The sequence below is a fragment of the Grampus griseus genome (genome assembly GCF_964374135.1).
Source record: "Grampus griseus genome assembly, chromosome: 4".
NCBI lineage: Eukaryota > Metazoa > Chordata > Mammalia > Artiodactyla > Delphinidae > Grampus > Grampus griseus.
Genome location: NC_138997.1, coordinates 12641483 through 12785661, shown reverse-complemented (window position 1 = coordinate 12785661; position 144179 = coordinate 12641483). Strand labels below are relative to the sequence as shown.

General features: G+C 36.4%; 2 protein-coding genes across 2 annotated transcripts; one reads left to right on the top strand and one right to left on the bottom strand.

The window, feature by feature from the left end:
- Positions 1 to 25489: 25489 nt before the first annotated feature.
- Positions 25490 to 54066, top strand: HPGDS (hematopoietic prostaglandin D synthase; the record flags this gene model as incomplete). Its single annotated transcript, XM_082653665.1, has 5 exons — positions 25490 to 25622; positions 32272 to 32364; positions 37643 to 37752; positions 42509 to 42607; positions 53902 to 54066. The coding sequence occupies 5 exons, from the start codon at positions 25490 to 25492 to the stop codon at positions 54064 to 54066; spliced, it is 600 nt and encodes a 199-aa protein (XP_082509791.1).
- A 4228-nt stretch (positions 54067 to 58294) lies between these two features.
- On the bottom strand, positions 58295 to 128102 carry SMARCAD1 (SNF2 related chromatin remodeling ATPase with DExD box 1). The gene is made up of 24 exons (XM_082653118.1): positions 127966 to 128102; positions 127445 to 127683; positions 112359 to 112536; positions 104966 to 105137; positions 101897 to 101963; positions 97295 to 97398; positions 90188 to 90289; positions 89123 to 89204; positions 87250 to 87641; positions 78319 to 78518; positions 72685 to 72775; positions 70091 to 70190; positions 69259 to 69318; positions 69074 to 69149; positions 68191 to 68326; positions 67512 to 67649; positions 66237 to 66332; positions 66023 to 66140; positions 65704 to 65825; positions 64470 to 64658; positions 63789 to 63907; positions 62710 to 62892; positions 61482 to 61591; positions 58295 to 59999 (listed from the first exon to the last, which is right to left on the bottom strand). Exons 2-24 carry the CDS (start codon positions 127632 to 127634, stop codon positions 59938 to 59940), a joined length of 3087 nt encoding a protein of 1028 aa, XP_082509244.1. The 5' UTR covers positions 127635 to 127683; positions 127966 to 128102; the 3' UTR covers positions 58295 to 59937.
- Between the last annotated feature and the right edge of the window lie 16077 nt (positions 128103 to 144179).

Below are 144179 nucleotides of genomic sequence, written 5' to 3'. Positions count from 1 at the left end.
GTTGGTGACAGATAAAAGTTGGGGTCAGTTTTACATTAAAAACATACACCTGGTTGGTTTAAGAATCTACTTGAGGTATTTGACAATAATCTCCTGGATCATACGACCATCAACTCTATATTGAACATTGATCCCAATGGACTAAAACTGAACATCATTTCAGCTGTGTACATACCTTGGCCTGAACATGGACATCGAACCATTAACCAGTTTTCCATACAAATATTTTTTTGTAAGATTTGGACATCAAATAAAGTCCAACGTGTTTCAATTGAAACAGTCATATGGTATCTCTAGAGGAATAGTTTGGCAAATACAAATGTAAGTATTGAACACATATGCTAGAAAGGCAATAGGCATTTTCTTGGAGCTAAGGATATGAGTTTTAATTCAAAACTGAGCTCAATTTAGGCAGTTTATTTATTCATTTATTTTAATGAGTCAGTAAGGCCAAGAGTTATATTTTATGTAGCCAATAAATGTTATCCTTGAAAACCAAGCCAAAGACACTCAGAAAGATTTTGGCAGGAACCTAAGAACCACTGGTATGGTAGTCTTTCAAGACTCAAACCAAATAACATATGACGAAAGTTCAAACTCAGTCTGGAGAATATTTTCAAGTTCGGTTTTATTCAGGATGAACTTTTTTTTTTTTTTTTTTTTTTGGCGGTACGCGGGCCTCTCACTGTTGCAGCCTCTCCCTTTGCGGAGCACAGGCTCCGGACGCGCAGGCTCAGCGGCCATGGCTCACGGGCCCAGCCGCTCCGCGGCATATGGGATCTTCCCAGACCGGGGCACGAACCCGTGTCCCCTGCATCGGCAGGCGGACTCTCAACCACTGCGCCACCAGGGAAGCCCCAGGATGAACTTTTAAAGTATTTCTTTTTGTGGTAAAATATATATAACATATATATATATAAATTTACCATTTTAGCCATTTTAAAGTGTACAGTTCTGTGGCATAAGTACATTCACATTGTTGTGCAACAATCAACACCATCCACCTCCAGAAATTCTTCATCATCTCAATGAATGAGTAGTTTTAGAATATATGGAGGTTTGGCTTTTTCCAAATGGATTCCCTAAAAATGTCTTTTTTTTTTTTTTTTTTTTTTTTTGGTACGCGGGCCTCTCACTGCTGTGGCCTCTCCCATTGCAGAGCACAGGCTCCGGACGTGCAGGCTCAGCGGCCATGGCTCACGGGCCCAGCCGCTCCGCAGCATGTGGGATCTTCCCGGACCAGGGCATGAACCCGTGTCCCCTGCATCGCCAGGCGGACTCTCAACCACTGCACCACCAGGGAAGCCCTAAAAATGTCTTTTTAAAGAAACTTTTGATTACTTCACAGTTCCTTAAAAGAATGTGTATCTGAGTTCGCAGTATAAGTTCAATTTGTTCAAATGCATGCTTTGCTCATTCTGTTCTTTAATTGTCTACTTGGGAGCACTGGAAAACAGCCCTACTGGGAATGGATGTAAAGCAGTGTTGATGAGCAGAAAGTTACCTTGGATTATATTTACATCCAATGTAAAGCAGTGTAAGAATTCCACAGTGTAAAAATAGTGATATCAATTATGCACATGAGTGATCACTATTCCACTTTATCAAATAATTTTTAGACCTACTATCATAGTGGCCCTGTTTTTTAAAAGCTACATCTGAAGAAATTGAGAAAAAGAGAACACCAATGGTTTGATGTGTCTAACTCTCCTACCAAGCTTAGATAATCATATCTTTCATTTCAAGATGACAGCAGGTCTCTAAATATTATGTATAGAATGGAGTTAATGGAGTTAATATATGACTTCTTGAGTTGGAGGAAAGCTTTGTGCTTTGAGTTTAGCTTGGAACAGGCATTATAATATTACAGAATTGGCTGTAGACTTGGTGAGATTACCTTGATTCTGAATCTAATTTAGGGGCCAGTTCATAGAGATTGAGGATTCTTAGACGACATGAACTGTAACACCTACAGAGCTCAAGCATGTCAGGAAATTGAAGTTCCAGGCCATTCCTACTTCAGAGGGACTCCTTAGGTGTGTAATTCTCTTTTTAAAATAATTAATAAATTAATTAATTTTTGGCTGCGTTGGGTCTTCGTTGCTGCGCGTGGGCTATCTCTAGTTGCGGCAAGCAGGGGCTACTCTTCGATGCGGTGCGCGGGCTTCTCATTGCGGAGGCTTATTTTGTTGCAGAGCACAGGCTCTAGGCGCGAGGGCTTCAGTAGTTGTGGCACGTGGGCTCAGTAGTTGTGGCTCACGGGCTTAGTTGCTCCGTGGCACATGGGATCTTCTCGGACCAGGGCTGGAACCCCTGTCCCCTGCATCGGCAGGCGGATTCTCAACCACTGCGCCACCTCGGAAGTCCCGGTGTGTAATTCTTGAAGGAAGGGATCTTGTCAGCCTTGTTCATCTCTGTACCACTGATTTCTGGAACAGTGCCGGTCACACAGAAGGAACTCAAGAAATGTTTCTAGAATGAAAGAATAAACCCTTACCCACCCCCGCACATACACACACATCTCTTGATACCACCAGCATGAGGGTACAAATGAGATCACATTAACATTAATTATGCAAATTTAACAGGTTCAGTGCTTCCTCTGTCTGACTGATTTATTAGCCTCCCTCTCCCCAAATCTCCTGCAGTTTTTGTAGGTGTCCCTAACAGTGTCTACCTTGTGTATAAGAAGTCTACTCCAGCTCTTCTGACCTGGCTTCCTTGTTGCTGCTGCCTGTGGCACAAACAACTTGAGGGAGTGTCTCTTTATTCTCTTTGCTGTGGCTGACCAGTGAGAGAATGTGAGCACAGTGCTGCCCTTGACAAGAGTGCTTGTCCTGATGCTTCCGTGGCTGAAAAATCTTGAGTGTGCCGAATGGCAGAGTGTATATTTCAGTTTTCTGAGCACTGGAGCCAGGTTGCATCCCACAAAGAAATAGGGAGAATCCTTCTTTCACGCCAACTTAATGTTACACTTGGACACTAGGAATCCACAAAGCCTATCTGATTTTCTTTAGTGTCCACTAGTACAAATATGACTTACTTGTACAAAAAGGTTCTCAGTTACTGCATTAGTTCTTCCTTGCCGCTGCACATGTAAGTGTAAGAGCATTGCATTTTAGCCAGACCAGTTTCCCTCCTGCTGTCTTGTTTAGATTTTTGTTCTCTCTTGGCAACATTCTCTGTTTTCATTTTTCTCCCTTTAATGTTCCCAAAGACAGCTTTCGCTATCAATATGCACTTTAAAATTAATAAAGCTTTCTTTCTTTCTTATTTTTTTAGATAAAAAATGCAAATAGATTTCTTCCCATTTCCTAATGGATTGTCTCATGCATCTTCCTGGGTGCAGCTACTCCACTCTGGAGGTCACAGCCATTATTAAGCTAATGTCTCCCAGCTACAAACCCACCCTGCTTTACTCAGCTGGAAGTGGACTGGGGTTGGTTGAACCACCTTTTTCCTCGGCAGCTATGGCCTATTAGGCTCTGCCAGGAGAGGGCACTAGAGGGAGACCTCATGCTGGAGGAGGAAGGAGGAACGTACAGTTTCTGTTCCTTCTTGTTGGCTGTACCTCTGAGTGTCATCTAGCAACACTTCTTCACTCTGAAAGTGGCAGTCCATTCCAGTAGTAGCCCTTGATTCCAGGTCCTGGTTTTCGAACACTCACAGGCCAGCCTCACCTTGCCCGCTCAGGGACACTAACTCCAGCTGACTCCCCCTGCCCAGCACTCCTTAGAGGTCTGTGTTCCCAACTCCATGGACTTAAGGGTCTGAGTTTCAGTAACATGGACATTTGCTTCAAGCTTCAAAGTTTAAATAACCTCTTTCCCTTTGTTCCTCCAGGCCAGAAGTGGTAACTGCTTCCTGCATATGCTAACTCCATGGTATTCTAAGGTAATTTTTTGCCTTTTTGGTCCCTCAGTAACTAGTGAATATTTCTATTTCTTAAATTCTCTCTGTTAAGATAACTGGTGTGTGGTCTCCTAATTGGACTCCTGTCTCCCTCTTGTTGATGATTTCAATGCCTTTGTAACTGGCTTGTCTTGCTATTTACCCTGAGTACGCTGGATTCATATTTGCTCTCAAGATACCAAATTTAGCCTGATGGTCAATATTAATCTCAAAATGACTATGATGGTTAATTTTGTGTGTCAGCTTGACTGCCCCACAGGGTACCTAGTATTTGGACAAACATTATTCTAGGTGTTTCTGTGAGGGAAGATTTGGATGAGATTAACATTTAAATTGGTAAATTTTGAAGAAAGCAGATTACCTTACCTCATGTGGCTGGGTTCATTCAATCAGTGGAAGGTCTGAAGAGAACAAAAACACCAGCTTTCTTGAGCAAGAAAGAATTCTCCAGCAGATGGCCTTTGGACTTCATCTGTAGCACTGGCTCTTCTGATTCTATAGCAGATGACTTTTGAACTGGAATTGCAGCATCACCTCTCCTGGGTCTCCAGCCTGCCAGCCCACCCTGAAGATTTTGGACTTTGCAGCCTCCTTAATTGCATGAGCCAATTCCTTCTAATAAATCTCTTTAAATAAATAAATCCTATTGATTCTGTTTCTCTGGAGAACCTTAACTAATATAATAACTATTAGATATTTCTTGAAGAAATATTAATTGTTCTGCTTGGCCTCTTATACACTCTGCTACATTGGCTGGTTTGCTGGAAGCTATTTCTTCTCTTGCCAACCTTGGTGACTATTCATGGACAGAGTGTTCCTGGAGTACCTTTTTTCTTGAAAAAAAAACAGTATATTTTCTATATGTTATTTTATTTTGAAATTCCTCCCCTTCTTGTAATTAGCAGACAGGATCACATGATATTTAGAGAAAGAGCTTACAGCACTGTATTAGTCAGCTAGTGCTGCCATAATGCTGCATAACAAATTCTCAGTGGCTTAAAACAACAAACATTTTAGTATCCTCATTCACAAGTCTACAGGTCAGCTGGGGTAGCTCTGCTTCAGGCTTTCTATGTTTTCATTCTGGGACCACTGGCTACCCAGGGCATGATGTTATGGCAGAGAGCAGGGGAACAAAATGGAAATCCAAACTGTGCAAGCACTTCTAAAGCCTCTGGTTGTATCATGTCTGCTGGTATTACATTAGGCACAGGAAATCACATGGTGAAGTCCTAAGTCAAATGGAGGGAAATTACACTCTGTCTACTGTGAATCCACAAGGATGGGAAAGAGTAATTCTATAGCACATATGTAACACATATAAAGAGATTCTTGCAAATCAATAAGGATTTTTTCCATCTTTTTAGTTGGAAACCCTAATAGAAAAAATGTAGAAAATTCACAAAAGAAAAAATATAAATGATAAAGAAACATAGGATGTTCAACCTTTTGATGTTCAACCTTTTCTGTAATCAAAGATGTGCTAATTTAAAACACTATAAGATGAAAGACCTGTACACTAGAAACTGTAAGGCATTGTTGAAAGAAATTGAAGAAGACACAAATAAGTGGAAATGTATTCCATGCTTTGGAAGAATTAACATTATTAAAATTGTTACCTAAAGCAATCTATAGATTCAATACAGTCCCTATCAAACTCCCAGTGACATTTTTAACAGAAATAGAACAAAAAATTCTAAAATTTGTCTGGAACCACCAAAGACCCCAAACAACCAAGGCAATTCTGAGGAAAAAAAAACAAACAAACCTGGAGGTATCACACGCCCTGATTTCAAGCTATATTACAAAGCTATAGTAATCAAAACAGCATGGTATTTGCAGAACAACAGAGAGATAACAACATAGGTCAATGGAACTGAATTAAGAGTCCAGAAATAAATCTACACATATGTGGGCAATTAATTTACAATAAAGGAGTAAAGAATAAACAATGAAGAAAGGATAGTTTCTTCAATAATTGGTGTGGGAAACAAAAAATGAAACGATCACTATCTCACACTATAACACAAAAATCAACTCAAAATGAAATTAAAGACTTGAATGTAAGACCTGAAACTATAGAACCTTTAGAATAAAACATAAGCAGTACGTTCTTTGACATCACTCTTAGCAATATCTTTCTGCATGTGTCTCCTTAGGCAAGGGAAACAAAAGCAAAAGTAAACAAATGGGACTACATCAAACCAAAAATCTTCTGCACAGCAAAGGAAACCCTCAACAATACCAAAAGACAAATCACTTAAAGAGAGGAGACATTTGCAAATTGCATATCCAATAAGGGATTAATATCCAAAATATATAAAGAACTCATACAACTCAACAACAACAACAAAAAGCTAATTAAAAATGGGCAGAGGACCTGAATAGACATTTTCCCAAAGAAGACTTACAGGTGGCCAATGGGCACATGAAAATATGTTCAACATTGTTAATCATTAGGGAAATGCAAATCAAAACCACAATGAGATATCACCTCATGGCCATTAGAATGGCTGTTATAAAAAGGCAAGGAATAACAATGTTGGAGAGGATGTAGAGAAAAGGGAACCCTCACACACTGTTGATGGGAGTGTAAATAGGTATAGCCACAATGGAAAACAGTATGGAGATTCTCAAAAAATTAAGAATAGAACTACCATAACATCCATGTATCCCACTTCTGGGTATTTATCTAAAGAAAATGAAAACACCAATTCAAAAAGATACCTGCACCCTTATATTCATTACAGAATTATTAATAATAGCCAAGATATGGAAACAACCTAAGTGTTGATCAATGGATGGATGAATAAAGAAGATGTGGTACATATATACAATGGAATTCTACTCAGTCATAAAAAAGATGAAATCTTGCTATTTGTAACAACATGGATGGACCTTGAGTGTATTATGTTAAGTGAAATAAGTCAGACAGAGAAAGACAAATACCATATGATTTCACTCATATGTGTATTATAAAAATCAAACAAACAAAGAAACAGAAAACCAAAATAAATGAATTAGCCAAACCAAACAAAAACATGTGGGTACAGAGAATACAGTATTGGTTACCGAAGAAGGGGTAGGGGACGAGGGTAAAATGGGTAAAGGGGATCAACTGTATGGTAATGGGTAGAAACTAAATTTTTGGTGGTGAGCATGCTGTCGTGTATACAGAAGTAGAAATATAATGTTGTCCACATGAAACCTATATGATGTTATGGACTAATGTTACCTCAATAAAACATAAATAAAATTGAAACAAATAGAAACATATCAATTTTTAAAAAGGGCAAGACTAAGCTATAGTTTTTAGACATGCCTAGTTGGATAATAAAACCACAAACATATGCAAGGATGGATTACTATAAAAAGTAAGGATAGTGGTTACTTTTAAAGGGAAGGAGTATGTTAAGGGGAAATTACAGGGGTTGGCTGACAAAGTTGTATTTCTTGATCTGTTTAGTAGTTAGGATTGTGTTTACCTTATTATAATGCACTAAGATACACATTTGTTCTGTGTGGTTTTCTGTGAATGTATTTTACTTTACAATAAAAAGATTTTAAAAGTAAAAAACAAAACAAAAAACAACTATGAGATGTTTTTACTCATAAGATTGAAAAAGAATAAAATAATTAACATTAACTCATATTAGCTGGAGAATGAGTTTGTGAATGTCAGTCTGGCAATGGGTATTATCATTTAGAATGCATATAACCAGTTACTCAGCAATTCCCCTTCTAAAAATTAAAAATAAATTGTGCAAAAATTTATGTACCAAATATTTACTATGGGAGAAAAGAAAAAATTGGCCAAACGAATTGAATAAAAATTTTTGGTGTCTTGCTTTTGCCTGAATATTATCATTATATACATGGCAGAGCTAAATTGATCATTTCATCTGTGGTATATAATCACAAATTTTGCACAGTGACGTAGTAGATTAAATTTACCAATAAAGTAACAAATTTACCACCACCAATGTAATGAATTTCTTTTCCACACTAAAAAATGTGCTTTTACTGTGAAATGTTAAAAAATATCTCTACAGGAAGGAAAAAATGAGATTAAAAATAAAGATAAAACTGAAAAAATGAAAAAAGGAAGGTTATCAGGCACCTCATTTTAACAAACTTTTTGGGTTTCATCGTGGGCCTTTGAAAAGGTTGACTTTTATAGCTTTTTACCCAGAGCTTGCAAACCTTAGCACTTAACACACTTTGTCAGAAGCCTGTTTAGCAGATATTATGAAACTAGCATGGAAGGAAAAGATGTGCAGTATAATTGATGTTGAGCATTTTCCAGAAGTTTCTAGTAAAAAGTGACCTGAGGTGGTCGACCCAGGTTCATAATTTTGAGGGTCTTCCCAGTCAGGCAGGCATGCAGTGGGGTGGCGGAGGAACAGCTTCCCAGTTGCCGCTAACAGACTATGGAGGCTGGAGCATGTTCAAGGACCTCAGCTCTATCCTTAACTTCATCTGACTTATGCCGGGTGACACTGTCCCTCCCCCATTTGCATATGCTCTTCACAAAGCATTTTTCCCCATGTTTACGGTTGTTCTCGATAGACTTTTCATTATATTCAACCTGCCTAAAAATGCTGGATGAGACAGATGGACAAAAGACATGATGTAAAGTTTTTCCTTCCAGATCTTCCCGCAAACCCAGGCCCGCACCCACCCTACTCAATTCTCCACACCCCACCTCAGTCCAACTCTCCTGAGGGATGGCTCTCCAAAATCACCTACTCCTATACAGAATCAATATGTGATTATGCAAATTGCTATTTGAACAACCTGGCAAAGGTCAGTAAAGAATACAAAAAATATTAAGCTAATATTTAAATGGATAGAAATCATATTAGGTACTTTGGTTTCAATTATTCACCACAGGAAAACTTCCATCAGAAGACGAGTTTAGAACATAATAGGCACAGAGAAAAACAAGTGTCAGAGGAAATGACTAACAGAAAAAAAGACAAGAAACACTGGGAAGGATTGACCCACATTGTTCAGTTTAATTTGCAGTTCTAAATTTAATTTTGTGTATTTGCAGCTTTAGGGAAAAAATAATATTCAACAGTATTTATACCAGCCTTTACATTTCAAATTCATCAATCTAATTAAACAATGAAGTAATTAGAAGTTCTAAAATTGCAGGGAATATTCCATTACACATCTTTCTTTATCCTGAAGAATCTTCTTTTTGTTCAGAGTCGTTGTAAACCAAAACTTTTCGAAGCATTTTGGAGTAGTTGTAAGAGCATTAGGCTTGTAATCAACAGCACTGAGTCTGAGTACTAGGACCACTACCTAATAGCTGTTTGATTTTGGGTAAATGGCTTAATCTCTGTAAGCCTTAATTTTCTCATCTGTGCAATGGGTCTGATAAGATCTGTATTACAAACTTGCTGTGTGTCTTAAACAGCCCTACAACTCTCACGATTATGAAATAAGCATACCAGATACTTGAACTGATTGCAATATTCTCACTTTCAATTTTTATGGAAATTATTTTCCAAAACTATATATCATAAAAATATTATTCAATAGTTAGAATACTTGATTTTCTGTCTCATACCTTGCATAGCCTCTGTTTCCTCAAGATCCTCTCCACTCCTTTTCTTTTAAAGACAGAGGAGTTGGTGGTGGGCAGAGGTGGTTGAGAAAGAATAATGCAATCAGGGCTCTAATGCTTTCTCTGCTGGCTTTTGACCAATTCCCTTTTTTCTGCCCTGAATCTCAAGTTCACTTTTGTGGGTCCCAGGATCCTAGGGTCTCGTGGGTTCTTCAGGGTTATTGGGATGGCATCTCCTCAGTATATGTCTTCCTCCCCACCTTTAGGGAAACTTGGATCATTACTTGACTACATGGATTTAATCAAGTTCTTCTCCTCCAACTTGCTGCCTGTCTGCCACAATATTTTTTGAAATGTTTCCTATATGCTTGACTCCTCCCCTTTTTCTTGTCCTTTCTGACTATACCTTCTGTATACTTGCACTGTCTTGGGGACATTAACAAGTGTTGGGCTTGGGGATATTAACAAGTGTTGTTAATATGTCATGCCTAACCAGCTGTTTGAAAGAACAAGTCTGGAAATTTAAACGATAGGATTCAAACTAGACGTGAATAATGAAAAAGAGAAAATTTTTAAAACTTCAAGCAAAGGATGTATAAGAATTTTATTTTTCAGTTTCTGAAAAGGCGATCAATCTATACATTTAATTTGAGCACATCCACTATACAACTTTTAAGACAATGCACGAAAAAGCTTCAACACTTGTTTTTTAAATGTTTCTTTCTTTGGTGGTGGTGGTGGTGGCAGTGGGTATGGTGGTGGTGGGACACAGTTCTTTTAAAAGCACATTTTTCAGGAGTTTTGTTAATCTGATTCTTTGAATTTATAAATAGGGCTTAATGAATAGGATCCAAAGAATGAGAACTAAAACTAAACACTCAACTAGCTTAAGTTCAAACTTCACTTTTTGAAGTTCATAGGGTGTTAAAAGATGCCTTTGACTTTGGTAAAAGATAAAAGATGGCTCTGATTTTTTTTTTAAAGAATGTAATACTTTGCATCTGCTAAAAACTGATAAAATGAACCATGAACAGCGATTTAATCTTGGTAGCTGATACTCATCTGAGCAGTTTTGCTCGAGCTGTGTAACTGAAGAGACTTTGCTTTTGCCCAGAGCATACGTCTCTTATCTGCTGTTTTAAAACGGAAAACAAGTAGAAAGTTAAAATTGAGGTAGGATTACCACTACATTCAAAGAAATAAAATAAAAGACAAAGATCTGATTCTGAACACTTACAAAAACATAGTAGCATATTAACATGAAGTTTAAGTCAATATAACATAGTTTCATATGAATTTCTATTCGTTTGTAGAAAAGAAACCTGGCTTTTCAAATTGAGCCTCGCCAAATGTCTGCAGTTAGCAAGTCTCCATTAATTTAAGATCTGCTCCTTACTCTGGGCTTTTGAGAAACGGAATTAGGTCACTCAATATTTCATGAACCACTAAAAAACAAAAATATAATTTATTAGAATATACTAAAAATACACTTGCCAAATAAATCACAAAATTACTGTCAGCTGTTTAGCAAATCTTTCCAAGTGTTGCATCAAATTATAGAGAACTGGGTCCTTTTAACAAACAGCATAACCAGTAGAGGGATAAATTTGCATGGGAAAGGGAAATCTTGCACCTGTCTCTCAAAGCATCTTTTATCTAAGATAGAGATGGAAACCTGAAAATTGTCTTACAAAGTTTTTTCTTTTAAAGTGTTCTTACCAGACACCCAAAAGCACATGTTATAAAAAAAAAAAATCTTTACAGGAGACATCTACTAGTGCTGGTACCAGTGTTCAATACATGTTGGTTGTGTGAACGTCAATTGAGCGATAATCTCATGTTAATTACTCATTTCTTTGTGCTTTTCATTCCTTGGTTAAACACAAGTATTTGATTGAGGCAGTTGCTCTCTTTGAAAGAAATAGAACTTTGAGAGGAAATCAAATGGATTTTGAAAAGGAAGTGAATAGCCAAATGGTCAAAACCACCCTTGCAAGCAATTAAACAAAAATGCTGTGATCACAGCACCGTGGTGTCTGACGTTGTTACATGGGCCATCGGGATCGTTTTAACATTTAGGAAGCATTCAATTCTTTTCAGAATCACATTTATCTATCTTCTTTCAGTTGTGACATCAGTCTACAGATGTCAAATTTTTACCATTTATATAAATTCTTCGAAACCCCAGGCCTTAGAAACAATTCTGGGTCTTTTCCTCCAGACTATGGTATTTCATCCTAATTGAGGCCTGTAGCTTCCCATGAGCTATTGAAACTGTTTATATTAACAGGATGTACATACTGCCAGGAAACATACCATTTCCAGCCTTTGTGGACTAGGTTCCAGCATTTAACAACTGATGTTTTCTCTCCATATGGCTCAGGCTCATGAAGGACCAAAGTAGTCACGTAGCAAAACTGTATCTTGGAGGCCAGAAAAGATTTTTTAGCATAACTTTGTTTATTGTTTTCTGGATCTTTCTGTTCCTTCGCTATAGATGAAAGCTGCTTCTCCTTTGCTTATAAAAACTGTATTTATGTTTATATTCTTGTATAAGTCTGTGCTCCAAGGATTGAAGCTTCATCTAATTTCTGTATTCATCACTTAGAATTCTCCTTTCACTGGAGCTCTGTTTCCCTTGTAGACACAGGACAGCAGATGTTAATTGTGTCAGCAAAACCAAGATTTCCTGATTTCCTTTGTTCTAAGCAATTTCCTCACCTTGCATTACAGGTCAGTCTGAAAGATTCTGTTAGAAATCCTACATATTTCATACAAAGGCATGCAAAATCAATTTCTAGAATGAAATGGAAAAACAAAACAAAACAAAAACATGCTTAAGAGAAAGAATTTAGATCAGAAGTTTGCTTGATATGTACGGCCAGGCTAAAGATAGTTAAATAATACTAAGAAATAGTATCAGCAAATTATAGAAGCCTGATAGAGTAAGAAATATAAATAACAGGGCTTCCCTGGTGGCGCAGTGGTTGAGAATCTGCCTGCCAATGCAGGGGACAAGGGTTCGAACCCTGGTCTGGGAAGATCCCACATGCTGCAGAGCAACTAGGCCCGTGAGCCACAACTACTGAGCCTGCATGTCTGGAGCCTGTGCCCCACAATAAGAGAGGCCGCGATAGTGAAAGGCCCACACACCGCGATGAAGAGCGGCCCCCGCTCGCCACAACAAGAGAAAGCCCTCGCACAGAAACGAAGACCCAACACAGCCAAAAATAAAAATAAATTAAAAAAAAAATTTAAGAAATATAAATAACAAATAAACAAATACATAAGTAACATACACAGAAATATTTAAAAAATTTATTTAATTAATATAAATTTAAAACTGTATTTCTAATATATTTATAAATACATTTATATTAAATAATATAATAGAAATATATTTCATTCTAGTGATGTATTTATGAGACCATATAATGCAGTGATTAATAGCAAAGACTCTGAAGGCACTCTAGCTGGCTAAAATATTGACTCTGCTGCTTTGAGAATTTGACAAATTAAAACATTAGTACTAGGTACGTGATTAGCACAAATAATCAGTGTTTGCTGTTATTAGTCCTTTGTAGAGTCCTGGAAATTTTTGGATACATTCTTTTCCAAAATCTTGTTTTGCTAGATTTCATGAGAAAAACACACCTCTTTGCATTAATATGTTTTCAAAATATGTAAAAAATCCAAATATGCAAATCATTTTAATAGATACAGCTTGGCTGCTTGCTTCTCGATAAGTTCTAGGAAAGGGTTTACTGTCACCAAAAAATTCTCCCTAAATTACACTCCCGTCTGCATTACTTTAGTGCCTATAAATAGGAAATCCATCCTGGGATTATCAGAGAGGGTGACCTACCTTTGATCTGAGTATCTTGTCTTTGCTGCTAGATTAGAGGACAAAATAGCTTATGTCCTTGTAACCCTCAATCCAGAACTTTGTGTCCTTTTGGACTTAGTTTTCACGTAAGACAGAGAAATGTCTTCAGGGGAAAATTATGTTATTGAACAATAGAGCAGAAAGTGACTTTGGAGGTCACGGGGCCTACTCTTACTTTCCTAGAACTGACATTCTGAGAGGAGGTGAACTGCTTTGTGTTTACAAGACAGGGTGGAGGCAGAGGTGGGATTTAATGCATGGTCCTTCCTCTTAGTGTGTGTTGTGATGATGCAGAGGGGACAGGAATTAAATCTGGAAAAATCTTGAAAAACAAGTTAACTTACTCTGTTTTAATGCTTATTGCCCCCATTCTTGACAGAAGAGTAAAGATGCAATCTCATGAATAAGATTCAAATGTTTGAGAAATTTTACTTCTAGAAATACTTTCATGACAAGCCCTAGTCGTTATGTAGCCACAGTCAAGTTATGTAACTATTTGTGACGTTATTTTGTGGGCATTAAATGAGATAATACATGGCAAGCCCTTTGTTCAATGCCAGCCCACAGGAAGCAGTGAACAAATATTAGCTATTTTTATTAGTATTATTCGCTTGTATCTGGGAATCCTCTTTCCACCAAAAGGCTAGGCAGTAAAACATCTACTCACATTCTTGGCGATAATTACTGTATTATTCTTCACAGTACCTGAAGAGCCAGGTAAGAAAAATAGTGCTATCACTGTGGAAATCTGGGAAAACACCGACACTAAAAATTTGCAAGCACATTTCAATTACCCAAATAGGTTAAGGAGGAGAAAAAGAAACATTCTTCATTTCCTGCCTTCTCAATCCCACGTTTAAATACTTTAGTTTTAGATGTTTTTAGTTTCTCAAATAACTGACTGTGAAAAGGAAATTGTTTGATTAAGTAAAATATACCCAAAAGCTTTAGAAGCTGAGAAGAAAGCCCTGTGGTCTTCTTCTGGAGACTTCCTTCTTTTTTCCATCAACAGTGCAGCTAGAAAAGTAGAAATGGGTTTGGTTGAACACTTCCCCTTTACCAAAATAAATAAAGAGGAACTAATAATGTGAGCTATTTTTAAAATATTATATTTATTTTTCCATTACAGAAATATGTAATAACCAGTAATATTTATCAAGCAGAAACCACTTGCCAAGCAATGCAGAGTGCCTTGAATATATTAGCCCGTTTAATCCTTTCAACTCTGAGAAATAATAATTTTTTTTTTTTTTTTTTTTTGCGGTACGCGGGCCTCTCACTGCTGTGGCCTCTTCCTTTGCTGAGCACAGGCTCCGGATGCGCAGGCTCAGCGGCCATGGCTCATGGGCCCAGCTGCTCCGCGGCGTGTGGGTTCCTCCCGGACCGGGGCACGAACCCGTGTCCCCTGCCATCGGCAGGCGGACTCTCAACCACTGTGCCACCAGAGAAGCCCAAGAATGATTTTTATATCACTGTTTTACAGAGGAGGAAACTGACGCTGAGGGATCTGCCTAAGGTTCCAGAGCTGGAAAGAAGTAGGGCTGGGATTCCAATTCCAGGGCTCCAGCCGGCAGTACTCCAGACCTGAAGTCTCATTCGTACTTTGTATGACCACGCTACTACCCAGGTTGGAGAATAAGGAAAACAAGAATAAAATTGGACTCTGAGTTAATGTTGGGTTTCGAGCAGCAGTTGGGAACTTGCTAATTATATCAGAGTCGTAAGAGTTTTCCAACATAGGAACCGCTAGAGAAAATATATTCAATCAAATTGTAATAGTCCTTCCAGTGATTGTGTGGACATTGTGGACAACAAATTGTCACATTTATTCACAGTTATTTCTCGTATGGTCCAATCTGGACGCACAGGGTCCAATCTGGATGCACAGGGTGTCCGTGAAGGGCATGTGGCTTGAAGAGATAACCGCCTCATGGGGAGAGTGTGAGATGGAGATCCACACAGGGTTTTCACCCTGCATTTCTCACCTTTCTCTTCCCTCCCTTCAAACAGAGAGTTGGCTCTGTGCATATTTCCTTGGGAGAGGATGAAGCAGCATGAAAAATAAAAGTGGCCCAGCAACTGCTTTTCCTCCTGGCTCTTAGTTCCAAAACCTAAGCACCGAGACGGCAAGAATCCGTCAGCATAGGCTTGAAGGAAATCAATCCTCCCTTCAGACAATTGCTAATGATATTAACAATCGCTACCACTCACAGGTGTCTACGCTTAGACGCCTCTTGAAGCACATAGGTATGTACTCATTAAATGCTCTCAGAAACCTATGAGGGAGTTACTACTAATATCGTAAGAATGCTCCATGCCAGTGAGGACTTTTGTCTTCTTTTGTTTACTGCTTTACCTCTGTTATCCAGAACAGTATTTGGCAAAGATCAGGTACTCAATAAATATTTGGTGTAGAGGAAATCTGCATCTAAAGATGAAGGAATCGAGGCACAGACAGGTTAATAACATGCCCAAAGTACCACAGCTGGTAGTAGGCTAGGAGATTCTTCAGTATCCCCACCTGGGTTGGGGATAGAAAGAGAGGGAGGGAAATCTGTGGTTCCTGAGTTAGAGGGATGCTAGGACCCTACTGTGTTGCCCAGGAGGTGGCAAGACCACATTGAAGGGATAGTTGTGTTGGGTGGTGGGCAGCTGGAACCTTAGGCAGCATTGTAAGTGACTAAACTGCCACATTTGAGCAGAACGAGGATAGGGAAGTAGCAGAAGCAGCAGGGTGCTGCTGGTATGAAAGCCACACACACAAAGCCAGTGGGCAGACTCCAGGTCAGCCCGTGTTGATCAATGACCAAGGATCAAATGACCACCCCTCCCCTGACCAATGATTTGTTTTCCACCAGCCAAGCAGAATGGGTTGTAAAGCAGAAAATTGTTACAGAAAATGAGGAAAGTGCTATTTTTTGTGCGTATCTGATATTTTTTCCACCGAAGCATTATGTAGGGAAAGAGTATTAAATGTGTCGTCAGAAGGCCTAGGCTTTAATCCTAGCTTATCCCATCCCAAATTCCTGGCCAATTTATCTAATTTCCTTGTATCTTGTATCGCGGTTTCCTTATCTTTAAAATGGGGATTAAAAATAATCGAGGTGAGGACAAAAAGACTTTTTTAAAGTGTAAGTTAAAACTTAGTGAAAGATAACAAATACAGTGTGTTAATTTTGTATAGCTTCCATTCCGTTTGCACTTGATTTTGAGTTACATGTATCTTTTTGGCAGGTAAGGGGCTGTACTTATGTCTTCTAAATTAGACTTTTTACAGACTAATATATTTAATTTCATTTCTTATATTTACAATAAATGGATGAAAAGACACTTTTCAAAGTTTAAAGCACTTAGAAGAGGAAATATTACGTGATTTATAGGTTGCTCTTCTTGCCTATGAGTGTCATTTTCTGGAAGTTGAAAGCCAGACTGTCATTAAAATGTTTCATGGATAATCTGCAGGTTCAGTAATGCCCAGACAGGTATTTCACTGGATCTTTTCACTGTGCTGTTCTAATATTGTAGCTGGAATTAATTCCTGCACTAAGGACTGAAAAATAAATTTCTAAAACATTTAAGCATTTGTTACTAATCTGTATCGGATTATCAGCAAGAGGTAGGCGAATCTTCCCCTCCAGGTTTACTTTAAACCACATGATCCTGAAACGGAGCGAAGGGCTCATGTGCCCACAGCACAGAAAGCCAAACTCTGACAGTGAGAATTTGCATCAGAGGAAGGATTTATTGCGGGGCACCAGCAAGGGAGTGGGAGACAAGCCTCAGATCTCTCCAACTTGGTCTTTGAGTTAGGGTTTTTATTTTTTAAGGGGAAGAACAAAGAGGCTGGGATTAATTATTAATTAATAATTTTGATTAATTATTTTATAATAATTATAACCATTAATTATAATTAATGCCATTTCTGTGGCATTTCTTAATCATAGTTTTGGGAGTCATAGGACGTGTCTGGCCAGGTGGTCCACGCTCGGGGGTCTGTTAGCTCACCTTGCCCTTGAAAAACCACCTTAAGTTTGTACATCAATGATGATATCTATAATAGCCATTTTAGTACAGTCATGATGTTATCGACAACAGCAATCTTAGTCATCTGACTCTGGTTGATGAGTGTTCTGTTAGGACAGCATTGCGGTCAGGGGGTCAAGAAGGGGAATACAATTTTGGATTGAGAAATTAATTACAAACTCAGTCAAGGAGCTTGGTTTTAGGCAGACTTAGTTTCAGCCCTTCTAAGAAAACATAGTAAGTGAAATACACTACCAGCAATGAGAATTTACAGAGTTCTTGTAAAAATATGAATTGTGGGGAAATATACATTGAGGTCATTCATTCGTCAAATATATGTTAGTGCTTATAATGTGCCTGGCACTCCTGTGGACACTAAGGACACAACAGTAAACAATGAAGTGCTCGCCCTTGTGGAGCTTACATTCCACTGGGGGAGGGTGAGAACGAACCAATAAAATACATTATGTTGTCAGGTGCTGTGATGAATGAACAGCGAGCAGGTAAAGGATGAGTCTGTTTGAGGAGAGCTCCAGTGACGAGGTGGTCAGCCAAAGACTCGCCAAGCAGATCTAGTGAAGTCAGGAAGCAATCCATGTGTGTATCTGTAAAGAGATACACTCACGTTTTCTTTCTCCCCTAGGGCCTGTGGTTCTAAGACTTGAAAAATAAATGAACATGTAGATATAGGCACACTTCAGCACCTATAACTTTGACTTTATCAACTGTATGCAAACACCTTAGGTTATTTCTACACAGAGATCTTATAAAAGGCCAAGAATATCTAGAAGTCTTTGCAGACTTGCGCTTTTTGGCAGGCATATTTCATCTAAGAAATGAAGGAAGAGACTTAGGTGGCAGTAAGTCACCTCTTCTCACATTGGCTTGTGACCGTAACTTACTCATCATATAAACCCAAGATACAGTCACGTACAAGAGCATAGAAGATACTAGAGACTCCACAGAGACACAGCCTAAGTAAGTGATCTGATTGAACTGTACAAAGATTAGAAATGAGATAGTCTTCACCCTGCATTTTAGGTTTATTTTTATTACTGTCATATGCTATACTTGTCTGAGTGACTGTCTTATAATCTGTTATTGGATTGAATTGTAAAATGGTTAATACTTAATTCCTTATTTGTAAGCTTTCTGTCCATCAAAATGACTCGCACAATTCTATCCCTTTTTTCAAATACCTGCTGAAATCTTTAAGGTGCATAACAAAGTATTTGAACGTTAGCCTCCTTTGCCAGAGAGCTGAATTTGGATTGTTGTCACTTCTCTGGCAGAGACCCTAGAATTTTTGAGACTGTGTTTTACTGTGCTCTTATAGCAATATACAGATTAGAATAAAGGCTTAGCTAAAATTAAATGGTTTTATTAAGATAGTTTGTATGTTCATTGCATGAAAATTGCTTCTGGGATTAAACATTCCTGTGTTTTGTTTTTGTTAATCAGCTGAAATGTATCCATGTTATATAAAGTAAAAAGAGCCACAAACCTAGGAGAAAGAAAGGAAATACCCAAGGTAGAATTTTTTGAAAACACTATTATTTTCTATGTAAAATAGTTAATTTCTAAACTAGTTTAGCATATATCAAAAGCTATATTTTCTTTCGTACTTAATGGCTACATTCATATGAGTTCCTATGTGGAAGTTCCTATCCAGGGTATTTGCTAGTCATCCATCCATATGTTCCTTAAGAAACTGTATACCTTTTTCTTTTTCTTTTTTTTAAATGATTTATTTTATTTATTTATTTTTTGGCCGTGCCACGTGGCTTGTGGGATCTTAGTTCCCCGACCAGGGATCGAACCCATGTCCCCTACAGTGGAAGTGCAGAGCCCTAACCACTGGACCACCAGGGAATTCCCTATATCTTATTTTTCAAAAAGAAGTCTAAGTCAGCTTTTTATTTATCTGCTGAATCAGGAACTTCACATGGTTTGCTTCGGAGTGGGAGGAAAACAGTGGTTAGCTTTTAGATGTAAAGGAGATCCTTAAGCACGATCAAACTTTTTCCTTCTTGTTTCTATAGTATTTCAGGAAATAGACACAGCTTCCCCTACATGGGATTCCTAACACAGAATGACAGTGGCAGGGCCCAGAAATGAAGCTAACAGGCAGTAAGAGACCAGCATGACACTGGAATTTGCACAGGCCAATTAAATCATATTCAGGTCTATAATCCACCTGGGTATTATTTCTATGTACTATGGGAAGTCAAGGTCTCATTATGTATATTTTTCCTCTTTTGTCTTCAAACCATTTTAGTCTAGTCCCTTTATGCCCCCACTGTAATACCTTGTCTGTCGTATATCTGAGGTTCTGTTTCGAGACTTCATGCACCTCCCTATATCTGGTCCTGAACAAACATCACATTACCGTAATTATGTGGCTTTATATATGTCTTGCTATCTGGTAGGTCAGGTCTTCTCCTTCTGTTCTCTTAATTTTTCTTGGCTATTTTAGTCCTTAGCATTTTTCCACTTGAAATTTAGGATCAGATTTTTCTGTAGAGTCTCTTGGATTTTGAATATAGACAATCATTTTTATTGCAAATAAGGACAATTTTGTCTCTTCCTTTCCACGCCTTGCGTGCGTTATTTGTTGTTGTCTAATCTTGAACTAGCCAGGCCATCCAGGACCATGTTAAATAGGGGTAAGAGGGGTTTCTGGTTATTCCTCACATTAAAGAAAATGCTTCCATTTTGTTCCCCATTATGTATGACGTTTGCTCTGTTTTTTGTAGAGACTCTGTTAGATGAAGGAAGTTTTCTTTTACTCCCAGTTTACTAAGAGCTTTGGGTTTTTTGTTTGTCTTTTTTGGTTTTTTGAGAATTTTGATCACAAATGAGTGATTAATTTTATGCTTATTAATTAAGCATTTATTTAGCATCTGTTGAGAAGACAATATGGCTTAGAGTTTTTCCCTTTTAATCTATTGAGGTAGTATAATATACAGATGAATGTTTTGGTGTTGAAACATCTTGCATTCCTGGGATAAGCCTCATCTTGTCATGACATGTATGATCAAGCCACTCAAGATCTTTGTACATTCCCTTCTCGACCAGGCCCCGCTTCCCTCACATGACTATCCAGTTCTTTTAATTATACGGCTTAATCAGAAACTCTCCAGGTGCTTGCCCACTGCCCCTGCCGCTGGTTTCCCTGGTAACTGATGAGCCCACCTGTTGTCAATTCCCCCTATAAATGGTAGCCTCCTTCTCCCCTGAGCAGCAAAGATTGTTGCTATGTCCTGTTGCCATCTGCATTACACGGAGGGATGTTTCTCCAGGACCTTTTGCTTGAGACCTGTAAGATCCTCTATTCAATAACCATTGATGTTTCTGTCACTGACTCCAGGCTCGCTCTTTGGTCTTGTAGAGGCTGGGTAACTACAAGGCTTGCAGGCCTACAGGGTGCAGCCCCACATTATATTTAATATCTTTTTATACACTACTAAATTTGAATAGCTAATAAGTTATTTAGGATGTTTATAAGTGAGCTTAGTCTATAATTTTCCTCTTTTTTTTTTTGCGGTACGTGGGCCTCTCACTGTTGTGGCCTCTCCCGCTGCGGAGCACAGGCTCCGGATGCGCAGACCCAGCGGCCATGGCTCACAGGCCCAGCCGCTCCGCGGCATGTGGGATCTTCCCGGACCCGGGCACGAACTGTGTTACCTGCATCGGCAGGCGGACTCTCAACCACTGCGTCACCAAGGAAGCCCTATAATTTTCCTCTTTTAACATCTTTGCACTTTTTCCGTTTTTCTATTCTTTGAAACTACTTGTAAAAGATAAGGATTATCTTTCCCCTGAGGATTAAGTAAAATTAACCTGTAAAATCATCTGGGCCTGGTGTCATTCATGGGTGTGACTAATTACCAATTCTGTTTCTTTACTCCTTGTTAAATGCAGGGTTTCAGTTTCTTTTTGATTTGATTGTGTTAGTTTATGTGTTTCTCAGTGTTTCCATTTAAGTGTTCAGAGTCAGTGATAGTTATTTGTAGTGTTAGCTTATGATTTTTAATCTATTTTATCTGCTATTATGACCCCTTTTTATTTGGAATTTTAATTGTCTGTGACTTTTCATATATTTTCCTCCTTATCAGTTTTGCTAGAGTTTTGCAATTTGACCTTTCACACATTTTATATAAAAGCCTGCCAGGCTCTAGTTTCAAGCAGTATGACCCTCCAACCTGCCATCTTGTGTGGAGGGGTTTTATTCCCCTTTATTCTGAAGAAGCTAAGCTCCTGGCTGCCCACTGCCTCTCTCAGAATGCCGTGTCCTGCTCACTGTATTTTGTGTCTGTTCATTTGGTCCAGGCAACGTTTATCTTGCTCTTAATTCTAACTTTATTATCTTCTTTGTATGTAATTTTCACTCTTTATGTCCCTACAGCAGAATAGGTTTATCAAAGAACATGATCTTGAGTCCAATCAAATCACAGAGTACGGAGCACTTTACACACAATATTTTCATTACCATCTTACAGGTAAGGAAAGTAAAGCCAGGAACAAGTGACCTGCCCAAGGCCACTCAGATAATAAGTGGCAGGGGTACCTCCAGAACTGGTCCTTCCTTTTCATCACCTGCTCTACCCTAAGCTTGATCCTCACTGCATCCCTTGGCGGGGGTAGGGATATGTTTTAACTTCATCCTTGTAGTTCATGATCCTTATGAAATAAAGGCTTTAGCAAAGTGAGATTTACTGCTGACAGATATACTGCTAAATGCTATGAGGGACAAAATATGTTCTTGTACTTGTCTTTAGACTTTGCTGTAAATTTCCTTATGCTGTGATTGGCCATTGAAACATTAACTTGGAATATTCCTCCTGGTAGTTTTCATGCGAAAGCTTATAAAATATAGGATCTTTAGAGTCAGTAAATGTTTCCAACAGTGTTTACCTTTAGTACTTATTTTTTTGTGTTATACAATGTGCACTTATATCCTAAAAAGACAAAAGTCTTCAAGTTTGGAGTTTTCTACCTTTAAAAATCAAGAAGCCAGACTTTTGCTCAGTAGAAAATATAATTATGCAAGTAACTACAGAAACGTGGTGTGCAAGTACAGCTTCATTAATGAGTTATGACAGTTGAAGGATGTTCTTGAGGGAAAGATAAGCATTTGCCAGATGTCCATTGGCCTGTGGTAAATCTTAGATTTAAAGATCTATTTGCAGAGAAATATAGACAGCTGCCAGCCTGGGCTAGGAATTTTTAAATGTCTCCTTTACTTGAATGAAATACAATATAAAATAGCATGCTTTTGCAAATTAACAACAAGCAACAACCCCTTCATTTTCATGCAGAATTATGTAGTATTTGACCAAATGGGAAAAGTTATGTTTAATTTTTAATGTTGATCCTATGGACATATATGAATCTATATACACATGTAATATTGATAAGAAATACATAATTTCTTTGGAAGCACTGACAACTTAAAAAACTCAATTAAAAAACTGCATAAAATGCTTTTCAAATAAAAACTCCAACTCAGAAGGACACTTCCACTCTGAAAGCTGTTTTTGTTCTTTCAGTCTTTAAAATAGATAGACCAAGGAACAGTAACAATTACGTTTTTTATTTCCTACATAAGAGTGTTCCCTTTATTCTGATTCTGTAAAATGTTTTTTTTCTGAAGGAAACTTATTACTTTACACTTTTTATTGACTATTTTTCTGTTCTCACATCTTTCCCACTATCTCTAAGCTCAGCATTTCCAAGAAACTTGGAAAACAGTCTCATTGTTCTGATGTGCACTTCACTTAGTGCCCCAGATGTGAATTTCCTATATACATATTTCTCCTCCAAAGGAATTTGAGGCCGTAAATCTTGGAATTTTCGTTAGTTTACTCTAGTGAATTCTTGACAGAGAACATCCCCTCACGTACTGATGTGTGGCATGTGTCACAGTTCACTTGGGTGGTGACAAGACTAGCTAATGGAAGTGGACAGGACGTGGAATGTTACGGTGACTCTGTCTCTAACAAGGAGCACCCGTTCCACAATATCTACACATGGAAAACCCAGGCCCAGAGAAACGGATTCGCTAGGAATCACCATCACCATCATTTCCTGGATCCTGAGGGGGTCTAGATAGGCAATCGGTTATTTCTGGTCATCCTTTCCACAGACACTTGAGATACATATGTACTTGAGATATGAGCTTAGCAATCTAGATTTTTATGATTTGTGTTTGATCTTTTATGTCATGTGACTTCAGATGGAATTTTGTTTTGCGACTTGAGCTCAACTTTTTTTTTAAAGAAATTTATTTATTTTATTTACGTATTGCTGTGCAGGCTTTAGTTGCGGCGAGTGGGGGCTACTCTTTGTTGCTGTGCGTGGCCTTCTAATCGTTGTGGCTTCTCTTGTTGCGGAGCACGGGCTTCAGTGGTTGCGGCACGCAGGCTCAGTAGGTGTGGCTCACGGGCTCTAGAGCGCAGGCTCAGTAGTTGTGGCGCACGGGCTTAGTTGCTCTGCGACATGTGGGATCTTCCCGGACCAGGGCTCGAACCCGTGTCCCCTGCATTGGCAGGCGGATTCTTATCCACTGCACCTCCAGGGAAGCCCTGAGCTCAACTTTTAATCTAATATTCTGTTAATATCTCTGAAAGACTTCCTTAGTAGAGAATAAAGTATTTAATCTCACCTCTTTAAATAAGTGTTATTTATGATTTTTATTGAATTACTATAATTATTAATTTTTAGTGTGATGTAATCGTGGTGTTTATTCTTGACTATAGAATGAATTCAAAGTTATTAACAGCTAATAATTAAGTGTTTAGCATTGTGCTAAATGCTTCGCATGTGTTACCTCATTAAAACCCCGAATCCATATTAGTATCTCTAATTATAAAAAGTGGACTTTGAAATACTTTGAAATTCAGAGAGATTTTGTTGACTAGCCCAAAGATACACAGAAACTAAGTGGAAGAACTGAACTTCAAATGAAAATGTTTCTTTCTCAGTTGCCTAATCATTATAAGATTACAATACATTCTACTATTAGTGCTTAAAATCATTAACTGTAAAGCTTATAAACAATGGAAATGAAATAGTACAAATCACAAACTCACAATGACCTCCATCGAACTAATATAGCCAGTTTTAGCAAACTTTTTAAATTTTATTTTATTTATTTTTTAGCGGTACGTGGGCCTCCCACTGCCGCGGCCCCTCCCGTCGTGGAGCACAGGCTCCGGACACGCAAGCTCAGCGGCCATGGCTCACGGGCCCAGCTGCTCTGCGGCATGTGGGATCCTCCCGGACCGGAGCACGAACCCATGTCCCCTGCATCGGCAGGCGGACTCCCAACCACTGCACCACCAGGGAAGCCCTTAGCAAATTTTCTAAGAAATGTTTGCTTTCTTTCTTCCTCACTCCTCTATAGAGAGAATAAACAAGTATGCCCACCATTGTCCCATCCCAGCAGAGGTCTCCAAGGTGGGGTGTGTTTGTATGTGTAAGCAACCCAATAAAACCCAGCAGCATGGATGCAGCAAAAGAAGAGAGAAATATTTCCTCAAGTCTTTTTGATTCTCTGAGGGAAAAGCAACAGGGGAGGGAAGAGAGGAGATGACAGGTTGACATGGCTGGTTTTACGTGCCTTGTGTGTGTACCCTGCTCTTGCAATCCTTACCCAGCTGTCCTCACAAACTCAGCTGTGTCACCAAAGCAAACAACAAACCAAATGTCGACACCATTCATTATGTGTCTAAAGGCAGGACAAAAAATTCTTAAAATGCAAAGTTTTTGACTCCATTCTCTGAAGTTTGGTATATAGATACCCTATTACTCCGATGTCTTTTTACAAATAAAACTTGAATTTGATTATTTCACTGGAATATTCCATCTAGTTCTTAAAGAGAGTCAAGATTTTATTTCTATCAAGTTTTCTCCATATGTTATTGGGGTAGTGATTTATAATTCTGGTTTTGAAATATCTTCTAATATCTCTGGTTATCTCAGAGGATGCCAAAAAGTTTTCGAAAAGTCCTCCAAGAAAAACGTTGAAACATCTCTAGAGGGCTGTTAAAATAATTCCTCTATTTTTCTCCTTCCAGAATCGCACCATGCCAAACTACAAACTCACTTATTTTAATATGAGGGGGAGAGCAGAAATTATTCGTTATATATTTGCATATTTGGACATAAAGTATGAAGACCACAGAATAGAACAATCTGATTGGCCTGAAGTCAAGTCAAGTAAGTAGCACAAATGTAGTTCATGGAAATGTATGTAGAGAAAATGTTTCCAGAACCTTTTGTCTTTCCTCAGGGAAAGGAAAATAGAAAGGTTTTTAAATCTCATGGAGCTTTACACTGAGAAGCAGCAGTTCAGGCAAGTTAAATAAATGCTCTGTGACCCAGAAAATTTCCTATTGAGGTGAAAACACAAAACTGACAGAGGGGGCATATAAAAATAACACAACATGAAGCTTTATCAGAAGAGCTGAAATGGAGGAAATACTGAAGTCAAACTTTTGACCATTGGACTAGCCTGGGCTTGCTCAGATATCACTAACATTTGGATGATAGATAAGATAAGCTGCTGTAACAGAAAACAAAACTCAGATGGCTTAAATAACAAGGAAATGAATTGTACCACATAACGGAAAATCCAGAAGTAGGCCAGGTTTCAAAGGATGGCTTTATCCATTTTTCCTCCTCAGTGTGTTGGCTAAATCATGAAGCTGGTAGCAATATGTTTGCTGCAATTCCAGCCTCGCAGTGTTGAAAAGCAATTTTGAGAGGCTAGAGGAGAAAGCACTGCTTCCTTAAGTGTTCCCAGAAGAATGAGGAAAAACTTTCCAGGAGACCTCAGCAAACCTCTCATGTTTCACTGGCTCAGATTGGGTCACGTGTCCATTTCTGAACCAATCATTGGCAAAGGGAGTGGGAGGAACCTTAGAATCATCTAGTCCACCTCTGAAGTAGGGGATGGAAGCAGTTTTCATGAGGCTTTGTGACCGTATGAGAGAGGGGTGGGTACGTGAACAAAACTGGGGTCTGTCTGATCAGAGGAAAGAGCAAATTTACAAATTGGGCGGGTAACACAATGAAAACATGCTTCTTAGCACTCAGGACAGTGAGGAAGAATTAGAAATATTATTAAACAAACAAAAGTGTGTGGTTTTCAGTTAAGTTGTAAGTCATCCTCTAGATGCTTGCCATGTTCCCTGGAAATACTAAATATTAAGTGTCTAAAATTTATATTTTTACGCTAGATTATTAAAATTTCAGATAAAGATGAAGCTGAAGAAAACAACTATATAGCATTTGTAGGCTATCAGAACTGGATAGTCTGCAGACCCTATTTCATTTAATTTCTCTAACACGTCAAGACGGGATATATAATTGTTTCTATTTTATAGTTGGATTAACTATTAATTTTATAGTTGGAAGCACACAGAGTTTAGGTATTTTTTCCAAGTTCACAGCCCTAGCAAGGTACAGCTGATTTTCAAACACAGGTCCATCTAATACTATAGCCCAAGTTATTTGCACTAGATAATGCCAACAAAAATAATACCATGATAATTGACGTATTCACAATAAGTATTGCCACTTGCCTTTTGGAAGCATGAGTTTCTCTGAAGTCATTGCCCCTGTAATTACTCCTTTTCTTACCAGAGAACTCTTCTCCGATGGGATAGAATATCTTATTTCCTGTTCTTCTGAAACTTTACCTTTAATATCCAAGCATTTCTTCTGATATCAGAATTTGTACATGAGCTTCTGTGGACATAAAATAGGTGAATATTAAATTTATCCATTAAATAAGTCAAGATGAATAGCAAGTTGTGGAGGTATTACATATAACAAATTCTGCCTTTTAGTTTTTAGATATAAGTTCTTTGTATTCTTTATACCCTATTCTACCTTAACTTTTCATTGTTATTAAAAATGGAAGTACTGCATTTTCTTAATGTTTTCACATATTCTTAGAATTGAAAGGGATCTTAAAGTTAATGATGGTTAAGCTACAGTTTCAAATGCTTTAACATACACCCAACACAAAAATGGCTTAAAGAGGAGAAAAATTTATTTCTTTTGCATAAAAGCCCAAGTTAGTATAGCAGTTCTGCCCCATGATGTTGTCAATGATGAGGCTCTTTCATTTCTGTTCATCTGCACCCGTAGTGGGTTCTTATTGACACAGTGTGAATAGTTCACCGTCCTTCCATATTCCAACTCACAGAAAGTGCAGAAGAGGGAAGAGAACACACCTCTTCCTTTTAACAGCCTGACCAGGAAGTTGCACACATCACATCAGTTATATCTGTTTGGCAAGAAATTAGTCACGTGGTCATGCATTACTACGAAGGAAGCTGGGGAACGTTGACTTTATTGTGGACAACCATTTGCCCAGCTAAAAATCCAGGATTTTATTACTTTGAGAAAAAAAGCAAAGAATAGATATTGAAAAGCAGTTTCTATTACAAATTGTATCTGGTATCGTCTCCTGTCCAATTTAGGGATGCTCTCTGGTGTTTGAAACTCACTATGACCATCCCCTCTGCTATAATCTAGAATATCATTGGATATTTCTATTAAAATTTTCTTCCTGGTCAAACCTGGTAGACTGTACACATGTGTTTAATCTCTCCTTTAATAACATTAAAGTACTTAAAAAAAAGTCACCACCACCCCAAGGACAAAGAAATCAACCTTGAATATGATAGCACAAAATTCTGGAAGCTAGAAAACCAGTCAAAGAATGGTAAGGTGACTTACCTTTAAGGCCAATGATGCTCAAATATAAACCTGGAGGAGGAGAAGCCAAGCTAAATCACCCCAGAGATCCTCCAGAGGGTCAGGAATTGGTTGCAAAAGATAACTTTAAGAGCTGAGCTGATACAGGGTTGCCTGGAAAAATATGAAGAAGCAGTATGACCACAAGTTCCCTCTCTCTCCCTGGAAGAAGCATAGAGATTACTTTCAAGAGGATGGACCAGAGGATTCTAGGACACCAGGCATGTCTCGGACACAATGCTACAGTAAACATGGCATTCAGTGGAAGTCTAGAAACTAGATGGTGGGACCAACAGCCCTTTCCCCTGCTCTACAATCAATGGCAATCAGACTAATATCCCTCACACAGGAAATGGGAGGAATTCTCTCTGGGGAAGCTGATCAGTCTAAGAAAAATGTCTAACAGATACTGAACAGATGGGGATCCCTCAGTGAATTTGCCTAGCCCAATCTGTGGGCAAGCCCCTCCTATGCACACTGAGGTTCCAGTGAACTTTTACCTCTTTGCCCTTTTAAATAGTAATGGCAAGTCAAAAGTTAACCCATATTTGTGAAAACTCTCTAATATAAAACAGACCTAAAACCAAACACCTCTGGAGATGTCAAGATGGTATAGCAAGAAAACAAGTTCAAAAATATAAAATCCTCAGAGAAAAGAGAAGATATTCTATACAATCTTAAAGGGATGTACGGAGACAAAAAGTTCTTGGAAATGAATGTCGGATACAAAGAAATCAATAAAATGATGAAAACTAAGTAAATCCCCCAGAAAGCACAATAGGAAAAAAACGAAAAATAAGAGAAAAAAGATAAGGAAAATTGAGAATGAACCAGTTTAGGAGGTCCAACATCTCCATGAAATTCTGGAAAGGGAGAATAGAAAGAAGAGGGAGGAAAACTTAAAAGAATCTTCCTTATACAAAATTGAAATTACCTCCATGTGGCTTTCATACATTGGTCTTGGACTTACCATTTTAATCCATGGAGAACCAATTATTTTTTCTCTCACATCCAGTTATTATAAGACATTTAGTAAATTTAAGACATCATAGAGAAAAAGACATTGCAGTATAGTCAGTTTAATGAAAACTCTGAAGATAAGGAAGGTCTTTGGCTGAATTCAGAATTGAGTCCCTAGGTAACTCATTACCTGTATCTCTATTTAGATGTCAACTTTTGGAGCTTCCTTGATCGTTTCTCTGATCATTATTGTGAAATTCAGTCCACCCTTCCCACCCCTGACTCTACTTCTTGATTTAGGTACTATTTCCTATGGACTGTCTGAGATCCGCCATCACATCTAGGTTCAAAGGACAACTCTCTTCTCTTCCTGGAGTGTTCCATTTATTTCCCCTGGTTTGGGTTTGCTCACCACCCAAGTAGAACAAGCTTCTGTTAGACTCTGTCTGCTAATTTACGTGTAGTGCCTGTGCCTGCAAGCATAGGAACAGCACAGAGCAGAATGGGACCATCACTCCTGGCACAAGTGTAGACATTTTTCTAAGACATTTTACCAAGATCACAGTAGCTATGTTGGCAGCCATATCATACTGAGGCCGTGCATTCAGCACCACTAAATCTCTTAAAGCTTTTTGACAGGTGCTCCTGTTAAGTTACAACTCCAACCCCATGAAATTCTTTTTTTCTGGAACCAAATAAAGGACTTAGCATTTGTCTTCTTAAATTGCTTCTTGTTAGATGCAGCCCATATTCCAATTGTTGGCAATTATTCCAAGCTTGGCTAAAATGCTTCCAGTAGCTGAAAGCTTACCACCTCATAAGAAAACACATTCCATTGTAATAGCTCCAAAGGTAACAGAATTATTCTTCATCTTGAGTTAAAATATGCCCTTTAGGACTTCCCTGGTGGTGCAGTGGTTAAGAATCTGCCCGCCAATGCAGGGGACACGGGTTCGAGCCCTGATCCGGCAAGATCCCACATGCCGCGGGGCAACTAAACCCTTGCGCCACAACTACTGAGCCTGCGCTCTAGAGCCCGCGAGCCACAACTACGGAGTCCGTGCTCTGCAACAAGAGAAGCCACTGCAATGAGAAGCCCGCGCACCGCAACGAAGAGTAGCCCCCGCTCGCCGCAACCAGGGAAAATCCCGCGCGCAGCAACGAAGACCTAACGCAGCCCACCACCCAAAAATTAATGAATTAATTAAAATATGCCCTTTAAAATTTTCTTCTTGGTTCTCATTCTGCATTTTAGAGATAGTCCAAATAAGTAAGATTATTTTTCCATTTGATAGCTATGCCATGTTGGAGATGGTTTTTATGTTCCACTTCATTTGTTCTGTCCTCTTCAGTGAAGAGTGGTAGAAGTTCTTCAGCCAATCCTCATATCATGTGATTTTCAGACTCTCTCTAACTTGGATACTATCCTCTGGGCTTGCTCTGATTTTTAATGTCTTTCAAAAACATGGCTCTTAGAACTAGAAAACAGCTAAGTAAGAGTTCCAACTGGATTTCACCTCTCACTTGGCTCTCACCTCCATCAGGTGTGTGATCTGGACTATTTCTATAACCTCTCTTCATCTCATTTCCTCATTTATAAAATGAGATGGTAGTTAATACCTACTTCATAGGGTTGTTTTAAGTACCAGAAGACTGAATGGGCATGTTAAATATTTAGTACAATGCCTAGCACAAAAGGAAGCACCCCTCAAAATGTCAGGCATGTTAATTCCCTCTTGATTACATACTTTGCTTCAAATAAGGCATCACAGTTTGTATCAGTTTTACTTGGGACTTTGTTTTGCTCACTGCAGTATCTCAAACACCTGGAATAGTACTTGGCACACTTATTAGGTAAGTGTTCAAAGATGTTTTTATTCCTGATGTGAACTGTAGTTCATCTTGTACTTATTCAGTGCAAACGAAAGACGCTTGAAGGTTGATTCTAGTAGTTGTGTTACAGTCATGGGATTATGAGTGGCACTTTATTCTTTTCCCTCTTTCCAAAATAATTATATGTCCCAACCTAAGGCACTGGTTGGGAAAATTGTGATTAATTCATATGGCAAAATGTATGCTTTAAAAAATGATGTTTTATTGATTTAGAAAGATTTTAAAAGGTATTATCAAATTTAAAAAAGTGGTTTACAAACATATATATTATGATTTTGTTTTGATATATATATGGGAAAGCAATTAAAATATTTATCATTGTGTGGTAGAATTATTTTTATTTATCTTCAACTTAGAATTTTTCTATAATGAAGAATAATAAATTATTCTCTGACAAAAATATAATAGGTTTAGATAAGAAAACAAAGTAGGATTTACAGATAAATATTAATACACCTGCTATGAATCTGTCCTATATTTGTACAAATATGCTTGTCGCTTACTATATACTTCAAATGATCAATAAGAATTTGGCTAAGTTCCTTATCATAACTCAATATCAAACTCTTCATATTCCTCAGACTATGGTTTTAAAGAATAATTAATGTAATCTCTGAGGACTGAAAATTTAATAAGGCTTTAAAAGTTAAAAAAAATTATATAGTAAGTATGTGAGATAATATATAATATATATCGATAGTATCACTGTAAACTTGGGGTTTAGACCCAGTTCTGTCACTAAGTCTATAGCAGCTCTTCTAACAACTCTTCTTTTCCCCTTTTCTAAAAAAATTGGGGTATAGTCGCTGTTCAATATTATATAAGTTGCAGATGTACAGTATAGTGATGCACAATTTTTAAAGGTTATACTCCATTCATAGTTATTATAAAATATTGGCTGTATTCCCCATGTTGTACAATATATCCTTGTAGCTTATTTTATACCTAATAGTTTGTACCTCTTACTCCCCCACATCTATCTTGTCCCTCCCCTCTTCCCTCTCTCCACTTGTAGCCACTCATTTGTTCTCTATGTCTGTGGGTCTGTTTCTTTTTCTAACAACTCTCTTTTTTTAAACTTGTAAAATGTAAAGATTCCACTAGAGGATGCCTAATGTCCCTTCTAGAATTAATATTCAAGAATTCTGTAACGTTACTATCATGTTTTATTTCCACAATTATCAGTAAAATGGAAGTATTATAACTTTTGTTCTGGAAGTTGATTCTTTGCTCATTTTATTTTAAGCTCTTCCATTTGGCAAAATTCCCATTTTGGAAGTCGATGGATTGAACCTTCACCAGAGCCTAGCAATAGCAAGATATCTGACCAAAAATACAGGTAATATATTTATTGTGTGTACAGTTTTTGATAACTGAAAAAAAAACATGGCATATATTCAATATTCATTAAGTAACGTTATTACTGAATGGGATTAAAATATAGTGCAAGGGAGAATGGGATTCAGTGCCAGAGAAGTATAAATATACCATCTCTACCAGTTTAATTTCCCGAGTTCCCTAGACAATTAATTTTATACTGCCTGCAGTCTCTCCTGCCCCATACTTCCTTGTCCTCAATCCCTTATTGGAATTTAGCTGAAAAATTAGACAGATGTGTCTGAACCCAAACTTTTGCTAGCATGCATATCACAGGTTATCAGAGAAGATTAATTAATGGGAAATACGTGTGGCATAGGGAGGCTGAAATGACTCATACTATTAAAATCATGTACCCAATGTCTTTCATCCTAATCATGCTAAAAAAAATAGAAGGGGAGTCTTCTTTGCCTCCATAAAGTGCCATCTGAGGCCTCCTGAGTGGGTAGTTGGCTACTGGATTGTTTATTTAGTGCATGCGCTAACGTGATGAGATGAGGAGTAATAAGGGAAACTTAGTTCTCATCTTTGCCTGGTGCCTTTCCCCATCTTATGCTCTGCTGTCTTCTCTCTCCCCTCACACTCTCATAACACTCTTTTTGAGTGAAAGGCTACATTTGGCTTCTTTTAAAGACCCTTTCTTTATAAATAATCTGCAGAATCAGCATGTCCCACTCCTGACACTGACACCCTCTTTGCTACCCCCAAAACCACTATGATCCAAGCTGTAGAGACATGGTTATCTTTTTTTTTTTTTAATTCGTTTAATTAATTAATTAATTTATTTGGCTGCATTGGGTCTTCGTTTCTGTGCGAGGGCTTTCTCTGGTTGCGGCGAGCAGGGGCTACTCTTCATCGCGGTGTGCGGGCCTCTCACTGTCGCGGCCTCTCCTGTTGCGGAGCAGAGGCTCCAGATGCGCAGGCTCAGTAGTTGTGGCTCATGGGCCCAGTTGCTCAGCGGCATGTGGGATCTTCCCAGACGAGGGCTCGAACCCGTGTCCCCTGCATTGGCAGGCAGATTCTCAACCACTGCGCCACCCAGGAAGCCCGAGACATGGTTATCTTACCAATAAAATGGGCCATAATTACTAGACCTTCATTTTTGGACCAAAGTAATGTATGTATGTTAAAAATACAAAAATTTGTGTTACACTAACACATTTCAGCCAACAAAATTTTTTGGAAGTTTAAGAGATGGAGGGACTTCCTTTGTGGTCCAGTGGCTAAGCCTCTGCACTCCCAGTACAGGGGGCCTGGGTTCGATCCCTGGTCAGGGAACTAGATCCCACATGCCACAACTAAGAATTCACATGCAGCAACCAAAAAAAAAAAAGATCCCATATGCTAAGACACAGCAGAGCCAAATAAATTAATAAATAAACAGATAGATAGCTAAATATAAGAGATGGAGATGACTTCTGACTATAGAAATTTGACTTTGAAGTGGAAATGACATTTGAGTTGAGCCTGAAAAGATACCTAGAATTTCAAGAGAAATATGTGGACTTAAGCAGTGTTTCTCCAATTTTATGTGCATAAGGATCACTTGGAGGTTCATTAAAACAGATTGTTCAGCCTTGTCTCCAGAGATTGTGATTCAATAGGCCTAGGGTGGGAAATTTGCATTCTTACCAATTTCCCAGATGATGCTTATGCAGCTGGTCCATGGAACTCACTTAGAGAATCTCTGGACTAGAACATTCCAGACAGAAAAAATGGCAGGAGAAAAAGAAAAGAACTTCAAAATTTGCTGGGTGGAGCAGAAGCAGAAAGAGAAAGGGATGGAAAGATAGATTCTGGTAAGAAAGAGCCAGAGTATTAATGTCATCCCTTAAACAATTGTAGAGTTTTTTGGGTTTTTTTTTGCGGTACACGGGCCTCTTACCGTTGCGGCCTCTCCCGTTGCAGAGCACAGGCTCCGGACGCGCAGGCTCAGCGGCCATGGCTCACGAGCCCAGCTGCTCCGCGGCATGTGGGATACTCCTGGACTAGGACACGAACCCGTGTCCCCTGCATCGGCAGGCGGACTCTCAACTACTGCGCCACCAGGGAAGCCCCTGTAGAGTTGTTTTTAAATTGAGATATAATTCACATATAACATTACATTAGTTTCAGGTGTATGACATAATGATTCAGTACATGTATATATTGCTAAATGATCACACAGTAAATCTAGTTAACATCCATCACCTCACATAGTTACAGATTTTTTTCCTTGTGATGAGAACTTTTAAGAACTACTCTCTTAGCCACTTTCAAATAGATGGTATTCTTAGCTATACTCACCATGCTGTACATTACATCGCCAGGGCGTATTTATCTTCTAACTGGAAGTTTGTATCTTTTGACCACTTCCACCCATTTTACTGCCCCTACCCCTGCTCCTGCCTCTGGTAACCATCTGTTCTCTGTATCTTTGAGTTAGTTATTAGCAGTAATTTTTAAAGATTCCAATATGAGTGAGATCACACAGTGTTTGTCTTTCTCTGTCTGACTTCAACTTTAAATTTTTATCTGGAAAAGCAACATAACCATGGCTATGAGCTTAGGAAGATTATTCTGGCCATACTTTGTTTGGCATGACTGCAGGGGTGCCTATTTGGGAAATATGAGAAAGTTTGTGAAGACAGAATCATCCTAGGGTTAGAAGACATACTGGCACGTGGAGGGAAGTCTATTTGAGCAGGAGAGTAAGGGCCAGGCAGACGACACCTGGACATAGCTCCTTATTCCCATAGCTCCTTGGCCTTATCCTCTTCCTCGTCCTCTTCTTAAAAGAAAAAGTTCCTTAACTTGCAGTATCCTTTCCATTGTCTGTCTTCCCCAGTTAGCCGTAAGTGCCATGCAGGCAAGGAATTGATCTCCTTTGTTCACTGCTGTAGCCCCAGTTGCGGCCGACCCCAAAGGATACATAGAGAACTATCCCAAAGGAAGCTGAGAGGGCTTCCCTGGTGGCACAGTGGTTGAGAGTCTGCCTGCCGATGCAGGGGACGCGGGTTCGAGCCCCAGTCTGGGAAGACCCCACATGCTGCGGAGCAGCTGGGCCCGTGAGCCATGGCTGCTGAGCCTGCGCGTCCGCAGCCTGTGCTCTGCAACGGGAGAGGCCGCAACAGTGAGAGGCCCGCGTACCGCAAAAAAAAAAAAAAGGAAGCTGAGAATATGGCTCTGGAATTTGGGACTAAACATGTTGAATGAGTCATCTGTATAAAATTGACAGCTGAAGCCTTGAGTGTGAAAGTCAAAGTAGGGATGAAAATGAGTGAAGAGACCTTATGATACAATTCAGAGGGATTTCTCAAGGTCAGAAAGAAGAATCAGTCTTTGAGCATCACACACGTGAAAATATAGATAGCTTACAGAAGAACGCTAATTACTAAGGCATTTTCTTTCACTTTTAATAGCTTTATGGTGTGATTTACATACAGTTCACCATTGTCAGTATATACAGTTCCTTGATTTTTAGTAAATTCATACATTTGTACAAAAGCAACCTATTTTATATTTTTATTTTTTATTAAAGTTACAAGTTATAGGCGTACAATATAGTGATTCACAATTTTTAAAGTTACACTCCATTCACAGTTATAATAAAATATTGGCTATATTCCCTGTGTTGTGCAATATATCCTTGTAGCTTATGTTATACATAATAGTTTGTACCTCTTAATCCCCTACCCCACTGGTAACCACTAGTTTGTTCTCTATATCTGTGAGTCTGCTTCTTTTTTGTTATATTCACTAGTTTATTGTACTTTTTAGATTCCACATATAAGTGATATCATACAGTATTTGTCTTCCTCTGTCTGACTTATTTCACTTAGCATAATACCCTCTAATTCTATCCATGTTGCTGCAAATGGCAAATATTCTTTCATTGTTTTTTATGGCTGAGTAATATTCCATTGTGTGTGTGTGTGTATATATATATATATATATATATACATATATATATATACCATATCTTCTTTATCCATTCATCTGTTGATAGACACTTAGGTTGCTTCCTTATCTTGGCAATTGCAAATAATGCTGGTATGAACATTGGGGTGAATGTATCTTTTCAGATGAGCTTTCATCTTTTCCAGATATGTACCCAGGAGGGGAATTGCTGGGTCATATGGTAGTTCTATTTTTAGTTTTTTGACAAACTTCCCTACTGTTTTCCACAGTGGCTGCTCCAATTTACATTCCCACCAACAGTGTAGGAGGGTTCCCTTTTTCTTTTTCTCCACATCCTTGCCAACATTTGTTACTTGTGTCCTTTTTGATGATAGCCATTTTGACAGGTGTGAGGTGATATCTCATTGTGGTTTTGATTTGCATTTCCCTGATGACTAGTGATGTTGAGCATCTTTTCATGTGCCTGTTGGCCATCTGCATGTCCTCTTTGGAAGAATATCTATTCAGTTCTTCAAACCAGTTTTTAGTTAGATTATTTGTCCTTTAGATGTTGAGTTGTATGAGCTGTTTGTATACATTGGATATTAATCCCTTATCGGTCATATCATTTGCAAATATTTTCTCCCATTCAGTAGATTGTCTTTTCATTTTGTTGACAGTTCCCTTGGCTGAAATGCAACCTATTTTAGAATGCTTCTACACTGAATCATTTTAGAATGATTCCTTAGCAAAATGATGGTCAGCGAATGGCAGTAAAGAAAAAAAACAACACTTCTATTATTTTAAACTTATAGTTCCCAGGAAACAAACAAATGCTCCTGACAAAAAAGTATCTGCACATGTAACAGTAATTCTTTCTACAAGATAAATGATAATGTATGTACAGGTTATTTATTGTAGTATCACTTGCACTAGCAAAAGACTGGAAACAAACCTAATCAGTTGAGGCTAGTTAAATAAATTGTGGCACTTCCACTTAAAGGAATCCCATGTACCTGAAAAAAGAGCAAGGATGCCCTTAAGGGACTTGTAAGAAAAGACCTCTAGGATATATGGGGGAGGTGCGTTTTGAGTGGGATACCGATTCTTATTTTCATTAAGAAACAATGGAAGAATACAAAATAAATGAATGAAAATGGTTACCAATATGGTAGGTAGGTAAGGAAGCAAAATGAAGTGAATGGGTCAGAGGTGGAAGTTAGTATTCACTGGACACTGTTTTATATTGTTTTGAATTTTTGAACCATATTAATATATTGCCTATTTTTTAAAAAGTTTTACTATAGTAAAATAAATTGAGCATATTCTTGGGCATAAAATGGCCTGTCTCTATTCCATAGATTTGGCTGGAAAAACAGAATTGCAACAATGTCAAGTTGATGCAGTCGTGGACACATTGGATGATTTCATGTCTCGTTTTCCTTGGGCAGAGAGAAAACAAGATATAAAAGTAATGTGATCAGTTTGCTGTTACTGCTATTAATCATATGCACTTGCCAAACATTATGTTAGGTGCTTTTCAAAGTTCCTTTTTATCAAAGTAAGACATACATCTAGTTTTAAAATATCAAATTATATTAAAAAGTTTAAAACAAATTACTACAGTGATTCCCAGCCTTACCTCTTCATATTAACCCTTCCTCAGATGCAACCCTCATTTTAACACTTTTAGCTGTTTCTTTAGGATTTATATATCTCCATATTTTCTATAGGATATGTAAATATGGCTTTCTTTGATTCACAAATTTTAGACAGTTTGGGCCTCTCCCTGTTGTGGCCTCTCCCGTTGCGGAGCGCAGGCTCAGCGGCCATGGCGCATGGACCCAGCCTCTCCGTGGCATGTGGGATCTTCCCGGACCGGGGCGCGAACCCGTGTCCCCTGCATCGGCAGGCGGACTCTCAACCACTGTGCCACCAGGGAAGCCCTAGATAGTTCTGATAGACTTATTATAGTAATTAGAATTTATCTCTTACATAGTCATTCTCTTTGCTTCCCTTCCCCCAAACTCCTAATATAATATTAAAATTTTGTGGTGAGGGGGCTTCCCTAGTGGCGCAGTGGTTGAGAGTCCGCCTGCCAATGCAGGGGACACGGGTTCGCGCCCCGGTCTGGGAAGATCTCACATGCCACGGAGTGGCTGGGCCCGTGGCACCATGGCCGCTGAGCCTGCACGTCCAGAGCCTGTGCTCCGCAACGGGAGAGGCCGCAACAGTGAGAAGCCCGCGTACCACAAAAAAAAAAAAAAAAAAAAAATTGTGGTGAAATCTACATTCAGTCATTACATTAGTATGACTATGCAGATATTGTACAAAACTGTGCATTGTGGTATACTTTGATTATATTTCCTTTCTCACTTTCCTCCTCAAATTAGTAATTGTCTTTTTTTCATTTGCTTAATTCTTTTTTACTTTTATTGCTGAACCTTCCCACACTATCCAATGGCCTGCCAATGCAATTTTTCACAAAAGTCAATGATATCAGATAATCTACTGTTTCCATTATTTTCTTGGAGCTATCGAGCCAGAGATTTCCATTCTCCTTTGTAGAGCTGTCTAGGATTTTGCACAGCTGTCATCATTGGACTTTCCTTCACTGCCATCCCAGGAACGTCTTTCTCTTGAGCTGGAGTCCTGTTTCCTGGATGACGTACTCTGTTTTTATTTACTCCCTTGTTTACTTGGGACACATCTCCAGTATTCGTATCTCTTATCCTCAAGACTTCTTCATGTAAAATTTTGGAAACTGTTGTTATCCTCATTTTCCAGATGAAGAAATTGAGGTTCATGTAGTGTAAATAACTTACCTAAGGTTACTTAGCTGGTAAGTGGTACACAAGGAATTCAAATCCCAGACACTCTGGCTCGGACTCCATGTTCTTAACCACTGGATGTAATGCCACAGTGGTAGCAGCCATTCAAAACAGCTGTGCAGGAGTATTTATGCACATGTTATGGCTTAAGGCCTGTATCCAAAAGCTACAGCACAGAACAAATGGCAGTCTTATCAACTTACTTAAGCATATTTATTCTAAATACTTTTTGTTTAATTAGGACCCTCTGATTTAAATAGAGATATTTGGAACATAAAAGTATTCACATTTACCGATTCCTTGACATAAATGTAAGGTGTGTGGGGAGACACACACATATATGTATATATACAGATACCTGACTAACCAGAACAAAGTCTTAAATAAAAACTCATCTTTGAGGATAGAAATACATTTGGGCTCTGGAGTCAGACTGCCAGGCTTGAATCCTGATTCTCTTTTTACCAGTTGTCAGTTAACTCCCTATCAAATTTTCACATTCTATGTCTGTAAAGTAGGGATATCATAGAATCTGCTTCAAAGTATGTTGGGAGGATTAAATGGTAGCATAAGTACCTATGGCTAGGTGGAAAGTATTCACTAAATATTAGTTATTATAGTGTTTTCATATAATTCAGTGCTCATTGTTTTTCCTTTTATTTGTCAGACATGACATCTATATTTCACATATCCTTATAAATGCAGAGACAAGTAGATGCATAATTCTCAATTTAGAAAAAAGTATATAAAGGTTTTTGTTCCATGTGGGCTTGCCCTTCTCTACTTCTCTATTTTTCCATTCTCCTTTTCTCCCAAAGGAAAATGTTCTTTGAACATTTATGATAAGGGGAACTCTACCTTTGTATTAGAATAACAATGCTCTTACGTGCTACCTACGTAAAACCTCAGAAAAACAAATTCACAGGACATATTCGAAGTTCATGAATAAATCATATGAAGGGACAACATGTTGCAGAAATAATTGCGAATAGCTAGACTATCTGATTAATAAGCAGGACCTGGCCAGAATACAATGAAAAATACACAGTTCTTTTGCATCTCATTACTTAGTCTCTCCGTAGTGGGCTGCATTGCTGCCACCTTGTGGTCAGATAAAATTTTCAAAAGCAGAATATTGATACAGTAAAGATGGATGAACAGTGAAAATAGTCCTCTTCTTTTATGTTCTTTAAAAATCTATGGAGTACACATAATTATAAATGTTTCATGCTAAAAATTCCATTTCCAATTTAAAATTAAAAAAAATTAATTTAAAGGCAAAATATGTCTCTGAGCATTGGTCACACTGATAATCCTTGAATTTATCACTAGTGTTTCTGTGGTTATTCAATGCATCTGTTTCAGTTTCCTCATCTGAAGAACAGGGCAGGGGGTTGGGGGGGGAGGGTGATGGATCAGCAGGACTGAGGGAACAGCAGTGGCCCATTTCCAAACCTAAATGTTTTGGGCAGTGTGGATTTTAAAATGGTGCTTTGGAGAAATATGCAAACCTCCCTAAATCCTCTAAATGTCATTTGATAGAATACAATAGCAATGACTTTTCAATGTGCAAAAATCTCCTTCCTTATAACTCTCTGGGGGAGGTGGGAGGAAATTTCTGAGTCCACCAAGTATAGGAATGGCTATCTAGGGTTTATCAGAAAAGGCTATGTAAGAAAATTTTATCTTCTTTAGGTTATTTTGGTGAGTATTCTTTAAAATGACTCTTAAATACTAATGGTTATGCTGTTTAGCAATTTACATTTCATTAGACTGATATGATTCTCACCAAACACATAAAGAGAACCTGGGCTAAGGAACTCAAGAGCACAGAGATAAGATTTTTATCTGGCACTGCATATACAAAGCATTGGTGTACCTTAAGCTGTGGAAATGCACAGTAGAAAAAGTAGCAGAATCACCCAGGTGAACGCACAGGAGTTTTTGGAAAGCTGTACAGCATCTACATCCTGTTGCATTTAACTCCCTCCTGTTTCTAGCTATTCTAGGACAGCCAAGCTGGCTATTACCTCCCCAACTGATGCTGATCTAAGCTAAGCTATGGGAAATGTCACGTGTTTCTGGGCCCATTGCCTCTTAGCTCACAGATTCTGTGGAAGGGGCTGAAGGATTCACACTATTTTATTTAGAACTATGAATATATTAACCATAGAGAGAGAACCTTATGTACAAAGGTGGTATAGAACCGTGGAAAGCATGTAAAGTCAAAATAATGACAAACTTCCCAACCTTCAGTACCTGAAATGTGGCAAACCTACGTAAATCTGTAATGATGCTTTTGCAAACTGGGCCCTACAAATATAAGGCATTATGTTATAATAATCTATATTACCCAGCTAAGTCATAATAGTAACAGGAAGTAAATCAGTAAATTGGTGAGATTGATCCACTATTTGACTTATCTTAATAGAGGCTGATTTTATTACAGATTTTATAATATTCATTCATTTGTGAATATTAATGATATATGTATATTTTATAATATTTTGAGTTTGGCTTACATTTCACATCCACAATACAAACCAGCCTGATTTTTGTATATAAACAAATAAATACCTCTTACCAAGAAAGAGGCCATGAATAAATTATTTGGTCTTCAAAGATTCAAGTAAAAACACAAAGATAATTTTTTTAAATGGATATATCTGTTATTTTTTCCCAAGGATATTATTTGGTTTGTAATAATATCTTACATATTATATCAAAAGGGGGCACCTTGGATTCATTTTACAGATGATAGTCAAGGCAGAGAAATCTCACCCTAAGGTACAATGTCAAGCCAAACAGAGGAAATCTGCCCAGGAACACTACTATTTATTATGGATTACTTCCTGTTAAGTGTAACTGTGAGATGAAAGACTGCTAAACTGGAGGAATCTTACAAAATAATAATATTTTATTAATAATAGTCTTACAAAATAAATTTTATTTACAAAATAAATTAATTTCTTTACCTTTAGTTAAATTATTTCACTTTAAAGGGAGTGAGCCTAAAAAAGGTAGGGAATTTTAGAAATGTAAAAACATAATGGAATAATTTTCATTAACAAAAATTAAGATAAAAAACCATGAAAAGATTTTACTGATGAAATATTAAGTCATTATATCCAAAGAAACAATAAGAACTGATGACAATATTTATTTTTTAATCCATGAGTAATAAAGGGAAGAATAAGATCTATAGAAAATCAGACCTGAATCTCCATGCCATTCATTTAAAAAAACAAACAAGCAAGCAACAACCACCAATAACAGGTAGCTACTTCCTTTTTGAACTCATGTGGGAGAAAGAAGATGGAAAAATCTACTTCCTCTTCAACTCATTTGTTTTTCTTCTTATTATGCTTAAAGGAATCTTTTTTCTCCCTCTCTTAGGATCAGATGTTTAAGGAGCTACTCACATGTGATGCATCTCATCTTCTGCAAGATTTAGACACATACTTAGGGGAAAAAGAGTGGTTTATTGGTAACTCTGTGAGTATGTTTTACATCTTAAAAAAATACAAGCATATACATATATGGATAAACCAAAAACTTTATAAAAATGTATTGAAAAAAGTGTTACTCATAGGGAGGGAGTAGGTTAGAGAGCAGGGACAAAAGCTAAACTTCTCTGAATAAAACTTTTTCAGTGGAGTTAACTTTGGAAACATGAACTAAAATATTTTATATAATTATATAACAACAACAAAAACATTTTAAAAAGCTATCACTGACAAACTAAAGCAAAGTGAAACAAATGAACTTGTGTCAAATTGGTGCACAGGGTATGTGGAGAAGTACCTGTGGACTCTATTAGTGAAACACTATCTTAAGAAACATTGTCATTTTTAAAAACACAGTGATTTGACTATACATCTCATTATAGATATTTTCTCGGGACAAAAAAATAATTATTGTACACCAGTTTCAGTTCACGATGTACTTTTTCTTAAGGTAAAGACAACAAGCATTTTGTGTCTCTTTTTCTCGAAAAAATTACCAGTCTAGTTGTTCTGGCCACCCCTTGGACCCAGATTCTGGTCTCTAAATACTAAAAGTAACCAGAACTTCTTGGAGAAATAGCTCATTCTCAGTTTGGGACAGGAAACGTAAAATATGAGCCGGGAATACTTTGACATAATAGAACCAAATAAATTATCACAACCCCCGCCCCCCACACACAACACCAGAGTTGTGTCAGAATGACTTAGCAGTCAACTTGTAGAAGCTCTCACTGGCCAAAGATGAGAAAATTCAAGCCACAATAAGAATATTAACTGCAATGGATTGAAACAAATCAAAATGAATGAATCCATGAGTTTATGACAACCACCATCACCAAATACACACACACACACACCTCAAAACCAAACAAAGCTTCATTGGTGACTTTTAGAAGATGTTATGGAGCCAAATTATTACAAATTTTCATTGACTTATGATGGGATTATGTCCCAATAAATCTATCGTAAATTGAAAATATCGTAAGTCAAAAAATACACCTAACCTACTAAGTATCATAGCTTAGCCTAGCCCACATTAAATTTGCTCAGAACACTTACATTAGCCAACAGTTTTGGGCAAAATAATCTAACACAAAGCCTTTATAATAAAGTGTTGAATATCTCACGTAATTTATTGAATATTGTAGTGAAAGTAAAAGACAGAATGGTTGTATGGGTACAGAATGATTGTAAGTGTATTAGTCGTTTACCCTCCTGATTATGTGGTTCACTGCCACTGCCCAGCATCATGAGAGAGTACCATACAGCATATCACTAACCTGGGAAAAGATCAAACTTCAAAATTCAAAGTGCAGTTTCTACTGAACATGTGTCACTTTTGCACCATGGTAAAGTCAAAAAATTGTAAGCTGAACCATCATAAGCCAGAGACTGTCTGTATTCCGAAAACTGTTAAAAACAAAAAAGTTGAGGGGTTTGAATAAGCATTTATCGTGCCATTCCTATGCCAATTATACCTCAAGATAAAAAAAAATGGATGGACAAAGTCTGCCTACATAAAGGTATTCTAGTTAATAAGTAAGGAAAGAGGACTTCCCTGGTGGTCCAGTGGTTAAGAATCTGCCTGCCAATGCAGGGGATACAGGTCTGATCCCTGATCTGGGAAAATCCCACATGTCGCAAAGCAACTAAGCCCATGCAGTGCTCCACAACTACTGGAGCCTGTGCACCGCAACTACTGAGCCCACGTGCTCTGGGGCCCTCGTGCTGCAACTACTGAGCCCGCGTGCTGCAACTACTAAAGCCTGTGTACCACAACCTAGAGTAGCTCCTGCTCGCCGCAAATGGAGAAAGCCCAAGTGCCACACGGAGACCCAGCGTAGCCAATGAATAAATAAATAAATAAATAAACAAATAAACAAACAAGGAGAGTTTAAAATAAATCATCACCATTTTCCAACCCATGATGAATCAATGGATCTAAGCATTGACTATCAACAATTGTTAATATCACAAAAAAGGAGAGAACCAGACATTACGGGCCTACTGACAGAGGAGTGCACTGCCACCTATGAAGTAGTCTTGCCAAGAGAAAAATCAAATCTAAATCTGATTTAGAAGCTGTGGTAAGCTGGGGTCCCTGCTTTCAAGGAGACTCCATTCTAGGAGACGAGATACTGCTTTTTGACATGCTCTTGTGACTTATTTTAATCACTGTCTGCTGAGTCCTGAGGAGACAGAGAAGCAAACTTGCCGTATCTTTTATGTTCCTTTCTCTGCCCTTATTGACTGAACAATTTCTAAGAATGTAAAATATCTTTTCCTTCTGCTTTTTATTAAAATTCCTTTGCAACCTATCTCCTAACCCCATCTCTTAGTGCTCTCTCCCTTCCTCAAAGTGTCCCAAACACTCTGGTGTTTTTGTTTTTTCCTCGGACACAAGTCATACTCCCACCTAAGAGCCTTTACACTTGCTCCTCCTTCTGCCTGAAATGTTTAATCCCCAAATCACTGCATGTCTGGATCTTTTTTTCATCATTCAAGCCTTAGCTTAAATGTCACCTCTTAAAGGACTTCTCTCCCTGATCCCTTGAGAATCCCTCTCATCACTCTACTTTGTCTGTATCACCTTTATCACTTTATGATTTTTTTTGTTTTTAATTGAAGTATAGTTGATGTACAATATTATATGTCACTGGTGTACAATATAGTGATTCAAAATTTTAAAGATTATACTCCATTTAGTTATTATAAATTATTCGTTATATTCCTCATGGTGTACAATATATCATTATAGCTTATTTTATACATAATACTTTTTATCTCTTAATCACCTACTCCTATATTGCCCCTCCCCCTTCCCTCTTCCCACTGATAACCACTAGTTTGTTCTCTATATCTGTGAGTGTGCTTCTTTTTTGTTATATTCACTAGTCTGTGCTATTTTTTAGATTCTGCATATAAGTGATATCATACAGTATTTGTCTTTCTCAGTCAGACTTATTTCACTTAGCATAATATACTCCAAGTCCATCCATGTTGCTGCAAATGGCAAAATTTCATTTTTTATGGCCAAGTAGTATTCCATTTATATGTATACCACATCTTCTTTATCCATTCATCAGTTGATGGATAGGTTGCTTCGGTTGCTTCCCTATCTTGGCAATTGCAAATAATGCTGGTATGAACATTGGGGTGAATGTATCTTTTCAGATGAGCTTTCATCTTTTCCAGATACGTACCCAGGAGGGGAATTGCTGGGTCATATGGTAGTTCTATTTTTAGTTTTTTGACAAACCTCCCTACTGTTTTCCACAGTGATTGCTCCAATTTACATTCCCACCAACAGTGTAGGAGGGTTCCCTTTTCCCTTTTCTCCACATCCTCGCCAACATTTGTTATTTGTGTTCTTTTTGATGATAGCCATTTTGACAGGTGTGAGGTGATAATCTCATTGTGGTTTTGATTTGCATTTCCCTGATACTTAGCGATGTTGGGCATGTTTTCATGTGCCTGTTGGCCATCTCCATGTCCTCTTTGGAAAAATGTCTATTCAGTTCTTCTGCCCATTTTTTAATTGTCTTTTTGTTATTAAATTGTATGAACTGTTTATATACATTGGATATTAACCCCTTATCAGTCATGTCATTTGCAAATATTTTCTCCCATTCAGTAGGTTCTTTTCATTTTGTCAATAGTTTCCTTTGCTGTGCAAAAAGCTTTTAATTAGGTCCCATATTTTAACTTTGCTTTTATTTCCTCTGCTTTAGGAGACAGATCCAAAAGATATTGCTATGATTTATGTCTAACTGTATTATTCTGTGTTTTCCTCTAGGAGTCTTATGGTTTCTGGTCTTACATTTATGTCTTTAATACATTTTGAATTTATTTTTGTACATGGTGTTAAAGAATATTTTAATTTCATTCTTTTACATGTAGCTGTCCAGTTTTCCCAGACCCACTTGTTGAAGTGACTGTCTTTTCTCTATTGTATATTCTTGCCTCCTTTGTTATAGATTAATTGGCCATAAGTGCGTGGGTTTGTTTATGGGCTCTCTATTCTGTTCCATTGATCAATGTGTCTGTTTTTGTGCCAGTACCATACTGTTTTGATTACTGCAGCTTTGCACTATAGTCTAAAGCCAGAGCGTGTGATTCCTCCAGCTCTGTTCTTCTTTCTCAAGATAGTTTTAGCTATCCAGGGTCTTTTGTGTTTCCATACAAATTTAAAAATTATTGTTCTAATTCTGTGAAAAATGCCTTGGTATTTTGATAGAGGTTTTATTGAATCTGTAGATTGCCTTGGGTAATATGGTCATTGTAACAATATTAATTCTTCCATCCAAGAATACAGTATATCTTTCCATCTGTTTTTGTCATCTTCAATTTCTTTCATCACTGTCTTACAGTTTTCCAAGTACAGGTCTTTTACCTCCTTAGGTATGTTTATTCCTAGGTATTTTATTCTTTTTGATGTGATGGTAAAGGGGACTGTTTCCCTAATTTCTCTTTCTGATAACTCAGTGTATATAAATGCAACAGATTTCTGTATAATAATTTTGTATCCTGCAACTTTACCAAATTTATTGATGAGCTTTAGTATTTTCTGGTGGAGACTTTAGGAATTTCTATGTAGAGTGTCATGTCATCTGCAAACAGTGACAGCTTTACTTCTTCCTTTCCAATTTGTATTCCTTTTAATTTCTTTTGCTTATCTCATTGCTGTGACTAGGACTTCCTAAACTATGTTGAATAAAAGTGGCAAGAGTGGGCATCCTTGTCTTGCTCCTGATCTTAGAAGAAATGCTTTCAGGTTTTCCCCATTGAGTATGATGTTAGCTGTGGGTTTGTCATATGTGGCCTTTATTATGTTGAGGTAGGTTCCCTCTATGCCCACTTTCTGGAGAGTTTTTATCATAAATGGATGTCGAGTTTTGTCAAAAACTTTTTCTACATCTATTGAAATGATTATATGGTTTTTATTCTTCAATTTGTTAATGTGGTGTATCACACTGATGATTGATTTGTGGATACTGAAAAATCCTTGCATCTCTGGTATTTTGCTAGTATTTTGTTGAGGATTTTTGCATCTATGTTCATCAGTGATATTAGCCTGTAATTATCTCTTTTTGTAGTATATTTGTCTGGTTTTGGTATAGGGGTGATGTTGGCATCATAGAATGAGTTCAGAAGTGTTCCTTCCTCAAGAAATTTTTGGAATAGTTTGAGAAGGATAGATTTTAACTCTTCTCTAAATTTTTGGTAGAATTCATCTGTGAAGCCATCTGGTCCTGGACTTTTGTTTCTTAGGAGTTTTTAAATTACTGATTCAGTTTCAGTACTGGTAAAATTTTAAATTAATTTTTATTGGAGCATAGTTGCTTTACAATGTTGTGTTAGCTTCTACTGCACAGCAAAATGAATCAGCCATACATATACATATATCCCCTCCATTTAGGACACTTCAGTTTATTAAGTAGAGTTCCCTGTGCTATACATTATGTTCCCATCAGTAGTCTATTTTATACATAGTATCAATAGCATATATGTGTCAATCCTAATCTTCCAATTCCTCCCACCCCACTCCTTTCCCCCTTGGTATCCATAGATTTGTTCTTTGTGTCTCTATTTCTGCTTGGCAATTAAGGTCATCTATACCATTTTTCTAGATTCCACATATATGTGTATATCTGTCATACAGAGTGAAGTAAGTCAGAAAGAGAAAAACAAATATCATATATCAGTACTGGTAATTGGTCTGTTCATATTTTCTACTTCTTCCTGGTTTAGTCTTGGGAGATTGTACCTTTGTAAGAATTTGTCCATTTCTTCTAGGTTGTCCATTTTATTTGCATATAGTTGTTTGTAATGGTCTCTTATAATCCTTTGTATATCTGTGATGTTGGCTGTAGCTTCTTTTTCATTTCTGATTTTATTGATTTGGGCCCTCTTCCTTTTTTTGTTGATAAATCTGGCTAAAGTTTTATCAGTTTTATCTTTCAAAGAACTGGCTTAGTTTCATTGATCTTTTCTAATTTTTTTGGTCTCTATTTCATTTATCTCTGCTCTGATCTTTATCTGATTTTTTTCCTTCTACTAACTTTGGGTTTTGTTTGTTCTTTTCTCTATCTCTTTTAGGTTCAAATTTAGGTTGAGATTTTTCTTGTTTTCTGAGGTAAGCTTGTATCACTATAATCTTCTTAGAACTGCTTTTTCTGCATCCCATAGGTTTTGGATTGTCGTGCTTTTGTTTTCATATATCTCTAGGTATTTTTTGATTTCCTCAGTGATCCATTAGTTGTTTAGTAGCATATCGTTTAGCCTCCACGTTTGTGTTTTTTTGCATTTTTTTTCTTCTAGTTGATTTCTAGCCTCATAGCATTGTGGTCAGAAAGATGCTTGATATGATTTCAATTTTCTTAAACTTACCAAGGCTTGTTTTGTGGTCTAGCATGTGTTCTATCCTGGAGAATGTTTCATATGCACTTGAAAAAAATGTGTATTCTGCTGCTTTTGAATGGAATGCTCTATAAATATCAATTTCTCCTTTTATGTCTGTTAATATTTGCCTTATGTATTTAGGTGCTCCTATGTTGGGTGCATGGTGCATATATAGTTACAATTGTTATATCTTCTTATTGGCTTGATCCCTTGATCAATATGTACTGTCCTTTGTCTCTTGTAACAGTCTTTATTTTTTTAATTTTTTTAATTTTTTGCTGTACGCGGGCCTCTCATCGCTGTGGCCTCTCCCGTTGTGGAGCACAGGCTCCGGACGCGCAGGCTCAGCAGCCATGGCTCACGGGTCCAGGCGCTCCGCGGCATGTGGGATCTTCCCGGACCAGGGCATGAACCTGTGTCCCCTGCATTGGCAGGCGGACTCTCAACCACTGCGCCACCAGGGAAGCCCGTAAGTCTTTATTTTAAAGTCTGATATAACTATTGCTACTCTGGCTTTCTTTTGATTTCCATTTGCATGGAATATCTTTTGCCATCCCCACACTTTCAGTCTGTGTGTCTTTAGATCTGAAGTGAGTCTCTTGCAGGCAGCATATATATGAGTCTTGTTTTTGGATCCATTCAGCAACTCTGTATCTTTTGGTTGGAGTATTTAGTCTATTTACATTTAAGGTAATTACTGATATGTATGTTCCCATTGCCATTTTATCAATTGTTTTGGTAGGTCTTTCTTCCCTTTTTCTTTTCTCTTGTGATTTGATTACCATCTTTAGTGTTATGTTTGGATTCCATTTTTCTTTTCTATTATAGATTTTTTGTTTGTGATTACCATGAGGTTTTTATATAGCAGTCTCTCTCTCTGTATATATTTATGATTGTTTTAAGCTGTGATCTCTTAATTTCAAATGCATTTTAACAACACTGCAATTGTACTCTTCTTCCCTCATGATTACTGTTTTTGATATCATATTTTGCATCTAGGTGTTTTGTGTATCCCTCAACTGCTTTTTGTGGACATTGATGATTTTACTACTTTTGTCTTTTTTTTTTTTTTCAGTTTTTTTTTTGGCCACACCCCACAGCATGTGGGATCTTAGTTCCCCTACCAGGGATCAAACCTGCACCTCCTGCATTGGAAGGCAGAGTCTTAACCACTGGAATCCCAGGGAAGTCCCCACTACATTTGTCTTTTAACATTCCTACTAGCTTTGTGTGTGGATGATTTCCTACATTCATTGTATGTTTGAAACCAGTGAGCTTTTTCATTTTGTAATTTTCCTGTTTCTAGTTGTGTCCTTATCTTTTTTGCCTAGAGAATTTACTAAAATTTGTTGTAAAGCTCGTTTGAGGGGCTAAACTCTTTTAGCTTTTGCTTGTCCGTAAAGCTTTTGATCTCTCCATCAAATCGGAATGAGAGCTTGCTAGGGAGAATATTCTTGGTTATAGGTTTTCCCCTTTTATCACTATATATATATATAGGGGATTTATATATAATGTGCCCCTCCCTTCTGGCCTGCAGAGTTTCTGCTGAAAAATCATCTGACAGCCTTATGGGTGTTTCCTCGTATGTTACTCTTCACTTTCTCTTTGCTGCTTTTAATATTTTCTTTATCCTTACTTTTTGTAATTTTAAATACAACGTCTCTTCGTGTGTTCCTCTTTGAGAACACACATCCTGTATGGTACTCTCTGTGCTTTCTGGACTTGGTAACTGTTTCCTTTCCCAGATTAGGGAATTTTTCAGCTACTATGTTTTCAAATATGTTCTCAGCCCCCTTTTCTCTATCTTTTCCTTCTGGGACCCCTATAATGTGAATATTAGTGTACTTGATGTTTTCCCAGAGGTCTCTTAAACTGTCCTCATTTTTCTTCATTCTTTTTTCTGTTCAGCATCAGTGATTTCCACTACTCAGTCTTCCACCTCATTGATCCATTCCTCTGTTATCATTTAGTCTACGTTTATTCCTTCTAGTGTGTTCATTTTAGTTACTGTATTCTTCATCTCTGTTTGGTTGTTCTTTATATTCAAACTCTTTGTTAAAAACTTCTAACTTCTCTGTGCATCAATTCTCCTTCTGAGTTCATTGATCTTCTTTATGATCATTACTCTGAACTCTTTCTTGGGTAGATTGCTTATCTCCATTCATTTAGTTCTTCTAGGGTTTTATCTTGTTCCTTTGTCTGGAGCATGTTCCTCTGCTGCCTTATTTTGTCTAGGTTGCTATTTGTATTTTTATGTATCTGGTAGGTTACATTTCCCAAACTTGGAGAAGTGGCCTTCTGTAGGAGACGTCCTATGCGTTCCAGCAGGGCACTCCACTTTTGTCACCCAAGCTATATGCTCTAGGGTTTCCCCAGGAGGGCTGTGAGGGGCTTTCTGTTGTGGCCAGCAGGCTGACTATGTGGGTGGTCTGGTAGGCTTGGTTTGTCCCTAGTCTTATTGGTTGCCAGGCCTTGCCTTGTATGGAGGCTGCTGGTTAGTGGGGCCTGGTCACAAGAGGGCTGATTTCAGAACCCCAGGAGGTCCTGGGGCTAGTGCTGGCTCACTGGTGGATGGAGCCGGGATCCAGAAGACTCTGTGGCTGTTCCTGTCCACTGGTGGGTGAAGCTAGGTCCAGGGGTTAGTGCTGGACTATTGGCAGTCACAACTGGTCCTGGAATGTGGGAATCTTGCTGCAGGGCCCAGGGATCCTAGAGCTGGTGTCAGATTGCTGTGGAGGTGGGGGAGGCAGTTCTTGATACAGTTGGGTCTGGGGTGTCCCACAGCTTGTGTTGGCCTGCTAGTGGGCAGAGCCAGGGCCCAGCTGGTCCCAGGGCAGGGTCTGGCCTGCTGTGGGCAGGCTGGGTCCAGAAACTGTGGAATTGTGGTTTTCTTGCATCTGGTGTCTGCCCACTGGTTGGATGAGTCTGGTCTAGAGGCTAATGCAGGCTTCCTGAGTGCAAGGCCAGCACCTGCCTATTGGTGGCTGGAGCTGGGTCTTGGCCCTCTAGTGGGAAAGGCCAGGTCTAGAGGCATGTCTCGAGTGGCTCTGGGCTCAGAAAGTCTTTAGGTAGCCTGTCTGTTGATGGGTGGGGCTGTGTCCTCCCCCACCCCCCCAGTTAGTTCTTTGGTCTGAGGCTCCCCAGCACTGTTGCCTACAGGCTGTTGGATGGGGCCAGGTCTTGGCACTCATGAGCTGGAGGGAGGATCCTACAATGGTGCCTACATGGTAGAAAGCTGCCAAATATGGCTGCTGCCAGTTTCTATGTCTCTAGTTTGAGCTGCAGCTGCCTCCTTGACTCTCCAAGACCAGCAAGTAGGTCAGGCCCCTATTAAATTGCTGCTTTTGCCCTGGGTCCTGGTGTGAGATTTTATGGGCACCCTTTAAGTGTGAAGTTTCTATTTCCCCTAGTTCTTTGGAACTCCCAAAATTAAGTCCTTCTGGTCTTCAAAGCCAAATGCTCTGGGGTTTTGTCTTCCTGGTGCAGGACCCCTGGGCTGGGGGGCCTGACATGGGGCTTAGAACTCTCACTCCTATAGGAGAACCTCTGCAGTATAAGTATTCTTGTTTGTGGATTGCCCACTTGGGGGTAAGGGACTGGATTATATTGTGAGTCAGCTCCACCTACCCATCTTGTGTGGTTCCTTCTTTATGTCTTTAGCTGTAGAAGATCTTTTCTGGTAGATTCTGGTCTACTTCATCGATGGTTGTTCTGCAGACACTTGTGACTTTGGTGTGCCTGTAAGAGGAGGTGAGCTCAGGGCCTTTCTACTCTGCCATCTTGGCCAATCCCCCGTACCACTCTTGACGTTTATCTTCCTGCTTCTGAAGTAAAAGCTGCACCAGAGAAGGGGTTTGCATCACATCTTGCTCTCTAGTCAATCCCAGGAGTCAGACCTATACAGGGCACGTAGTAGGTACTCCATAAATATTTGTTGCCTGAACTCTGAATCCTCTAACCAGTAGACTCTCCTAGTTGACAGGTGTTTAGTAAGCGAGTTCATAAAACACTAGAAATCAGCATTATTAAATTCCAAATAAAAGGAAAACTAAGAATAATCCATATTTAAACTTCATTCTTTGACTGATTTATATGGAGACAAAAGTAATGTCATCCAGATTAGTATCTAGTCATAAAAGCACGAAACAAGTGTACAAATTAAAAAAAACAGGTATACAAGAGTAGGCCTATGCTGCCATCATCCTAATACTGTCCAGTGGCCAATCTTAGGGTTACACTAATGGTCAGACATATGTCTTATGATGTGATTCAATATAATGTATGCTAGCCAAAAATATGTAACTTGAAACTATGAACTCTCTAAAGATAACTTGCACTCTCTTCCTTTTTACTCTGCAATATAAAGGAACCGATGAAATAACCATAAAAATCCTGAAGACAGGACATTCTGCAGGACTAGTGTGGAATCTTCAATAATTCAGTGACATGGGGAAAAAAAGGGTACTGTTCTGAATTGAGAGTTAAAGGACATAACCAGATGAAATGCATGGTCCTGGAATGGATCCTGTTTTATCCTATAAAGGACATTTTTGGAACAGATGGAAAAGTAATGATGGTGTGTTAAATGAGATGAAAATGTATTGTCACAGGGAGATGGAGATTGAATCAAGTTACAAAAGAGCATGTACTGTAAGATCTCATTTTAGTAAAAATACACACACATGCATAAAAAAATACCATATACAGAGGTGTTAATGTGAGTAACCTCTGTGTGTTTTGAGTATGGTATTATCTATAATTTTCTATAATACACGCATTCTGCTCTTGTAATAACATTATTTTGAATTAAAAAGAAACTATTTTTAGATTAAGAAGTTAGGCCTTTTATGTTCTAATGAAAATTTGTTTCCTTTAAACTAGGTAACTTGGGCAGATTTCTACTGGGAAATTTGCAGTACCACACTTTTGGTCTTTAAACCTGATTTGTTGGACAACCATCCCAGGCTGGTGACATTACGTAAGAAAGTCCAAAGCATTCCTGCCATAGCCAACTGGATAATGAGAAGGCCCCAAACCAAACTCTAGGTGATGCCTGCTGCCTCCAAACTTCATTATTCGTCACAGCATCACTCTCATCAGATACGAAGCTACATCAGCGTGCTGCATAACCTGCACACTCCCCTCCCCAGCTCCATCAAGACTTTCACTTCTGCCATATTCTGCTTATCAAAAAAAAAAGGAAAAAAGGGGCTGGGGGAGAAAAGGGTTTTGTTTCCAGTATCCTTTTTATTCAGAGTAGCTTCACCTTATTTATAACTGAAGAAAAATAGTTTCAAATACAGGCAGGCTTCGCTTTGCACTAGTTCTGACATGCATGAATTTCAGTCACAATGGTTTAGTTACATAACACATTTTCCAAAAAAAACCCTGAAAAGCTTTGGACTTCAGTTTCCACGCCATATTAACTGAGTAACTGCATAAAGTATAAACTTTGCTGCTAGCTCTTCAGTCCACAAATCACTATGTAAATAACAGATAGATATATGAGCAATCATGACACTTCTTTCAAAATCTGTTAGTGATTGATCACTGCGCATCTGTCATGCGTGCACAGAAAGCAAAGTGTTGTTTCTTAGTGACAAATCCACTTGACATTTTACAAAAATGGATAATTGAAAAAGGGAACTCACCAACAAAGATTAAAGTGCAATAAAGAAATGAAAAGTGAAAATGGTGGAAATTCAAATTGAACATAAATGGAAAGAGCTGGCTGCGAGAATGTTGATGCTGTTGCAGTTCAAGAGGCTCTAGATATGCAGCCAGAAGAACTTGGTGAAGGCAAACTTATTGACATAAATGAGGAAACTGGTTGTGACAAAGGAGATGAAGATATCCCAAAGGAGGTGAGACTAGCAAAAAACCCCTCACGTTATAAGAATTGAGATCAAAAGAATAAGAAGACAATGTAAAGCAACTATAGCCCAGTAAAAATGAATAAAAAAACTAAAAATTGTGAATCACTATACTGTACACCTGTAACATATATGATATTGTACATCAACTATACTTCAATACAAAAAAAAAAAAAAAAAGAGAAGACAAGCCACAGACAGGAAGAAAACATTTGCAAAAGGACTTTATCCAAAATACACAAAGAACTCTTAAAAGTCAACAATAAAATAAACCTGATTACAAAATGGATAAAATACCTGGACAGACACCTCATCAAAGATATACAGATGGCAAATAAGCATATGAAAAGATGTTCAACATCATATGTCACTATGGAATTGCAAATAGGAACAAGGAGATACCATTACCTATGAGAATGGCAAAAATTCAAAATACTGACACCACCCAAATGTCCCATTCTGGTGGGGCCCCAGGAACTTTTCTTCATTGCTGATAGGCATGCGAAACAGCACATACACCTTGGAAGAGAGTTTGGCAGTTTCTTACAAAACTAAAATGCTCTTACCATATGATCCAGTAATCACACTCTTTGGTATCTGCCCAAAGGAGTTGAAAACAGGTCCACATGAAAACCAGCACATGAATGTTTGTGGCAGCTGTATCAACAACTAGAAGCAACCAAAATATCCTTTAGTAGGTTAGTGGATACGTAAGTTGGGGTACATGCAAACAAGAGACCATTATTCAGTGCTAAAAAGAAATGATCTATCAAGCCATGAAAAGATATGGAGGAAACGTAAATGGATTTTTAGGGCAGTAAAACTATTCTGTATGATACTATAATGGATTCATTTGTCAAACCCATAGAATGTACACCACCGAGAGTGGAGCCTACTGTAATCTATGGACTTTGGGTGATTATGACGTGTCAATGCATTTTCACTGATTGTAACGAAGTCCCATTCTGGTGCAGGATGCTGATAGTGGGGAAGGTGTGTCTGTGTGGGAGCAGGGGTACATGGGACCTCTTTGTACTTCCTGCTGAATTTGCTATGAACCTAAAACCCCTCGAAAAAATAAAGTCTATTTAGAAAGAAAAAAGAATAGGGATATTTCATGACATTGAAAGAGCAATAAAATGTTGGAAGCTGATCCAAATTTAGGATTATGACTATTTACCAAGAGACAAAAAAAAAAAAAAAAAAAAAAATGTGTGCTTGCAAGTTTTATAAGAAGGTACTGTTCAAACTACTCTGATAAATTTTTTTACAAAAATAAAACTTCCTTAATGTTTCTAATATTTTACAGTGTACTGAATATTAGTTTTACTATTTTGTTCACTTATACATTTATAATGTGCTGACAAAATTCTTAAAGGTCATGGAAGAATCATTTTCCCCAGTGATTACACACTTTCAACTTGAATAATTTCTACAGTCCCACACTACTGTGCAAGAACTGCCCATATAAACAAGCCATTTATATAGAAATCTTCCAAATAACTATATATTTAGATTATCCCAACCTATTTTAAACCATAACTATATTGGAACATCACATTTTAGTTCAATTTACCTGTTAATATTATTAATATTGAATAGTCTAATCTTAGTATGTCATGTTGTATCAGGAAACATATAAACAAAATAGATGGCCTTATCCGTGAACTGCAGGGCAGAGGAAGGAGAATGTAGTTGAGAAGCAAAAAGGGGGGAGAGGTTGTGGGGAAGAAGAAAGAAAAGTCAAGTCCATCTAAGTGTGACCTTGTTGAAGGTGCTTCTTTCCTCCCAACAATGCTCTATGAAATTCAGGAAAAGGAAGTTAAATACTGTACACATTATTAAGGATTACACAGAAAAACAAAGTGTATTTCCCAAGTACCTTGCTTCTTTGGATTACATCTTCTTACCGTTGTCAGTGGCTGTTAAGAAATGACAATAGGTTATAAACAACTCTCATTTGCAAAGCGCTGAATCATGTCATCAAGGCAGTCTAAAGAAAAAACTTACCTTTCACAGAAGAAATTCAAATAATACTCTAATGAAGGTAGAAACTTTTCTTCCCTCTTATGCACGTTCATTTTCCTCCACATAATTACATTCTGACAAACTTTACTGAAAACAGAATTTAGTAAAACTGATAGATACAATGTTTATCTAAATTATGAAAACTCTAAGATAATCAGCCCCACTTGTTTACATATAATTATCATAATTCCAACAGAAAATGCAACCACAGCATGTTTTATAAGGAAATATTTCAATCATAGCATCATCATAACCTTTAGGTCATCTTTTGTTCACTGAAAGGACAACACATTCCATTACCCCATCCTATATCTAAATTAAACATCTCCTCACTGAGCAAGTAAGCAAGTGTGAGAGAACATGAATTAATCAGAGTAGAAATGGAACTGCATATTATAATCAGAAAAATAACCATACCTTTTGGGAAGTTAAAACAATCAATTCCTTAATTTTATGGACCATTTAAGTGTCTTGCTTAAGGTCACACAAATGGAAACCAAGTCTCCTGATGCTCCTATCTAATCACTATACAATAACACCAATAACTAGGAGCAATATTAATGTTTCAACATAGATTATCTATTGGTATAAAGTTACAAGTCTATGGGGTGAGAAATACAGTTATGAAAACACATACGTCTTCTATCTGTGTGTGACCTGTATCAACAAAAACATAAGTTGCTTCAGTCGGCCAAGATACTACTCCAACAACTGTGGCTTCATAGGCTCTTTACTGACAATGGATTATGATATTTACTGACATCAGTCCAATAAAGGGACTAATGAGAATACACCCAAAGTAATAAGTACCAGTTTACTGAGAAAGAGACGATATTAAGCACACAATAGCATCTCTTTTGTGCTCAATATTATGGTTTTTTCTTTTTGGGTCTTTGTTGCTGTGCGTGGGCTTTCTCTAGTTGTGCTGAGCTGGGGCTACTCTTCATTGTGGTGTGTGGGCTTCTCATTGCCATGGCTTCTCCTGTTGTGGAGCACGGGCTCTAGGCACCTGGGCTTCATTAGTTGTAGCACGTGGGCCCTAGAGTGCATGGGCTTCAGTAGTTGTGGCACGCAGGCTCAGTAGTTGTGGTGCACGGGCTTAGTTGCTCCGCGGTATGTATGATCTTCCTGGACCAGGGCTCGAACCCGTGTCCCCTGCATTGGCAGGTGGATTCTTAACCACTGCACCACCGGGGAAGTCCTTCCATATTATGCATTTTTAAGGGTAAAGGGATGAAAGTTTAGAAACTACTAAGGGTGCGAAAATACAACTTATGATCACAAATATTTTTATTATGCCAAAAACATAATATGGCATTACAGGGAGAACCCAACTACATTCATTAAAATAAAAATATGGATTTAACAACAACAACAAAAGAAACAGCCTATCATTGAAGATACATTAGTACAGGAAAGTTATGAGAAATCCATTATGCGATTTTTAGAATATTCTCAACATTTCACTAAGCGATTTCGGTACTGTGATGCAGAAGGAGGTATTAATACTATTTGCAGGTCCCTTCAGCCCATTACACTAAAATGTGTTGAGTATATTCAATACACTTGCAAGACTGGCTAAGTCTACTGACTCATCAGCTTTCAGAGTCTACAGTATCTGAAGAATCAATGTAAGAGCTTCATTAGCCTTCTAAGTCGAGGATTATATCACCTTAAAAACTTAGGAAGTCAGGAGGTCTTGAAAGTATAATCTCCAAAAATTAACAAATCTTTGATTTATAAATAAGTTTATTTATAATAATATTTACATAATAAAACAAAACACATGAAACTCACAAGTTATACAAAGAAACTGATGTATAATAAAACAGCAATATAGACTGACAGGCAAAAATTTAAAGAAAGACTTAATAAAGAGTTAAATATCAAGTAGACAACTTTACCTCTTCTAAATTTCACTTTGTCACCCACACTGATTTGGAATTGAACAATGGCTCTCTTTAGGAGGTCCCATACTGGAAATTCTGCAAACTGCTAAGTTATATTTTGATAAGAATTTAAAGTTAATGACCTATTTCCATGCAGTACCTAATGCTGCCTTGAAATGAAGTCACATTCAGTCTGCTTTGAAGTGAAATAGCCTGTTAATCTGTTCTGCCAGGCTAGAAAAATGTCACCAATATTTTGCTGATGTGCAGAGATGTGGCAGGAATAAACTACTATTTAGAGAGTAAAGAGAACTGGAGCAGAAATGACTGGGCAACAGTTTCAAGAGAAGCAAAAGCCAGGAGAGGGAAATCAATGAAAACATGCACAAGAATAGGCAGAGTAATAGCACAATTAGTGCAGTTGGGAAATGAACAGAAGGAATTAATCCATGGAGCAAGATAAGGGCTTCTTTAGTTACTATTCACTGGAAAACAACTTAGTGCCTAGCCAAACAAATCTGTTTTAACAGAAGTACTTGGGAGGACCTGGGGGTGTTAGTATATGGAATGCCACCTTTAAATTCATGTTGAGTTCTTGTTGACAGTGGTGAACATCTGTCTCAAATAGCAATAAAATGAAAGCTATATAATCTATACAGCTGCATTCTTTAACATAATAAAAAAGAACTTCAAATGAGACGAGCAAAAACAAGACATAAGCATTGTCAAATAAGGCACATGTAAAAATCTACACATATTATCCAGTGAAAGACAATATATATATATATTTGGAGGTAGAAATAATTACAAAAATACTGACATTTCTAAAGCATTAGCGTATTTGTTACAAACAATCACCAACTAATCCCCATTCAGAAAACTGTTTTGTAAAATGATTATTTAACATCTTCAAGACTACGTATCTGTGGCTTTTTTTTGAAATTTCACATGTGAGCATCTGGAGAATTCAGTTAGTGGCAAAAAAGTTGTCCATACTATGAGAAATGTAATATGGAAATTATAAAAAGTTATAAATGTTCATAAACCCCATGGTCATCATAATGTAAATGTCCTTGAGTGCACCAAGTTGATATTTCATCATCAGTTAGGAATTAACAATTCTTATTTCACAGGCCCATTGATGTTTTTAGTAATGTGGCTATATCTGCTGGCATACTCCCTTCGTCACCTGCAGGTCAGAAACTGGTGTTAAAATTCTGATAAAAATATTTTATGAAATGTATTTCTTCTCTCCAATTTTCTCTACTTTTGGTGAAATTCTTAATAATCTTTCAAGGCCCAGTTTGATTCAGTGTCACTCCCTGTTAAAAATATTCCCGTATTCCTACATATGTTAGGGCAACTTCCTCTGTGCTTGTGTTCACATTGCCAGCACAGCAGTCTACAGCTTCTGTTTTTGATTTGACAGAGATATGCAGATATAGTTTGGATCATATCCTATTCATACAGCACATAGTACTTACTGCTCAGGTTCACTAAATAAAAACATTTACCAAAAAATTCAATGCAAGGTGTAAAAGAGAATAAAAGAAAATATACAAAAAAAAATTTTTTTTATGTAACAATCTGAATAGTGAAAGACAAAACTCCCAAATCCAACCAAACAGAAATCATTTCATCTACACTTATTTTCAGTCCAAAGATACAATCATTGTCTTAAAAAAATTGTTTTTTCAATTGAACAAGACCCCAGTATCTAGACACTTATCCAGGTCTCTCTCTCTCTCTCTCTCTCTCTCTCTCTGTGTCACCACAGAGACCCCAGTTACAGTCTAAACTTGAGACTACTTTTATCTACTCTTCTCCTTTCAGTAAAAAACATGATTAGGAACAAAAACTACTGCATAAACTCTCAGGGAATTCACTGACATGCTTGCCTCCAAGCTCGTCCATAGATTTGAAAATAGCCCATGAAATCCAAACTTAACAGCAAATAAAAAAAGCAAGACGCAGAAACAACTAGTCATACAATTAAAAAAAAGCAAACCCTAATGTGTCATCTTTCTGGGGAAGCTGGGTGATAAGGAGGCTTTTGTTTGCCCTTTAATATCTTAGGAATTTTGAACTATGTGAATGTATTTTATATATATATATACACATATATAATTTAAACTTTTAAAACCTTAAAAATTATTCTCCTCAAAAAGATGGAGGAAATGGAGAGGATTCTCTTATTTGACAAATGTTTGTAGTACCCAACTGCTCTTTAATCTGAAATTATTCAATTTTTGAATAAATGCATTTTATTGCACTCTAGTGAAATGAGTATTTGGCTCGTCAAAATGAAGTTAATATAAATGTGAGAGTTAATAACAATATTATGCCATGTACTTTAAATCTTTGGATTCATAAATATTACTTAGTAAGCAAATCATAAAATTGTAGCTAAAACTATAGACCCAATTTTAATTTATTTCTGGGATATTTTGATGTCAGAGACAGAATTTTTCAAAATCAAAGTGTTTGTATCAGTTCTGGCAAAATGATCTTAGTTATTGTAGTACTTTTGAAGTAAGTATGCTTGTATTCTCCCACGCTATCCCTAAACTGCACGCCAAGTTAAGGACTCAAACCATCTTTATTATCCCCTTGCTACTGCTAAGTTGATGCCTTTTCATATAAATAAAGTTTATGCTGACAAATAACTTACCTTCATCTACTGTGGTCATATCTTGTTCTAGTTTCAATTTCTGTTGATTAATTTTTAGCATGGATTCTTCGATTGTCCCTTGGCCTATTAATTTTATAACTAGTACTTCTCTAAGGAAAATACAAGATATGTCCATTGGTTACATAATATACAATTACTTAATATATATAAACGATATAACTCACCTTAGAATGCAATAAGAATAATTTGAAAATTGTTTAACAAATACATCCATAAATTTAAATTCTTTTATTCAAACTACTTGAGATTGACATTTTCTGAGCACGTCACTTTTAAACATCCTTTCCTATTGATTCAAGAGATGAGAAAAAGATATCGGTACTTTAAAATTACTGGTAGAACTGTATTACAAGAAACAGCTCTGGGTTGAGGTAGGGTATTCTATTTTTAAAAAGAACATGCTTTGCTTATCAGGTTCCAAGAAATAATTTAGTACAAAAAGTAAGGAAGTGTAGTAAAGTATAAAGATTACATGGGAGGTTTTAGTTCCACCTTTAAGTACTGATAAATATTTGGTTCATAAATGAACTTACCAATGTCTTTTGGAAATACAGTAAAATACTCCACAAAGAAAACACTGATTGTCTGCTGTTTACATGTGAGAACAGAGCTGAATTATAGGTATTTTCACCTCTTTATGTCCTGTGACCAATGTCTAATTTAACCTTCACCTAAAATATCTACAGCTCACATAATCTATTTCCTATGAGGTAACAAGGTAGCAATCGTACGCACATTACCCAGTCTATCTGGCTCTTACATGGTGTAACAAGCAAGTTACTAATTAGTAATTACTAATCTTTTTCAAAGGGGCTGGACCACTGGTAATACTTAGTTTTCATTTGCTGCATAACTACTTGGACTGGGGGTGGGAGGTGGTTTTATTTATTTTTTACTGTTTTGGCCACGCCACATGGCTTGTGGGATCCTAGTTGCCTGACCAGGGCTGAACCTGAACCCTCGGCAGTGAAAGCACCTAGTCCTAACCACTGGACTGCCAGGGAAGTCCCTGTTTTAATGACTAGAATATGAACAGATTACATGGTAGAGTTCATATTCAACACTGGTTGGTATAAAATACAGCGGAAGCCATGCTTTGCTGAAAATATAAAAACTAAGGCAGGACATCTGACAGATCATATTCTAATGTTCTATACAAATTAGACTAGCATTTGATTACAAATAAATTTCAACTGCAAACACTTACTTAGTCTGGCCTACTCTATGGCATCTATCTTCTGCTTGTTTGTCATTGTAAGGATTACAGTCAATATCGTGAAGTATAACAACATTTGCTGAAGTCAGGTTTATTCCTAGGCCACCAGCTTTTGTTGACAGCAGAAACACAAAGATATCCATATCGGTATTAAACTCATCAATTAGATGAATCCTATAAGACAAATGTATTAGGTTAAATCTCACAAAAGGGTATATAATTAAAACTGAAAACAATCACTTCCCATGGAAAATAAACTTGAAGATGTAAATACATGCTCTTGGCATTCTAGTTATTTTTCCTGTAGCTGTTTTATTGAAAAGACCTATCCAATTCACCAACTTCTTTTCTATACCATTTATCTCCCTACTAACTCTATTCAGATTTGATTAATTGCTAAAGGACTGTTTTGTCCTTTGTTTAATGACTTCTGGCTTTTCTAAATTCTGCACACAGCTATTCAATCTTTAACCTTCTCAGAGTCTGCCAGCTGTGACTCATAGACAATATACCCGATGAACTCAAAATCAATCTCAAAATCAAACTATAATGATGTATTCTCTTTTAGCAAGACTTCTTTTCTTACTCTAATGCAGGAAAAAAAAAATTTACTCTGGCTGATAAAAAAAAATAAACCAAAGATACGATGCAGTTTAAACACACTAGAAAAAGCATTTCAACTAAGACAATCTTTTTAAACTCTGGGAATTAAAAAAGAAAACAAACAAAAAAACAAACTCAAACTTACTCAATTACCCTTAAAATATGAAAAGCCCAAGATTTTAAGATAACCTTGGTTTAAAGATAAAGTGTTTTAGACTTAAAATGATTTTTAAAGAGAAAACACTGACAAATATATAATTCTAGTAGTTGTTTCAAAATATATTTGTATATGATTCAGACCAAAAATTAAATTTTCTTCATCTTAAGTTAATGAATGATTTAAAGTAACCAAACGTAAGACTCAAAGCAATACAATTCCATCAAATGCCCTAGACATTTAAAATTCTAACATTTACTCTTATTTGAGGGTAAGGTGGAGAGATTTTCTGAAACTAAAGTATACCAACCTTTCAGAAATCTGAGTCTTTCCATCTAATCTGAGGTACCTATGCTGATGATGTTTTAAGAGAACCTCTAAAATATCCAGCATCATGGTAAATTGGCTAAATAATACAACTCTATCACCCTGTGGAAATACATATATTAATTAGACACATAAAAAATAAAATTATAAGTATCTAATGAAAACCTGCTTCTTTAATAATAACAATCATAGCTAAAGTTTCTTATTTTAGATTACGCATAAGTAAATTATCTTCTAAACTTTGACCTAAAATTTATTTTTAAGACTAATTAATGGGAATAGCTACGAAGTACTACTTAGATTGTGATTTTACAAATCTATTTCACATATAAATTGTAGTATTAATTTATTTTACATAGTATCAATATCTTCAAAATATTAATTTTGAAGCAACTATATAGATTGTCACCTATGAAATAATGACAATTAAAATTATTTTTAAAAAACATCAATATAGATATATTCTACTAACTTCTGTTAGATGGAAGAAGAGTAATCAGGAAAACATATGCCCAAATATATCCAAAAAATGCTCAAACACCAGTTTCTAGAAGAATGTAGAACACAGGCTAAAGCTTCAAGAAAGTCAAATCATGCCAGAACTGTTTCAAAGAAGTTGAACTAACTGGGGAAACATATAAGGAGCAGTATTCTTCTTTAGTACCTTCTGTTTCAATTCAGACAAGATGCAGCCTAAAACTCGAAATTTTCCAGAATCTAAAATCAAGTCCATGTCTAACTGGAAGTTATTAATGTGTCGATACTGTTTACAAAGTACATGTAATTCAAAGTCTGTCATAACTTCCATATCTTCAAAGATCAGGTCAGGGTTAGCCTCACAATGTGTAGGTTCCTCAAAACAAAACAAAACAATATATACTTCAAAATGAAGATAATTTATAATATGATTAGAACAACCTAATAAAATTGTTTACATCTGATAAAATATCTAAATCATAAAACATTTTAGTGCAACAGATTTACCAAAGGAAATTGATATTCATTTTTTTAGATACAATAAAGGGGGGAAGTTCTTATTGTTTTAGAGATAACACACTGATAAATTTACAGATGAAATGTCTAGAATTTGGTCCAAAATGATCCTGGAGAGGATTCGAGGTGAAACAAGAGAGAGTTGTGTCATTCCAGATGATAACTGTAGAAAATGGGTGAAGGTTTCATATGCGTAGAAGATTTCATTATACAATTCTCTCTACTTTTACATGTCTGAAATTTTCCGTAAGTTTAATATAAAAAATTTTAAAAAGGCAAATGGTTGCTTTAAACACAATGATCTGCAAGGAGAAATAGGGGTAGGTTAAGGGAGAATGAGACAAAAATAGAGAGTAACAGCTAAAACTGTAGACAAAATACAATAAAGAAGAAATAAAATGAAAAAAATAAACGGAGAAAAATGCCTCATAATGCAGGACATATAATCTGATGAATATTTTTGGTGAAAAATAAATAAAAGAAGTGTATTATGGAAGTCCAGACCAGGAGCTGGCAAACTTTTCCTGTAAATATTTTAGGCTCTGTAGGCAAAATAATGTTTTGCAACTCTACTCCACTCTGCCCTCATACTGAGAAAGCAGTCACAGAAAACAAAGAAACAAAAGGGTGTGGCTGTGTTAGAACAAAACTTTATTTGTAGAAATAGCTATTGTCATATTTGGTCCTAAGGCCATAGTTGGCTGACTCTTGATGTAGACTGTCAGTCCTTCTTGGCTCTTATGTCCCCTAAATTATTTTGAACTCTGTGTTAAAAATGTTTTTCTTAAATACGTGGTTAATTAATATGCTTACTAGGTTCAATGGTCTGATTTTTAGACTAACAATGAACCTCATGTTTATTGGTGTTAATAAAGCTTAGTTTTAGCATAATACAAAATCCTTACCTTTAGCATAAGCTGAGACATTTCCTTGAGTTTTTCAGCTGTGTAATATTGGCGATGTAATAAAGGATGATTGGCCATTTTTCTCAACTGCATCATGACATTGCACATTTCTGTGTTTTTTTCTGTAACACATTAAAAACAACAAGCTGATAGCTGTTTGTTGAAATACAACTCAATGCAAACAAAAGGTTTTAAAACTATTTCTTCAAATTCCAACTAATTTTAAAAAATGAGCAAATCCCACTATCATAGGACTAAACAAAATGCAGCCCTAGTACAGAATTATTTTTCATATAAAATTGTGAAAATCAGGTTATACCCATGTTATTGATAGATTTTTTCAATCTGTTGAAAAGACCCAAATAGAGTTGCTCCTGCTTCTCTGACATTGCACACAACTCAATTCGATCTTTCTTGGGGGGTAGCTGCTTGAGAACCTGTGAAAGGAAAACAGTTGAAGCAGATCATTCAAATACAGAAGAAAACAGATTTTTAAAAACCAATCATAATAAAAATATGCAGATAAGAGTTACCTCTTCTTTTACTCTTCTGAGAATAAATGGTTTTATAATTTGTTTTGCATGTGCTATTCTCTCCTTTTCATATATAGTTTGCTCATCTGCTGATTTCTAAGTAAAATAAGAAAATGACCTTTTAAATTATTCATTTAAATGATCACAATAACAGTATTACAGAACATGAAAATCTCTCTCACTACAATCTGAGTTATTTCCCAGAGAAACTCAATTCATTCTAGATGGACTTGAATTCTGGGCTGTAATATATTTCCTAAAGCTCCACATGTATTTTGAGGTTTTGTGACACGTAATCGTGTACTCTGCAGAGGTAATGAAATTGAACTGCACTAGGATGGTGTTCAGAAGTAATTAACTGATAAGTCATCACTGATTACATAGATAACTCTCTTGAAAAAATATGTGTGTGTTTAAGATAGTTTGGGTGGAGGGGAAGAGAGAGATAAGTAGAAAACTTGTATTTATTTGTGGAAAATGGTCCCAAAAGAAAGCTAGTGCGGGTCTACAGAAATCGGACGGTTCCTAGTCAAAACCTGTTAATTTTGGAGAAGAGGAATTTTATTCTAAGAAATCCTCCACATCCTATGATCTGCTAGGCCATCAAGTGGGATGGAATACATTAGTGAAAGTTAGAAAGGCAGTCAGTTTGCAGTAGAAGATTATCACAGAAAATTCTCGCAGAATACATGCGATTTGGGTGTGTCAAGAATCTATATTACCATTGCTGTACTGGAAAATGAGAGTTCTTGAAAACTACACTCTTACTTTTTCTAAGCAATAGGGAAAAAATTAACCAGATTTTCTTTGAAATAGGATTTCCTTATTGTGACTTTTAGAAATTGTTACTTTTTAATTTATGGAGTTTTAATTCAAAACATATTTCCCAGTGGGGGAATTTTCTGGATATTCTACTTTTGCCCAGTTTTACAGTTTACCTATTAAAAAATGCTAATTTACCTAATTTTAATAAAGAAGATGGTAGCTCACATATTATATATCTGAGCTACCCACTAATTTTAAATTGTCATTCTTCAGAAAATTAGGATATTAAAAACCAAACCTTTTAGACAATGATTATAGAAGCCACCAATTTATTTCCTATTGTATTCTGGCTGACTTCCCAACTCATCCGAACATAGGATATCAACTACTTAAAACTTATTTCATAGCACATATGCTACATGAAAACAAGAAAAAGAGATAAAATAGAAAAACGGTCCGGGTAAAACGCAAAGTAAGACAGTTGAGAAAAAAATATGAATTTATGCTTACTGTCTTAGAAGAAAACATTCTTCGTATTTCACTGGTGCTGCTACTGAACATGTGCGGCATAACAAAATTCAACAGCGACATGAGTTCTAACAGGTTATTCTGCACAGGTGTGCCTGTGAGCAGCAAACGGTTATTTGCCTGTGAACAAAGGTAAATTTTAGATTAGTATTTTTTTTTTTTTTAAAGATCCACATCCTTCTTGTTCTCCCCCTCAGTGAGGGAGAAAAAAATTAAAACCATTATTAGTAATATAACATTCTGTCATAAAAGATAAGTAATTTAGAAAAATTATCATATATTGTACTTTAAGGTAGAATGTGTAAAACTAAGTCTCATTTTATTAAGTAGGTAACTTGTGTTCCCACATTACTTTTTGATGAGGCAATGGAAGAAGACAGATTATATCTGATATTCATGAAGTTTGTCCTATAGAACAAAGGTTGGCAAATTGAAGCTCATGAGCTAATGGTTTTTACATTTTAAATGCAGTGTTTGAAAAAAAACGAAAAAGCAAAGAACAAGTGAGAGAAGCTGAATGGCCCACAAAGCATGAAATATTTACTTACTTGGTCCTTTACAGAAAAAGATTGCTGGTCTCTGATATAAAATACTATATATATTATAATACATAATCTGAAATTTTATCATAATTGGACAAATTCACAGAACACTCTCTTACATTAATTGTCATAAGGTGCTGGTAGCGGATGGAGCCCATATTCTTCAGCATATGGCCCTCATCAAAAATTGCGTAATTCAATTTCAGCCGACGAAACAGACTACGATCATCAGAACTGCTGATTGCACAATTATACCTGTTGCCAAAGAAAAAACAATCTCTAAGATCACACCTTTAAGAGCATGGACTCGTGAGATTTAATGTTTTGACAAATTATTTTTATGTACATATTTCTAATAGCCAGTAGCTAAAAGATAACACTAGACACAGTTGGTACTCAAATAAATATTGATGTACTTATATCCAAAATTATTGATGTACATGTAACCAAGTTACAAAAGCTGCAATATGCAGTTAAAAGACAATTCGTATGTTATAATGTAATTAGACAACTTCTACACATCTAGGAAGAGGCCAATTTGGGTACAATTTATATGTAACCTGCAATTATTACACGCTTTGCTTTATGAACTGTTATATTTTAAGAAGCAGTAGAAAAAAGAACATGAAGCTAAGACATTTCTATTAAGAACATAACACCATTTTATTAAACTAGTAGAGTGAAACCAAGAAATAAGAGTTAACAGCAGCTAGCAAGACTATATATGAAAATGGAGTTCATTTTATTAAGAAAAGATGAATTTTCGATGAATTCTTTTAATCATGACCTCCTATAGAATTAACAAAAGACTGCCATCACGGTATTATACACCAAACTGAAAAATGCCTGAATCTTCAACATAACTCATTCTATTGCTTTTGTTCCATAGTTCTTAGCATAAACTCTCCTTTATTTTACTACTAATATTTTTAAAACATTTTAAAAAAATTTAGGTGGATGTACAAAATTTTTTTTCCAAAAAAATTTTTTCTCAATACTTACGTGGTCACGATTACATTGTATTCTTCGTATTTACTATGAATGTTATATCTAATCTGTTTACGTTCTTCTTGAGAACCTAGAATTTAAAAATGACACACACACGCTGATTGTATTTATTGTACTTTACTGTATGCTAAGATTTTAAAGAGGTCTCCAAAGTTAAAAGCATAATGACATATTCTTACCATAGTAACAGAGCACCTTTAAAGTGGGACACCATAAATTAACTTCCCTTAGCCAGTTATCTATGAAACAAAAGAGATATTACTTGCACCTGCTACAACAGGCAGACGTGTGCACTGAAATGAACACTGAAGTCTGAGAAGTTCTACCCAGAAATTATTTTTATAAAATAATAGAAGATAATTTTTAAAAATCACAAGACTCTTCACAATTTTACTCTTGATGATTAAAATGACTGAGATTTTGAGGTGGCATCAAAATGAAGAGCAGAGGGCCAACCATTATATTTATAGGTGATTATTGATTTCCAATTTAAAGAGGATTTTTTTTTTTTTGGTACATTCATACATACATTCTCTTACTCTAGTCTACATTCAATCAATTGAGAAAGAATGAAAGAGTAATTTGAGTGGGGATGATCTGCATACATTCTTTCTTAATAAATGTTTAATTATAAATTCAAAAGTGTTTCTCTTAAATTACTCATTAAAACAACTTAAAAGTATTATGAAAACAATTGATCTTTTCAAATGGTATATGATCTATAATAATTTATAGATAATCTGTATAATAAGCTGAATAACTCACTTATATTGGAGTTATTTTCTTTAAAAAGACTTCCAGTATAATCAAACACACATATGCAAAGGGGTGAAAAGTGCAAGGAAACCAAAGAAATGAATATTCACCTTCACAAACTAAGAAATCTCTCTCTCTCACACACACACACACACACACACACACACACACACACACACACACACACACACGGTTTTTCTCCCCCTTGTATAAAATACTACTGAGTCAAGTAAAGTTGTCCACAGTATTACAAACCTATAGTTGATGCTGGAACAACAATCAAATGAGGACCTTTATTACCCTCCTGATAGAGGTACGCTAGGAATGCAATCGCTTGAATAGTTTTTCCCAGGCCCTAAAACGAAAAGTTTAAAAGACAATATACTAGATTTAAAAACAAACAAAAAACCCAAATAAATATTGGGAAAATGAAAGGAAAAAGAATACTTTTGGTTTTATTTATTTATGATTCCCCATGCAACTCTATGAGAATTTCTACTATATTCTTAGTTTTCAATAACACATAAAACAGATCACAATCTCCAAGTGATACTACAACTTAGTTAAGGGTAGGAATGTATTTTAACTGCTAGTTAATATGTAATACACATTGATATAGAAGACCTCTGCTTGCATATAAAGGATGTAATTTTGGTAACTGTTAATATAAAGCAACTACTTAATACATACTGGCTGGATGGAGAATGATGTTCCAATGACTAACTGGAGCGGAACATATACCTATCCTATTACCCAGCAATTTTACTCCTAAAAATATATTCAAGAGATATGAGAGCATATGTCCACAAAAAGACTTGGGTAAGAATATCGATGCAGATTTACTATAACAGCCACGCACTGGAAATAATCTAAATTGCCATCAATAGGAGAACGGATAAACAAATTGTAGCATATTTATACTATGAACTACCACAAGCCAATAAAAAAAAAACAAAAAACAAACTACTGATACATGTAAGAAGAGGATGAATCTTAGTAACTTTATTATGCACCAAATGAACCAGAAACAAACAGTACATACTGTATGAATCTATTTATATAAAGTTCAAAATCAGAAAAAAATTATTCTATAGTCATAGGTGTCAGAATAGTAGTGGTGGTAATGACTGAAAAGGAGCATAAGGGAACTTTCTGGGATGATGGAAATGTTTATGTCACATACAGTCAGATGGGTGTACATATATGTAAAAAGTCACTAAGCTGAACATTTGTGCATTTTATTTCAAGTAAATTATACACCAATAAAGTATTGCATTAAAAAAAAAAAAGGCTCCTGAGGAAATGTAGCTCCTTAGGAGAGCTAAACATTGCCAAGTGTTAGGAAGTGAATTGCCTCCAACCCCAAACATGTTGAAGCCCTAACTCCCAATGCTGGGGTTTATTTGGAGATAGAGCCTCTAAAGAGATAAGTAAAGTTAAATAGGGTCACAAGGGTAGGGACCCAACTTCTATCATAAAAGAAGAGATGGATGTTTCTAGAGAAAAAGCCATGTGAGGACACAGCAAGGTGTCCATCTGCAAACCAAACAGAGTAGCCTCAAGAGAAACCAAACCTGCCAACACCTTGATTTTAGACTTCCAGCCTCCAGAACTGTGAGAAATAAGTTTCTGTTGTTTAAGCCACACTGTCTTTAGTATTTTGTTAGGGAAGCCCTAGCAGACACTACCTTATCATAAATATTGTACTTTACAGGTTACAAAAACAGTTTCACATAATATACCTCATTTGATACCAAATATAATCTTATGATACAGGAATTACCTATGTTTTATTAATATTGGCTCTGAGAGATTAGGTCATTTGGTAAGGATTACAGAGCCCACGAAAGGCAAATTTGGTACCCAGAACCCAGATCTGATTTCCAAGTCCAGTTTCCACAACTGTACTACTCTACATTCTATACGTAATTTCTAACTATTTTGAAATTCTGCATATATTATTCACTTTTATATTAGATAAATAGCATCTCTGTTTTAACGACAGTATGAGGTATGTGTGGAAACTGTCTTGAAAAACTAAAGATTATTTTACTAGAAGCTAGCTAGAGAACAAGGATTATTACCTTTGTTAATTTTTATTTTGGAAATCTAATACACAATGTAATACATATATTCAACAAACATTTTCTCCATTGAACATTACTCATTTTTAATAAACACTTTTTAAAAAGCATAGCTGGAGGAAGGAAGGTAAAGGTTAGATTAAAGGTCAAGTTTCTAGTTGGACTATTGGCTGTAATGAACTTCCTAAGCTTACCTTCAAGCAAAATGTGATCTGGAAAAGAACAGAAACTCAGAAACATCTAATAAAAGTAAAATGACTGAAATGATGGTGATGATAAATGTGTAGATTTATTTACTAACAAGGACAGGTATCTGGTAAATTTTAAAGGGAGCTACAGAAAAGCACATGTAGTAAAATCTCTTTTAATATGACATATATATGTATATGTGTATGTATATATGCATACACACACACCTACAAAAGAAAATATTCTGGAAAAAGATATATACCAAAATAGTACTTACTCTAAGATGGCAGGATTATGTGTGATTTTGGTTTTTTTCCTGTGTATTTTTATGTAATATCTAATTTTCAAAACACATATATTTATTAATTTGATGAGAAAGACAAAAAACCTATTTTCATTTTTGAGGGGAAAGTTAGGAGGTTAGAACTAAGATAAGCAACAGAAAACTGAGAGGAGTGAGAGGGATTATACCTTGGTAAGAGCAGTAAACTAATAGGGACAAGGGAAATTTTCATCTTTTGAATGACAGCAAGGATGCCTATTATTGATAAATCCTAGAAATAGAGTACTACTTACCATTTCATCTGCCAAAATGCCATTAAGTCCATGTTTATGTACCAATGCCAGCCAATTCAAACCAACCTTCTGATAGGGCTTGAGTGACAAACTGGTAAAGAGAGAGTTACCAGATATTATAGATTTATACCTCTATTAGTTTTTTCTACTAGTTTTCTGAGAAGAGGTTTAGGTTTACAATGCACAAAAAAACTGAAGTATCTAGTTACAGTCTTACCTTTTAACTTACTGTTAAAAGCTATTTACACTTACTTAAGAAAATGAACGCAAAACATAATACATTTTAAAAAACCTCTCAAATTTTATTCTGTATTTGTTGTTTCTGGCAATAAGAATTACCAAAAAATTTTCATATTCAGTCATAATGTAATGCCACCAAATTAATTCCACAAATGATCAGAATATTAACAATGATAACATATTACTAATATAATATTTATATTCTAGAAAAATGTACTGATTTGAATATTAGCACAGTAAGGAACTTAAAGTATTAGAACAAAAACATATGCATAATTTGCTACTTTGCCAGGCTGATTTAATAAAACTTGCTGACTGAATGCCAATCACCTCTAATATCACTGGTATGTATAATTCTGGAGGATGTATGTATGTATGTGTGTATTTATGTTTGAACTACATATAAATGTAAATTTGCTAGGCATCAATAAAGACCAGTGAGTAGAAAGCAGCAGGCATGTGTCAAAAATCTTATTTAATTTGTGAACACATGAACAGACTAATCCCTGGGAGCAACTTGCTTGGATGGCAACGTGGAAGGGGTCTAATGGACGAAATGGTTAGTTTTTTCTAAAAGTTCAAGTGGTTAAAAACTAATAGCAGTTATTTACTGAACATCTATTATATACAGATATACAAAAATATCATTTTCTAGCATCACCTCATTCAATCTTTTAATATTCTATTAAGGTAGTTATTTTTTAACAGATGAAAAAACCCGAGGCTCAGTAAGTTGCCTGAGGTTGCGTAGCTACAAAGTCTTATGGCTAAGATTTTAACTCATAAAAGTCTACCTCATGCAAAAGCTTATTCTTATACTCACTGGGAAGCATAAACCCCACATTAACATAAAAACTTAGGACAAGGCCATGCTTCTCACTCTACAGCTTTTATCATATCCCCTTAATTTCCTGTTACACAGATCCTATCTGCACAGGGAGAAGGGGTCTGATAAATGGCTCTGATAAATGGTTAAGGGGTCAAATTCTGAAATCAAGACACTTTAATTAGAACAGGGATCAAAGAGGTGAGGTAGAAAGATATCCATCTTAAATCAGAATCTATGTTTCAACTGTGGGGTACGCAATCTATAAAGTAATTCTCATTTGAAAAAATTAATAGTATAGGTAGGAAGAATCAGCAGTACTGCTGAAGACTTTACAGTTCATTTTTTAAAATGTCTTTGCCTTCTTGGCCAATATAATTTCTATGCCACTATGAAAGTAATAATAAACAGAATATTATCATAGACATTTTAATTTTCAGGTCCAAATAAATTCTACTATACTGGTAGAGTAAATGCTAATATTGGAATTCTAGACACTATACTTTACATGCATGGGCTTTACATGCATTATTACTTTATTTAATCTACATTATAAAGTAGATACTATTATTATCATCATCTCCATTTAGAGATGGGATTTAGAGATTCTCTTTGGGATTCAGAGAAGTTAAGTAACTTGCCCAAGGTCACAGCTATCCAAATCCATGTCTGCAGTGGCAGAGCTGGTACTCAATCCAGTTCTGATCCAGAGTTCAGCCCTTAATCACTAAACAGCAAACATGAAAGTTTTCTCTCTGACCCACCCACTCTACAGTCGACACTTTCTATTTTTAAATTGAATTTTCATTATTTTCCCGAGTCCTTCCTACTGTCTTAAGTCATCCCCCACACATTAAGGTTCACATTCCATGAAAATGATGAAACTTGATACGGTAGGCATATTACATCACTTATAAATGCATCCCAAGGGCCAACATGCTACCCCAATGTAAATTTATCACAAATAGCCAAGAAATATTCTTAACAAAAATTACTGAATATATGTTATCACCAACACATGTTGAGGAACGAGTCTAACTATTATTCTTCACTATACATAAAATTTTAAAAAGTGATGAGGAAATTTTGAGAAGCACTGAATTTTTCATTCAAATAAAATTGTTTCATCCACAATCACAAAGCAGCTATGGTAGCTGTTTTGATCAGGACATTAAATACCTGTTATATTGAAGTATTTGTTTTAAAAATATAAGTGTGTATGTGTGTGTACTTGCTCCTCTGCTAGATTTATGTAAATCACAAGTAACTTTCTGTTGCTTAGTGTCACAACAGTGCTGCCCACAACACACCCTTTCTTCAGAAAGCCAGAGGAGCACTGGAAATGTAGTTCTGGCAAACAGCTTTCCAATTCCCTTGTTAAGACAAGTTTTAAAACAGGGCAACTATATTCGTTCTCTAGCAGGCGCTAATATTTAGCTGCTATACAATCATACCTTCCATTACTTTTGACATTCAACAGTTTTCTAAAAATTTTTGTGATTGCATATGAACCCCACCCACTAGTTTACAAATAAGAATGTAATCTGCTCAGGGTTATCCAAATGGTAAGAACTATAGCCTGGGCCTTTTGAATTAGGTAAGTGATCTCTTTTCAAAAGGGGACTACAGTATCTTTAAACTGAAGGTTTTCTTACCTCCCAATAAGGAAAAAAGTGATTTTAAGATTTTCTGAGGTCATGAAAGAAAATGAGGTAGCATGTTATTTTAAAGTTACTTGTTTTGTCGGGGGAAAAAAAATCCTTCCAGAGAGTTACTATAATTTCTTTTCAGAGCGAAAACTAAATGGGGTTTAAATTTCCTGTCAGAGAAAACTAGTATCAAAATTATTCTGAAAGGTGAGAAAGGCCTGAAATAGAAAACTGGAGTATATACAATGTGCTAAATTTAAGTTTAAAATGCAGAAATACAGGGCTACAGAAACTTTTTCAAGTAGTTCATATGAAACAGATTAGCGATGCTAGCTGACCAAAAATTTATGTCCCTCAAGTATGTCATGAACGCTGAAAATACTACCACAATAATAGTTTGTACTAATAGTAGTATCCAAACTACTAAAATATTTCTATCATAGTACTCTGAGTTAGTCAACACATCTGCACTACTGATTTGCATTCACATCATTGTCAAATGGTTTCCCGGTAACTGTTTAGAAACATCCTGCCAAGCTGAGGATGAACAAGTTCACAAGAACCTTAGTAGATTTAGCCCAGAAAAAGACAGGAAACACATAATTAAATATTATTTTATACTGAACATGTGAGAAACCTTTTCAGTTAAAACAGTTTAAAGCTGATAAATTTTAGATAAACCGCTAAAGCTTGAGAGATGGCTACATCTATGATAGGAATAAAATAGGAGAAATACTGAGGTTTTTTTTTTTTTTAACATTTCCTCACTGTATTATATTTTAATTTAAGGTAATTTTAGTTTTGACATTTTAAAATAAACATTATGAATATAATGGTTTTGAGATACATATGAGAATTTTTTCCCTTGCAAAGACTTTATTTTTAACAGGGAGTTACAGCATGTGTGTATTCCTTTTACCTCTAAAAGGCTATTTTTCTTCTGTTATAATTCATAAAAATTTCTAATAGGAAAATAGTTAATATAATTTTGCTTCAAAATAAACTTTACTATAAAGAATTTGTTCTGTTAAGCGAAAGCACAACAGCTTATTCTTCAGGATAGTTTAATATTTTCCTCTGTGCTAATAAATCCTTTCCCAGGGCAAGGAAAGTACTTCAAATGTTTCTATACTAAGCAGCCATTATGCTTGGCCAGTATACCAAGTAAAAATCTGCAAGTTGCTTGTGCAACTTACATTGGCTAAACACAAAAACCAAGACAACAAATTTCACCCCCTAAAAGTGCATTTAAATAAACTCCAAAGAGACTATCTATACAGGTTTTCAGAAGTTGTACTTTGGGACTAGATCCAAGAAGCACCTAAAAAACCCCCCAAACTATTTTTCTCACCTGTTTAATATTTCATTTAAAAATTCCTCAGTCTAATAAAAAGGATAGCTTTATTACCTGATCATACTATTTACAAGTAATAGGACTTTGTGGATGTGGGTTTAAGAGAGAAATTTTTTAAGTGATGCAATAAAGCACTTGATTTTTTAAACTCCAAATTACGATAAAGTAGACTCAACTGGGTAAGCCTTGTAGAGTGAAGAACTCCCCATATCCAATGCTGTAGAACAAGAAGGAGCAGCTCCAACTACACTTTTAGGAGATGAATTTGCTGACATGGTCATAGTTCTTTCTATGCAACAGAGAAAAGAGCTTCTTTGTGGGAACTGCATCACGTTTCCCTACACCATCCCATAGCACCCTAGAAGGGCACAGAAAAGATTGTAGCTTACTATTAAAGGCCAGTAACCATATCTTGATTTTTTTTTCATATCTTGACTTTTAATTAACCAATGATCAGCAAATATGCTTTGATCATTAACTTAGAAAAATATCAGAAGTACATAAAATCACCAACTAAGGTAAATAATTTTAATGAGACCCTAGTGCTAATCTTATTAAATACCTATCAGAAATATTTTGAACAGAAATAATTCATTTTAAAAATTACATAACACTGCAGACTATGGATACACCATAAATCATCCTAACTAGTCTCGGACCTTAGCAACTTCGACTATTTCCATGGTATTGCCTCTGTATGTATTATCACAGTAAACAATTTTATACTTTTTTTTAAAAAAGGAAGCATTCTGAACAGTCCTGAGTTCCCAGACAACTTGAAAATAAACTTTTAAAAGAAGTTCAAAACAACGTCCCGCCCGCCATATCCCAACATCATGCAAAGGAGGGGTGTTCACAATTACAAAACGCCGTTTTCATACATTCTGGTTGTTGGACAAATTTTTTAGTGAAAACAATTTAGTGTTTATTTTTTGCAACAACTCGGACAAGGTATTTTACTGACAGTAGCAGTTTGGGGAATATACTTTTTAAATATATACTTTTTATAATTTTTCCTTATATAATCTATTTAATAAAAGTGTCCTTTTCAATTTTTATGTGTTTTTACCTCAAAAAGATTAAAAATTTTGGGCTTTTGAAAGCATTTAATCGCATATATAGGATACTTCAATCATTTCACTTATGATCAAAAAGAAACTGAACTAAGACAAATTTTTACATTGATGCAGTTGAGCAGCTGACTCTGAAGCACTAAATTAAGAGGTAGCTAAAACCACCTTTTCCGTTTCTGTGATTATATATGAAATTATCTGTCATCAGACAAGGAAAACATAGGTTACATAAGACCATAATATCTCCTCCCTCTAATTTACAATGTGATAATGGAGTAAAATATCCTGATTGGGGGGAGGGGGGTGACGATCAATGAAAAACAATTCATATACCACTTACATGCCATTATAGGAAACCCTGGGTTTCCCTTTTAAACATTAGTTTTCCTACCATTTGCACATTTAAGTTTCCTAGGCACAATACAGGAATAAATTCAACATTTTTATACAACTGAGATAAAATAATGAATAGGTACATACAACAAGTATTACCTTTGGTTTAGAATGGAGGGTTGTTCTATGTTCCATCCACCTCCATTTCCAGTGAGCATGGTAACTTGTTTTGTCAATTTATTTGAAATGTCTTCACATTTGTTCATAAGCCTTATAACTACATCCCTTTCTTGGATCAGTGTTTTACAGTGCCATATCAAATCTTCTGATAAGCCATTCGTTTTGGACATCTTTGTGAACTATGGCATGAAAAGAAAAATAATTTAACAGTTCAGATCTAGTAAATAGGGAGCCAATTTCTTTCTCTGTGAGGGAAAAAAGTTTGTTAAACTTTTACTAATGACCTTAATCAAATGTGAAGAGAACCTGCATTTGCATTCTCACGTTTCACTTTGATAAATCCCACTGTCACCTCAAACTCATCATGTTGAAATAAAACATACCTTTTTCCTCAAAACGCACCATCCCAAGCTTGCTACCTTGACCCTGGTAGCTGTTCTCTTATGGGAGAAACTCTAAAGTAATTGTTAATGTCTCCTATCAGGTTTTGTCTTCAAAACCTCGGATTTATGACTATTACCAAAGGTAATAGTGCCAAATATAAAAACTGCATACTAGATCTCTTGCCTCCATTTTTGTCACTTCCTATGAATATAAGATTAATTTTCCTAAAACATACTTTGCCCTATCATCACAGTACAACCCCTCAAGCTTTCAAAACTCCAATTATTATTTGTCACTTGATATTTTTCTCTAAACTGAGACAACTACTACTTGGAAAGATATTATGTGAATCAAAAGTATACCGTGACCAATTCAATAATTTGATAAAAGTTAAGAATAGTATCAAATTCAATACAAGACTTGTATAAATGGGTTTGTATGAAAACTCAGAATTTCTTTCAAAATGTATTTGTATTTATTTTTCTAAAGGAGACACTGAATACTTTACAAGGTAAAAGCTGTAACAGAATTAGAATTTTCCCAAATAGATAGCTGAAAAAAATATATCTTGAAGAACTGTACAAAAAAATATTTTTAGTGTAAAGGATTAGAAAAAAGCCCAGTAGCTATTTGAAAGCTGTTTGTTGGGCAAAAAGAAAAATACCATAATCCAGAACAAAGGAAACTAAACTAAAACCATCTGTTAGAATAAAGCCACACATGGTTTTGATTCATAGTATCGTATTTAGCATATTCTTTCAAGTTATGACAAGAATCTCATTAACAGCTCTAAATAATCCCCATGAACACAGTATTTCTAAGTTCACAGAGAAGCTCAAGCAACAGAAATTCAATACTCAAAGGATATACTAAGAAAATTTCATAAAAAATGCAGTTTATACTAACATGTATTTTTCACATCTAACCTAGAGTAGGTTGGTAGAAATGAAACTTACTCATCTATTCCAAAGCCATGTTATTACTGTACTGCAGGAATAAAAAACAAAACAAACCAAAAACTTAGCATGCCACAAAATGGCATCATGAAATAAAAAGTTATTTGTACACTGCTTTATATTTTCACAAGGACAACATTCATAATCACAATGTAATCTCCCACTCTGTACTTCCCAGGGAAAAAGATGTAAACATAAAGAACAAGATATGTAAGAATCAGTGCCTTGAAGATTTTAATGAGGTTTTAGTAGAACTTTTAATTAAAATATTTTTATTTTTAAATGGAACCCCAAAATTATAGGCCAAAAAACCAATCTCATGCCTATTGTGGGGTAGTGTGTTTGCGATATGCCGTGTGTGAGAGAACCAACGAGAATAACCAGAAAAAAAAAAGAAGGAACAATATATTGTGTGCTTTGTATGTGCCAGAAACTACTAGGTGTCTTTTATTCACTAACTCATGCAGTTCTCACAACTGCAAGATCAGTCCACCAGTTCTGGATGAATAAAGATTCAATTTCCAAGGTCACAAAGCAGGATAAAAGATTCCAAAGTCTATGCTTTTCTCTTTTCACTAAAACTAGTACTTCCCAAAACAAAACAAAAAAACCCTTAAAAGTTAAAAAACAGAGGGGGAAGGGTGGGATTGATATGTACACACTACTATATTTAAAATGGATAACGAACAAGGACCTACTGTATAGCACAGGGAACTCTGCTCAATGTTATGTGGAAGCCTGGATGGGAGCAGAATTTGGGGGAGAATGGATGCATGTAAACGTATGGCTCAGTCACTTTGCTGTGCACATGAAACTATCACAATATTGTTAATCGGCTATACTCCTATATAAAATAAAAGGTTAAAAAACAAAAACCCTTTTTTCTGTAACCAACTGCCATTTTTTTGTTGGTTTCTTTTCTTTTCTTTTGTAGTTAAGTACTACCCTGGCTGGTGAAAAAGTACCTGGTATACAGACATAGTCCCTTGTCCTCGTGTGGTTTATAGTCATTGGGAAAGACATGCAACATACAATTTTAAGTCTTAACTGGTATTATAAGGGAAAAAACAAAATTTCATGGGTACTTTTCAAAAGGACAGTAATATAATCTAGGATCTAGGAAGTCCAGAAATCAGAAAGAACTGTTTTGACTCAAGGAAGATCAATTCAGTATGTCAGAACCTAGAGAAGAGAGAAACATACATTAAAAAAAAAAAGAAACAACCAGACATCACCGTTTCCTGATGAAAGAACATACCACCAACCATGTAATAGTACTGATGGGAGCATTTAATTCTAATCCTTATTCCACAGAAAATATAACCAGAAAAGCCCTGACTGGGAAGCTATAGAACAAATGATCCAGTTTCTTCACCAAAGATATTACAGGAAGGGGGGAGGGGGAGGGAGGGAGGGGGGAGAGAGGGAGAGAGAGAGGGAAAGGGAGATGGGGAGGGGGGAACAGAGAGGATAGATGAAACAAGATCAGACATAAGCTGATAACTGTACCTGGTGATGAGTACATGAGGGTTCATTTAGTATTCTAATTTTTATGTTTGATATTTTTGTAGGGGCAATGAAGGGGTGTGCAAAAAGCAACTCTTACTCTTACTTCATGATGCTGCAACAGTTTGATTGAGACTTTTAATGAACTTGACATTTTGGTTATTTCTAAAGTCAAAGTTTCAACTTAACTCCGTGAGGCTTCCAACTCTCTTTACCCTCTCTTTCCGTACAAACCAACCAACATTAGAGATGACCCAAATTATTGCTGCTGGATTAGAATTTAGATCTATCTAGTACTTTAGGGGGCTTCCCTGGTGGCGCAGTGGTTGAGAGTCCGCCTGCTGATGCAGGGGACACGGGTTCGTGCCCCGGTCTGGGAAGATCCCACATGCCTCGGAGCGGCTGGGCCTGTGAGCCATGGCCGCTGAGCCTGCGCGTCTGGAGCCTGTGCTCTGCAATGGGAGAGGCCACAGCAGTGAGAGGCCTGCGTACCGCAAAAAAAAAAAAAAAAAAAAGAATTCTTCTACTTTGTTGCTTCAATATCCTCAACATGTGAGTCCTCATCCCACTGACATCTCAACCAACAGGAAGAAGAGATCCTTTAAGGACGCTTTCCCAAAATCGTGGTATACTTCTGCCTATATCTCACTGGACAGGAATTTGTCAAATTACCAAAGGGAGGCTGAAAAATGTAGTCTTAATATATTGTGGGTAATGTGACCAGTCATAAATCTGTTTAAAAGCACAGAGGGGGTTAAAAAAAGAGAGAGAGAAAAAAAAAATTAAAAAAAAAAAAAGAGAGAGAGATAGAGAAAAATGATTTGATCCAAAAAAGTTTGACTCAATATGACTAGAACTGATATTGGGGGAGAGTAGAAAACTATAATCGTTTCTTAACATTTCACTAATAATATATACAAAACTTCCAACACAAAATATTGTGGATATCTGCAGCTAACATTTTTTAAGAGACAGACAATTGAACGGGCACTTAACTTTATTTAATCCTTAGCCTTCTCCAGAGGTCAGTATCATAATTACACCCCACTTAGAGAAGAAGAAATACAGGAACAGAGAAAGAACTTGCTTAAGGTCGTGTAAGTTGCTAGAAAATGTCAGAATTGGGATTCAAAACCAGGCCATCTAGCTCCACTATATTATTTACTCACCCTCAAGTATGGTTTTTACAAAACCAAGGGAATAAATAAAGAGGCATGAATGGAATTCCGAAACAAGAGAACCAACAGAGAGAAAAACAACATTCCTCAGGATGTTGGGGAAATGAAATTCCAATATCACAGCTGTTCCCCTACCGTAGGTCATAAGACTCCAGAAGAGACTTTTCCAAGAAGATAAAACTGACAAAATATCTGAAGTGTCTAAAAACTGAGGGGAAATTTAGACAATTAGGGAAGAATTTAGAGCCGAAGTAGTAAGTATATACAAAACTAAGAAAACAGAAAAACCAAGACAACTAGTAAGTAGGGAAAACAAAATGCTGAGCAAGGAAAAAAAGTAATCATGTAGTATATTACATGGCTCAGCTATAAAAGGCATTTGCATAGTCTAACAATGTAGATACTAAAAAATGATTTTCAAAATTACCGCATTATTAACATACTGATAGGACTGGGGAATGGGAAATGGGCATGTGAGGTGAGACAGAGAGCGAGAAGAGAGCTAATCCTACCACAATGCTATAATGTCTATGTCATGTCAAAAGATAAGGCCTGCAACTGAAAAATTTAAAAAAAGCATTATCTTTATATTCCTAGATATGGAAGTGATAAGAATCAGACAGAAGATGTAGAAGCAGTTATCTGTAGTACAGGAAATAGGCTGGAGAAGGGGATGGATATGGATTTTCAGGGAGAACAAGCCTGTAGAATTTTTTAACTTGATCTAAATACACGCATAAATAATAAAAAAAAAAAACATTAAAAGAAGCCCAACATTTAATTCCAAAACACTTTTATTAGGTGTGGGGGGGGCAGGGAAAATGGGTGTCTGCCCCTAAGGAAAGGTGTAAGAACACTCTACTGTTATGTTACTGCTTGCTGAAGACAAAAAGCATTTAACAATCCTGTAAGTTACTTAGCTTCACTAAAATAAGACCTAAGAAATACAAAGTACTCTGTAAATGCGGGATCCACTAGTAAATCTAAAGTTGTTGATGAGCACAGCAAATACGATCCTAATTACATAATATGAAATATACAAACATATTCATAAACAGATGGATGGTCAATAAAGTCTAAAGTGGGAAGTATCTTTGGTAGAATTTTGGCTAAACTTGATTTTCTTCTTTGTTCTCGCATGTACTGTTTCAATTTTAGACAAAGAAAACAAATCGTTCTTCAAAAAAATGATAAAGCTATTTTCTCAGAGGGAAAAAAAGAGAAAAAAAGTAATTGCTACTTAACTGGATAATTACATGAAAAAAGAACGTCAACATGGCCCTGATAACTATCTCTTTGATTAAAAAGTCGATATTACTTTAAGGTCTTTATCTTTTTAAATCACTCACCCACTGAAGTACCTATCTCTTGCCACCATGTGTCACTCTTACAGTACAAATAATTTTGCATTTCTATAGGAAGGGGGAAATCGTTTAAAAGCAGATTTAATTCCCCACCTAAGAAGTAACATTATTGAGGACAGGAGTCTTAAATACTATAAATACCTGGGAGCAGCCTACAAAGTACTCAAAATGCATTTATAATTTTAAAATAAATATTTATCAAACTTAACAAAAATGAAAACAAAGCCTGAATACAGTAATCACACACTTTACTGAAGCCACCCTATCAGGAAGTAGTATGCATTACAATTCTTCGAGTCACAAATTTAGACAGCCATTTTACAATAAAGCAAAAAAGAAAACCTGTGCTCTAAGTCACTAGTGGATGGGAGCAGCACAATGACGAGTAATGTTTCCACATGAGGTAAACCCGGGTTGCCGGTTAACAATCAAAGAAAACTGCATTTATGCTGATCTAAATGTTAAGGAACTAAACGCATATATGAAAAATTTTTAGATTGAGCTATTTATGAATGAGCTATTCATGAATCTTGATTTGATCAGTATACTACGATTCTGATTAAAGTACAAAGATGCAACATAATAAGATTATAATAGACGTAATCGCATCTCCACCCTATTTTGCACAAAGCTAGATAAAAATTCAGTAAGTGGTTGGCGAACTGATGCCATCAAATGTGTGAAATTTGGCAACAAAAACCCCAATTTTAGCACATTAACAGTACATATTTTTAAACTAATGACATTTTGGCTGGCTTTGTTTCCAAAGTCTACATGATTTAATGATGTGATTTCTTACCATAAGCACATACTTTACTGCTATTAAGCAGAAAAATAAGAGAAATGGAAAAATTATGAAGAAAATCTGACAAACACTATTTAGATTTTGATTTTTAAAAAGGGTATAAAGCTGCAAACACAAATACCCTTAACATAAAGAACTTATTTCATTAAATAACCAAATTTTCCTCATGTAAATAAAATAAGGGTGACTAGAATATCTGAGCATTTAAATTTTTTAAAAGTGTAATTCTTTGACAATAAAGTCATAATCATAATGCACAACGTTTCAACTTCTGTTTTAAAAGGCACTGCTAAAATAATTTTCACATTCAAATTAATTTTATAATAAAATAACACAATGAAATACCAATGATTACATTTAACCTATCAATGTTATGGAGACTTCTGTTTTAGCAAAAAATCATAATTAAAATATGTGTTTACTTTGATTTGTGGGCTCAGTATGCATTGTAATGAAATATTAATGAGTTTTAAAGTTCTGCCAAATTCCCCAATCCTGAAGACTAAACTAATAAGATTCAACAATAATGTTAAGAGTTTACTAGACATTTGCACTTTGTTCTTAATATATAATGCCTTGTAATTTTCATTAAAGTATGACTGAGGAACAAAATTAAAATTTCAATTAATTCTCTTAAGAATTTCTAAAAACAGTAGCTATGAAAACAAAAGTAAATGCTTTTTCTTTTATTTTTGAAGTAGTTTACAGGTACATTAGCAAGCCTCTCTGATTAATAGGGAAGGAGTTATATAATTTTTTTTTTACCAAAATGTACATAATATTGACCTTTCCTTTGATGACTTTAAGACATTAAATTGATCTTTAAATCAGTCATATTCAAAATTCTAAAGTAAATGAAAGCAAAAGCTGAAAGTTCTAAACAAATTAAAACTCAAAACTCATATACACTAACTTGCTAAACTGTTCATTTCCAGGAACTTGTGTTTACTAACTTTTTCAGAATAGCTAAGCCCTGTATTCACTAAACTCAAGTGGCAAGTTTACTTTTTAACTGTTACATAAAATAATCAACATTTAGATGAATGGCTAGCAAAAATAGTCTCTGTATTCAACTTTCAGAAAGAGGGCAAGATGCTATAGGAGGTTTCAGCAGATAATGCATAATCTCCAAATTCATGTCAAGACTAATTTAAACTATGCCAATTAATTAGTAGGGGAAATATGCTTTCTACATGTTAAGTTACTGAATATTTTTAAAAGCATCTGGCACATATAACTCTGGTATAATTCACTTTTTACTATAAGATACGTGGGCAAGTAGTCACAGTGACTAAACACACTGGTGCAGATAAGGGCATTCCTTATTAAGTCAATTAGAATCCCAACAAGCCCGAGCAACCCAACTCTGTAATGACAGAGGAGACCATTAAAGATTAAAAGAAAGAAGAAAATGAAGACAAGAAGAACAAGAACGCCCTTCAGCAAATACTTTAACAAATAAATCACTTAGGCAAAGCCGAACAAGTTTTGAAACGGCCTGCTTTGACAGATGTTCTCTGGAAAAGCAAAGGCTTTAGGCAAAACGAATATCTTTATTTATTTTTAAAGCCACGAAATACTAGTAATGTTGTTTCTATATTTTTCAAATATTTTAATTTTTTAGAAAATGCTATTTACAACCATTGTTCAGGGACCTTCCCACCCTGCCACTTCAAGATACTCATAAAGGGAACTTAGGTTCACATAGATTTGTCCCAAGTATAAGATTAATCACAAAGCAACTTTACTCCCTAAGTTAGGGAATAAAACTTCCTAAAAATTCATAAAACATCAAGAGTCACTATTGATGTGACTTCACATTCTAAAGCTGTAAAAAATCACATACTGCTTTCACAGGAGGGCCTGTTTAGAATCCATGCTATAAAAGCCCCCATTTTCACAATATGAAGCAAACTTTAAAAGACAGAGTTCTTACATTTCTCCGTATGAATAAGATTTGCTGACTGTTGACATTTATGAAACTCAAAATACAGGTATTTTAGATAAAACTTGTTTACAGGAAATGAAATTCCAGAAAATGATCATGCAAAGTGTACTTACCAGTGCTTATGCCTTCCCTTCACCTAACGCTTGAATTCTAGGCTTCCACACTTTTCTATCTTTCCAATTAAAAACGCTGCAGCCTGCTACACTCCATAAAATGGCCGTATTGTTTAACCAAGAAAAACATGTTAGAGATTGAGCTGTCACTTTTAAAAGAAAAATAAAATAAACAATTGCTTCTTTGTGGTGAAGCATAAAACACTTAGGCTGGCATTTTAAATCATGGAGCTCCCCTGGACGTTGCTATTGCTCTTCAAGTAGTTGTAGTAAAACTTCCGCCACATTCTTGCTTTCTGCATTGTGTCTCAGTAGAAACAGATCAGAACAGGCTAGCAAACAACTCCTTCCTAAATGTAAGCTCTAATTTCTTCTTCTGCAGTGAAATGAACCAAGTTTCTATGCAAAAGAATGAGTGACAGTATGCCCAGCCAATCAGCTTGGGGTTTTTCAGGAAAATCACCCCTTAATTCATTCAAAATTAGGTCATATGACACTATTTGAAATACTATTGGCTTAGAATGAAAGTAATGTTTGACTCTACACAGGATAAGGCCACCCATCTATGCGTCCCTGGGCTGAAGATGCCTTGACTATAAACGGTACTGTGAATTAAATACACACACACAGGGGAAAACAAAAGAATGTAGCCTTACCAGAGCTTCCCAACTATTAAAGGGCCGGAGTTCTGTTATCTTCTGAGCCTTTTTCTGAGAACACTGAGGAATCAAAGTAAGTTCACCAATTGAAGCATCTTGAAGGAAGTGAAGAATTTTACCTTTATAGCCATCCTCCATCACTTCTTCACCACTACTATAGTCCTCGTCTAATGAACTACCGACATCAGAACCTGAATCATATTCAGAGTCTTCAATAACTCTTTTAGGATTAAATACAGTTTTTTTACGTTTCTTGTTAAAACCATTTTGTGGTTTCATGGAACATTTCTGTTTCAGTTTTGTTTTAGCTGCGTTTTTAGGATAATTTTGACTCCTTGAAGAAACTTCTTTTCCATTTGGAAATTCACTTGGTGAAGCATATTGCATATCTGTGTACAAAGACAAAAATAACTACATTAGAAAGATATAAATTAAATATAAATATATATAAATTAAATAACTACATTAAAGATAAAATTAAATAAAACTTCAAGTAAGAAAATGATTTATACAAGTATTCATGCTTCTTTTAATACAGAATTCAACTATAATTTATTGTTAAATCTTGATACACTTTAAAGAGAAATACTGAAGTAGAATCTGAAGTTATACAATGAATTGAAATAGTTTCAAAAATAGGTGACAACTTTCTTAAACGAATTAAATATAAATCCTCATTTTCTATCAAAGATCCTGAGAATATAAATGGCAGCTGCATATACATAAGATGTCCCAGATGTTATTTAGCAGCCACACCCCCAGGCCAAAACTGATGGGTGTAGCAAAAATAATGCTCATCCTAAACTAAAACTATCCACAATATGACTAATTTTTCCATCACCCATCCCCACTTCTAGGTTCATCATTACCAAAAATCATTTAAATATGTTATTAAAAAGCACCACTACTTTATCACTGATTACACTATCATATTCCATGGATTTCTAAGATGGCTGTGATCGAAGGTACACTTATTTTATGTACTAGTAAGAAATACGAACAGTTACTCTATAACACAGTATTTTGTTACTTAGAATGTTTATGTTTTACTCAGTCCAAAAGCTTTTAGACTTGCCTATTATCATACATTCATTCTTGTACGCATATTAAAAAGTAAGCAAAATAAATTGAATATGCTTCACATTTCTTCACATTCATAATCTTTCCCTTCTTTTTTCAGACTCAGAATTGGTGATATTGGTGGTTTTCTTTTCTCCACACAATATCATTCTCTGTGCCATCGAGAGCATTTGTTGTGTAGCATTTCCTAAAATAATTCATTAAAAACAGACAAAAACAACAAAAAACCTAAAGCCATTGTGTTGGCCTTTTAAAAAGCTGGCCTTCTTAAGGATGTTGCTAAACATGTGTGATTCAACTCCTCCCCGCTACTTCTCTACCCTTTGGTTCCTAACGTTAAAAATGTTCCACTACGGGATCAGGGACTTTCTTCCACGCCAGTGATAACCATCTTATAAGTTTCTGATACTGGTGCTTTTGCTATTCATGTAAGTGCAGGCTAGGACATCTACGTTATAGTGATTATAAGACACCAGCAATTGTAAGATCTTTCCTAAGAGTTGTTAAAATGTAAAAAAAAAAAAATGTTTCTTTTGTACTCAATAAAACATGGTAGTTTATAAGTAGACTTAACTATCAAAAAAAAGTTAGCCAAATAGAAAAAAATGTTTATTGTTTCATTCTACACTGCAGTAAAGAACAGGCCAAAACATCTGGGAACTGGTTTCTAACATCTTGTGCAATCCCATTCTCTGGTTATTAGCTAATAGGTTTACTATTTTCTTATATACTAAGATATAATATATTGGGAAATATGAATTTTCTGTAATGACATAGAACAGATAATTACCTTGGTCTTCCGCAAACACTTTTAAAGATTCTAAAGCCTCTGTGTACATCCATTCATGTTCCTTGAGTACTTCCCTTAATTCCTAGAAATAAATCATTGATCTTTTTATTAAAAATCTAAAATTAACAACTTGTTGAAAACTTTTATGCTCTTTTAAAAATACGTAAATCACCTGAAAACTTAATAGAATTCATATCTGATTATTTCACACTTGTTTTTATGTTGCTTTACAAATGCTTTCTGTATATTTAATTTCACTTTCGTAAATTGCTTCAAAGGGAGGGAAGCTTGATAGTTTTTGCATTTCTACTCTTGCTATGAAGTGCTCTGAACACTAGAGTATGAAAACATGTTTGCTCAATTAAACTGCAACATGCAGCTAGGCTTTTATAAACTGCCAACTTCAAAACATGTAATTTGAACACATGCAAAGAACCAGTATAGCAACAAGACTCTGCATTCAGCTCATCAGAATTTAGCAGATGTACTACCTGTACATATACTGAATAAATCAATACAAGTGTAAATGTATTCCCAATGTTAAACAAATAATGTGTTTTCAAGTACAATAAGGTGATTAAACACAAGGATTTTTAGCACTGGCATGCTTGGCATGGGTCTTTACTGACCCTGAAAGTATTTTTACTATCTATCAAATACACCAAAGCTTATTAAGACACTGAAATACAGTATTACACTTTAAAATTCTTCATGAAAAATTTAAAGGATGAGAATATGAAGAAAGCTAAAACAAGTGACTTGGGATTATAGATGGCTTTGTAGAGGATCTGCATTTTATATGAGATGACAGTTGTTACTACAGTTATGTCTGTTATGATTACATGATGTTACCATTATAATGCTGATACTATAGTTAGCAAATAAGGTAAATAAATAATGTAAACTAGCAGTACAAAGATATTTTATAATATTGATAAATAAGAATATTTAATCAGAACAGTGCAAAACTCACCCTAAGCTTTTCACATGGTTGATCTCAAAAGACTATTTTGTAATACAAACATTTAGTACATACTGATTAAATTTCTGCACATGACTACTCACCTCTTTATCAAAATTGGGAAATTCCTTTTGCAATTTCAACACAATACTTTCCTGTTTTTCCCAATTACTGCTAGATTCTGCAGACTCATTTGACTCCTCTCCCTAATGGGGAGGTAAAAAAGAGAACCAATTTAAGATATCATCAATAACAACAGTCTTAAGACAATCACATTTGTATTTTGACTTGATTTGGAAGTTTTCACATTCGATCAAGAAGAATCCAAAAATGTTTCTTTTTGTTCATGTGAAAATTGACAAATTTATATCTTAAGGATAAAAAATATTACTGGTTTAAGATCACTCAAAAGACCTTGACTACATATCCAATAACTCACACTTCACTCATACAATGCTCAAAATAAGCTAAATCTGCTAAAACAACTAGAATGATCCTCAAACTAACTCGAAATAATTCAGGTATACTGAAGTCTCTCCAAGCTAATGGCAAAAACCGAAGAACCGAACCAAACCAAACCAAACCAAAACACCTCATCCGTGCTGACAATTTCATATCCTCTACAAATTTCAAATACTGAGAGAAAAAAAGTTTACTTTTACTTCAGTCTTGAATGGTTTAAATATTAACTGCTCAGTCACAACAAAAGTGACACAATGACAAAGAAACTTATACAAAACTAAATAATGTATAAATTAAACATTAATTTGGGAACTGTGGCTACTCATACACACTATCTCTTTCCTCTGTCACTTAACTTCATTTGAAAAAACTGGTTAAAATTCCACATTTAAACAAAAAAAGATTCCTTGGGCTCATATATAAGAAAAATCTTGCATTTTAGTCAATCTAAAAGCATTTATCTACTTTGCTAAGATACTGTACCACAAGCTATACAAACATGAGAGAGAAAAGCACTGTTTCATACTTTCTCTTTTACCTCCATTCTTATCCAACAATACTATTTTTTTATTTCACTAAGAGAGAAATATTTAAATTGTGAGCAATACCTTTCTTGCACACAGGAATAAGATGAAGTTCCACACAACAGAGACGTAAGATGGTATGTAAGTTAGGAGTAGGAAGAAGAAAACTAGATGTGTTTTTGTCATAGTAAGTGGCCTGTGTCAGCTGCAGCACAGAGACCGTGGATATGCTATAAAGCTTAAAAATTAGACCAGTGCTAATATTGCTTAAAGGTCTGGAGTGCCAAACTGAGGTCAGTCTTTATTCAGAAAGCAAGAGGATTTTGAGCAGGGGAATAATAAAACAGTAATATTTGGAGAAAGCATTTCAAAGCCATCAAAAATTCATACCGCCAACCTCGCTTTGCAGATGAAGACACTGAAACTCGAAGAACAATCCTTTTAAAGGTCACAGATGGATAACAGCCAGCTGAGGTACAAATAGAAACTTAGGTGTCTAACCCTAGATCAGTGTTTTTCCATTACCTAAGTGTTTCCTAAACTTTAGTCATTCACATAGCACATTCATGATTTGAAATGAGTCAAACGTCATCAAAGTATGAATAAACAAATTGTAGTATGCACATAAAACTGAATATTATTCTGCCCTAAAAAAAGGAATTAAGTACTGACACATGCTACAACATGGATGAACCTCAAATATATCAAGCTAAGTGAAAGAAGCTAGACACAGAAGGTCATATATTTTATGATGACATGTATATGAAATACTCAGAATAGGTAAATCCAGAGACAGAAAAAACTGACTGGTGGTTGGCAGGGGCTAGGGGGAGAAGAGAATGGAGAGAAACTGCTTAAAAAATACAGCATGCTATTACTGGGTGATAAAAATGTTTTGGGACTAGATAGGAGTGGTAGTTGTACAACACTGTGAATGTACTAAATGTCGCTGAATTTTTAATGGTTAATTTTATGCTATGTGAATTTCACCTGAAGAAAAAAAGTTAAAATATTTGGAAAACAGTAAATATCTTTTGGGAATTAAATATGTGACAGCACAAATTAAACATTCAGTAGGTCGTGTGCCGATTTGCTCTTTGCTCTCGGATCCCACACTTCTATCAGCTCTGCTAACACCTGGTGACTGAAAATACCTACGCAGTTCAGTGGTTATGCGCGAGCTTTACAGAAGCCAGGTGATACACAACCTTTGGGCTCAAATCGTCTTAGTGGGTCCAGGGGTTATGAATCAATCCTGTGGTTATTTTTCTGGTTTCAGAATGCAAAGTTGCAACTGACAAATTTGTCACTGCCAGAAATCCCACATTAGCTCCTTGACCCATGGATTAAGGGCCATAATTGTAGAAAATACCAAATCTAAGGCACTAGCATTGTCCCTCTGAAGAAGCAGCAGCAGCAACACCACATTTCTGAGGTAACTGCAGAGACTGACTCCATCATCCCAGATCTCAGGGTAATTTGCCTCCGTGGCCTATACAAAAGCTGCATGGGTCATAGAGAATTAGTTTAGATTATCATAAACAAACAGGTGACGACCCCAACTGTAGCTGCTATACCAGCTGCTAATTTTACTAGAGAAAATCAATATAACTATGAGACTATTACTCTAGCAGTAATTAGAAGAGACTAGTAGAAGCAATCTGCTTTTGTCTGGGCAGGGTCAGTGATGGATACACCTTCACTGTTTTCAGAGCTATGGTGAATCTCCATCTCTCTTTCATAAAACAGTACTGAAGGACTTTGATAGTTTTGCACAGTCCACAGTATATCACTTTGATCCTCTATACTGAAGACGTCACACAGATTGGACTTGATAAGCAGGAAGCAGTGGCTATTTTTAGATGACCTTAGTAAGAAACATGCATGCTAGAGTAGAAAATAACCACCCTCAAATCCTGGGCCCACCACTTTCATGAATTATACAGGGGTCCAATCTGGAGCATGCTGCAAATTCCACTCCGGAAAAAAAAAAAACGACAAATGGCTGGCACTGGTGCCTCTGAGAGAGAGGCACAACACTTCAGTGGGCTTCTTTGGATCCTGGAGGCAATGTATATATATACTTCAGTACAGTGTGTGCCGCTCTGATCAGTTTATGAAGAGCCCTTAAGTCTGTCAGGAATGGGGCCCAGATTAAGACAAGGCTCTGTAGCAGGTCCAGAGTGCAGTGCAAGGTCCTTTGCCACTTGGGTTTTGTGACCAGTAAGTAAATGCAGTGATTCCCAAAGAATCTGTGGCTCATAAGGATGTTGTATTGAAGTCTCTGGAAATCCCCAACAGGAAAATCATGGCAGAGACCCATATGGCTTCAAAGAAAGGTCCTGTCCTCTTCTGCTGACAACTACAATCTGTTCCACTATAACATGACACATCCATTTCCAAAAATTATTGCACGTGCAAAATGATGAAAATAAAAGCTACCATGTTTAAGAAAAATTGTGTTAGAGGTATAACATTCAAAAACTTCATTAGTGACACATTTAAACAAAGGAAGAAACCTTAAAAGAAGGGTAGCATAATTTTACACGTTGAATGGTTAAGAAATACGTAAATCCTAAAATAAATATGAACTCAAGTTTGCTTGGGGATGTTAACATTGCAAGAGTTGTAGCTTATGAGTTACTATGAAATGGTAGATGAACGGTTATTTGAAAATGACCAGTTATGGAAAGGCGTGACTCACTATCCTTGTGCTATCTCTGCTGTATGGCTGAAAATATACATATTAACTTAAAAATAAACAAATAAATAAAATCAATAAATGTCTGCTAACTTTGCTAGCCTCCTCCTCTCATATTAAAGCTGCCTGGTGCTTCCCTGGTGGCACAGTGGTTAAGAATCGCCTGCCAGTGCAGGGGACACGGGTTCAAGCCCTGGTCCAGGAAGATCCCACATGCTGTGGAGCAACTAAGCCCGTGTACCACAACTACTGAGCCCACGTGCCACAACTACTGAAGCCCGCACGCCTATAGCCCGTGCTCTGCAACTGCAACAAGAGACCACAATGAGAAGACTGCGCACTGCAATGAAGGGTAGCCCCGGCTCGCCTCAACTAGAGAAAGCCCACACGCAGCAATGAAGACACAACGCAGCCAAAAAAAAAAAGGATAAGATAAATAAATTTAAAAATATATATATTTAAGAAAAAAATAAAACAAATACAGCTGCCTGTTAGGTTCAAGATTCAACTGGATGCCATGAACAACTCTCCTACTATGTTCAGCATTAAAGCCACTATCTTCAGTAAAGAAAAGGCTGAAGTAAACAGTAAAACTGTTTTCAACAACATTTAAAACACCTGATAACTTTATTGTTATTCTGTCATGGTGTAAACTTCTGATTTTCATTGTCACTGTCATCATCATCATCTGCATCCACATGGCCTTCAGCAGCAAATTGTTCCAAGTCTACATCTTCATTTTCTATCCCCTCAAATCCAACTTGTTTTCCTAAACCAACAGCTTGTTGTGAATTTTAAAATATTTCTCTGAAGGTTCAAGTTCTTCAAAATCAAAAATCAAGTCAAGAAAAATTTTCCACGATACATAATGCAAACACTCTTTTGTTACATCACTCTAGGCTTCTAAAATGGTGGCAATGGCCACTCCAATGTTAAATCTCTTCTAAAATTCTATAACCATATCTGCATTCTCACCTTCAATTACAGTAATTAGTATCTTAAATGTTCACTTTAAACAGTAAGCCATAAATGCTGCTAACACATTTTTACCACGAGACTGTATGAGAGAGGTGGTTTTTGGAGGCAGAAGAAAAAAAGCCTCCTTCAACCAATATCTACTGCACTTTGCAGAATTCTTTATGATCAGATAAAGTGGGAGAAAAATCTTGAACTTCTTTTACAGAGTTTACATAACTGTTAGAACCAGCTGAATGTGAACAACTGCTTACAATATAATCCCATTGAAGACGGCAGCACTGTACACAACTTCAGGCAGTACAACTTATTGCCCATTTTGTATAGAAAAGATGGTTAGAGGTACAGATCAATGATATACCATGGACAACAGCCAAGGAGAAGAACAAGAGTGGAAGATCGGGGAAGAGGTACACGGTTGGACTTAGAAGTTTTTCTGAGAATAGAATGTAAGGGTAAGAGCATCATATATGAATGTTCGGCAAATGTATCTATTGCATAGGAGTTTTTAATAATCACGTGGACAAGATGATTCATTCTTTGAACACCAAAATAAGACTGGATGCATGCTTGGATGCGCCTGGATGCATGCTCAACGTGTCTATATACAAACGGCCATGGCAACATGGACTAAGTTTGTGCACACAGATCAACAAGGTAAGACTTTCTCACCCCAACATTTATCTGGCTACTGCTACTGGTGAGTACCTGACCTGCCAAAGCAGAGGCCAACAATGAGTTCCCATGACAGCACCATTCCTTGGGAGATGTAGTCAACTGTCTGGTGGCAAGTTGATTAAATTCAACCCCTTTCATCATGAAAGGGACAGTAACAGACATCTACTCTGAGTATGGATTAGCCTTTCCTACCCCCCTGGATTTGGCAACATTAGTTATGGATTGAATTGTGTCCCTCTAAAAGTCTTATGTTGAATAATGCCCAGTACCTCAGAATATGACCTCATTTGGAGACAGGGTCTAAGGTAATTATTACTGAGGTAATCAAGTTAAAATGAGGTCATTAGGGTGGGCCCCTAATCCAATGACCGGTGTCCCCATAAAAAGAGGAAATTTGGAGATGGACAAGCACACAGGGAGCATACACTGTGAAGATAAGGCAGAGATCTACAAGTCAAGGAAGACCAAAGACTGCCAGCAAATCATCATCTGCATCCACATGGCCGTCAGCAGCAAATTGTTCCAAGTCTTCTGTGGTTAGATCATCAGGGTGGGACTCTAGCTCTCCAACAACTCATTTTCTATCCCCTCAAATCCAACTCTAATCAGTGAGTTAGAGAAGGATGGAACAGCCTTTAGGAGGAACCAACCCTGCTGATGCCTAGATCTTGTACTTCTAGCTTCCAGAACTGTGAGACAATATATTTCTGTTGTTTAAGCCACTCAGTTTGTGGTCCTTTGCTACGCTGTCCTTAGGAAACTAATGCATCATATACAGATATATAGAAAGCTTAACACAGTCACAGTACACTGTGACACAACGGTCAACGTTTCTGGCCAGGGGAGCTAATTTCACTGGAATTCATGGAATTCACTGATCTCACCATGTGCCTCAATACCTAGAAGGAGCTGGCATACAGAACAGTGGTATCACAATGAAAATTCAGAATGTGAACCTGTTGCTAACACCTTACAAGGCTAACATGCTGTTCAACAGATGTACAAGCAAAGTAAGTGCTTTGAACCAGCAATCAATACGATGCTATTTCTTCTACAGCCGTTATACGTAGGTCTGTAAACTAAAACGTGGGCCTAGTCTCTTATACTAGTAGCTCCTCACACCTAAAACTCAAAGAATTTTTACTTCCTATCGTTATTAGTTCTCAAAGCAAGAATACTTCTATGGAGGGACACAACAACTATCCCATTAAATTAGGGTACAGATTGCCATCTGCTATTTACGGCTTCGTGCATCACTAAATCACAGGCAAAGGAGGAGGTTACTGTGCTAGTTGGGGTGACTGATTTTGATTACCAAAAAGAAATTGTGCTGTCATGAATACAGACAGGGAGGACTATGTCTAGATTCACTGGGAGGCCTCTTAGTAGATCTACTCCATAAAGGAAAAGTTAATGGAACACTAGAATAACCCAGTAAAAGCATAACCACTATTATTTTTAGATAAGCAGTTAAATATCAAAGGAGTCATCTATAAGAATTATAAGTAGTTGTCACTGAGGAGTATGAAATGGTGCTGGTACTGGTAACAACTGTTTTACGTAAGTGTTGTTCAACCATATGTATCTACTAAATTTTATGAAATAAAATTTAAAGTATATTTTCCCCAAAAGGTACTTTACCACACCACTAGAATATTTTTTAAGTTAATTTTATAACTCAGAAATAAGCAACTAACACTGGATAAATTAAAAAGAAAGCAAAACCAGTCACAAATGAGATGCAACCATAAATTTTCTTAGTTGTAAGAGAGAAGACTGATTCACTGAGGTGCATTTTTAGTATGTCCACAGACTCAACAAATTCTGTGCTTAAGCAACTAATTTTGATGTTGCAATTCAAATTAACTCACTTGATCCAATCTCTTCTTTTTCATAGACTGATCATCATTAAATTCATCTTCCTCAAATGGCTCTGAAGAAGAAGATAATTTTCTTTTCCTAGGTCCACCACCTTCTAAAACAGAGAAGGACATTCAAAGTTTGCACAGATATTATAAGAATCATTAATGCAAAACAAAGGCAAAAATGTTACTATAACGAATATACTTGTAGACAGTTCTCTTGACATCAGGCCCAATGTAATTTCTTCTACATATGACATACATTCAATAAATGTTAACTGAATTGAAGGAAAAATAAACAGAGCCTCTTTTCAGTCTTTCAGAAGTAGAAATCACTGTAAAAATGTACTTATTTGTAAACCATCACATTATTTAATGCTAAAAATACACATCTTTAAATTGAAAGTAATTCTATAGTAGGAAGAGGTTCTCCCCAATGCCTGAATGTTCAGTAGTGAAAAAAAAAATTGAGCCCATCAGCTTATCTGAATAGCATCGGATAATTGTCAATAATTGTCTACTGTACCAGGCTTTGCAGGGGACTTTTATAAACTGCTGTTCATTTACTTTCCACAAGAAACCTACAAAGTAAGTATAAACTCATTTTACAAATTAGGAGGAACTGAGATACAGAGAGCTCAAGCGATTAATGCTCTTAACCTAAAAACAAGAAAGTATAACACAAGAGAGGGCTGTATGACAGTAATAGGAAATCTGCACATTCTGTTATGACTGAGAGAACTCAATCTACATGATCTGGAGAGGCTATGTTGCGTAATTTTTACTTTGTATACATTCATATACTTCTTCAGTACCTTCGCTTTCAGAGAGCAAATTCCAGAGACATACTGCAGTGCTAGTATGAAAGCAGTTGCTGAAAGCTTACAAAGGTTTAAGATTTCAGTATTAATTATATCAACTATTAATTATATCTAACTATGCTGTTAGAAATAAAACTTGTAGAAACATAATACTGAAAATAAATACAGACATGACAGCTTTTAAGCTGTTAGCATGAAAATTTCATAATATGGCTATAACAAAACTGAATGCCATCAACATTTCAGTGTATAGTAATTACATGCTTTAAGTATGCATGCTTAAATTTTTTCCCCTTTGTTTCATAAAGTAAATGTGCATTCTGCATATGCCAACTAATTGCCAGCATCCACTTTAAAAAGGGGAAAATATAACCACCACTCTATCATCTATATATGCTGGGGTTAAGTGAATACCATCAGTAATATCCTAATATTCAAAGTCTGAAAAAAAGCTTCAAACTAGGTGATTTATGCCATGTCACCTAGACATGTTTAATCCCTTCTTAAAAAGAACAAAAGCTTTTTCTTGGTCAATAAAGAATTCTTCAGCCCTAAGTATCTGTTTATATATCTTTCTGTGGTTAATAATATGGAATCAAATTTTTACATGTATATAAAATGGCTACAGACATAAATCTGCAAATATATGTGGGAGAAAACACATAACTAAAAATTTAGTACAAAAGGTTACATAAGAGCACACAATGCTTAGTTACCTACATATATATTTATAATTATTAACCAAAAATTGTGCATATATCTAAAGAAAACAAGTTAATATTCTATGTTAAATACCACTTCCCAATTACGTGTCTCATACATTCCCACCTTTTTTGGGGTGCACCCATCATCAATTTCAGGAAGAAAAAAAGTAGGTTAGACATGTACCTCACACCCCAAATAAAAATATTTTTTCCTTAAATTCAATATTTAAAATAAAAAGTAAAACATGAAACTGCAAAAAGAAAATATGAACAAAGAACACAAACAGGCAGTTCAATAGGAAAAAAAAAGAGAAAAGATGGTCAACCTCATTAATAACTAAAGACAGGTAAAATAAAGTACCCTTTTTTTATTCATCCTAAGATTAAAAGGACAGTTGTAGCAGACTGTGGGCAAAGAGCCACTTCTAAACATTATAAATTGTTAACAGTGTTTCTGGAAGGTAGTCTAAATAATACATCTCAGAATTTTAGATGTGTGTTTCTTTCAGTCCAACAATTCTTCTTCTAGGAATTTATTTACAAAACTGATGGAGAATGTTTGCTTAGGCGTACATAAAAATTTTTTAATTAAGTATCTAAGTGCCCATTAATAAGCTATTACACAAGTCAGGATACACTTTTACAAAGAACTGAGTAGACTTTTAGAAATAAAGAAGGTTACAAAACAGCAAAAATAACAGGATGATAGTCACATAAAAATGTTTTGCCTACTCATACATATATAGAGAAATGGAAGAAATAGCTAGACTCCTGACAACATCAGTAAATTCATATTTTTACCTTTTAAAGCAGGGTAAAATTTCAGATACACATTTTTGTTTTTATAACTTATTCATAAATGAAAACTTTCAGAAGGCGATGCAAAAAAGATACCCTTATTGTTTAACATGCAGGATGATACTGTCTATAAAAGATTGTAATTTGTGGTAAAACCAATGTTCAACATCAAGATTTGTGGAACTGTCCAAGATGTCTTACAGGCCTTTTGTTGGTGAGACAAAGCTGTCATTCTATACATTACCTCTAAGTGTACTAGTCTAAAGATAAGGATGACTGATATATGACTATCCTGTCCATTCTAAGAGGAAGCATGGAAGTTTACTTAAAAAAAACAAGAAAAACCTGATTTTTTTCTTTCCTTGTAATTTGACACTTAACACTAAAAAAAAAAAAATTATATCAGTCTAGTATAAGAATGAGAATAAAAAAACCTCAGCTTAAGTTCAAACTTAATAAGGACTGTAAACTCCATGAGGGCAGAGGTTTTGTCCATTTTGTTTTGGCATGTACCCTCAGTGCCTAAAATAGCATCTGGCATCCAACAGTAGATGCACAATAAATATCTGTTAAATTAATGAATAAAGTGGAATGACATAAATTGCTCAAGAGAAAAAAGATTAGACACTGCTGTGGAATAAAGTTATCCAACAAATTTTTCAGTGGAAAGATTCTGGAATACTGAGATATTATGAAGACAAGAAAGAACATGTAAAATGCCCCAAACCATTTAGCAACTCAACAAATGTTAACTGAGCCTACCATTTTTCAGGAACTTTTACAGTAGGGATACTGTCATGAAGACACACTCAACCTTCTCCTGTACCATTTCCTATTACCAGACGGCCCTTAAGAACAAAGAAAGGCTAACATGTACTAACTATGTGCCACTCACTATAAGAAATTTACAATAACTTTATCACTTCTTCATAACAATCTAAGAGTTTGATACTATTATCATACTATTTTCCTGCAATGGAGACAGACAGAAAAGTTAGGCAACACTGCCCAAGGTTATACAGCTAGTAAGTAAAGGAAAAGGAAGAACTGTATGATTTGGTTATGAATGAGAGATCATGTGGATAAACTATCATCATCTTTGGATCCACTCCAATACAATCTATTTAGGGGGGTAAATATGAGGTAGATAATTGTTGAAGAAAGATGATGGGCCCATGAGAACACATTATGGTGTTTTCTATTTTTATATAACTACCCACTTAGGAAAACGGGCGCCCATTCACACTGTCGATGGACACATAAATTGGCAGAACTTTTAAAATTAACACTGAAGTGCATGTTCAATTTTAAAATGTGCATACCCTTTGATTCAGCACCCTAGTTTGAAGTTTAGCCTATAGAAATAATAACATAAAGATTTACTTACAAGGCTATTTACTTTTGTACTACAGTTAATGAAATCATGTAACCATAAATGTGAATTAACAGAAACAGTTAATAAACTGTTTATTAGTAGTCACAGAGGAATGTTTTGGAGGCATTTTTTCATTAGATAAATCTGATTGCACTGACAAGTTATCCATGGTAAATCATCAAATGATTTTTCTTAAAATGTAAACCAATACTATAATCATATTCTGTAATCTAATGTGTGTGTGTGTTGTATAATAGTGTGTAGGTTTGCTTTCATTCCTTAAATTATTTGGTAGTGAGATTATAGGTTATTTTTACTTGTTTGGTATGTACAAAAAAAAATCTACGTAGCATTTACTAAAAAAATAACTGGAGGTGTTTTTTATAATGCAAGCTCCATTAAATGTATTTATTTTTGTATTCTAAGCCTGGATTACAGAGTAAATATTTACTAAATGTAGGAATGCTGATTACCAGCTAGGACATTCCTTAAGACATTATGTTCCTGACTCAGATTTATGTAAATAAAACTATAATGCAATTAGCAAGGACACTTAAGAAAGAACACATACCTCCCAAAACTTCACTGATATGAGATTTGATCTATAGAGAACAAGCAAAATTACCAATGAAAAAACTGCCCCCTTCCCTTTTTTGGGGAAAAAATATCAACCTAGAAAATCCAGTTCCCAAGTAGCTTTATGACCTCAGGTAATTCCCTTAACCTTTTTTTTTTTAAAACTTCTTACTCTTTCACAATTTTCATCTAAAAACCCTGAAGCTGTTAATACCTCCTAAGGTTCCTCTAAGAATTCATGAAGGAGCTTGGTAAATTAAAGAGTAATATTAAAATGAGAAGATATTTAATATATAACTAGTTAAGTCAGCATGGCTTGAAACAAAGTCAGGCATACCTGCATCACCAAACATCAGCAAGGCAGCAGCAATTGCTCCATCCATAGTGCTGGTTGATTCAATTAACTAACAAAATGAGAAAAGATTAATGTTTTAAAAATAATACTTTAAGAATTATTTCACAAAGTTACCAAACATTGAAGAACGAATATATTAAATATACAGAGTGGAGAAATATACATACGTATTAGCTTAAGTTCATTAAATCCTATGATAAATTTTCAGAAAATCTGGTTTATCTAAAAGGTCTGAACTTACCTAAGCATATCTTAAAATATATTAGATTTATTTATCACCACTTTAAAGCAAAAAATAAAACATAGTCTATGTACAGTGTATTCAAGGTTTTGTTATTTTAATTGCAAGGCTGTGCACTAAAGTCTCAAAAACTTCCTACCTATGAGTGAGTTCAGGCACTGTGTGTGTGTGTGTGTGTGTGTGTGTGTGCGCGCGCGCGTGTGTGTGAGTGTGTGTGTGAGAGAGAGAGAGAGAGAGAGAGAGAGGGAGGGAGGGAGGGAAAGGGAAGGAGAAGGAAAGAGAGAGGGAGAGAAAGGAAGGGAAGGAGAGGGAAAGAGAGGGGAGAAGGAGAGAGGGAGGGAAGGAGGGAGAGAGAGAGAGACACTGACAGACATTTAAAATAAACCACAATTCTGGCATAATTTTTTTTTAATCTAATACTTCTTGAGTGGGATAAAGGACTCTTGAAATTTGCTCTATTTCTAAATTGCTCTAAATTAAATTGCTTGATTTTGTTCAAGAACATATTAATATATGGCTTACATAATTAAGTTTCAAAATACTATTTTTTACACTATTCTGTAACATTTTGGATTTCAGAAAAAACTACCCCATATTTTTCTCTTGCTATAGTTTCCTGTATTTCCAATGAGCTACTTGTTTTAAAAAGATCTCACTTTTTAAAATATTTTTGTATTAAATTAAATAGCCTCAAAACAAATTGATAATGCTCTTTTCTATACTAGTTTTCCTCATCTTGGATCCTCAGATATCCTGTAAGCCCCTCATTTTCAAAATAGTCAAAGCATATTCTTATCAAGCCTAGGACTAATTTATATTTTATAACTTCCTAAATTACTTTATGTGGGTCTAAAAGCCTCTGTAGAGTAACCTATGTCACCTTTAAATCTTTTGAAATGATGGGAGATCACTTGAAATCCAGATTACTTCAAGAGAGTGCTGTTTTGAGCAAGTGATAGGCTAAATTCCCAAGATTTCAGATACTACTGAAATACACATACAAAGTTCATTTATTGAGATCAATCCTATTTTTCCACTGTAATTATAAAATTAAAGATCAATGTTTCTATAGGAAATAAATCCCCTTGAACTACCTGAAAAACTGGCAATCAAGCTAAAGTATTTTTAAACTGAGATTTGTTTATGTTGAATATTTTACTATTCCATCATGTTTATTCTGCTGAAAGTTCTTTCCAACACTTTTAAGTGTTGCTACTAGTGGCTACATCTGTTCCTTCTTTTTCTAGGAAAAAAACCCATTGGGAGGCAAATTATGCTACTAGAAGGGGAAAATATAGACCCAAGATACCATTAAAGTTTCATTTAGCTAACAGTAAGAAGGTATCAAAATGATCTGGGGAAAAAAAGCTTCATATTAAATATACCAGAGAACAAAGGAATAATATAATCTACACTTAAAGAGTTCAAACTAGCAGGCCTAGGACCATTTTTGGTTCAGACATATTTTGCTTGACGTGAATGGTATCTTTGGTTTTGTCTTTCTTTAGTTACCATAAAAAGGAATGAGTACCGATACAACATGAAAGAACATCAAAACCTTATACTAAGTGCAAGAAGTCAGTCATAAAAGATCACACATTCTATGTTCCCACTTATATGAAATGTCCAGAATAGGCAAATCTATAAAGACAGAAATTAGTGGTTGTCTAGGACTGGGGGAGGGAAATGGAGAGTGACTGCTAATAGGTACAAGGTTTCTTTCTGGAATGATTAAGATGTTTTAAAATTAGATTATGGTGATGGTTGCACAACTTTGTAAATATGCTAAAACCCAATAAATTATACACTTTAAATAGGTGATCTTTACGGCATGTAAATTGTATCTCAATAAAGCTGTTAAATTGATGATCAACACAAAATAAAAATCCAGTCTTTTCACTTTATTTGAAAATCTGAATTATTCGATAAAAACAGGCTGTCATTGATTTCACATGGTCATATCTTACCGAAGCTAAGGAGCAGCTACCCCTCTTAGAAAGGGTATGTGCCAATGTCCACCACTTCAGAGTTACCTGCCAAGCCCACACAGATACGGTACCAGCTTGGGGAAGGGGAACTGTCGGGCAGGTGGGTGGTGGTGATGATAAATACAAAGGCGAAAAAACTATGCACCTATAATTAAATGATTCCCCGAAGATCATTCAATTACTAAGTGGCAGAGCTAGGGATAAACTATTTACTAACCTTCAGAGATTTATTCTCTATCTAAAACTTAATGGAATGGTGAGTTTTTATTTGCTCTTATAATAAGACATAGATACCTATAACAGTCCAACTACAGCCACTTATTTTGTTTCTATAGTTCAATCAATCTTTCTCGGCAAGGGTGCTATTGGCAGCCAATTCTTCTGTTATGCAGGACTGTCCTCAGTATTGTAGGGTGTTTAGCATCCCTGGTCACATGCACTAAATGTGAACAGCAACTCCTTGTTATTTCGGGGGGAAAACAAGAAAAAAAGCCTCCTGACATTTCTGAGTTTCTAGTGAGAGGTGGGGGGAGGAAGGTTGTCCCCATTTTAGAACTATTCAAACACAAAAAACTTCACAACCTATGTGAGACACAGAGAAGCCCAGATTGTACTATTTATAGGTGAATAAACCTCACCTACTATAAGACTCAACAAGTAAATCTCTTGCATTTGCCTTTATTAAATATTAAAGTTAATAATTATCTTCAAACATAAGATATCTTTAGAAAAATGACTATCCACTAAATACAGCACTGGATATAGGAGACATTTTAATCATCAATACAACTATAATAACCAATTACTATAAAGGGGTATAACCTTAAGTAAATCACTGTCACTTCTCTGTGGAAAAAGTTCCTTCAAGGTCTGAAGTTTAGCATCTTTAAGGTCTTCCAATTCCGAAAGGTCTTCCAATTCTGAAATATCATTATTATTTCTACCTGCCATGGTAGGAAGGCCTTGGGACTCTTCATCTTCAGATGGCTCAGAACTAAAAATATTTTCAGAGGGGAAAAAAACAGTGTTTTAATGTATTACTAAGGTGATTTCATTATAATTGTATATATGTGTATATATAAAATACAGTATATTTGCAGTTCTTTTCAATAATAAATGCAATCTATACCTGTCAAAGATTAAAATGACTTTTTTCATTTCAGTACAGTTGTGCATATAAATCTAGATTCCCAAAGTCAGCACCCTTTGAACATATCTCAACTTATCTGGGCTGGAATAGAAAAGAACAGCAAAAACCTGCACTTATTTTGTTAAGATCCATACTCATCCATTGCACACCCACTTTCTCTTTCCTACTTTTTCACCTGTACCCTGAATAAAAGATGAGTGCTGTCATGTTGCTCCTGAGAAATTCTGAAGCATACACTAGTACAAAGATAAAAGAATTTTCATATCCTAGCTAGGTGATCAGAATCTAAGTGTTAAAATCGGAATGGCCCCATTCAATATCAGACTGTCTACCAGGAACAAAACACTTCTTCCACAGACAGGGAGCACTTATTTTATATAAGGCTTCACGCAACAACAACTAACTTAACCTCATTACATTTCACTTCATATGTTTATCCTATATAAAAGACATTGTGAGCCAAATTTCACTCGTGTATTTCCAAACAAAAAAAAATCTCATTTTGAAATTTTGATTTTCTACCACAGTAAGCATTCTGAAGATCAAAAAGCATAAGTATGACAAATGGGCAGAAGTTATAGAAATCAAAGAAAGAAATATAGTTAAGTATATTCCTAGCGCCAGAGAATGCAGACTTTGCTATGCAGCTAATTCTATTCTTGGACAGTCTCTTAGACACATATCCAGGACCTGTATTTTAATAACTTCTCTATACTTTTTCATGTTAGTTCAGCTGTACCTGTTAGGGCACCGGTTATGCCTAAGAATCCCCTGAAAACATATCAAAACAGATTGTGAAGGATGAGGAATATGTATTTTAACAAGATTCTAGGCTGACTTCTTGAACCTTGCTCTGAAAAACGGTTCTAAAGTAACAAGGTAAAATAAATCTCTTCTTTTAACACTCTGTCTGGCCTTCAATATTTGAAGACAATTACATGTATCTCCCTTTCCATTACACCCAGACTTTTCATTCCTTATGTACTCATCTCCATAAATTTTCACTCTGCCTCACTACATTCACGCTCCCTAACTGATTCTGTGTCTTAGTTCACTGAGAACATGGAAGCTTTCAGGTTTGAATCCTTTTCCATTCCTGTACTGGATAAGCACTTTAAAGGTCCTTGCTCTTCTGACCATCACAACCTTAACTAAGTGATCAGATTCATCACCATTCCATGGGACAAACTTAGGTGCCCTTGATGTAGTAAGTCTTCAGGTTGATAATGAATCTTATCATGCCTTGGACTTAATGACCAATTTACAGGAAATACAAATAACAGAGGAATAAATTCAATACCATCATGAAGAAACAATCAGAAAAGTCTATTTTGTCTAAAAGACTTGACCTCTTCAGTAAGTTAAAATCCTTAAAAAAGAGGAGAGGAGGGGAGTGGACTATTTTAAGATCAAAAGATAGTTAAGAGTCATGACATCCAAATGCAGTAAATGTACCCTATTTGGGTTCTGTTTTGAAAAACTAGCTACAAAACACATGGAATCTGAATATAAACTGGGAATTAGATGATGTAGAGACTGTTCACTGATAATAGTACTTGTTTTTTGGAAGTGGGATGTACAGCAAGTATTAAGGCAAGAAATCTTTAATTTACTTCAAGATACTTCAGCTAATAATAATAATTAATGAAATAATGAAACAAGGGAAAACATTAAAAATTGTTAAAGGTAGATGGTATATATAAGTGTTCATTAGCTATTATTTTATCTTCTTATGTGACTGAAGCTTTAAAAGTAAAAGAAAAAAATCTACAAGAACAAGAATGACCATTTTGCGTTCTTTTATCCGGTCTCAGATCAAGTTACTCCCTTCTGCTGAAGTCCCTTCTCAGTGCTAAGGGATTCATTCTAGCCCTTTCTACTTCCTACAGGGCCCTCTTAACTGCCTACCATCTTCTCTCCTGAATCTTTTCTCTCCTTAAGCTCTTCCTCCCAAGCCTGCAGTGCATTCAAGACTGCATTTCATTCAGTGTGCCAGGGGTTCTAGGCACTGTGGACACAGCAGTGAAAGAAGCAGACTCTCCTCTCCTTCACAAATTTTATAAGGCTGATTTTCTATTTCAGCGTTTCCTATATCGTTCTCAACTTACTGGCTTATATCTTCTGCCCCATCACTTTGGTGAAACTGTCCTAAGGGCAATAATACCCTCTAAAATGTCAAACGTGATTTAAAAACACAAACCAGAACACCCCGAACCTTTCACTGGTTGTCTTCTCCTCTGTGTTCCCATCACTGTTGCTTTTTGAAAAGGCAGCCCTACCCTAACCCTCACCCCAGGGGCTCTGCAGCATCATTACTTCTGATTTTCCTTTGACCTCTTAGCCTGTCCTTAATCTCTGTAGAAGGCTTTCTTACTTTTTTCACCTCCCTGAACTGCCAGTATCACCTAGGATTCTGTCTTCAGCTCCTCTTATCTATTAATGCTTCCTGAGAGATTGCAGCAATTGCCAGAGTTCCTAGCATCTATATCAGTGGTTCTCAAAAGGGGGGCAATTCTGCCCCCAGAGGACATGTGGCAATGTCTAGAGACATTTTTGATTGTCTTGACTAGAGAGGTGCTACTTGGCATCTAGCCAGTAGAGATCAGGGATTCTGCTAAACATCCTACAACGTACAGGACAGCCCCTCACAACAAAGAACTACCTAGTCCAAAACGTCAACAATGTCAAGGTTAAGAAATCCTGATAACCAAAAAGGCCCATGCATGGGTACTGACTGTAACTGTGGAACGTGCACACAATGCAGTACTATGGAGTTGTGAAACAGAATACAGATTTTTATGAGCTGACATGAGTTCCAGGATATATATACTGCTAAGTTAATAAAATAGAGAATAAATGTACATATATATCTATACATACACAATACAAGACACAGTGCTATCTTCTGTGTAGGAAACAAGAAGAAAAGATAAACGAAAGAAAAACAAATTATGACTAGAAACTAAACAAACTGGTTAGTTCTGAGGTAGGAGGAGGAGAAGGACAGAAAGTTAATACTTCTCTAAGCACACTGTACATGGAGTTTTAATTTTTGGCACTATGTTAATATTTTAAATATTTGAAAGTAAAATTTTTAAAACGAGGGACAAGGGAAAAACCCTAAAAGGAATACAAATAGAAATTAATGAACTGAACTACATTTCAAGTGAATAACAATGAAAAATTTAAATAAGTAAGCCAAGTACTGTAACCATATACCCTCATCTAAAGACAAAATAAAACTTATAAACAAATATTAAACTCATAGTGAGCTTAATGGTCAAGAAGCATGATTATAGCAATTCTGAAACTATTTTATGTACACTGAGTGATTGAACAAATTAGCAAATATAATGATATTGGTGGAAGCAGAGTTCTCACTGTCAGAGAAAGAAATATAGAGAAGAGGCAAGGAGGAGCCTTGTATTAGTAGATTAGAATGAAATATATTATTATAAACTCATGATTTAAAAAACAAACAAACAACATTCTCTGGTTCTCTTATATCCTAGCCCATTCTTGCTAAAAGGGCAATGACATAATCCCCTGCTTCACCCAATAGCAAAGGAAGGACACAACCAGTACACAGATTTCCAAATTCCATTCCTTTAAAAAGGAACCAGTGCTACTTGGAGAAATGGTTAATTCTAATTTCAGGCTTGGAGTAGGGAAAACACTAGTCTGCAACATCTTGCGCCAGAAGGGAAAGGCTCAAAAAATGATAGGAACCTCTCAAATCCAGAGTCTGTGTAAAGGGGCCCTCACCTGCCAAAACTGAGCAATTTCAGCATCAAAATGAGTAATAATAGTAATAGATTATAATCAGTTGAGCAAAAACGCACCTATAATTCCATTTTTGTATTCACTGTGCTAAATAAATATATGAATAAATAAGGAGAAAAGGGAAAACTATCTATAGTAGAATAGCAAGTATAAATTCTAGAATGCTAGTTAGAATACCACATTTCACAATTACCAATGTAATAACGGATTCAGGCAAGAATCATCAACAGATGCTACAACTATTGAAGGGAAGTCTGCTAAGGAAGAGGATCCTTACCCAGTCTTAAAGTATCTCATCAGAGATTACTTAATCATTAAAAATGGGAAAACGGTTAACTTTATAGGAGAAACCTGGCAGGCTTCTGAGTGGTTAAGTTCACTTCACCAATAATGAGACAAACTGGTTATCAGTGTGCCTCCTAACATAACACACTGAGGAGGACACAAAATCATTTATGTAACTCCTATCACTTAACCTAAATTTAATCATGAAGAAACAACAGGGATGCAGAATTGAGAGACATCCTAAAAAACCTGGCTTGTTACCTTCAAAGGCCAATTATCATGAGAATCAAAAAGGCTGAGAAACTTTCAGATTAAACGAGACTAAAGACACATGAAAAACTAAACCCAATGTATGATGCTGGAAAAAACTTTACTATAAAGTACTACTCAAAATATGATCCATGGACTGACTGCTAGTCCTCGAAATCAAACTGTTTGTTATCTATCCATGACAAGATAAAGAACTTAAAACAGAAGGAAAAACACATTGCTTAGTTCAGTTTTTTTTTTTTTTTCTTTTCATTACAAGACTTTCTTGGTGAAGGAATGAGTACATTAATTTACATTCTAGGGCACATTCCTTACTGATAAACCAGTACTCTGAGTAGCACTACTATAAAGAACATTATTGGGATAACTGGTAAAATTTAAATACGGACTATATATTAGATGATATTACTGCACCAACGTTAATCAGTATTTGTGAATTTGAAATGCTACTTTTGGAGGGAATTCCCCGGCGGTCCAGTGGTTAGGACTCAGAGCTTTCACTCATGGGGCTCAGCTTCGATCCCTGGTTGGGGAACTAAGATCCTGCAAGCCACGAGGTGTGGCCAAAAAAAAATTAAAAAAAAAAATTAAAAAAAAAAAAAAAAAGAAATGCTACTCTTGTTATGTAAGAGAATGACCTTGTTCTTAGGAGATAAACGTGAAATTATTAGAGGCAAAGGTTTCAGTAATAATTCTAATTATTATTTTATGAAGAAGGTGACAAGCAAACGTGGGGAAATGTTAACAATGGGTGAATCTTAATCTTTTTAAAAGGATGTGGAAACTGATTATTCTTGCAACTTTTCCGTAAGTTTAAATTTTTTTCAAAATAAAAAGTAAAATTTGAAGTGCTAATATAATATCAATTTTCCTTAGGATTTACCACACAGGATCATCACTATTTTTTATTTCATAGTGAAATTCAGGATAAAGGCATGTTCATCAGGGCTTATATACACAAAGAAGTTCATTTTAAGAGGAAATCCTCATCTTGGGAGTGGACAGTGTTAAGCTCTTGCACCTCTGCCACACTTTCTTCACTTAGCTTCTGATCACACAACCTTCTGACTTTTTTCTTACCTCAATGACTGCTCCTTCTTAAGAGTCTTCTGTAAGTTTCTTCTCATCTCCTGTTCCTAGAATCTAGAGTTCGCCTGGCCTAAGTCCTTCAACTAAGAGATCTTCTGTTTTCCAGCTACACTAGTGTCTCTTACTGATTTCATCTAATCATGTACCTCTTAATATCAAGTATCCTGATAACTCGTAAATTCAGATGTGGAACCTTGACCTCTCTCCAGAACCCGAATGTCACAACTCCAACTGCCTACCTGACAAGCCCACTTCAGATGCCTAAGAGTCTCCTCAATCACAGCACGTCCGAGACTGAGCTGCTGGTCTTTCCTGCGAAAGGCGCTCCCCCACTGCACCCAAGGCAGCATTCCTCATCCCAGTTAGGGTTGGCTCCATCCTTCCAGTTGCTCAGGTCAGATATCTTAGGGTCATCCCTGACTCCCGTCTCTCCCATTCCATTTGAAATCCATCAATAAATCCTCTCTGCTCTACCTTCAGAGTATATTTAGAATCTAACCACTTATTATTCACTCCTATACCTACTAGCATGGTTTAAGCTTCCACCATCTTTTGCCTTGGTTATTACAACAGTATTCACACTTCTACTACGACTCCCCTACAGCCTTAAAAACTTTTAAACATATAGATCAGATCATTTTACTCCTCTGCTCAATATGTTCCTTTAGCTTCCCATCTCGTTCAGAATAAAAGCCAAACAGCCTATGGGCTTAACATGATAAAGCTCTTTCCCTATCCCACTCCGCACCTTGTGACCTTAGGTCCTTCACTTCGCATCATTAGCCACCACTACCCCCAGCCCCGGCCCCGCCGCCCACTTTCCTCAAAAACAACAGGCAAAATACTACTTCAGGGTCATTAAACAGGCTACTCCCAATGCCCCTCCCACCATATCCACATGGCTCCCTTTTTTAGCTCCTTCACGTCTTTGCTCAAGCATCATCTTAATGAAGCCTTTTCCAACCATGCGCTTTAGAAACCATGCCCTTAGCCCGGCCCCAAACCCTGTATTTCCCTTCCTGTTTGCCCATCATATGTATTATTTGACATACTGCATTTTTAATTCATTTACTGTTTTTCTATCTAACATACAAAGCTCCGTGCTAGCTCAATGAATGTGTCCCAAAAATGTTAAAATGATTTGACTCTAGGATTCAAGAACAAATCAGAAAGCAGTTACAGGTGACTGAAGGTACTTGTGAAAATAATTATCTATGGAGAATGAAAAACTTAAATATTTGCTCTCACTGAACTTTTTATTGAAAATCAGAACCATGGGAGTTCCCTGGTGGTCCAGTACTTAGGACTTGGTGCTTTTACTGCCGTGGCCTGGTGGCCTGGGTTCACTCCCTGGTTGGGGAACTAAGATCCCACAGCGCATGGCCCAGCCGGAAAAAAAAAAAATATCAGTTATCCAGAGTCTCTCTCTCTTTCTCACTCACACACACGCGCGCGCGCACACACACACACACGCGCACGCACATCTCTCTATATCTCTTAAGTTAGGGAAAAATGATGAAGATGCGGTCAGGAAAAGGCAAAAAAGGGGGGAAGTCATCAAAAATTTTCAGTTTAAGTAACTTTTTCTCAAAAAAAGTCTTATACATGCAAATATAATGAAATCATTAAGTTGCTTACACTATAATCACCGTGTCTTTGCTGAATTTTTTCTCTTGAACTGTACTGGAGCAATCTGGGGAAACAACATCTTCACTATCTGAAGACAAATCAATATATTGAATTCCTCTTTGATTCTTGAAATATGATATACTTGCTTTTCTTTCATTTTCTGGGGTTTCTGGAACACTAGAATCTTCTGCAAAAGAGAAAAAGCAGAAAGGGATTTTGAATAACTTGAAAATAAAGCAAATTTGTTTTTGATAATTACAAATCATGTGCTAAAAATCTTTAGCTTCATTCACTGTTTCCATCCTAAAACCAAAAATTCCTCCCAAGTTTTAAAGAAAACATTAATAGTCAAGCAGGGCTGGCATTAAATGATTTTCCAATTCACAGGTTACTTACTAGCAAGAACTTAGTGGACACTGCAAAACAGGTTTGTATTTTATATTTTAACCCTTTTCTCTCTGTGCTTTTGCTTCCTAGTACCCAGTTCTTGCCTAAGAGAACAAGGACACTAGAGCCCAAACAACTGGAATTTCAATCCCATCTCTCAGCTAAGTTACTTAATCTAAGTCTCTGCATCCTCAGATGTAAAACAGAGATGCCAATAATCACAGGGCTAATGTGCACATAAAATCAGAAGATATGTATTAAGCACTTAGTTCAGTAATGGGCACACAGCCAGTATTCAACAAACATTAGCTCTTACACAAATGTTAGTGTTATGGACAAAATTATGTCCCCTCCAAATTCCTATGTTGAAGTTTCAACTCCCAGTACCTCAGAATGTACATGTATTTGGAGATAGGTCCTTCATAGAGGTGACTAACTTAAAAAAGGTAGTTAGGTTAGTGACCTAATCCAAAAGGACTGATGTCCTTATAAGAGACACCAAGGATGTGTGTGCATGGAGGAAAGGTGATGTGAGCACACAGCGAGAAGGTGGCCACCTGCAGCCCAAGAAGAAAGGCCTTACAAGAAACTGAACCAGCCAACACTTTCATCTTGGACTTCTAACTTCCAGATATGGCAGAAAATAAACGTCTGCTGGTTAAGCCACCCAGTCTGTGGTATTTTGTTACAGCAGCCCTCACAAACTAATGAAGTTGGCATCACCCGTCTATGCAAAACAAATTAGTATTCTATTGAGGTCTCCTCTCTTCAAAGGGCTGAGTTCTAAAATTATTCTCCATTATACACTTGAGGAGAGATCAGATTTAAGAAATTCATATTAAAGTAAAAGTAGTCAGTATCTTGGTTTAGTGAATACCATCACCCCTCAGTATCTGTGAGGTTTGGGGGGACTGGTTCCAGGACTTCCCTGCTCCCCACACCAAAACTGAGGGATGCTCAAGTCCCCCCCAAAACTCTTGGCCTCGATCCCATTAACAGTCATGAAATGATAGCCATCATTATCATAAGGCTCCTGAGTCATATTTGTAAATAACATTAACCAAGGCCTATATAACCAATCGCCTGGAGTGAACTAAAAAATACTTTACTTCCTGCAATGAAGTCCTAGCAACATTACTGAAAAGCAAATCACAAAATTGTTCCAAAAGAACAATTTTATAAATGTTGAGTGTGCCCTGAGTGAAAAACTCTGCTCTGGAACAAATCACAGCTATGTTAACTGTCATATGTATGAAGACATTTACAAGTTCTGATAATTATGTAAAGTAATAAAATTATAGTCCAATTCCTGTAAAATAAGTATAAAGGTACTGGGGACACTGCTTTTACATAGTATTCCTGATATGTCACAAATCACACATAAAACTAAGAATTTACATCTTTACTGTATCAAAACTTTGACCTAAACTTAATGCATATCATTTTAACAGTTTAACAAAAGTGTCCTGCTTTCTTATACTTGAAAAGGGCTTTCGCAAAACGATTTGGATTGTCCACTTTTCTTTAAAAAGCTTCTTTACTCAAGGACTTCCCTGGTGGCACAGTGGTTAAGAATCTGCCTGCCAATGCAGGCGACACGCGTTCGATCCCTGGTCCAGGAAGATCCTACCTGTCGTGGAGCAACTAAATCTGTGCGCCACAACTACTGACCCTGCACTCTAGAGCCCGCGAGCCACAACTACTGAAGCCCAGGCACCCTAGAGCCCGCGTGCTGCAACTACTGAGCCTGCATGCCTCAACTACTGATCCCATGTGCTGCAACTACTGAAGCCCATGTGCCCTAGAGCCTGTGCTCCGCAACTAGAGAGGCCACTGCAATGAGAAGCCCACGCACCGCAGTGAAGAGTAGATCCCGCTCGCCGCAACTAGAGAAAGCCCACGCACGGCAACGAAGACCCAATGCAGCCAAAAAAAAAAAAAAAAAAGCTTTTCAAACTGGCCATTTAAATGTATTACTGCATGGTGGGGGGTGTCTAAAAATTCTATTAATGAGTACGAGGAGAACTAGAGTTTCTTGAACTTTATATATTCATCTTATTAAAAACTACTGCTTCATCAAGAACATTCTTAAGTGAAACTAGTATTTAAAAATTTTAAGGATACAATGACAGTTTGGAATCTTGGCCTTGATTCATGCTAGGGCACTAGCAGTTTTTACCTACCATTGTTCTTGCACCATCAGTGCAAATACCAACATAGTGAAAAAGGCAAGTGATGTCTTAATATTATTATGAAATAGTTTTGACCTTATGGACACCCTTTTGGGTCTTACGGACCTCAAAGGTTTGAGGACTAAAGGGAAACAGTAAGAGCTTATCTATATAAAATATCAATTTACCAATATAGTCAATAATCTGGAATTAGAACAGTGCTGAAATGCTTAGATTTGTTTGTTTGGACTATTTTTGGAAGTAAACAGCAGCAAAAATATCTAATAGCCAATGGTCAAAAAGATATTCCTGATGCAATGATGCTTTCTGACCCAAAGCAAACAAACACTTTAAGCAGCACCACAAAGGAGACAGGAAGGAAGCAAAAAAGAAAAATATAGAAATGAAGGGAAGAACAGTGACAAGTAGAAACAATTATAAAGACATGGGCTACTACATAATTCTGACTTTGCTGAATGCCTTCTGTATTGAAGGCACTGTGCCTGGACGTGGGGGGTACTGAAGGAAAAAAAAGGCCAGTCACAGTTGCACTTGCCCTAAAGAAACTAATAATAGGAGCCAAGTAGCCATGTACATAAGTAGCAATGTTGTGAGTCGTAATTTGTGCCATGCGAGAGGAATAAACAAAACGCTAAAGGAACATGAGGGAAAACAGCTATCCTTTCAAATAAAAACAATAAAAAATCCTATGTTTTAGAGACAGTAGATGATATTTTCTCTACCAAAGGCAATGGGAACCTACATTATTACCATATGCAAGAAGATTCCAAGGTTCCAGGGGGTAATTCCAAATGAAATTCCCCATTAGTGGTATGCATGAGAAGACAATTTTTTTTTTTTTTTTTTTTGCGGTATGCGGGCCTCTCCCGTTGCGGAGCACAGGCCCTGGACGCACAGCGGCCAAGGCTCACGGGCCCAGCCGCTTTGTGGCATGTGGGATCTTCCCGGACCGGGGCACGAACCCGTGTCCCCTGCATCAGCAGGTGGACTCTCAACCACTGCACCACCAGGGAAGCCCAAGAAGATAATTTTATACCCTGAACGTTTCCAGTATACTTTTACCCATTCTCATATCTAAGTCTACCATGAAACAAAATGAGGATTTAAAACTGCTACTGATTCTACCTTTCTAAGCGGTCCAAGATCAAGAACCACTCAAAAAACAAACAAAAAAATCACTACTGGGAGATTATGAAAGGTCATCTATAAATAAAGGTGATCTCCCAAAGCAGAATGAAAACACTTAAACCTTTATATCTGGGACTTTCCTGGTGGCATAGTGGTTAAGACTCCGCACTCCCAATGCAGGGGGCCCGGGTTCGATCCCTGCCCAAGGAACTAGATCCCACATGCATGCCACAACTAGAAGTTCACATTCCACAACTAAGGAGCCCGTGAGCCGCAACTAAGGAGCCTGCCTGCTGCAACTAAGGAGCTGGTGAAACACAACTAAGGAGACTGCAAGCCGCAACTAAGAGACCCAGTGCATCCAGAAAGAAAGAAAGACACCTAGTTCTCAAAAAAAAACACACACAAAAAAACCTTTATATCCGTCCTGCAGACTTATGTAAGTGTGCCATTTTTGATATTCTAATTGTATATTGCTCTACATGGTTCAATTCTCTAACATGGCAACTGACTTTCAAGGCAGTTCTTTTGAATACCTAGTAAAGCACATCATATATTTGCCTCTTTGAAAGGTTAATTACCAAAATAATAGATTATAAAATCTTGACTGTTTTAATTTGAATGCCATAGTAGATAGGGAAAGACCTTTAGCATCTCAGATAAGTCAAACTACCTCTGATGAAAGCTCTTGAAAAAGACCAAGTATACACTGAATACAAGATTGAAGGGTAGTTTCTAATACACTACTCTAACATAAAATGAGAAAGAAGAAACATTTCAGGTTTAGGCCAAAAGAAAAGATAAAGATAAAAAGAAAAAATGTAAAGGAAGGAAAGTCATGCTATTAATAATGTCAAAGTGTTAAACCTGAAAGGTACTTTTTAATAACAGAATTTATATCTACAATAAAAATATGACTGGCATATGTACAACTGCATTCTAATAATGAAATGCATAAACAATGCAGGATACATAAAGCAGAAAGTCAATAGAGACAAATATGAGGCTTTAACTCTCTTGTCTAAACTCTTAATAGAGAAGAGAGCACAAAAATAATTAAGATACAGAAAGGTGTTTTTCAAACATTTTTGATTGGAACCCACTGTAAGAGACCCATTGTAGATTATGACCCTAAACACATTGATTGCTAGACAGACATATATAACTGAAACAAAGGTCTCAGAGGCTTTATTGTAAGCGATACTTTGATAATTTTCTATTTATTCTACTTCATTAAAAAAAGTTATATGCATTTAGTTAGGATATAAGAAACTGACTTTATGACATGTTTGTGATCCAGTTTGAAAAAAATGATACAAATAATAAAACATTATTATCTGACATATAATTAAATCTACAGTTAGATTATATCTCTTTTCAAGTACACTTGAACTTTTACAGAAATTGTGTAGTAGGCCAAAAAGAAAATCTCAGTAAATTCATCAAAGAAATACTACAGACCACATTCTCCTGTCACAAAAAGTGAAAACTGGAAGTAAATGTTAGTAAGAACATTGAAGCAAAATTTCAGTCACTTGGAAGTTCAAAAAACAAAAGAAAAAACAAAGAAACCACCTCTTTAAACTTTAAGGTTAAACTTTCTTCAACATTTTATTGAAGAAAAAACAACAACAACAAAAAGAAAAAACAACAAAAACATACCAAAATCTACAATACAGGCATACCTTTTTTTACTGCACTTTGCAGATATTGTGCGTTTTACAAACTGAAGGTTGGTGGCAACCCTGTGTTGAGCAAGTTTACTGACACCATTTTGGTAGTAATTCTTGCAGTGTTTCAAACTTTTTCATTATTGTGATATTTGCTATGGTGATCTGTGGTCAATGATCTTTGATGTTACTACTGTAATTGTTTTGGGTGCCCACACAGTGCCCATATAAGATGGCAAACTTAACTGATAAACGTTATGTGTGTTTTGACTGCTCCACCAACCTGCCACTTCCTTCATCACTCTCCCTCTCTTCTAGCCTCCCTACTCCTTTTTTAAAAAAAATTTATTTATTTGGCTGCGCTGGGTCTTGGTTGTGGCACGCAGGATCTTCCTTGTGGCATGCGGGATCTTTAGTTGCGGCATGCGGGATCTAGTTCCCTGACCAGGGATCAAACCCGGGTCCCCTGCATTGGGAGAGTGGAGTCTTAACCACTGGACCACCAGGGAAGTCCCCAGCATCCCTATTCCTTAAGAAACAACAATAAATTAGGCCAATTAATAACCCTCCAATGGTCTCTAAGTATTCAAGTGAAAGGAAAAGTTGCACATCCCTCTCTTTCAAAAGCTAGAAATGATTAAGGTTAGTAAGAAGGCATGTCGAAAGCCAAGACAGGCCAAAAGCTAGGCCTCTTGCACCAGTTAGCCAAGTTGTGAATGCAAAGGAAAAGTTGTTGAAGGAAATTAAAAGTGCTACTCCAGTGAACACACAAATAAGAAGCCAAACAGCCTTTTGCTTATTATATGGAGAAAGTTTTAGTGGCCTGGATAAAAGATTAAACCAGCCACAGCATTCCCTTAAGTCAAAGCCTAATCCAGAGCAAGGCCCCAACTTTTCCATTCTATGAAGGCTGAGAGAGGTGAGGAAGCTGCAGAAAAAAAGTTTGAAGCTAGCAGAGGTTGGTTCATAAGGTTGAAGAAGCTGTCTCCATAACATAAAAGTGCATGATGAAGCAGCAAGTGTTGATGTAGAGGCTGCAGCAAGATACCCAGAAGATCTAAGATAATTAATGAAGGTGGCTACACTAAAGAAGAGGTTTTCAATGTAAGCCAAACAGCCTTCTAATGGAAGAAGATGCCATCCAGGACTTCCATAGCTAGAGAGGAGAAGTCAATGCCTGGCTTAAAGGACAAGTTGACTCTCCTGTTAAGGGCTAATGCAGCTGGTAACTTTAAGTTGAAGCCAATGCTAATTTACCATTCTGAAAATCCTAGGGCCCTTAAGAATTATGCTAAATCTACTCTGCCTGTGCTCTATAAATGGAAAAAAGTCTGGATGACAGTACATCTGTTTATAACACCAAATACTGAATATATTAAACCCACTGTTGAGACCTACTGCTCGGAAAAAGATTCCTTTCAAAATATGACTGCTCATTGACAATGCACCCAGTCACTTAAGAGCTCTGATAGAGATGTACAATGAGATTAATGTTTTCATGCCTGCTAACACAATATCCATTCTGCAGTCCATGGATCAAGGACTTTTGACTTAAAAGTCCTATTATTTAAGAAATATTTTCCAAAAGGCTACAGCTGCCATCAATAGCAATTCCTGTGATGGATCTGGGCAAAGTCAATTGAAAACCTTTTGGAAAGGAGTCACCATTCTAGATGCCATTAAGAATAGATGTGATTCATGAGAAGAGGTCAAAATATCAACATAACAGGAGGCTGGAAGAAGTTGATTCCAACCCTCATGGATGACTTCAGTGGAAGAATGAACTGCAGATATGGTAGAAACAACAGAGAACTAGAATTAGAAGTGGTGCCTTGGGACTTCCCTGGCAGTCCAGTGGTTAAGACTGAGCTTCTACTGCAGGGGGCTCGGGTTTGATCCCTGGTTGGGGAAATAATATCCCAATACTGCATGCAGAGCAGCCCCCCCAAAAAAAAGAAAGAAAGAAAGAAAAAAAAATCCAGGAGAAGTGGCCTCTGAAGATGTGACTGAATTGCTGCAATCTCATGATAGAACTTTAATGGAGAAGTTGCTTCTTATGGATGAACAAAGGAAGGAGTTTCTTGAGATGAAATCTACTCCTGGTGAAGATGCTGTGAAGACTCTTGACATAACAACAAAGTATTTAGAATACTACATAAACTTAGTTGATAAAGCAGTGACAGGGTTTGGAAGGATTGACTCCAGTTTTGAAAGAAGTTCTGCTGTAGGTAAAATGTTATCAAACAGCACTGCATGCTATAGAGAAATCATTTGTGAAAGAATCAACTGATGCGGCAAACGTCACTGTGGTCCTATTTTAAGAAGCTGCCATGGCCACCCCAGGCCTCAGCAACCACCACCCTGAGCAGTCAGCAGCCCTTAACATTGAGGCAAGACCCTCCCCCAGCAAAGACATTACAACTCACCAAAGGCTCAGATGATGGATAAAAATTTTTAGCAATGAAGTGCTTCTTAATTAAGGTACGTACATTGTTTAAGACAATGCTACTGCACACTTAAAAGACTATAGTATAGTATAAATATAACTTTTATATGCACTGGGAAACCAAAAAATTCATGTGACTTGCTTTACTGTGATACTTTATCGTGGTGGTCTGGAACCAAACCCGCAGTATCTCTGAGGTATGCCTATAACGATGACATTTCAAATATAAGAAAAAGGATTCGTCAATAAATGGTTCTGGGATAAGTGACTAGTAAATGATAAATAATGAACAAAGGAGAAAACGGTATCACCTTTTCTTTAGCCCTTATAACAAACTCCAGATGCAAGTTAAGGTTTAAAAAAATTAAAAAAAACAACTCATATCCATCAGTTTGGCTACAAAAAAACCCCCAAAAAACAAAACAAAAAAACAGAAAATAACAAGTGTTGGCAAGGATATGGAGAGAAACTGGACCCCTTGTGCACTGTTAGTGGGAATGTAAAATGGAAAATATATGGTGGTTTCCTGTATGATCTAGCAATTCCATTTCTGGATGTATACCCAAAAGAACTGAAAGCGGGGTCTGGAAGAGATATTTGTATACTCATTTTCACAGCAGCATTATTCACAATAGCCCCAAAGTGAAAGCAACCCAAGTGTCATCCACAAATGAATAATAAAATGTAGGTATATATACAATGAAATATTCTTCAGCCTTAAAAAGTGAGGAAATTCTGATACACGTTACAATGTGGATGAATCTTGAAGACATTAGGGAAAATGAAATTAAGGCAGTAACAAAAGACAAATCCTGTATGATTCCACTTTTATAATGTACCTAGAGTAGTCAAGTACATAGAGACAGAAGATATAAGGGTGATTGCTGGGGGTAAGAAGGAATTGTTTAAGGGGTAAAGAGTTTCAGTTTTGTTTAAGATGAATTGTTAATTGTTTAAGATGAAAAGAGTTCCAAAGATTGGGTGTACAACAATGTGAATGTACTTAACCCTCTTTGACCTGTACACTTAACTAGTTATTGCATATTTTACGTATGTACATTTTACTACAATTAAGAAGAAAATTAACACAGATGTGATAGAAGAAAATATGGATGAATATATTTATAATGTGGTGGTAGGGAATGGCTTTCTTTTACCACATCTTTTACCAGGTCAGATCAGGACCTAAAACCTGTAAGCCTTGAAAAAGATGAACAAACTGACCATATAAAAACGTAAAACTTCTCTGTCACAAACAACAAACAGAATTAAAAGAATAAAATTAAAAAACTTATAAATCATTTATTAGAAAATGAGAAAAAGGAACACAGAAAAAGTTCAAATTGCTAATAACATTTATGAAAACATACTTAATCTTAAAAATAAAGAATAAGAATAATGCAATTTAATTGCTTATTAGCCCTTTAAAAATTAAAAATGTTTGCAATATGTTAGCCTGGTATGAAAAAGCAGACATCTGAAAACCAAGCTGTAGTGTGGTGCAAATTGGTAAAACTTCTGTGTAGGGTGATTTGGCAATTACTAAAATATTACTCATATTCCCTCTAATTTGACAATTCCGTTTCCCAGAATTCTTCCACAGATTGTACAGAGGCAAAAATATCTATTCAAAAGGATGGTCACTACAGCATTCTTTTAACAACAAAAAGAAGAAATAAACCAAAACAACCGATGTCTATAAACAGGAAACTACATGAATTATAATACATCTGTGTATAATAAGATACACTGTGGTCACTAAAAAAAATTGAAGTACAGCATATTTTATATGAACTGACATGGAGAGTATAAAAAATCTACTTTTTAGTTAATAGTGAGTTGCATTACAATATGTATGTACATAATACTATTTTATCTAAAAAAAAAAGCTAGAATATATACAGGCAGGAAAAAAATACAAAAGAATACCAACACTAAACGAGGATTACAGAAGAGTCTCTCTTCATTACATACTGTTGTAATCATTTAATTTTTTTATATAACATTTTATTTTGAAGAAAATAGCCAAGCATGGAAAGTAAAAAGGTAGAGAAGGAAAACACAAACAAAAAATGTACATTTAAAATGTACTTAAGACATTTAGACTCACTGTACTTTCTATTAGAACAACTGAGCACTAACCCTTTTACCAATTACTGCTTTTCAACTAACACTAATAGACATTAAGAAATCAAAATTTCTATCCAAAGATATAATGATGATTCACATCTTGGCCACACACACTTAAAAAGGACTAAGGAATACCCGATGGTTACAGATCATAAGGCTAAAATGGTATATTCAGCTTCATTCAAAGGATCTTATACATTTTACTGCTTGCAAGGACTTCAGAGAACATCTACACAAAGGAAGTGAAATCCAAGAACGATAATGTCTTAATCAAGATCATACCATCCATAAGTGGCAGAGCATTGCTCTCTGGAAATCTTTTCTGATAACAGGTATAATTAAAATTTTTTTCTCTCACTTATTAACAATGGTTACTTTCTACATGACAACCACATCTAAAGAGCAACCACTTTAGAAGACTGAATATATTTTATCAAGAAATTCGTCAAGCATATACTGAAACTTTCCTCCAACCCAACCCCATAATAACCTATGAACCCATCTATTTTTCTCTTTCACTCCCCCTCCCCTGGATAATATGTGTCTTTATTCCAAGTTAAATAGTCCAGCTGTGTGCGCACTCCCATCCCCTTGATGCCTGTCTTCAGATACCTCCCCTCCCTCATCCTTTTCCTCTCCCCAAGCTTCTTCCCCTTGGATGCTCAATTTTCAACATTCCTCAAACATCTTTTCTTGACATTGCTTCCCCATCCAGCTGTTTCTCTCTTTCCCGTCTTGGAAGAGTAGTCTTCACTCCCTCAGCTTTCTACCGAAACTGCTAAAGGTCAACAGGAACTTTAATTTCCAAGGAAAGTGGTCTGTGATCAGATCCAACTTGACCTCTCTGCAACATTTGATACTGTTCACTATACACCACCCTGGAAACTCTCCTATCTTTAACTTCCAGGGCATTATCATTTTCTATGACTGTTCTAGTCATCCTTTATATCTTTCATTGGTTTCCCTTCCTCTGTCCATCATTAAATATTGATGCTTCTTACCATATATCTTGCTTAGGATATTTTTTGGTAACTACCACAAGGATGACTCCAAAGTTGATTTCTCAGGTTCCCACCACTCTCTGAGCTCCAAACTCCAATGTCCAACCCTCTACTAGACCTTGCTACTGAAATATAAGAGGTAACTCAAATTCAACATGCTTTGGTGTCTTCCTCCTAATCCTACTGCCTAATTCAGTTGACAGTGCCCATCATTCAGCTGTCCAAGCAAGGAACCTGTGAGTTACCTTTAAATCCTCCACATTTAACTGATCATCAAATACCATCAAATAAATACCATATAAAACTTCCCTAAACTGCCTCCTTTGTCATCCCCACTGTCATTTCCCTACATTTAGGCTTCAATTATGGCAACATCTTCATTAATGTTTTTCCCATACTGAAATGCTCTATATTGTGTACCAAATAAAGTCCATCCTCCCTGGCACAGCATATATAGGCCCCTCCCAACCCAGCAGTTTTTGTTTCTAAATCTTTTCAGCTTCATCTATACTGCCCTACACCTCCTCTTCCCTAGATAACCTCACCTATTCCATTTACATACTACACTCCAAGGCAACATATATTTCCATCCCTAGTTCACTGAATAAGCAATGAGTCATTGCTTAGGGTCCACTCAAAGTCATCTCTCTATGACTTTTCCTGATCCTCTACAGAAAGAAGGGATAATTTAATCACTGTGAATCAGACTGTGGTTCTACACTGCTTAATATCTTCCCTTATTATGAGTTACCACATTGTGCTATTTTAACTATATATATTTACATATCCTTTCTTCTTGGTATCCCCTGAGGATTATGCTTAGCTCAACTTTTTATTCTTTACGAGTAAAACATAGTAGGTTCTCTCCTGTCACACTCATTTGTCATTGCTTTATTCTCTCCAAACCTGCTATGCTCCCAGAAAAGTCAAATAAAAAAAGAGAAATAAAGTGTAAGTAATAACCATTGATAATTCTGGGCACTGTGAGAGTAAAATAAACCTAGGCAGGGGGAGGTGACCACAGGTTAAGTGTATGCCCTCATATCCAAAGGTTGGATTAAGGGAGCCTGGCCTATATCAAAAGTAGTTTCAAGTATCCATGACTAAAGAATGACTGATGGCTACGGCACTGTTTCAAGACCATAAAGAGGAGGAGGAATATTTTTAAAATGTGTACAAAGGACTAATACCACCTAATCATCATCCAAAACTCCTTCTTTCAACACATATTTACTGAGGGCCTACTATACACCAGTCAGTCACTGTTCTGAGCAATGGGGATGGATAGATGAACAAGGTCTTTGCTCTTACAGATCTTATATTCTAATAAGGGAGACACGTATACATAATGCAGTGTATATAGAAAAATACAGTACAGTTAAAGGGGGGAGGGGGGTGGTTGCTACTTCAGAGAGAGTGGTCAAGAAAAGACCTTCTAAAAAAGGGTAACACTTCACTAGGCCCTAATGGAACAAAGCAGAGTCACAAGCAGATATCAACAGAAAGCGTCTTGGAGGCAGATGGAAGAGCAAATGGGAAGAAGGAACGACCGAATGGGGTTTGGCATATTCAAGGAACAGTGTATCTGTGGCACAGTAACTGAAGGAGAGGGGTAGGAAATTAAATCTTAACTCATATTATGTAAAGTAATAGGATTAACTGAAAAAGAGTGATTACAGGTAATTTTAACCATATACAATTTCTGTCCTATAAGCTGACTTAGACCCTAAAACTATTTTAAATAAACAAATATAGCATCATCCCACAAAATAACAGAATAAGTTACTAGTTGATGATAAAGAAAGTAAGGTCAATATTCATATCCCACTGACAATTTCCCAATGTCCATATCCAGTCTGATCTTAAATCCAACTTCAGTGTCTTGACCTCCGCACAGGCCCAATGTGCAATTCTGCATCTCCCTCCCCCATGCTAAGTTAAGCTGCGTTTGGTCTACTGCTAAATTGAGGGCAGGACCTTTGATTCTCATTGGAATTTTTAAAGGCATGCCCAACGTCTTACAGTGGGTACTTCATACCTATTCTAATGTACGGAACTACCTTTTTTCCCTCAATCACTTAGACTAAAATTCTTAACATGCATTTTTATCTCACTCCTACACAACGACCTAATTGTAAAATCTTGCCCTTTCTTACTGTGATCTCTCATACCTCGTTCTTCTCTATCTGTACTGCCATCATTAAGTTTGGACTATGAGAGCTTCCTAAATGATTTCTCTCTCTTTAAACTCTACCCTTTAACAATACATAGTACTCATGACTGCTAGGCTGATTGTTTTTACCAAACAAGATTCTTTCATCATTTTGCCCTTCTATTCTTGCATGGATCTACAATGTAAAGTCTCAACTTTGCCTTAGTTTTCAAGATTCTCAAAAATCCACAGGATCAATTAAAATAATCTTTTCCAAAAGCAAAGCTCTCTATTTCTAGTAGGATGAACCCTCACCATTCCTGAAAAAAACCTGACTTCCATATTTCCAAGTGTCATCAAGACTGACCATATGATTTCTAAAGACAATCTCAATTTTAAGAGTAATTTACGTATGAAAAGTCCCAATAAAGAAAGATGGAGTGAAGTCTCCTTAGAAAAAAAGAGGAAAGCAGAAAAACACCTTCTGATGAGAAAAAGGATTTACAATTTTCACATTACTAATATTGATAAATAACTAAAACATTTCATTGAATTTCAGTTTATAGAGTGCTTTTATTTTAGAGGTGAAAAAATTGTGGATCTCAGATAATCTAAGTGACTTGTCCAATGTCCCATTTAACTAAAACGAAGAAGCAGAGGCTTCCAAGGACTCAAAATCCCATGCCTACACCCTGGCCTTCCCTGCCCTCTCTAACTACACAAGAAACAGATTAAAATATTTACTGTTAAAATATTAAAGTACCTGGATGTTTAGATATTAACCACAGCACGTTATGCAAACCAAATATCTGTTCAAAGAATGCACACAGGGATGTCACTCCAGTGCTTAAATCCTCCAGTGGTTTGAAATCAGGTAAGCTCAAAACTCTTCAGATAAACAAAGCCTTTCAAAATTTGACTTCTAATTACACCAAAGTATTTTAAAATATTACTCTAATGATAACTTGTAGGGACTCTGCCCTCACTGCTACATTTAAGTAGAAGAGTAGCAAACAAAATGGGGATATCAAAGATGAAGACATATATTACCAATTTTGAAATTTAAAAGCTGCTCGTGAAATACTGAGTTTTGCACTAAAAAAAGGTACTACTGAATTAAACATTAAAATATAACTTGGAATTAGACTGCTTGGATTTGAGCTCTGGTTCTACGAACTTGCTAACAATTTAACCTCCCTGGGGCTCATTTCTGCAAAATGTGATAATAATATCTTATAAGCTTGTTGTACAAATTAAATAAGAGGATGTGAAGCACTCACCGCTATGCCTAAAACACGGTAAAAGATCATATATATTCTAATCACTAACTGTTCGAAGAACACAGATTAAGATGGGAATGCTAATTTCTGACTCCTTCTCAAATCCTACTGTTCCGTAACAGTTAGCTGAAGAGGTTAAAAATGGTTCATTCACAATGAAGAATACCAATTATTCATTTGCACTTTGGAGAGCTCCAGGAAGTCAGGTGGTTGGCAAAATTTGTACGTCATCTGCTCTTCATTTGCTCATAGAGGCTGTGTTCAGGCACCCTGAATAAAGTCTAACTCACAGTAGATGATCAATATTTTTTGGAGAAATACTGGAATGAATGTAAACGTCTGGCAATAACATCCTCAAAGTCTATCATAGGACTGACTCACCTAGTTCTTCCTCCCTTAGCTACCACTCTGACCTAAATTCTGATTTTAGCTTCCATCATTGGGCCATAATCTAAGAACTCCCATAAAAGCGGAACAACTATGGAAGGATAATCAGTTGTAGGTACATGGTGCCTTTGGCAGTCCCAAAGCTGTATGTAAAAGGGCATGGTGAAGGACAATGCATCAGTATGTATGACATCAAGCACAAAAATTAGAAGCTCTTCTGCCTTTCTTCTTAAAAAACAAAAAAGAAAACCCCAAAAAACAAACAAACGAAAAAACCTCTCTATCTCTTGATGCTGAATCAATTTGCAACACTGTAACTCACCTGTTTTTTCAGTTATATCTGAATCAGGGGTGCCTGCCCTGCTAACTTCCCCTTCAGCATTCTCCTCTTCAGCACTAAGAGAAATTGGTGAAGAAGGGCCAGGCAGGGAGGGTTGAGGGGTTGCTTCGGGCGCTTCCTCAATCTTATTCCTTTTCTCAAAGCGAAAACGGTCCAGGTTGAAAAGATTCATATTGGTAGAAACCACCACCTCGTGGGGATGGGAGCTTTAAATGAACTATCTGCAGGGAGAAAATAAAAAGAGAAAAAAGAGCCCATGAAATCAATATAAAATACAAAGCCACAGCAGTTCATTCCGAAGGCAATTAAGAGCCCGCAAACATGCCAGTGGCTCAGGATGACTATCATGGCAGCGCCTCATTGTTAGGCCACAACAATCAGGTGGACAGTGGTATCCTTTTAAAATTTTCCATTGCTCTTTTCACTCCCCTTCGTTTCCCACCCCCCCACCCCGCCCCTCCTTCCTCGAACCACACGCTGACCCTCGTGCAACCTCCTCTTACCCCAGCACGCGCAGGCACGTTCCCCACGCTAACCCCCTGCGGGCGGCGCGCCCGCCCACAGTGAGAGGCTCCCTGCACTACGATGCTCCCTGCCTCGAAAAAGGACGTGCCAGGGCCCGTGCCTCGACACTGCGGGGACACAAAGGGGCCAAAGGAGGGGAGCGGCGGAGGCCGTGCTGGCGGGCACCCGCCCGGAAGTTGACGCGGCGCGATCCCAGCTGAGAGGAAGCTGATAGGATCAAGAAAACACAGGGAAGGTTCAGAAGTGGGGAGTGTTCTGCGGCACCTCTTTTAACGCTCGCTCGCTCGGTGTCACGCTTCCCTTGGTACTTACGGTCTTGCAGCCTCGGTGCCCTGTAACAAAGGTTAAAAAGCGAAAATAATTCCTGGCGTGGAGCGACGGTAGCCGGGCCGGGACCTTCTAAAACGGAACAGAGAAGCCTAATGAGCGCGTAGTGATGACGCAACACGCAGCCTAGGCTTTTCTCTTCCTCAGCGACTTGTAAGTGGAAAATGTCTAGGCGCGCGCTGTTGTCATGGTAGCCAATACCCGCCTCTTTGCCCTGGGAGCTTGCTTGCGGCCTGTTTCTTCAGGTTAGCCAGAAAGTTGTTAAATAAAACAATAATAAATAGCACAATGACAATATATAGCCTAATAATAATATTTAATATAATATATGATATATTATAATCTATAATATTTACATAATATGTCGACAGTATAACACCATTGTTCTAAAGCCTTTACGTATAATCTCAAGAAGGCTGTTTTTATAAAATAAGGAAACTGAGGCCTGCAGATGTTAAGTAGTTAATTTGGTAAAGAGGAAAACCCAGGTATGTTGAGCTTCAAAGCGTATGAACTGCCTCCGCACTGTTGGCTGGATTGTTCCTAGAGTGGAATATGACAATTAATTCCGATATCTTAATGGAAATATTACTTTAAGAATATTTCCTCCCTTTGTTCTAATATTAAACAGGCAATTTTCTGAGTCGTAATTTGATCCACTGGTTGGCATTTACCTTGAAGAAGAATTACTACAAGTCATTATTCTGCCAAATACATTGGTCACTGTAAACTCAAATTAGCACTCTGTTTATAAATCAGTGTTTTGAATTGCAGAACACGAACCCACAATTTCATCACATGTGGGCACGCTTATAAAATTAAATGTATAGGCCCATAAAATTCAGGGTCAACGACTGAACAATTGGGATTTCCATTGTACCTATCTTTAATATCCCATGAAATGCCCTAGATTTATGCATGCATGTTAAATTATGTGATCAATGGTTACATCAACTTATAAATAGTAAAGTATTTTTGGTGTTGAAAAATATTTGCTTTAAGATCTACTCCCTTAGCCACTTTCAAATATGCAATACAGTATGATTAACTGTAGTCACCATGCTGTACGTGTAATAGAAAAAAAGGAATATTTGCTTTATATTCAGAAAGATCTAGCATTGAAAATGGATTCCATTAGCTGAATGACTTTGAGCAAATTGTATATAACATCTCTAAGTCTCATTTTCCCCATCTTTTAATTGTGGTTGATGATACTGTTGACCTCTTAGGGCAATTTTCTGCAGCAGTCCTAACTCCTTGACATTTTGTAGAGCTGGGACAAGAGTGGAAATGGAGACCCACATACCATATATCTAAATATTGAAACATTATAAATACAAGAGCTAACAAAATGTAAAATTATAATATGTTCGTTCTATCATCCTATTTTGAAAATGATCTGGAAAGCAAGGCTGAATTTAGAATTCCTATGTGTCAGAATGTGGGAGATTCAAAGAGCATTGGTCGGCACATGTATCCTGCCTTCCCTGTGTCACCTCCTCCCACTTAGTTTGATACCATTGGAGGCCTTGTGTTCATGCATATGGACACCCACCTCAAATGTCCAAGTCTGACCCTGCCTAGGGTTGGCATATTTTTAAAAATGTATGCTGTGTTAAATTTGAATTTTAGATAAACAACGAATACTTTTTTAGTATAATTATGTCCCATGCAATACTTGGAACTTATTCATACTAAACAGTTATGTGTTGTTTGTCTGAAATTCAAATTTAACAAAGTACCCTGTATTAAATTTGGCAAACCTACTCCCACCCCACTGCTCCATCACCTCTCTGACCTAGGGGCCTTTTTGCTGGGTCTAAGGATATAGATACTAGAAGCACTATTGGCCCTCAGCAGAAAAGACCTGGGGAAAAAATCACTGTTAGCCATTTTGGAGCCTTATGAGCAGAGAATTTTGAGAGCCAGGTACTCAAAAGCATTCCCCCCTGCGTCAGGAACTGACTTTATTATTTTAAGGAATAAAATATTCATTAGGTATGTGACTTTTGCTGAAGTTTTTGGTTCATTCTCACTGACAATGGTCATGACTATTTAATTATTTTTTTATGTTTATTTTTTGTTTTTTTAAAACTTTTTAAAATTTTTAATTGAAGTATTGTTGATTTATGATGTGCATTAGTTTCTGGTGTACAGCAAAGTGGTTCAGTTATACGTATGTGTGTGTGTATTTATATATATATATATTCTTTTTCAGATTCTTTTCCCTTATAGGTTATTACAAAATGTGGAGTATAGTTTTCTGTGCTATGCAGTAGGTCCTTGTTGGTTATCTATTTATATGTAGCTTTATATGTGTATATATATATATATATATATATATAAAATGAAATATTACTCAGCCATAAAAAAGAATGAAATAATGCCATTTACAGCAACATGGATGGACCTAGAGATTATCATACTAAGTAAAGTAAGCCAGACAGAGAAAGACAAATATCATATGATATCACTTACGTGTGGAATCTAAAAAAAAAAGTGATATGATACAAAAGAACTTATATATGAAACAGATCCACAGATGTAGAAAACAAACTTATGGTTACCAAAGCGAAAAGATAGGGGGAGGGGTAAATTAGGAGTTTGGGATTAACGTATACACACTACTATCAAAAGCATTTTTTAAACATCAAGGCACAGGTTCTGAGTGAACATCTCCCTCACAGATTCCTTGCCCTTTGGGACTGGATGTAGCTGAAAAAGAGCCAAATTGAGCCCTGTAAAGCACTAAGTCCAGTATAGGAAGCGTTCTCTCCCAGTTCTAAGTGTGGGGTGGTTCTGCAGCATTCATTGACCTGGGAGAATTACAATGATGATCCAAGATTGGGAGTTTGATTGATGATGGATCAAAACATTAAGAGAGTATATAACAAAGTAACACAGACTGCCATAACGAAGTACCACAGAAAGGGTTGCTTGCACAGCAGAAGTTTATTTTCTTACAGCTCTGAAGGCTAGAAGTCCAGTTTCAAGGTGTTGACAGTGTTGGTTTCTTCTGAAGATCATGAGGGAAGGATCTGCTCTAAGCCTCTCACTTTGGCTTATAGATGGCTGTCTTCTCCCCAACTTTACATAGTCTTCCGTCTGTACTTGTCTGTGTACAAGTTTCCTTTTTTAAGAAAAGGACACATCCTATTGGATTAGGGCCCACTTAATGACCATACTTTAACTTAATTACCTTTAGATAGGTTTAAAAAGCCTATCTCCAAGTGTAGTCACATTATGAGATACTGGGGGTTAGAATTTCAACATATGAATTTGGTGTGGGGGGAGGGGGATGGAGAAACAATGTATCTCGTAACAGGCACAAGAGAGTGGAAGGACTCTCTATTTGGACCTGAAATCTTCTAGAATGATAGCAGGAGTTGGGGCTGAAAAACAGTCCTCTGATTTTTCTTCCTTCTGACCCTAAATATGGTCATTCTCCAAAGTTCAGTCCTTGGTCCTCTGCCTGTCTCACTCTGCTCTTTCCCAGAGTGGTCTGATTATGGTGGTGACTAATTTGTCAAATCTTACTCAAATATAGACTTAAAAGAAGTTAATCTTACTGTTTATAAATTATAACTCCGTAAACATAACAATTTAAAAAAAGTGACTGTAAACATTTAATTATTGATATGGAAGAAAAATTTGAAAACCACCTTCTCTCCTAGAATGCATAGGGAAAAAAACAAAGAGATGAAATCAATAAGATTTAAAGAAGTGATAAATACAGGAGTCAGAAGACTGAGAAACAACCTTTGATTAATTAATATAATCAAAGAAAATGTCCAGAATAAATAATGAAAACTATAATAGAAAATGTTCAGGAGTTTTCATTAGTCTGCAAGTGAAAGAGTGCATTGGGTTCAAGACAGCAGCAATTAAAAGAGACTATCTACTAAAAATATCCTAAAGAATTATTTTTTAATTTCAAGAATTAAAAACAACGTCTTGCAAGCATTTTTTTTCCACCATAAAACCCCCTACAGCCTACAAAGGGACAAAAAAAAATCAGTCAAAAACTTGTTCGTTAAACTAAATGCCTGAAGGTAATTATGCAATATCTACAAAGATTTGAGGGAAAAGATTGGGACTCAGTAATTTTCTAGATCTCATATATATTATTAATTTATGCAAGAAAAAAATTTCAAATTTTATTTCTTGGGAATACATCTTCCTTAAAATGTTCCTAAAGACATAAATCCAGCTGACAGGGTAAAAAAATGAAGGTTTCAAGAATGGACAATTCATGGTGTAAAAGTATTCTGTTAAGACTAAAGATAGTTAGGACTTAATAATTATAAATATGGTGTACTAGTCCACTTTTTGTTGCATAACCCCTACAAAATTTTAGTTGCATAAAACAATAAGCTTGATTGGCTAATGTGGCTCAACTTCAGGCTACAATAACTATTTGCACATAGTACATACTCAGTAAATACTTGTTTAGTGAGTTAAAGATATTAATAACTAGACCAAATGTCTAAGCATACAGATAACGAGAAATAAATTTTAAAATAAGCTGAGTATCTTCAAAATGATACATGCTATGGAAGAACAACATGAACCAGAGTTTACAAATCTCAGGAAAGAGGTGACATACCTCAAGAAAGGAAGAGAAGTAAAAGAAAAAAAAAATTAGAAAGGTAGATTAAACTGGTTGTATCACGTAGATAAACAACATAACAGATAATGCCTTAAGAGAAATAGAGGGTGAAAAGGATTAAAAAAATTAAAACTAAAAATATAAAGGCAAAGATATTTCAAGAGAAAATAATAAATATTGAAGATAAACAAAGAAGATCCAACATAATTATAATTGAAGTCACTACAGAAGGAAGCCAAAGCAAAGGTGTGGAAGAAATAACTCAAAACTATAATTCAAAAAACATTTCCTGAAAATTACAAGGATTTGAAACTATGTATTGAAAGAGTACATCATTTACCTAAGAATATCAACCCGATGGCCAACACCAAGACATATTCTAGTAAAATTTAGACTTTAAAGAAAAATTTTAAATATTCCTTGAACATTTAGACAGAAGCAAGCAAGTGACCTATAAGGGAAAGAAAATTATATTATAGACACACTTTTAACAGCAAGTCTTCATGCCAGAAGAAAATGGAATATTGTATTTAGGATGCTCATGGAAATAAAATGTGACCCAAGAATTTTATATTCAGCAAAAGTGCCTTTCAAATATAAAGACACAGGTAAGCTATCAACGTCATGCCAGAACTCTGTGGATATTGCTCTCTTGAGCACTCCTGAAGAATCTACTAGAAAATGAGCTTCATAAAACCAAACTGTCAATAGAGACAATGAAGTGAGGACAGATATCAAGCACTAACTACATGGTTATTTATAGAACAAAGACAATATGAAGTTTCAAAGGCAAAGAGTATAGTATTTAATGGCTGTATGATCTGTCAATGCATACCTCTTAAAATGGGGAGAGAATGGTAGGAACATATGAAAAAAATACTTTCTTAGCTTTTTAGTAATTGTATTGCAGTAAGTGTATTAGTATTAGACTGTTATGTGTATATTATTGGGCAAAGCAAATGAATAACTCTATCATTTCTTGTTTCTTTGAGAACCAGAATCCTCAAGTAGAAGAAAGGAGCTAAATGTGTTAGAGGTTAGAGTGCAAATCCTAGAGTGCAGAGTGGTCCTTTATTTGAACTGAAAATATCTGTAGGAACTTATGAGGTTTGATACACACTATATATATATAAATGCATTGTATGTGGGTTTCCTATTTGTGTTCACTGGAAAGGCCTAGGAACTGATTAGGCTAATACATATCCCTACCTCCAAGACTGTGGTCTTGAAATATCATTTACCACTAAAGGAAACCAGGACTTTTTGAAAAAAGGGACAGATTCCAGTCTGGGAGAGGAAATGTACAGAATGAGCCTGGAATGTCTTCATATACCAAAAAGCAAGGAAATTATCAAAGACCACTAACATCATGTCGAAAAGATTCAAGAGTCAACTTGAAGAGGCTCCTACTACAGGCCAAAGATGGTGCAATTTGAACTTCAATAAGATATAAAAATTGCAATTATTTGAAAGCCATTAAATATGTTTAAATCTATGAGTTTTTCTGATATTAAAAAATACTGGTTATCTTTAGAGAATGAAAGGAGACAATTATCATGAAAACTAAAAAGTATGGGAAAAGAATCATGCTTTTATCCTGCCTTTTCTCTATAAAGGTCTCTACTAAGTAATCAAATAATGATTGAAGGAAAGTGTCTCTTTATGAAAGTATTCGAAATAGTAAATGAGAAAGAAATGATAAAATTGAATCACTGCGTAAGCCTGGCCGAAATTTGCGACCTACAAAATCATAAGATATAATAAAATGGCTAACCACTAAATCTGGGGGTGGATTTGTTATGCAGTAATAGATAACTGGAACATATCCAAGCATTTTCCTACATTTTTGTCTCAAATGTACTGATTCTCTCAGTTAGAACTAAAAGATTCCTTATTTTCCCTTCTTAAAATACCAAGACTCAGAAACTGTCTAGAAATCATAGGCTCATTTCTTATTCATCTCAAGTTTGGAGTAGCTGAGTCCAAAAGTCAACACTTGATAGATTTTGTTTACGTGTTGTCACATTTTTCTCTCTGCGTTCTTTGCCAGAAGAATTATTTCCCACAGTAGTATATAATTCTTCTTTCTCAGTAATGTAAATGAGATTAGAGGCACCTCTTCTTTAGAAATATATACTTAGTCATAGAAAGGCATTATCATTTCTAATTTGTATTAAAATGCTTTTTTTTGGGGGGAGGGATAAAATACGGATCTTATTTGGTTTCATCTTAACTGCATTCGTTCTATCTACATTTTATTGCCCACTCATTGCTCCATGTCAGTTCAATTCTATTCTATTTGAACTTGAGATATACACGCAATATGCTAGGCACTTTCACTCAAAAACATTTTCCGATCTTGTCACCAGCTAAATTCTCTTCTTATGGATTTCAGGTTTCCTGTAATGAGTTAGGGATTTTAAACTCCTATTTTTTTTTTTACAACTTTATTGGAGTATAATTGCTTTACAATGGTGTGCTAGTTTCTGCTTTATAACAAAGTGAATCAGTTATACATATACATATGTTCCCATATCTTCTCCCTCTTGCGTCTCCCTCCTTTCCACCCTCTCTATCCCACCCCTCCAGGTGGTCACAAAGCACCGAGCTGATCTCCCTGTGCTATGCGGCTGCTTCCCACTAAAATGCTTTTTATGATTCAACATGGTAGTTAAGATAAAGTTCCTAGAATACAGACCATAAAATAAAATTTTGTCAGCAGGACTACTCAAATGTGGTGACTAAGATGTCGGAAATAAATTATCGCTTCAGGGGTCCCTATGGGAATAGAATTTACCTTTTATATTGTTTTGTCTTTTTTTTGTTGTTGTTTACTTTGGTCGTGCTGTGTGGCATGCAGGATCTTAGTTCCTGACCAGGGATAGAATCTGTGCCCCCTGCAGTGGAAGCGAAGAGTCTTAACCACTGGACCACCAGGGAAGTCCCAGTATTCACCTTTTAAATTAAAATAAATATTTTTGTAGGGCTGCTGTGATGGTTAATCTTATGTGTCAGTTTGACTGGGCTAAAGATGCTCAGATAGCTGGTAAAACATTATTTCTGGGTGTGTCTGTGAGGGTCTTTCTGGAAGAAATTAGCATTTGAATTGGTAGACTGAGTAATGAAGATTGCCCTTGGCAATCATCCAATCCATTGAAGGTCTGCACCGAACAAAATGGTGGAAGAAAGGCCAATTCACTGTCTGCTTGAACTAGGACGTCCATCCTTTCTTTCTTTCTCACCTGTTCTCAGGCCTTCAGACTTGGGTCTTGGACTGGAACCACACCACCGGCTTTCCTGGACTTCCAGCTTGCAGAGGGACTTCTCAGCCTCCAAAATTGAGTGAGTCAATCTCTCATAGTAAATCTCTTCCTGTATACTTATATGTATATCCTATCGTTTCTGTTTCTTCATAGAACTCTGACTAATACAGCTGCCAAAATCCTGTTAATTACTTGTTAGTTTTGAAATGGGCTCAGTGAAAATGTTTGCTACAATCTTCACATTTCTTCATTAAATAGGAGGAAAGGCTTTGTTGGAATTTCTTTTTCTTTATATTTACCAAAATAAAACTATGAAGCAATTTGAGGAAGGAGCAACCCTTCCAAATTTGAATTGAATTGAATAAGAAGCCAAACAGGGCTTCCCTGGTGGCGCAGTGGTTGAGAGTCCGCCTGCCGATGCAGGGGATGCGGGTTTGTGCCCCGGTCCCAGAGGATCCCGCATGCCGTGGAGCGGCTAGGCCCGTGAGTCGTGGCCGCTGGGCCTGCGCGTCCGAAGTCTGCTGCTCCGCGGCGGGAGAGGCCACGGCAGTGAGAGGCGCGCGTACCAAAAAGAAAAAAAAAAAAAAAAGAAAGAAACCAAACAAAATAATAAACAGCAACAGCGATTAAAAATGGGATTTGCAAACCTGATATCTTAAAAACGTAAACCACACCTGGTTGGTAATGGAAACTTGTGTAAATTAACCTCCCACATGCAAATATGAAACGGAAAAGACAAGATGCCAAGTCATAAAACTAAATATATTTTTCTTCCTTGGTAACAGGAAAATAACACAAATATTACCACTTTGTAAGCAAATACTTCTTTTCCTAGATTAATCATTCTTAATTTGGGGAGGTGAAGGGGATGGTAATGAACCTCTTTTGAGAATCTGAGTTTTTAAAAACTATGGAATGCCTTCCAGAAAGCTGCATATGCACACGATGGATTGTACGTAATTTCAGGAGGTTCATGGACACCCTAGTACTCTGTGGTCTTCACATTAGGAAATTCTGTCAAAGAGGTCCTCAATCCTAATAACTCTGGAGGAATCCATGGTGATACCATCCCTGTATGTGCCTTTTAGAACATAAAACCTCTAGTAACTGCCATTACCAATTTAGGGGATTAAAAATATTGAGCATTTTCACCTTTTTGATAATTACCTGCTATATTTTGTTAACTATCGTAATTGTTTTTCTGGAAAAAGGTAGGATTTAAATTCTAAATAAAGTACATAATGCTTGCTTTTCAGTAACTTCCCATTAAGGAGCAAAGCTCATGTTGTAACTTTTCCTTACTTGATTATTTTCATCCTAATTTCTTCCTCTTCTTTTTTCTACTTATGCATGTCTTAGAACTGTCAGGATACTCTCAACTGGAAATTGAGTTCACACACACATACACACAAGACCTTACTTTTTCTGCCAGTGTCCTTGCAATTCAATTTCTTCACAGCACTCTATTACTGTTCTGTTGTTGTCCATACCCACAGTGTCAGGATGGTGCTTGATACTTTGAATCATTCAACTCACACATCCAAGTCCAAATTTTACCATATTTGTACTTGCAGCATCTCATTTTTGTTGTAGTAATTCTTACCTGGAAATTATCCTTTTATATCTGCCACTCTGCAGATGTCATGTCTCACAGTGTATTTAAGTCATACCAGATCATTGTAATCAATCCTGTACATATATTTTTTTCTTCTTGGATTGGTCTTTACAAAGAGATTCCCCCCCAAAAAAAGTTCTTTCCTTCAACCACTTCAAACTCAATAAACATTAAACATAATTCAAAATTCTTCTTACTGCCACATCTACTTGGACTTAGTCAAAACATAGTTCTGGGAATAGATTACATGTTAATGTTTTACATTTTTGGGCAGTGTATGTTGTCTGTGGACTGTTCCTACTTAGGTATTTGATAATATTATAAATGCCTTACATCATACATGTCTGTATTCTTGAAAGTAGAAACTTTACTGAACCAAAAACATGGGCTTCAATAAATAGTCATGGATGATAGATTTATAGTCAGATATAATGGGGAAGATGAACTCTTCATAAGAAAGTAATAAAAATTACAAAGTCATTGTGAAATTAAAGACACCTGGATTCAAATCCCATCTCTTTTGTTTACTAGCGGTGTGATATTCTCTCAATTTCCTTATCTGTTATATAGAGAAAATAGTACCCACACAAGAGGATTTCTGTGGATTAAATTTGAAATAATCCATGCTTAGGGCAGGAGCTGGCCAATAGTTAATACCAAGTAAATATTTATTATTTTTAGAGTGGAATTCATCTTACCTAATGGCTTAGGCTTCCAGTAAGCAAATTATGTGAAAGATAACTTTTAATTAAAATTATCCTTATAAATTCTATAAATTAGTCATAAATTATAGTGTACATAGATTTGTATATACTACATAACTCCCAGTAATTAATTAATCATTATTGTGTGCCTACTCTGTACCAAAGGACTATGAGAGGTGCTAGGAAATATGAGAATGAACAAGACTGATGTGATTCTTATATTTTTTCAGATAGCTTAAAGTCTGTCAGTGAGATAATTAACCATGAATTACAAAGTAGTATAGTATATGCTATGATAGTGAAAGTAAAGTATACAGTGCTAGAGGGGCTCTTATGATTTGTTGGAGAAAGCTAGGGAGAAGGTGACAGCTGAGTCCTGAAGGATGAGTACAAAAAACCAGTAAAGGAGATAAAGTGGTGACAAGGAGGGGAAAGGCTGAAGTCCTTTAGAGATCATATAAAGGAGTATGTACTTAATCCCCAGGGCAGAAGAAAGGATCAAAGGTTTTTAAGCAGTTGCAGTTAAGAAAGTTGACTCTGGTGTTTATAAACATTGAGCTGGAGTGCAGCAAGAATGAAGGCCTATCTTTACAAAAGAATGACCGCTAATAAATGTAGAGGAACGATAAAATTGTTAAACCACTACTTTGCAGACTTAAAATAATAATGTAGGCAAGAATCATTAATGGATGATGGCAAAATGAATGGGTGAAAGGTTGGTGAGGAATAGGATAGTCGCAAGATATTCAAGTTTTCATCCCACAGGTGATTTGCTAATTACAAAGGGAAGTTTGTATCCTTACAATGCAGAGATCTGGTGAACTTGACATTATGTGTCTCTTGACATAATGCAGTTAGTTGTAATGGGCTGCTGAATTGTGTCTCCCAAAATTTCATACGTTGACATCCTAACCGCTGGTATCTCAGAATGTTACTATATTTGGAGATAGGAATTTTAAAGATGTAATTAAGATAAAATGAAGTCATATGGGTGGACCCTAGACCAAGGAAGTGATGGTGGAGGTGGAGAAAACAGGATGGATTTTGAAACAAAATTATAAAATATAATTGGCAGGATTTGTTGAAAGTTGGAGATGTAGTGGGCATTGCTGGTGGCAGGGGGAGGAGAATTCTGGGATAAACAATGACATTGATGTTGGTTCCCCTGAGATAGGGAACAAAGGAGGAGGAACTAGTTTGGGGGAAATGATGACATCAACTTTGGATGATGACAGCCATCGATCAGGATTTCTGGACCCACAAAGCTGTCATGATAACCACATCATGGTATAGACCTGCTTGAAAGGCCACTCATTTTTCCCTAGATGACATTTTAATGTAGTTCATAATTAATTATAAAATCAAGAACTATGCCAGGCACTTAAAATTACATTATACTTAACAATCATCACATAGTCCAATTAAATAATTATTTGGCGTATTTTTTCTTTGAGCCTTAGTTCCTCACTGTAAAACAGGGATAATACTTAGTCATGTTATAACAAATGTGAGGAAGCAGAAATTGTGTTGTATCCCAGGTGCCTACTATAATGGTCATGTTTATAATAAATGCTTAATAAATATATGTCAAATTGAACACAAATCTGAAATTTCCCAATGTTCACTCCTCATTCTACCAGTAGACAAGCTTGTGCTATGACCAGTTACAATAAAGTTACTGATTTTTTCAGGCTGTAAGTAAGAATTCAGGATAAAAATTGTGGAACATATTAAGATATATCAATTAATTTAATCTTGATTACATTCATGAAGATGTTATTTTTGCATCTTATAAATGAAGAATTTGGGAAAGATGAAATGGAAGTGACCTAGACCGTCTTTGCTGGTAGGAGGCAGAAGTAAGACTGGAAAACAGACATGGGCTGTTTTCTACTGCCCCACAGGTGCCGTAGAAAATGCTAAGTTAAAAATCTGAGCAAGAATAAATGAAACAACTGTGAATTTTATGTGATCCTAGACATTGCCCCAGCTCATGTACAATGACACTCTACCCAGGTTTCATGTTTCACTTTTAATTTTAGGTTTGTGCCTTTTCTGAGCAGAGAAATTCATGAGGGGTGAGATGGATGCTGTGTGTACACACCTGTATAGACACACACCACCTTTCACTGGTGATTAGAAGTAATAAACGTTTAAATTTATGTTCTAAGACAAATTTAAACTTAAGTCCTTATAGAGGGAAAGATAGGTTAGTAATCCATCACAACTCTAACTCAAAATCAGTTTAATTTGTTGTCAGTTACCACCATTTTAAAGGTATTTAAGGGTAACTCTCTAGATAGATACATAATCTTAAAACACGTATAAAAAGATCAGAAATCTAATGTGATAAAATACAGCATAGATAAAATATTTTATACGTTTTATAAGTTCAGAGTTTGGCTCCATTTGAAATTTGTATAGCACACCTGGTTTCTCCTCTTAATATCAATATAAGATACTTCTGAGACTGATTGGAAAAGCATTTTTGAGTTAGTGTACTAGGAAGGATTACTTTATTTTTATGATTTGTGAATGACTTGCACTATATAAGAATCAATAGCAAAGTTGTCTTTGAATGACAGAATTGACCAGTCACTTTTCTCTTTAGGCAAATTAGATAGAATAACTTAAGGAATTCCTAGAAGTGCCTCTGTTCAGAAATCTAATTGTCTTACCTATAATGCCCACCGTTCAGGTTTTATTTGTGCTAAGCATTGGCCTGGTTTAAGATGGTGCTTAAAAAAAGTAAGTACCCCTAGAAAGGAAATTAAATCTCAGGTAAATGCATTATTGTGTTTGTCATTCATTCATGTTCACTGTCTTATTCCTGTATCATTTTTTAGAATGCATGTTTATTGAGGTATAATTTACATACAGTGAAATTCACTCCTTTTAGGTGTATTGTTTGATGAGTTTTGACAAATATATGTGGTCATATAACCACCACCACCACTAAGATATACATTTTCATCACCCCCAGAAGCTCCCTCTTGTCCTCCTGTTATCAGTCTTCACCCTCCTTCCCCAGGCCCTGCCAGCCACTGACTTAATTTCTCTCTCAATAATATTATGTTTTATAAGCTACTTAACAATACCTGGTGCTAGGGATACAGAGGCAGTAAGATCCAGTCCCTGCAGCAAAAGATCTTGTCAAGTGGTGGAGACAGGCTTGTCAACAGAATATTACCACAGGGTGAATGTATTACAAATATGCCAATGACATAGTTTGGTGGCACAGAAGACATACAGCTAACTTTGTGGATACTGGAAAATGCTACATTAAGGAGATGATAACTGAGTTGGGTCCTGAAAGGATGAGTTGGAATAGGGCAAACAAAGAAGATGGGATAAGACTTCATGACCGGAAGCAATAGCTGCACATAGGCACTAAATTATGCACATTTCTGTGTCTTCTGAAAAGGGGGTGAAGATAAGTGTGGCTGACAAAGATCTGTTCAAGGTGTGCGTAAGGGTCAACATTCTAATCCTCCTGCTTTTGTACCCCAGCTTCAGGCATCCCTTTCCAGGATGCCTGAGTTAATGAAATAATCTATCATTAACACTTTGTCAGTGGTTGTTTCTGCCATATGTTGTTAAAGTTTAAATTTGACTTTAAATTACATAGTGAAAGCCTTGAGTTTGAATCATCAGCAAACCAGTAAGGAGGTTAACTGAATTTGCAGCGTTTGAGTTTGACACAGTTTTTGTATTGGAGAACATTTCTTGCTTTTACAAAAATCATACCTGAAGACCACTTTTATGTAACAACAAGAAGTCTTAACTTGGTGTCAATTTATTCTTCCTGTCTTCCTTTCCCCCACTTATTTCCTGTTTTAGTTAGGAATGCTTTTGCTGTAAGAAGCAGAGAAACTAACATGGCTTCAATCATAAGGCCATTTATTGTTTTCCTAACAAGAAGTCTGCTAGTTGTTGGTCTCAGAAGTGGTCAAAATATCGTCAAGGACCCAGATTTTCCTAACTTCTTCTCCAACATTCTTAGGATTTCATCCACATATTATCATCTTATGGTTGTTTGTCAGAGGGCTACACAATTCCAAACACCACATCCACATTTACAGCAAGAAGAGAAGGGGCAGTGCAGTGGGCTCTCTTTTTTCACTTACCTCCTTATTAGAAAGCCACTCAGAAGATTGCCCTGATCAGTTGATTGAACAGAACAGGGTCACATGTCTACCCTTAGATCAAAGGGAGGCCTGGAAAATGAGAATCTGCTTTTCCTAGCTCTGTAGTAGAAAGTGACAAAGAAAAGGGGGGTGGGGGGACTAGAAATGCTTTTATATTGCCAGTCAACAGTATTTGCCACGCATCCCAACAGTCTTTTGATTCCTATTTAGTATAGGAAATTACTACCCTTAAATTCAAGAATTTTGGGTGTTCTGTCTGCAATATCTCTTCTGCTCCCAGACCTTCCTATCAAAATCATTAGATTCTTCAACACCATTTCAGATGCCACACTTATTAGCCTCAGTTGGATAATATCCCTCACATCTTTAATTCCTCCTGTTTTATTTATTTATTTAAAAATATTTATTTATTTATTTGGCTGCGCTGGGTCTTAGTTGCAGCACGTGGGATCTAGTTCCCTGAGCAGGGATCAAACCCCGGCCCCCTGCATTGGGAGCGCGGAGTCTTACCCACTGGACCCCCAGGGAAGTCCCTCCTCCTCCTACTTTAACCCCAAAACCTGGTCTGCCAGTCTCCAATCCAGTCTCCAGAAATATCACATCAGCTTTACACACTGATGTGGCTCTCCATTGCTACAGGAAATGGTACAACATCTTTAACATGGTTCATAAGATTCTGTGTTCTGGCCCTTGACCTTTGAGTTCCTCTCCAATCTCATCTTCAGCCAAGACCCTCCTGTCCTCACTGCAGTCATCCTGAACTTTCAGTTCCTCCTATGCACCGTTCTCCCTCTCCGTTCCTAGCCTTTACACAAACTGTTCTCTTGCCCTAAAAAACTGTTCCTTGCATTCTGGTGATGTCTCGACCCACGTCATTTAGCTGACTGACTTTCATGCCCTCCCTCAATCATTCTCAGTGTTCTTAGATCATACAGTGATTCCCCATCAGATGTCATTATCACACTGTATTATAATTGCTTATATAATTCTCTGTCACTGCTCATAGATTCTAAGCTGCATGTCAGAGCCTGTTGAAGTGTTCTTCGAAATAGATGCTCTATAAATATTTTGGGAACAAAGGAATGAATGACTTGAGCTCAGACTGAAACTCACCAAGTTTAATTGGATTAAATGACAAATAGTTAAGAAATACATAAATGTACTTTTAACAATTTGATATACAAACACTTTTAACATTGCACTTAGGGTTGAGTTCTGGGATTAAATTATAGGGGGAATGTAGGTATCAAAATGTAATTGGTTAAATGTGAGCTTTTAGTGAAAATTCTGGGAAAGGTGTGTTAACAGCATAATCCCAAATCTATTTTTGCCATATTCAGCCTACATAAGTGAAACTATTTAAGTGTACTTATTTACTTGATGAAGGATTTCAGAAGTGAAGGGAAAAAATCATTATTCCAGCAATGATTTGTCATTCAGGTCTGAACTGCCAGAGGCACCAAGCCACCCAAAATCTATATAGCGTGAGTCACAAACCAAACAGGTCTTACTGTGTCTGAATTCCA

What these genes read in the sequence shown, in the direction of transcription:
- SMARCAD1 (XM_082653118.1), bottom strand. Translation starts at nt 127,634, where the DNA reads ATGAATCTTTTCAACCTGGACCGTTTTCGCTTTGAGAAAAGGAATAAG. An exon ending in AGCACCTTATGACAATTAAT is followed by an intron (nt 67,650 to 68,190) that starts GTAAGAGAGTGT and finishes CTTTGTTCACAG; the next exon opens with GCAAATAACCGTTTGCTGCT. An exon ending in TGTCTGAATTGAAACAGAAG is followed by an intron (nt 63,908 to 64,469) that starts GTACTAAAGAAG and finishes GTATTTCCACAG; the next exon opens with GGTGATAGAGTTGTATTATT.